General features: G+C 44.8%; 1 protein-coding gene across 1 annotated transcript; it reads right to left on the bottom strand.

Annotated features, from left to right (window-relative positions):
- Positions 1–242: 242 nt before the first annotated feature.
- On the bottom strand, positions 243–61,136 carry LOC311222957 (uncharacterized protein; the record flags this gene model as incomplete). Its single annotated transcript, XM_084307629.1, has 5 exons — positions 61,061–61,136; positions 60,262–60,427; positions 59,961–60,076; positions 59,180–59,842; positions 243–476 (listed from the first exon to the last, which is right to left on the bottom strand). The coding sequence occupies exons 1-5, from the start codon at positions 61,085–61,087 to the stop codon at positions 243–245; spliced, it is 1,206 nt and encodes a 401-aa protein (XP_084163755.1). The 5' UTR covers positions 61,088–61,136.
- Positions 61,137–121,896: the final 60,760 nt, after the last annotated feature.

The following is a 121,896-nucleotide window of genomic DNA, read 5'->3' as shown; positions in this document are numbered from 1 at the left end:
CCTCATGAACATATTATTGTCGCCCCATAGCTGACTCTGTCAACAGGTTATGGGCCCAGATCACGCAGGGGCGAAATAATAAAGGGTAGCAAGTTTAGCTGAAGTATAGGCTAGGTTAGCACCGGGAGCACCGCGTGGCTAGACGCTAGGCCAACAAGAGCTAAAGCTACGCCTACCATCAACAAGAGGATGGCGACAAAAGGAAAGAGCGGGTGGCCCTCGTTCAACGGAACGGCAGAGGACTACGAGCTCTGGGAAGAGCGAATATTGTGCTGCGTGCACGGTGTGGGGCTGAAGACGATGATCTTGACGGCCCCCACGGGACCACTGGTGGCGGAAGCGCAGGCCCAGGGTGTCGAGCGGACCGCCGACACGTGCTGCGGGTTGGCGCCACTGCTGGACGACAGGAGCTTGGGGCTGGTATTCCGCGACGCTGGGGACGAAGGCCGAGAGGGCCTGAGGGTGTTGGGAGAGCACTACACCCGCAGGGGCACACACCCAGTCGCAGAGGAGGCGGGAGAGAGGGTGCTGAAGGCCCGGGCGAGAGAACACTATATCTATTGGGCAATCCAATGCCATGGCCTTTGCCTCACTCATTGCCAGACGCCTAATCCTATTCAACTGGAAGGCAGCCACTCCCCCTTCACACTTACACTGGATGAGGGATGTTATGTCTCTTATACATATAGAGAAAATCAGATTTACAACACAAGGCCACACAGATACCTTCCACAAAACATGGCAGCCCTTCCTATCTCATTTCAAAACCCATATGACTCCTTCCAAACTTGGGACCCCATGACCCCCCTCCTCCCCCTATCTACCTTCCTGACACTGCTAGCCCACGTATGGCTGGGGAGATGGCATTGTGGTGGTCTGCTAAGGGTGTTAAATTTACTTTCCATTTTATTTGTTTTACCATCTGGAAATTACGCTACTAAAATATTTCTTTTTTTATATTTTTATTTTATTTTTTTTTAACTTTTTTCTTTTCATGTCAACGTTCACACGCACAATATATGCTTACCTAGGATTTGACTTGATTCAACAATGAAGCAGTCGGGGCAAGCCGAAAACGGTCGAAAGTGTGGTTATTTGAAGTTTGGATTTTTTTTTCACAACTGAGGTAGGTAGATTACATTTTTAGAGACTAAAGTACAGAAAAAAGGTACCGTTGGGTACCGGTATCGATTCACAGGTACCGGTACCGTATCGGTTCAAATGTGAACGGTACCCATCCCTACTGAACACACAACTGCAGGGCAAGGGCATTTTTGCTCATGAAATGCATAGCCATGTGAAAGCCTTCATGACAAAGTTGCAATTAATTTCAAGGCAACTAGGCAGCAACAATCTCAAACACATGAAAACCCTGAAAGAAGTCAAACCATCAGCTGATCACCGGCACAGGTACTCATCCATGTTGGGAGCACTACATGATGCATTTTCAAGGCGTTTTCAAGATTTCAAAAAGGTTGAGGATGAAATGCAGCTGGTTTCCTCTCCCTTTACCTGCAGTGTTGATAGTTGTTCAGTTTGAACTCATTGACCTGCAGTCTGATTCACTACTGAAAGAGCACTTTAAGTCAGCATCACTGCTAGAGTTCTACTCTGCTCTCAAGGAGGAGAACTTTCCAAACATGAGGAGACATGCTCAGAAGATGTTGGCTCTCTTTGGATCCACCTACATATGTGAACAGACATTCTCAGTCATGATGACGTTTACCAAGTCCAGGTACAGATCCTCTCTCACTGATGAACATCTGGCAGCTGTGCTTCGCATCTCCACCTCAGACATGCAACCTGACTTTGATGGACTTGTTAAAGCTCAACAGAGACTGGATTTCTCACACTGAATGAAAAAAAAAGAACCGAAGAACACTAAAATGTGGAAATATAACAAGTGAAATGGGACACTTGGTATTTTTTTTCTTTTTTTTGCACAGTTCTGAAAACATTAAATGTTTAATATAGGCATGTAAAGTAAAAAAGGCTACAAAACTGGGACACTTTTCTTTACACAGTTCAGTGACATGTCTTGTTTATTTTTGCTATAAGATGATGTGATGTCTTTAGAAAGCTAAGAAAATCCTTGTTTCAATAGTATATGAAACTCAAAATGCCCTTTGTTATTAATGTTTCACATTTTGTTTATCATTTTGGAAATAAATTCTATTTGAATAAATGATATTTTTGAAAGCTAACCTCACCTTTTAATTGCCAAATAATAACATACACTCTTACCAGGGGTCAAAACAATGCCATTTACTGCTTTTTATATAGAAATAAAATGTATATTATGCATAATTGAGTTTGGAATTTTGGCCCGGCCCTCCAACATATTTTCAGTTGCTCATTCGGCCCCCTGGGAAAAATAATTGCCCACCCCTGGATTAGGGGATAGGAATGGGGAAGGAAATGGAAGTTGTATAATTTGGATAACTGAAATGTATAAATATGTACTAATTCTTCCAATAAAAAAAAGATAAACCTAAAAAAATAAAGGTGTACAAGAGAATGTATTATCTACAAACAGAGTGTAATGACAACGACAAGTGTAATAATAATGATATGTGTAATGTGACTGTCAGTCACGATATTCAGACATGGCATGAGATTATGGGTCATTGTAATTACGAGGATTTACTGAAACTGCAAGCAGTGACAGAAGGCATGAACATTGAAGGTGAAAAGCATAGACCTGACAAAGAATTTGTAGTGTGCATAAAGGGGAAGTTCACTCAATCGAGACACACACACACACACACACACACACACACACACACATCGCAGACAGCGTGCTTGGCAAACAGCAGGTGGTTGTAATCAACAAACATGTGATATGCTAATCACTAAATAACAAACAGGTGATATGCTAATCATTAAATAACAAACAGTTGATATGCTAATCATTAAATAACAAACATGTGATATGCTAATCATTAAATAACAAACAGGTGATATGCTAATCATTACATAACAAACAGGTGATGTGCTAATCATTAAATAACAAACAGGCGATATGCTAATCATTAATAACAAACAGGTTATATGCTAATCTTTACATAACAAACAGGTTATATGCTAATCATTACACAACAAACTTGTTATATGCTAATCATTAAATAACAAACAGGTGATGTGCTAATCATTAAATAACAAACAGGTGATATGCTAATCATTAAATAACAAACAGGTTATATGCTAACCATTAAATAACAGGTGATATGCTAATCATTAAATAACAACCATGGCTAATGAGCTGTGACATTGCCCCCACATTGGTTTGGAAAACACATGAGAATAGCCTACTATAGGTTATGAATAACTGGTCTTCTCACCTGTAGCGTGTGGCAGTGCAGAGCTGTTATATTCCGTCTGGTGGTCTGTGATCTGCCTTCGCAACTAGTTTATTGGGGGTGAGAAGACTGAATCATGAGGTTTTAAGTAACTCATTGGTCTCTTTGTGTGTGTGTGTGTGTGTGTGTGTGTGTGTGTGTGTGTGTGTGTGTGTGTGTGTGTGTGTGTGTGTGCGTGTGTGTGTGTGTGTGTGTGTGTGTGTGTGTGTGTGTGTGTGTGTGTGTGTGTGTGTGTGTGTGTGTGTGTGTGTGTGTGTGTGTGTGTGAGTGAGACAGAGGGGAGTGTGCTATTCTGATATTCTATTTTTACCCCGTGGAGATATGACCCCTGGCGTGTGTGTCTCTCTGTGAGATCACATGACGACATTGCCATGGCCAGTCACAACTTAAAACAGTAGCAACACCACAGCCGGGGGGGGGGGGTCCACATGATATTATAATAATAACTTTATTTGTATAGCACTTTTCATACAGAGGTTGCAGTTCAAAGTGCTTCACAACAGTAAAAAATACAGGCATAAGCGAGCATAAAAAGATAGACAGGTAGAATCACAGTGTTTCACATTAGGATCTAGCATCCCAATAGGCTCTCCGCTTACAGTTTTCAGTAACACAAATAGTAAAAATAGTTTAAAATGATTCAGTTTAAAAATAGTAAAAAAATTATAAAATAGAACGGACATAAAAAATACAGGCATGAGCGAGCATAGCAAGATATGGCAAATCACAGTGTTTCACATTAGGATCTAGCATCCTAATAGGCTCTCTATTCAGTAATATTCCTGTAATTCCCAACATACTTCCCAGTACATAGTGCTGTAACTTTAGTGATATTAGATCACAGGGACACGAACCCACACTGTAACTTTAGTGATACTGTCTACTCTAGATCACAGGGACTCGAACCCACACTGTAACTTTAGTGATACTAGATCACAGGGACACGAACCCACACTGTAACTTTAGTGATACTAGATCACAGGGACTCGAACCCACACTGTAACTTTAGTGATACTAGATCACAGGGACTCGAACCCACACTGTAACTTTAGTGATATTAGATCACAGGGACTCGAACCCATACTAAATAGTGGGACCTATTGCATGAACAAATAATCACAGTGTTTCACATTTGGATCTAGCAAATAATAAAAATTGTTTAAAATGGTTCAGTTTAAAAATAGTCATCAGTAAGAAGTAAAAAGTGCAATAACCGACACATGAATTTGATAGGCAGTGTATAAGAGTAGGCAGGGTAAGAATAGTGCAGGTAAATACAAGTTGTGTCAGGATATCCCTGATGTTTCCTCTTGCCACTAGGTGGTAGCAGATATCTATCAGTGAAATGCCTGAGCAAAGAGATTTTTTTTTAAGCTGTCTTTTAAAGATGTCTAGCGAGTTGGCTTCCCTGATGTTTTGGGGTAGTTTGTTCCATAGTTTTGGGGCATAGTTGATAAAGGCTGCATTACCGATCCTCTTTTTACTGCTTCTGGGAGCCTCTAGTAGTCCAGCAGCTGATGATCGCAGTGTATTATTATATTACTGTTATATTAATGAGGAAGAAGCAGTGTTGTCTTCTGGGTAGAAAACAGGTGGGCGTTTCCTGAATTTGCCTCTAATGGCGTGGAAGCACATGCAACACAACACGTTGGCTGTATTGTGTAGATAGGAAGTGCTCACTCTGTATATTTATCAAGTCAACTCTATGTATCTTTATCTTTATCAACTACATAAACATTCTGGCCTATGCTATTTTCTGCCAGCCCCATATCATAGTACAGGTACCGTGGTGGCAGAGTTCAAGGCTGGAGTTCAGGGGCGTTGTTCTGGTATGGCAAGGTTTTTTTTTATAATTCTTTTTTATGTTGATTTAGAATTCGAACGTCAACATTATGAACGAAGCTTTGAACTATTCGGTACGGCCCTAGCATGTTTTGATATTGTCAATTATCTCACTTTTACTAGGTGACTTTTACTGTGACTAACTGAAATATGCCAAAAAAATTGACATAGGGACGTTTTTTTATCAAAGGGCAGTAGAGACAAGTGATACAGGGACACAGGTAAGGTCTTACAATGGCTTAGTGATTATAACAGTGCAGTTCAGCATTCAGTAACCCATACTTTTTGTGAATGTGTTTTTGATACTACATTCTGTTGAACACACACCTCAAAACCGTACCTAAGGAAAATTGGCTCAATTGCAAGAAAAGTAACAGATAGTCATGATATTACATTCTGCATAATTCTTATGCAAAATATTGTGGTTCCATGCTTTAGTCTGTTGACACATTTCTATACAAAAAATGCTTGTGTAGTCCTGTGTCATACCTAAATGTCATATAACTGAATTGTATAGAAACAACTCACCAAAAGTGACTATTGCACAACTGATTTGACAAAGAAAATCCCTCCTTCACCCCCCCCCCCCCCCCTCCCTTCTCGCCATACCTTGCCTTTTACTGAAACAACGGCACTGCTAGAGTTCACCGGTGATGAGCTGCAAAGGGACTTTAACACTTTGGGTGCCAAACGCGCGTTAATACGTTTCTGGGCCCCGACCGTAGAGTGCCAAAAACGGCTTTTTACGTTTCTGGGTCGTTTTCCTTTTTTTGATATTTTTATGGAATGAGTCTGAGGTCGCCAAAGTGCAATACCGGCCGCATCCAGCTAGACGGCGGTATCGAGCATCCTTTGAAACCTTGTATCTTGGCCTGTGCGTCGATCTAATGTCTCTGGGTAGTTTTATTTTTTTCAGGCAAGGGGAGCGGTTATAACGGTCGGATTGAGAAGAATCAAATGCTCCCGATCAGGGATGCCCCGATCACGTTTTTTGCCACCGATACCAATCACCGAGTCATATCGGCCGATACACTGCCGATACCGATTGTTTTTGGTTTTCTTATAGCAGCTGGCAGTATTATAGTACTGTAGGTCTAACACAGGCATTCTCAAAGTCCGGTCTAAATGATCTAATCTAATCTTAGAAATTAAGTAAAGTGAATAGTACTGGGTGTTAAGCATAACAGTCTCTAAGTTAATTTACTTCTGACCATTATAGTCAAAGTATTTTCCTATGAACTAAAACTTATAAGATCACATAAGGCTAGCATCATTGGCGTTCAGTTACAGCTATGAAGCACGATAGCTAATTAGCCAACAGCTGCAAAAACGAATGTCAATGATGTTATAAGACATTGATATCAGGAGCTATCTGTAGCTACTGCTAGCCAGCTAGATAACGTTAGACAACGCCTCATGTATTAAACTAAAGTGAATAGTTTACTGGGCCATTTGTTTAATGCTTCAGTTATGTTGAAAGAGGTGCTCATGCACTCGACTGTGGCCAGAACGGTTGTTGACATGACGGGTCTGTGAGGGGGAGGGGCAAGGTGTGCACTGCAGCAGCAGCAGCAGCTGTGTGCAAGAGAAGACAGCGAGTGAGAACTCCGCTGAGAATTGGATCATGTCATCGATCGGTTTTCACGATCGGCAAAAATAAGCATTATCGGAATTCACCAATCTCATATTTATACTGAATATCGGCCGATACCGATCGCTGGTCGATCGATTGGGGCATCCCTACTCCCGATGCATGATGTGTGGTGGATTATGTTGGTGACACGATGGACATCAATACTTGGAATCGTGATCCGATCATTGGAATATTCTTTTTGGGGTACATCCTAGTCATGGTAAGGGCTATATTATATCAATCTTGCATTGATACAAGCATGTCTTCACCTCACGTGTGTAACACGTATGCCGTTGGTGACGATCAAAGAATCAAAAAACGACCCCCTTCATGCATTCATGATGAAACATAATACCTATGATATAGATTTGAGAATACTAGCGGGTCCAGGCAAGAAACGGCAACGGTTATAGTATAATACACGCATAAGGCTATTCCTCAGCTTTTCGGGAATTACCCCAGACCGATCTAAAAACATACTTATATTCACCACGGTATAACGCACGAATGTATGCATGGAAAAATGATCTCTTCTTTGCATCTTGACCGGAAGAAAGTCACTGTCAAATGACCATAGTATTGTATCCATAGCTATAATATAGAATATAGTTATAGCTCTACAAACAAGGTGACAGACTCCTATCTTTTAAGTGTGGCAGTGCATAGATGGGGCCCGAAAAAGGCGTGGCACCCAATGTGTTGAGGTATTGCCCACTCCACTCTCTTTCCTGGCCTGCAGTTAGTGTAGGGCTGGTCTGTGACAGTGTAAACACTGAACACACAAGGTTCCTGCATCAATGATTCTGTGTCAGAGCTATTGTCTGTTCTCCCTTATACAGCTATGCTTCCCTAAAGAAATTAAACTAAATGATAATGGGGGGTTAATAGAGGGGGAGCAAGGATGGGATAGCCTTGGGAACCTAGGACTCCAGTGGGAAAGAATAGGTTGTCCATTCCAAGTGGATGGATCAACGAGATTAGATTAGGTGGTATGTATGTGAAGCCAACCCTTATGGTTGACGGATCAATATCGTTGGCATCATACGATAATTGCCTAGGTTTTCTTTTGTCAAATTGAGATTTCTGCCTAACTGTACTCTCCTCACACTGCTGCATTGCCCTGGTAGTGCCTATGTCTTCAGCCAATCAAAACACTTGTTACGTTAAAAAATCCCCATCTGCCTAACTCACTCGTATGACTTGTGATGGACTTCCGAGGCTCTTTTCGAACAATCTTTATTTTTTTTATCCACTTTTTCTCCTTATTTTCATCCCAATTTCGTATTTCCAATTCTCCCCTCCCCTGTCTTTGAACGTTGCTCGACTATGCCCCCCACTGGTCGGTTGTAGGGAGGATAGAAGTCTTGCATCACGTGTACCCTCCACGTGAATACTTTCGGCAAGCAACAAGCCCTTCCGCGTTGCTCTGATTGGCCGAGCGCGCACATGCGCATGAGCCGCGACACGCCCCTCAGCCAGGCAGCAATACTAAGCTCCGCTTAATGCAATTTATGCTGAGAAGCAGTAACACAACAGTGAACACATAGTTAAGTACGACTGACAGATGCATTGCAACTATGTGTTCACTGTTGTGTTACTGCTTCTCTGCATAAGCCCCATAATAAGACCGTCTCTGGCTTCGTCCAGCGGACATGTCGTCAGCAAATGACATGTCGTCAGCTTGTGACTGCAACTTGTTCCTGTTTGCGGACGACTCAGCCCTGCTGGTCTCTGACAAGAACAAGTTACAGGTTGAAAAAACCCTCAGCTCGGAACTAGGCAGAATCTGCATATGGCTCGCTGATAACATCATTACACATGGGCAAAACAGAGTCCATTCTCTTCGGTTCAAATAACAAACTCAGCAAGACCGACGGCTTCTCAGTTACAGTGGGTGACAATATTGTCACAAGGAAAGATGAAATTACCTACCTGGGTTCCATCCTAGAGGCTAATCTCTCCTGTGACAAAATGGCATCCAATGTAATAAAAAAAGTCAACCAACGAACTCGATTCTTGTACCGGATCTCCTCTCTGGTAAACAAGAATACCCTGAAGACTCTGGCAGGAGCACTCATTCAGGGGTACTACGACTATGCTTGCACCTCATGGTACCAAAGCACCTCAAAGGCGCTAAAAACAAAATTACAAACATCTCAAAACAAACTGGTCAGACTACTGCTTGACCTTACTCCTAGAACCCACCTCACCCCTGCCCACTTTGACAACCTAGGATGGCTTAGAGTAGACGACAGAGTACAACAACTTGCAATGGGCCTGGTCTACAAGATACACTACACGACCAAGGTACCCATGTACATGTCAAAATACTTCCCAAAGGTCAGTGAATACCACGATCACAACACCAGAGGGAGCTCCACAAATCATGTAAAACCCAGATTCGGCTCAAATAAGGGACTAAACACGTTTCGCAATTATGCCACATCAATGTGGAACGCCCTACCCAAAGCTGTAAAGGAATGTGGATCACTACCCACTTTCAAAACCTCTCTCAAGGGACACCTACGGGAGACTGCAATTCAACACTGGCCCCTGTAAATATCCTAACCCAACCCCCTCCAATGTATAGTCATTTACCTAGTATGGTTTTGTCAATAGTCCAATGTACAATTTTGTTTGTTTGTACAGTGTCTCCTCCCCCCCCCCCTCAATGTACAGTTTTACTTGTTTATACAGTGTGCCCCCCCCCCCCAACCACCTCCAATGTAAATTACCCAGTATGGTTGTCAATATCCCAATGTACCCAACCCCCCCCACCCAACCTCCTCCAATGTACAGTTTCTACGTCAAATGTATATACTCCCCTTTCTTGACTCCTTCTGTATCACAAACAGTACTGTATTTGCAAATCTGGTATGTCATAAATGTATAGATGTAGCAGTACTGACTATCTGTATGTCATGTATGTCATATATGTCCTGATGAATTGAAAATGGGGGACCCTGATGTAAACAAGACGAAAGTCTTTCTCTGGTCTGCATCCCCTTAACAATTGTGTGTATTGAGCTGTACTGTATTGTACCCATTCTGCAATCTGTTAATAAAGTTTTCAATCAATCAATCAATCACACCATGATGAGCTCAGCGATGCCGTTCACGGCAGCATACTCTCCCCGCTGTTGAAAGTCATATCGGAGCACGGAGGGTCGTTGATGAGCTCAGCGATGCCGCTCACGGCAGCATACTCTCCCCGCTGTTGAAAGCCTTATCGGAGCACGGAGGGTCGTGGACCCGCAACGCAGCATTTTTTACAATAAATTAATTTAATATAACAGTCCGGTTCTGTGTTCGTTTGTGTCTGTAGATTGTTGGTGAACAACTAACTTTAGGTTAGTTTAACTTGTCCGTGTCCAGTCCTTTCGATTAGCCCCACCGTTCATTGTAAACAATGATGCATGTAGTTACTGTTTGTTGTTGTAGCCACCGGTTAATTCGCAATTTTTTTATTGGTTTGTCATGACAAACCAATTACATAATCCATTATGTGTAAAGAAACAACATATTCCAGTTAACGGTATATTTTTTTTAATGATTCGTTACAGCGAATGTAATGGGGTTTAATTCTCTTGCAATTCAGCCAATTCAGGAAGTGGGTGATCGACATTGGTTAATTTACATTAACTAGACACTTATATTACATTCATAATAGGCTATAATCAGGCCATTACATATCTAGGACAAATCTCTTGTCATTATATATAAAGCTGTTATGATGTATTCATAATATGTAGTAATTATATCAAGACATGCCTTATAATTATCCTGTCTATAACATTATAACTTCTGTTGTGGAATATTCAAATGTGCCATGACAGTAAGCTGTAGGAATTCAGATCGAGTCAATTTGTATAAAAATATAGAACATAGTTTATTTCTGGCTTCCGGTTCCGCTCAGGATTAAGCTAAGCTCGGGGTGTGCTGGTTTGTCCAGCTCTCCTAGCTAACATTGCCGTTGCCACGTGCCTATTATGACTTTTTGCTCAAGCTGAACGATAACGCTCAAGGTTTGTCTCCACTGTATTATCTCAACGACGTGTACGCATGTTGCCCTTTTTTCAAGTTTAACTCAGATGAGCTGTGTTTTAATGCACCTGTTTTTATCGTCTGCACTTTGAACTTCGCATTGAACTCTGCATAGATTTCTTCTCTCAGTTGAGTGAAGCGGGTTCCTTCCTTTTTTCTAAATTGTTACAATATACCTTACAAGTTATTGGTATGGTTAAGTTACATAATGTTGTTGTGGTTGCTGTGCCCGGTCAAAGTGACCGACTGATGTTTGATCGATACCGGACAAGTATTCTGATGGGGGGAGGGGGGAGGGAATGTGGGATTGTGTTGTTTTTTGTTTTTCTTTCCAGTCGACTCGCTCTGTTTTATTTTTGTTTTCACACTCATGCTCGGAGCTCAATAGGACCTTAACAAGTGGATATGTATCTATTATAGTGTTCTACTCCAAACTAATTACATTCAGTCATACTGCAGCCTTTTTAGACTATGGCTCATTTGAATATCTTGATCTGGAATACAGGGGGTCTCAATATACCGCATAAACGCACAAGTGTACTAACCTGGCTAAAAAGGAAGGAAGTGGACCTTGCTTTACTGAGTGAAACGCACCTTTGATTGGCGGATAACGCAAGACTGGCAAATAGATTTTACCATAACATAAGTTCTTCTTCTTTTAGCACCAAGGCCCGAGGAGTAGCCATAATAGCGAAGCGAAATTTGATTGTTTTTTGATTGATATTAAACTGTTAGATGTGTGGTCTGATGCAGATGGTCGAATTACTATTGCTAAAATAGAATGTTCTAACCGGAAAATTGCGCTGATTTCTGCATACGTCCCTAATTTGTATGACGCTACTTTTTATGCTGTACTCACTGCAGCTATGTTGAAACTACCTGATTACTCATTAATAGTAGGAGCTGATTTTAATGCAGTTTGGGATCCATTGATTGATAGATCCAATCACGCTGAAACCTCTGATCAGAAGCAAGCTACCACAGCCCTACAGGCCTGGTCTAAGGACACTGGGGTAATTGATATGTGGCGTTCGCTCAACCCATCCGCGAGAGATTACTCCTTCTCATCGAGACATAAGACCTTTTCCAGAATTGATTATGTTTTTTCTTCCCCACGTCTCTTTGATAGCTTTGATGTTGACTTATTGCCCATAGCACTTTCAGACCACAAAGGTATCCTCCTCAAGGGTTCACTCAGGCCCTGTTTAGACGGAAACGCTAGCAGGTGAATCCGCAAAAATATTTTTTCGGATGTGCCTTTCGTTTATACGGAAACAGCGTTTTTACGGGGTGAAACCGCAAAAAAGTGAGACTACCTTCCAGGGTGGAATTCCTAGAAACGATAAACCTTTGCGCTATCATCTAAACTGTCAAACCGCATAAAACGATGACGAAAGGGTTGTCAAGGCTCTCGTTGCGCGTACTGCTTACATCACAGGCATGCGCCAGTAGCCTAGAAGCGTAAACAAAGCATGTCTGATTCTATCCATGGCGATCACCTGAAGGCTACATTGGCAGTACTTTTAAATACACAAGAATCTGTCCCGCGGCTATCACAACTATTAGTGACTGGACCCACTGTCTGTGAGTGACTCTGCTTTGGTCCAATCACATTCCCCACCCACAGTCTGCGAATCAGAGGCAGAGTAGGGCGGGTCTTCACAGCACGTCATGTGACATATGCGTCAATCGTGTGACAGCGGGGCTCAGTCGTCTCGAGTCGTTACAGCCTCGTCTGCACTGAGAATTCCATCCCAAAACGCTAGTCTAAACGCAAAATTAAAAGTGGGACCGCAAGACGACTTTTGCGGTTTCTGTTCAGACTCTCTCCGTCTAAACGTAGCCTCAGTAAAATAACGTCCCACACCCCTAGATGGTGCTTTAACTCAACACTACTGAAAAACTGAGAGTTTAATTTGCAATTTAAAGAGAAGCTCACTGAATTCCTGCCATTTAATGCTGGCTCGGTACAGGACCCCAGAATTCTATGGGATTCGGTTAAGGGTTTTATCAGCAGTAACACTACTCTCTTTGCATCTAATCTCTGCAAGGGACGTCTCTCTAAGCTGGTGGAATTGGAAAAGCTTCATGCCACGCTGATCTCTTCATTGCAGCACAACTACTCTAGTCGACTGGAGCTTCAAATTAAGGTAGTGAAAAAAGAGATTAACTCCATTTTAAGACAACAATCTGAATTTCAGATGCACAGAACAAGACAGCACTACTACTTTCACGGCTCCAGGCCTAGTCACCTACTAGCTATGAAGATACGTGCCAGTGAGCAATTTGCGAATATCCCTTCCATTAAGAACCAATAGGGGGAGGTAACCACCAACCCCAAAAAGATTAATGATACATTTCGCTCTTTTTATTCCAACCTGTACAAGTCAGAGGTGGTCTTTGATCATACCAAGCTGGAGGATTTCCTTGATCAAATCAACCTACCACAGATCTCGGAAGATAGTGCTAAGCTGTTAGCTGCACCTATCACGCTAGTTGAACTTAGAGAGGCGATTGCGGATATGCAACGGGTCAAGGCTCCCGGATGGGATGGCATTCCACCGGAACTCTATCTCGCATTCTGGGATGTACTCTGTCCCATATTACTCTCAATGATTTTACACTCAATCAAAGAGGGCAATTTTTCCAGAGACGTCCATATGGCGCTTATATCTGTTTTACTTAAGAAGGATAAGGACCCCACCGAAATGTGGCAGCTACAGGCCCCTAAGTCTTCTCGGGGCCAACCTAAATCTATATGCCAAGGTTCTAGCCACCCGACTTCAAAAGCATATGAGATCTCTAGTTCACCCTGATCAGACCGGCTTCATAAAGGGCGCCTGGTTACTGACAACATCAGATGGTTACTGCACGTGATTGATGCCAGCAAGGATGTTGCGGTCCCTACAGCGGTCATGTCCTTGGACGCAATGAAGGCATTTGACAGATTGGAGTGGTCTTACTTGTGGGCAGTTTTTAGAAGTAGGGCTGGGCGATATGGCCTCTAAATGATATCGTGATATTTTTTGGCAATATCGCGATACACGATATATATCGCGATATTTTGACATTTCCTCTAAAGCACTTAAAAATGCTTGATTTAACCCTTTGATGCATACAGTCACGCCAATATGATGATTATAATAAGTCCCTGCAACATATGTTTGCATTATTAAACCATGAAGATGCTTTAAAAAAAAATTTAATGAAAATGTACTAAGAGTAGTCTACTGACACACTAATAAAAAAGTGTATTTACATCTAAGACAATTTATATAAAAACTCTTGGGTGCCTAAGACTTTTACACAGTACTGTGTTTTCTATCCACTTTAACCCTAACCCTAACCCTAACCCTATATATATACACACACACACACACTACTGTGAGAAAATAATAATCACACACAAAGGTATAATGGCTTATAGCAGACTTAATGATTTTAGAATATTTCAGATAATGAAATTAAATGTTTATATCATCAACTATCCAGTTAGTATTTATACTGTCTGTAACGTTTGGCTACTGAATGTAGAGCGAGAGAGAGAGAGAGGGGGCGAGAATGAACAAGAGAGCCAGCCCCCCCCCCCCCCCCCCTCGGGTTTTGTTCTAGGTTCGCGTTTTGATCGTCTAAGCTGCCGTAGGTGATGACGTCACACTCGAATGTAAACAGGAAGAGATGGAGATGGAGACACACAGAGATGGAAATTGGATGATATACAGAAACGAATAACCAATAATTATGAAGTTATGTTTAAACTTCTGTTGTCAAGCGTTGTCAATATAACCCACCCCCTTTCCTCACGAATGGAACTAGTCTTGTGGAGTCCGCTTTGACCGTTTTCCAGGGTTAGCAGCTATCGCTAGTTAGCTTAGCATAATCCTAATGGATACCTTGGTTAGCAGATATCGTTAGCTCATTGCTCGTGTCAATTAAATTGCATATTATTAAAGGTCCGCGCTGGTCTGTCTAATGAAATTACAACCGCAACATTATATCGCACTGTACAGCCCTGACTACACTAACGTTAGCCTATAGCTCCGCCGTCCCTTCTCGAGGAAAGCACTGCGAGTGTCTCTCGGCCGCAGGCGGCGCCATATAAACTAATACTCGATGTTCGCGATATAGTACAGTACTACATCTCGGGTAGAACAATCCGCGATACATCGAGTATACTCGATATATCGCCCACCCCTACTTAGAAGGATGGGGTTGGGTGAGGGTTTCATTCATATGATCAAAATTCTCTATACAGGGCCTTCGGCCATGATCTTAACAGGGAAGTTCTGCTCGCCACTCTTCTCTGTCTCACGCTCTTCTAGACAGGGTTGTCCTCTTAGTCCCGGACTTTTCGCATTATCCCTCGAACCTCTAGCTCAAAGACAATCCCAAATATCTCCTGTTTCAATTCAGGGCACACATCACCATATCAGCTTATACGCAGATGATGTACTCCTGTTTATGCAGAATCCCTCCGTCTCTCTGCCTCATCTGCTCAGCGTGATAGATGAATTTGGCAGCCTGTCCGGCTTTAAGATCAACTGGCCAAAATCTGCTTTTCTTCCACTTAACGAGCCTGCGAAGGCTACCATCCTACCTGCAAACATACTTATGGTGGAGCACTTTAAATGTCTTGGGATTGAAATATTCCCCACTATTAGCCAGACGGTAAGGTTTAATTACTCCAGCTTGGGGGACAGGATTACGAATGACTTCAACAGATGGTCCAAATAAAAAAATTCATTACAGGCCCGTGCGTCAATAATTAAAATGAATATTTTACCCAGAATTAACTTTATCAGCTCTATGCTCCCGTTACCTCCTCATGTTGGTTACTGGCAGAAATTGCACTCTGCCTCATATAAATTCGTTTGGAACAATAAACATCCGCGCTTAAAGAGATCAACTGCCCAAAGGAGTAAACTCGATGGGGGCTTAGCATTTCCAGACTTTAAGTATTATTTTCAAGCTTTCTCTCTGAGACCTCTGATCACTAGGTTTGACGCTCAAGCAGCCGTGTCTTGGAGACCATTGGAGGAGAAGATGGTGTCCCCATATAGACTTCAGGATATTGTGTACACCAACATATCAATTAAGCAATGCAAATTACGATTTGGCCCTCTTATCACACATGTGATCCAGACTTGGCGTGACACCCAGAAAGTGGGTACTAACCGCCATCATTGGCACACGCATTCCCCTCTATTCAATAACAATCTCCTCCTTATTGTACAACAATCTATTAGGTACCCTAGATGGGAAAAGAAAGGCATCCACATGTTGGGGGATATCTTCGATAACTCTGGTCTCCGATCTTTCCAGGATCTATTAATGTATCTTCTTCTGATACCCTGTACTCTCGTCGTTGTTTCAAACCAGATGTAGTATTCTTGTTAAGAATGGATGTCCAAACATTCGCTCAAACTCTCAAAGTCTTCTTGACTGAATATTTATTGACCACAAAATCAATCAATAGTTCCTCTCAAAAACACTTGATGTATCTCAAAAACAATTGCTGTGTACAACAGTTCAAGTTCTGAACGGCATCCGAACTAGTCTAACAAAAATGTCCACTGGTATTATCAACACTGTCTTCCGTGATCTCTGTTTAACAACGTGGATATGAAGTCATTCTTCATCGATGAGGTCTTGTGAAGATCTTCTTGTCTGCTTTCTCATTCATCTCTGATCTCCCAGTGTCTCGTGGCCCTGTATTTATAGCAGGCCTGGGTCCCAGTGATGACCTCACAAAAAGTGACATCACAACCGGTTTTCCTCCAATCCCGAAACAGCTATTTTTGAGTTTTAAAATGTAGGCGTGGCTTACCACTAACGGCTCGGCTGATGACAGCATTTCTTTCCAACTCATTTAAATTTTTCTAAACATGATACATACATATTAATTAATGTCTTTCCGAGACGCATATGTCAACATAAGTTTTTACCCGAATATACCAGATTACAACATAATGCTTAAAATTCTTTGTTCTCATTTCATGGTATACAAGCATGTGACTTACTTCAGTTCTCCACCTAGATTTCTTAAAACAGATCTTTTCAAAATAATTATATTAACTGATACTAATTTAACCAGTTGCAATTGGTACTCAACTCAGTCTGTGCTTCCTCACCTTTCCACTGTCGGGGTAGAAGACCAGGTAAGCTGGGCTCTTCTTGTCATGCCCGACAAAGAAGCCCTTCTCACTCCTAGGGTCTAACTTTTTCTTGTGCTGTCTGTAGGCATAACACAGAGTTCCAAACGTCTGCATCCTAGACATATTAGGATGTTTCCCTGTCAGCAGCATGTAAGGTGTCTGTTTAGTGCGATTGTTAAAACATCTATTCCTTACTTGAGATGCAGTCTGTACTGCATAAGGCCATAATGCTTTTGGGAGTTTGCTCTCTAATAGCATGCATCTAGCCATGTCGAAAAGAGTCCTAAACTGGCGTTCTGCAGTACCATTCTGATGTGGCGAATATGGTGATGACGTCTCATGCTTTATACCATTTTTCCTCAGTAGCCCTTGGTACTCTGTACCGTTATCAGACCGGATGCGTCTGATCCTCCCATATGAGGCGGTGTCAGCTATAAACTGCTCTGTTGCTTGCACACAGGGCCGGATTAACGACCAGGCCGTCCGGGCCGCGGCCTGTGGGCCTCTAGTGATGAGGGGCATCAAGAAAAAAGAAAAAAAAAATTTGGAGGCCCCTCGTCACTAGAGGCCCCAACATTTTTTATATATTTTTTTAACTTTAATTTTTAATTTCTTTGAAGGCCCCTCGTCACTAGAGGCCTTTTGGAGGCCCCTCGTCACAAGAGGCCCCAAATTAGTATTATTTTTTTAATTTTTTAATTTTTTAATTTTTTTGAGGCCCCTCGCCACTAGAGGCCCCAAATTATTATTGTTATTTTTTTTACTTATATTTTATTTTTTTGGAGGCCCCTCGTCACTAGAGGCCACAAATATTTGTTTATTTATTTTTTTACTTTTATTTTAAAAGATTTTGGAGGCCCCTCGTCACTAGAGGCCCCACCTTTTATTTTTATTTTTTTTCTTATTTTGGAGATCGATGTCATACTGTGACACTGAAATGAAAACATATTTCATCAACTAAAATATTTAGTCAACAAAAATATTTCATCAACTAAAATATACAGTACGTCACACCCTGCCATCTGCAAGTGGCTAATCTTGAGGTGTCTCCTCCCACTTCTTTCTCTTTCCCCCAGCCTCTCAGTGAGAGGAGACCTGTAGTGTTACTGCTCTGCCATGTGAATAATAAACCACGCCAGTTAAGGCTCAAGATAGAAACCATGCCTCTTGACCACATTATTGTCGCCCTATAGCCGAATTCTGTTAACAGGTTATGGGCCCAGATAACGCCGGGGCGAAATAATAAGGGTACTGTAGCAAGCTTAGCTAAAGTATAGGCTAAATTAGCGCCGGGAGCACCGCGTGGCTAGACGCTAGGCATAGGCGGAGTTTGAACTTGACGCCAGGGGGTGCGAGTCATCGGCGAACTATACCCGCGCGCACGCGATTTTTTTTTTTTACCTTTATTTTATTATTTTAGCGTTTTTACAATGCCCTAACCCCTAATTTTTTATTTTATTTAGGTAGTACAGCAGCACACACACACACACACACAGCACTACGGGGGATCATTTTTAACTGACTTGAAAAATGGAGGCTCTAATTATTATTATTCATAGAGACTCTCGAGCAATAATAATTATTACAGCCTCCATTTTTCGTGGCCGAAAAATATACCAGACTATAGATATCAATTTTCCCGAAATAACGCTACCTGCCTCTACAAAATCCGTGCATTGGTTATCCAGATACATTAATTATCATCTCAGAATAAGTGGCTTTGTACAAGCGTTACAATCTATCGCGTGGGGAATTCTGCTGCTGCTGCTTGGTGCTTGGCCGCGCGTTAACCCTTTCACTGCCACACTACAGAAGGTTCGCCTTATAATGTGACATGATTACTACTATAAAATGAATGTATTGTAAAACAAAACATAATAGAATTCAGATTTGTTTCTCACAATTATTATAATTTTATTAAAATAAAAATAATCTTGATTTTTTTTTTTTTTTTTTTTAAAGCAATTTCACCCCCGGCCACCAGGGGGTGCAATGCACCCCCTGCACCCCCATAAACTCCGCCCATGACGCTAGGCCAACAAGAGCTAAAGCTAAGCCTACCACCAACGAAGAGGATGGAAAACAAGGGAAGGGGTAAATGGCCCTCATTCAATGGAAAAGCAGAGGACTACGAGCTCTGGGAAGAGCGCATGCTATGCTGCATGCACAGTGCGGGACTGAAGGAGACGATCCTGGCCCCCACGGGAGAACTGACGGCGGAAGAGCAAGCCCTGGACGACCAGCGTAACGCAGACGCATACTGTGAGTTAGCGCCGCTGCTCGACGACACCAGCCTGGGGCTGATATTCCGCGACACTAAAGACCGAGGCCGAGAAAGCCTGGAGGTGTTGAGAGAGCATTACATCGGGCGAGGAAGACCCAGAGTCGTGGCCCTCTACATAGCACTAACGGCCCTGAGGAAGGGGCCCACAGAGACTGTGACCGAATACGTCAACAGAGCGGAGCAGATCACAACGCCATTGAGGAGTGCCGGAGAAGCACCAAGCGATGGGCTAATGATGGCGATGATGATGAGAGGACTGCCGGAGCTGTACAAACCGTTCACACTCCTGGTAACACACGGTTCAACGGACATGACGTTGGGACAGTTCAAGGCTAAGTTAAGGAACTTCGAGGCCTCAGAATATACCCACCCAGTCGCCGCGGAGGTGGGAGAGAGGGTGCTAAAGGCCCGAGCGACGCCAAGGGAGAGGACCAGGACCACGACGGAACTGGCGTGTTGGTGATGCGGAGAGAAAGGCCATCGGAGAAGCGACTGCACAAAGACTGTCTGGTGTAAAATTCTTTTGCAAATCCACTGGGCACACAGACAGAGCGTGCATGAAGAAACGCGACCAGAGCGCGCGATACGCGCATGGGAAAGATGACGGCCATGGACGAGACGGCGGCCATGGACGAGACGGAGGCCACGGACAAAATGGCTGCTATGGACAAAATGGCGGCTACGGACAAGAAGACGGCTGTGGACAGGATGATGACAGCGGACACGATGGCGGCGACGGTCGACGTGAGACTGATCGAGACGACGCCCGGAGAATAACGGGACAAGAAGACTGCGCTTTCGGGGCGTGGATGGCGTGCACCGCCGGACCGGCCCAGCTGCAGCGAGCCCAGAGAAGGGGACTGATCGTGGACACAGGTGCGTCGTCCCATGTCATCAACGACAGGAGTCGGTTCAAGAACTTTGACGACACTTTCCACCCGGAGAGGCACAGCATGGAGCTGGCAGACGGGAGACGCACCTACGGAATTAGCGCAAGAGAGAGGAGACGCACAGGTATGCCTCACGGACAGTAAGGGGCGCCGGCGTACGGTGACGTTAAATAATGCTCTCTACGTGCCATCGTTCCCACAAGGACTATTCTCTGTAATAGCTGTCTATACTGCAAGCGGTGACAAGGTATTCTTCGATAAAGGTAAACATTTTCTTGTAGAACCTGACGGTACACGGTTTGACATAAAGATGTACCAGAGAATATATTATCTGCAAACGGAGTGTAATGACAACGACAAGTGTAATGATAATAATGATATGTGTAGCGTGACGGCCAGTCACGATATTCAGACAGGGCACGAGCTTATGGGTCATTGTAATTACGAGGATTTACTGAAACTGCAAGTAGTGTCAGAAGGCATGCACATTGAAGGAGAAAAGCGTAGACCTCTATGCTCCCGTTACCTCCTCATGTTGGTTACTGGCAGAAATTGCACTCTGCCTCATATACATTCGTTTGGAACAATAAACATCCGCGCTTAAAGAGATCAACTGCCCAAAGGAGTAAACTCGATGGGGGCTTAGCATTTCCAGACTTTAAGTATTATTTTCAAGCTTTCTCTCTGAGACCTCTGATCACTAGGTTTGACGCTCAAGCAGCCGTGTCTTGGAGACCATTGGAGGAGAAGATGGTGTCCCCATATAGACTTCAGGATATTGTGTACACCAACATATCAATTAAGCAATGCAAATTACGATTTGGCCCTCTTATCACACATGTGATCCAGACTTGGCGTGACACCCAGAAAGTGGGTACTAACCGCCATCATTGGCACACGCATTCCCCTCTATTCAATAACAATCTCCTCCTTATTGTACAACAATCTATTAGGTACCCTAGATGGGAAAAGAAAGGCATCCACATGTTGGGGGATATCTTCGATAACTCTGGTCTCCGATCTTTCCAGGATCTATTAATGTATCTTCTTCTGATACCCTGTACTCTCGTCGTTGTTTCAAACCAGATGTAGTATTCTTGTTAAGAATGGATGTCCAAACATTCGCTCAAACTCTCAAAGTCTTCTTGACTGAATATTTATTGACCACAAAATCAATCAATAGTTCCTCTCAAAAACACTTGATGTATCTCAAAAACAATTGCTGTGTACAACAGTTCAAGTTCTGAACGGCATCCGAACTAGTCTAACAAAAATGTCCACTGGTATTATCAACACTGTCTTCCGTGATCTCTGTTTAACAACGTGGATATGAAGTCATTCTTCATCGATGAGGTCTTGTGAAGATCTTCTTGTCTGCTTTCTCATTCATCTCTGATCTCCCAGTGTCTCGTGGCCCTGTATTTATAGCAGGCCTGGGTCCCAGTGATGACCTCACAAAAAGTGACATCACAACCGGTTTTCCTCCAATCCCGAAACAGCTATTTTTGAGTTTTAAAATGTAGGCGTGGCTTACCACTAACGGCTCGGCTGATGACAGCATTTCTTTCCAACTCATTTAAATTTTTCTAAACATGATACATACATATTAATTAATGTCTTTCCGAGACGCATATGTCAACATAAGTTTTTACCCGAATATACCAGATTACAACATAATGCTTAAAATTCTTTGTTCTCATTTCATGGTATACAAGCATGTGACTTACTTCAGTTCTCCACCTAGATTTCTTAAAACAGATCTTTTCAAAATAATTATATTAACTGATACTAATTTAACCAGTTGCAATTGGTACTCAACTCAGTCTGTGCTTCCTCACCTTTCCACTGTCGGGGTAGAAGACCAGGTAAGCTGGGCTCTTCTTGTCATGCCCGACAAAGAAGCCCTTCTCACTCCTAGGGTCTAACTTTTTCTTGTGCTGTCTGTAGGCATAACACAGAGTTCCAAACGTCTGCATCCTAGACATATTAGGATGTTTCCCTGTCAGCAGCATGTAAGGTGTCTGTTTAGTGCGATTGTTAAAACATCTATTCCTTACTTGAGATGCAGTCTGTACTGCATAAGGCCATAATGCTTTTGGGAGTTTGCTCTCTAATAGCATGCATCTAGCCATGTCGAAAAGAGTCCTAAACTGGCGTTCTGCAGTACCATTCTGATGTGGCGAATATGGTGATGACGTCTCATGCTTTATACCATTTTTCCTCAGTAGCCCTTGGTACTCTTTACCAGTGTATTCTGTACCGTTATCAGACCGGATGCGTCTGATCCTCCCATATGAGGCGGTGTCAGCTATAAACTGCTCTGTTGCTTGCACACAGGGCCGGATTAACGACCAGGCCGTCCGGGCCGCGGCCTGTGGGCCTCTAGTGATGAGGGGCATCAAGAAAAAAGAAAAAAAAAATTTGGAGGCCCCTCGTCACTAGAGGCCCCAACATTTTTTATATATTTTTTTAACTTTAATTTTTAATTTCTTTGAAGGCCCCTCGTCACTAGAGGCCTTTTGGAGGCCCCTCGTCACAAGAGGCCCCAAATTAGTATTATTTTTTTAATTTTTTAATTTTTTAATTTTTTTGAGGCCCCTCGCCACTAGAGGCCCCAAATTATTATTGTTATTTTTTTTACTTATATTTTATTTTTTTGGAGGCCCCTCGTCACTAGAGGCCACAAATATTTGTTTATTTATTTTTTTACTTTTATTTTAAAAGATTTTGGAGGCCCCTCGTCACTAGAGGCCCCACCTTTTATTTTTATTTTTTTTCTTATTTTGGAGATCGATGTCATACTGTGACACTGAAATGAAAACATATTTCATCAACTAAAATATTTAGTCAACAAAAATATTTCATCAACTAAAATATACAGTACGTCACACCCTGCCATCTGCAAGTGGCTAATCTTGAGTATTTTTTCTCCTCTTCATAAGAGTTTGAGGTTTTCCGTTTGAGGTAAAAACAGCAATAAAAAGTCAAAACTTGCATCTCCACATCCCAGCCCCGACGCCTGAATACTTTTACCAACGGATTTCCAGGTCCGCGTTCGCGTTCTGCGCTCTGATTGGCCACTGACGTTTCTGGTAGCGCCAATCGTGTGACGCCTCTTTCTTTCACCGGTTAAGCTTAGGCACTCTTTCGAAGTTGGTTAAGGTTAGAGTTTGTCTTAGAGCAGGGCGATAGAACACCAGCCCTGATTCCATACTCTAACCTTAACCAACTTCGAAAGAAACGTCAGTCAATATTTCTATTGTATTTCTTTTCTTTTATACATACATACATACATACATACATACATACATACATACATACATACATACATACATACATACATACATACATACATACATACATACATACATACATACATACATACATACATACAGCCCCACCCCCACCTAATAGACAGTCCCCTCCCCACAACCGTATGTAATGTATATATTCTCTCCCCACCGTATGTATATTTCTCTCCCACCCACCCACCCCCTCCTAATGTACAGTCCCCTCCCCATCATGTATATGTATGAGAGTATGTATATACTCTCTGTCAGGATCTATGGGTAACAGTACTGTATATTTGCATATCATATATGTCACAAATGTAACAGTACTATATATACCTGTATGTCATGTATGTCCCTATGCCATAAATGTCATGATGTCATATATGTTGTGCATGTCATACATGTCACTATGAATTGAAAATGGGGGACCCTGATGTAAACAAGACAAACGTCTTTCTCTGGTCTGCATCCCCTTAACAATTGTGTGTATTGAGCCGAGATCTTTATTCTCTTAACTGAATACAGTTTTTGTACCTTGATATGTTGAAGGCAGAGGTTCTGTGTAGGATTTTTTGTAACTGTCTAACTGCATATATAACTGTTTACACTAGTAACTGTCTAACTGCATATATAACTGTTTCCACTAGAGGGCGCTCTAGGCGGAGACACTCAGGAACACCACCAGGTGGCGAGTATAAATAGAGGTGTCTCCTCCCACTTCTTTCTCTTTCCCCCAGCCTCTCAGTGAGAGGAGACCTGTAGTGTTACTGCTCTGCCATGTGAATAATAAACCACGCCAGTTAAGGCTCAAGATAGAAACCATGCCTCTTGACCACATTATTGTCGCCCTATAGCCGAATTCTGTTAACAGGTTATGGGCCCAGATAACGCCGGGGCGAAATAATAAGGGTACTGTAGCAAGCTTAGCTAAAGTATAGGCTAAATTAGCGCCGGGAGCACCGCGTGGCTAGACGCTAGGCATAGGCGGAGTTTGAACTTGACGCCAGGGGGTGCGAGTCATCGGCGAACTATACCCGCGCGCACGCGATTTTTTTTTTTTACCTTTATTTTATTATTTTAGCGTTTTTACAATGCCCTAACCCCTAATTTTTTATTTTATTTAGGTAGTACAGCAGCAGCACACACACACACACACAGCACTACGGGGGATCATTTTTAACTGACTTGAAAAATGGAGGCTCTAATTATTATTATTCATAGAGACTCTCGAGCAATAATAATTATTACAGCCTCCATTTTTCGTGGCCGAAAAATATACCAGACTATAGATATCAATTTTCCCGAAATAACGCTACCTGCCTCGACAAAATCCGTGCATTGGTTATCCAGATACATTAATTATCATCTCAGAATAAGTGGCTTTGTACAAGCGTTACAATCTATCGCGTGGGGAATTCTGCTGCTGCTGCTTGGTGCTTGGCCGCGCGTTAACCCTTTCACTGCCACACTACAGAAGGTTCGCCTTATAATGTGACATGATTACTACTATAAAATGAATGTATTGTAAAACAAAACATAATAGAATTCAGATTTGTTTCTCACAATTATTATAATTTTATTAAAATAAAAATAATCTTGATTTTTTTTTTTTTTTTTTTTAAAGCAATTTCACCCCCGGCCACCAGGGGGTGCAATGCACCCCCTGCACCCCCATAAACTCCCCCCATGACGCTAGGCCAACAAGAGCTAAAGCTAAGCCTACCACCAACGAAGAGGATGGAAAACAAGGGAAGGGGTAAATGGCCCTCATTCAATGGAAAAGCAGAGGACTACGAGCTCTGGGAAGAGCGCATGCTATGCTGCATGCACAGTGCGGGACTGAAGGAGACGATCCTGGCCCCCACGGGAGAACTGACGGCGGAAGAGCAAGCCCTGGACGACCAGCGTAACGCAGACGCATACTGTGAGTTAGCGCCGCTGCTCGACGACACCAGCCTGGGGCTGATATTCCGCGACACTAAAGACCGAGGCCGAGAAAGCCTGGAGGTGTTGAGAGAGCATTACATCGGGCGAGGAAGACCCAGAGTCGTGGCCCTCTACATAGCACTAACGGCCCTGAGGAAGGGGCCCACAGAGACTGTGACCGAATACGTCAACAGAGCGGAGCAGATCACAACGCCATTGAGGAGTGCCGGAGAAGCACCAAGCGATGGGCTAATGATGGCGATGATGATGAGAGGACTGCCGGAGCTGTACAAACCGTTCACACTCCTGGTAACACACGGTTCAACGGACATGACGTTGGGACAGTTCAAGGCTAAGTTAAGGAACTTCGAGGCCTCAGAATATACCCACCCAGTCGCCGCGGAGGTGGGAGAGAGGGTGCTAAAGGCCCGAGCGACGCCAAGGGAGAGGACCAGGACCACGACGGAACTGGCGTGTTGGTGATGCGGAGAGAAAGGCCATCGGAGAAGCGACTGCACAAAGACTGTCTGGTGTAAAATTCTTTTGCAAATCCACGGGGCACACAGACAGAGCGTGCATGAAGAAACGCGACCAGAGCGCGCGATACGCGCATGGGAAAGATGACGGCCATGGACGAGACGGCGGCCATGGACGAGACGGAGGCCACGGACAAAATGGCTGCTATGGACAAAATGGCGGCTACGGACAAGAAGACGGCTGTGGACAGGATGATGACAGCGGACACGATGGTGGCGACGGTCGACGTGAGACTGATCGAGACGACGCCCGGAGAATAACGGGACAAGAAGACTGCGCTTTCGGGGCGTGGATGGCGTGCACCGCCGGACCGGCCCAGCTGCAGCGAGCCCAGAGAAGGGGACTGATCGTGGACACAGGTGCGTCGTCCCATGTCATCAACGACAGGAGTCGGTTCAAGAACTTTGACGACACTTTCCACCCGGAGAGGCACAGCATGGAGCTGGCAGACGGGAGACGCACCTACGGAATTAGCGCAAGAGAGAGGAGACGCACAGGTATGCCTCACGGACAGTAAGGGGCGCCGGCGTACGGTGACGTTAAATAATGCTCTCTACGTGCCATCGTTCCCACAAGGACTATTCTCTGTAATAGCTGCCTATACTGCAAGCGGTGACAAGGTATTCTTCGATAAAGGTAAACATTTTCTTGTAGAACCTGACGGTACACGGTTTGACATAAAGATGTACCAGAGAATATATTATCTGCAAACGGAGTGTAATGACAACGACAAGTGTAATGATAATAATGATATGTGTAGCGTGACGGCCAGTCACGATATTCAGACAGGGCACGAGCTTATGGGTCATTGTAATTACGAGGATTTACTGAAACTGCAAGTAGTGTCAGAAGGCATGCACATTGAAGGAGAAAAGCGTAGACCTGACAAAAATTGTGCAGTGTGCAAAACGGGGACGTTTACTCAACCAAGATACAGAAATCCCACACAGAGTAAGGGTACCACTTGCATTAGTTGACACGGACCTAGCCGGCCCAGTAAGCAACGAGTCCATAGGAGGCTTTGGATATGTACAGTCTTTTACAGATGTGTGAACAGGGGCAGTGTTTGTTTACTTTCTCAAAGCAAAGAGTGACACACCCCAGGCCACAGAGAAATTCCTGGCAGACGTAGCCCCTTATGGTAACGTAGGATGCTTGAGGTCCGACAACGAAACCGAGTTCACAAACAGAGAGTTCCAATCACTGTTGAGAAGGTATAAGATAAGACACGAGACGTCACGTCCATATCCCCCACACCAGAACGGGGTGGCAGAGAGGGAATGGCATAACCTTTTTGAAATGGCTAGGAGTAAGCTAGCAGATAGTAACTTACCTAAGAGCCTATGGCATTATGCGGTGCAAGAAGCCGCTTACACCAGAAACAGGTGCTTTAGGGGCGGTCAGGTGGTGTAGCGGAGATTGCGTTCGTCACCAACCCCGGGGCGGCTGGATTCGCCTGTTCGAATCCAGCTCACAGCTCCGGGGTTGTCACCAGCTTGGCTGGCCGTTCACACTAATACAATTGGCAGTATTAGAGGGTGGGAGAAGCTGGCGGGGTGGGTCCGGGTCGTTGTAAACAGCGACTCCTACAGTTCGGTCGGGGCGCCTGCTAAGCGCGGATAGGATCTAAGTGGGATAGTGTGATCCTTCCACACGCTATGCCCTCTCAGTGAGAGTCCGCGCTGCCAGGTGAAAAGAAGCGGTTGATTGGCTAGACGTGTGTCGGAGGAAGCACGTGATAGCCTCCACTCTCCCAGACCGACTGTGGGGGGTAAGTGCGCAGCGACCAGGAAGGGGATTGGGAATTGGCATAACGACTAACATTGGGATGGGAGAAAATCGGAGGAAAAAGGAGGGGGAAAAAGATAAAAAAAAAAAAAAAACAGGTGCTTTAATAAGCACTCAGGCACCACCCCGTATACAGCACTGACAGGAAAGAAGTGTAATCTAGCCAGAATGCACCGATTTGGATCAGTGTGTTGTTATGCGTACCTGCAGGACAGGGGAAAGCCCAAGTCCAGAGGGGTAAAATGATTTTTCGTAGGACACGACAAGGGAAGCCCCGCTTTCCTAGTTTATCATCCCGGTAACGGGAGAGTGCAGAAACACATGCTAGTCGAGTTTGTCACGAAGGCAACATGTGAGAGCGAGACACAGACAGAGGAGCCAGAGCTGGACTCCAGAGTAAGGTGTGTAGAAACAGAGACACATCAACCCAGTGTACTTAGTACGGTCGTGCAGGCAGACAGTCAGCAACCCCCAGAGGGCGATGACGAGGAGCACCCGAGGGTGACGTCAAGTGCCCCAAGCAGTGGGAGGTATCCCTCAAGGGAACACAAACCCCCAAAGTATCTGACAGACTATGCCCGGAAAGGGAGTGACGAGGAGGACAGTACACCTACCCCCGTTGATTACTACTACAGGGTAGTCAGTGGGGTAACCCCGACCTTTAAAGAGGTCACATTGTCCCCCGAAGAGGGTCGACAGACAGTGGGAGGGAAATGGGTGTATTCAACCAAGTTACCAGAGGGCAGACAGACAGTGGGAGGGAAATGGGTGTATTCAATCCAGGAGGGTATTGAAGGCCACGACAAATACAAAGTGTGGTTCGCAGCAAATTGCTTAAATGCTGAAGGAGGGTACTCCATGTTTAAATAATGAAGGAGGGTGGCTACACTGCTTAAAGGCAGGAGGAGGATACTCTAGGTTTAAATACGGGAGGAGTAGAATCCAGGTTTAAATACCTGATTAGAGTCCATGTCTAAATACTGAAATGGATCCTATGTTTAATCCCAGGTTTAAGTACAGAGGTGGGTGATTGTTTAATTCCATGTTTAAGTACAGAGGTGGATGACTTACCATGTTCTCAAGGATGTAACTATGTGGGAAAGACCCTGAAACGTTTAGACATGTAAGAATGTAGATCAAGGGAAACACCATGTGATCAAAGACTAGACTATCAGTAGGATGCTCAGAAACTGAAAAATTTACAGAGATGCTGTGGGTAGCCTCATTTATTTAACAATTTGTACCCGCCCTGACCAATGGTTTGTAGAGAGTGGATTGTCACAGCATTTGGCTGACCCCATAGAGGAGCATTTGGATAATAGCCAAACATGTTTTTTTGTTATCTTAAAGGTACAGGATATTGTGTGAGTTTGAATACAGACAGCTCACTGGTTTCGTGGGAAAACAAAGAAGCAGCCCACAATGGTACTATCAACTAGTGAAGCCGAATATACGGCTCTAGCTATGACCATACATGAGTGTATTTATCCAGAACAACTGTTAGAAGTGATGGAGATAAGATTACGAGTATATTGTTTAATATGTAATAGGTAATTGGAATGTACTCTCTATACCAGATAAGGTGGTTTTTGAAGATGAGGGGCATTTTGTCAACAGTTAAAAATGATGGACACTGTTTATATATGAGGGCTGTTGTTTATGAGGGCAACCAGGGAACCATTGTGATTGCTAGGATCAGTGTGTCAACATAAATGTAAACATGCTAATATAGAAAATACCAACGGACGACAGAGTAGCAAGTCAAGTCAAGTAATTTATTTATATAGCACATTTAAAAGCACAAGAGCCAACCAAAGTGCTGTACAATCAAAGCTTAAAATCAATGTCCTAATATAAAATACACAAATACAAAAATACAAAAAGGCACAGCAGGACAAGACAGTACATTCAGAGAATAGGACAGTAGGACAACACACGGATAGGGGAACACAAAGTACAGTAGCACACAGGGGACAGAGGAGCATAAGAAGAGATACAAGAGGGAGGGGGCAGGATAAAATTACATGGGAGTGTGTGAGTTAGGGTGTGGGAGAATCAGGGTTTATTGAAGGCCAGGGAATAGAAGTGGGTTTTTAGACGGGCCTTAAATGTCTCCAGCGAGGGGGCAGATCGGATCTCCAGGGGAAGCTGGTTCCATAGCTTGGGGGCCACGGCCTTGAAGGAGCGATCGCCTCTCTTTTTGAGTCTGGTGCGGGGGGGGGGGGGGGGGGGGGGGGGGGAGGACCAGCCGAGCCTGGTTGGAGGATCTTAGTGACCTGGGTGCTGCGTAGGGGGTGATGAGCTCGGTGATGTATAGGGGTGCTGCACCCGATAGTGCCTTAAAGGTGAGGAGGAGGATTTTGAAGTATATTCTAAGTGGGACTTGGAGCCAGTGTAGGGAGGCTAGGACTGGTGTGATGTGCTCTCTCTTTCTGGTGCCGGTAAGGAACCTAGCTGCAGAGTGCTGGACCATTTTGAGGCGGGACATGGCTGCCTGACTGATGCCGGTGTAGAGGGCATTGCAGTAGTCAAGGCGTGAAGTGATGAATGCATTGACTACCGTTTCCAGGTCGACGGGTGAAAGGATTGGTTTTATTTTACTGATGTTGCAGAGTTGGAAGAAGCATGACTTGACTACGGCATTTACCTGCCGGTCGAATTTGAGCTCTGGGTCAAATATTACACCCAGGCTCTTGACGTGGGGTTTGAGGTGGGTGGAGAGTTGTCCTAGGCTGTTGGAGAGTGTTTTGGTGGAAGAGGGGGGGCCAAACAAAATGATCTCTGTTTTATTTTCATTTAGCTGTAAGAAGTTGAGGGCCATCCAGCTTTTTATGTCCCTAAGACAGTTTTTAAGAGAGTCTAGGTTAGCTGTGTCAGAGGGGTTGAGGGGAAGGTAGATTTGGGAGTCATCGGCATAAAAGTGATATGAAATGTTGTGTTTCTGGATGATTTCGGCCAGAGGGAGCATGTAGATGGAGAAGAGTATGGGGGCCAGGATGGAACCTTGGGGGACCCCATACGGTAGACTAGCTGTGGGGGAGGAGTGTCCACCCAAACTTACCGAAAAGGAGCGGCCGCTCAAGTAGGATGCGAACCAGTTTAGGGCAGACCCCCCAATACCTAGCCTGTGTTCGAGACGATCGACCAGGGTGGAGTGGTCGACCGTGTCGAACGCGGCAGAGAGGTCCAAGAGGAGGAGCATGGCACAGCTACTGTACCTGAGTCGATGGTGAGAAGCAGGTCATTGTAGATTTTGACTAGCGCTGTCTCAGTGCTGTGCCCTGCCCTGAAACCTGACTGGAATTTGTCTAGGAGGTTGTTGTGATGTAGGAAGGGGAGGAGCTGTGCCAGGACAGCCTTTTCTAAAATCTTAGATAGGAAGGGTAGTTTGGATATGGGCCTGTAATTATTGAAAAGAGCAGGGTCTAGGTTAGGTTTTTTTAGGAGGGGCTCAACCATGGCGTGCTTAAGGGAGGAGGGAACAGAGCCAGATTCCAGAGAGCTGTTTATGATAGACAAAATACTGGGGCCTACTATGTCCATGGACTCTTTTAGAAGATGGGTAGGGAGGGCATCAAGGGGGGATGTGACAGTCCGCATGCCTGCCACCAGCTCTCTGAGAGTGGTTAGAGAGATGGGTTGGAAGTTGTTCAAAAGAGCTGGGCAGGAGGGGTGGGAGGGAGGGGGGAGTGGGCAGGAGGGCTGGGCAGGAGGGGGGGCCGGGCAGGGGGGCTGGGTAGGAGGGGGGGTGGAGGAGGACGATGAGATGGCTAATCTAATGGTTTCCACCTTCCTAATGAAGAAGTTTAGGAATTATTCACATTTGAAGGGGGAGGCATCAGGGCAGGGGGCGGGTGGAGGGGAGGTGAAAGAGTTAATGGTCGAAAAAAGGACTCTGGGATTGTGACAATTTTTGGCAATTATTTCTGAGAAGTGCCTTTCTCTCGCCACCTATACTTGATACTGTTTGAGGTGATGTTTAAGGATCTCATAGTGGATCTGCAGTTTATTGTGTTTCCACCTGCGCTCGGCCTGTCTGGACTGTCTCCTTAAAGCTCTGGTGTTCTCATCAAGCCAGGGCTGAGATCTAGGTCTGGGCCTTTTGAGTTTAAGGGGGGCGACAGAGTCGAGTATGGAGGAGCATGAGGAATTGAACATTGAGATAAGGATCTCAGTGCTGTGCTGGGCAGGAGAGGCCTCAATACTGCAGGTGTTAGGGGCAGCTATATAGGCATCACGGAACTTAATGGCAGTGGAGGGGTTAATGTGGCGAGAGGAACGCGCTGGGACAATAGCTTTGGAAATGGGGACAAAACACAGAGCATCAAAAGAGATCAGTGAATGGTCTGAGAGGACTAGGACTGGGTCATCTATTTCCATGTTGTCGATGGAGAAACCTGCTGTTAAAACTAAATCTAAAATGTGGCCGAGTTTGTGTGTTGGGGAATTAACATGTAGGCTAAAATTAAGAGACTCAATTAAGTGCAGGAATTCCTTCACATGGGGTTTATTTGGGCAGCATACGTGAACATTAAAATCGCAGAGCAGTAAAACTTTATCATAGCTGGGCATTGTCTGTGATAGGAGAACGGACAGTTCAAAGATAAAGTCACTTAGTGAGTTGCCGGGGGGGCGGTAGACCAGGATAATCAGTAGTGGATTCAGGAGTCCGACTTTGATTAGCTGCACTTCAAAACTCTTGACAGGATCCGATTTTAGAGCGAGACAATTAAAATGTTTTTTAAAACAGCAGCTATGCCGCCTCCGCCGACTCCTGTGAGACGAGGGGTGTTAATAAAATCGCAGTCCGGGGGACAAAGTTGAATGAGAGGAGTAGGCTGCTCACCAGTCCGTATCCACGTTTCAACCACCAGGAGAAAATCCAGTTTGCGGTCCGTAAAGAGAGCGTTCAAGTTGAAGGCCTTGTTTGTCAGCGAGCGAGCGTTGAATAGGGCCAGCCGCGGGGGGCGGGAGGGGAGCTCCCGGGAGGCTGCACCTGTAGCAGGGAGCGGAGGCTATAGGGGCGACATCCATTGTTGCGCCGCGACATCCATTTGGCCTCCATGGGCGATGAAACCCAGGGAAAGACAGACTCTGGGCTGGGCCGGTGAATGAAAGCCGGCGGGGAATATTACACACACCGGGTTGGACGATCGGCGGGGCGGGGTTCTCTGGAACTCCACGGGCACCAGGTAGGAGCGACAGGTGTTTTTCCATTTGGCCGCTGCGCCTCCTCGTTTTCTCCGCTTCCTCAAACGTATTTTGCGAAGGGGGACAGCGAGGCACGGACGTATTAGTTCGGCTGGTAGTTTGGCCAGCCAGGGGTGGGGAAGAATCCTTTCTCCCGGTGATCTCTCCATGAAATCCCCACCACGGAGGTCCATAAAGCAGTCACGGATATCCAGGAGTAGTTGTCGGTCGTAGATTATTTTTGTTGGATGGATACGAGACACAAACCAAACGAGGACAAACAGTGATATTAGGACGCAGCGGCAGGCAGCCGAAAACAGTGGCGCAGCCATCCTACTCAGCTGTCAGCTGTCAACTGTCAACGTCAACTGTAGCAGACACTATGAGGAAACCTGTTCCAAATTAAAATTGAAGGGATTTGCAAGGGTCATGTTTAATGTGAAAGTATTGACTGTCATACCCTGTTGATGTTTTTGGATTATATTATTTCCTTTGTAAAATGTTTTTCCAAGAAGTTATCCAGTATGCTAAACCCTAAGTGGGAGTGTTGAAGGCAGAGGTTCTGTGTAGGATTGTTAGTAACTGTCTAACTGCATATATAACTGTTTACACTAGTAACTGTCTAACTGCATATATGTATATGACTACCAAGTGTCATGGAGAGGGACCCTGTCGGCCACCCGCCCCCTGCGGACGGGTGTCCCCCAGGGCTCGGTTTTAGGACCCCTTCTCTTCTCCCTCTACACTAAATCACTGGGTAACATTATCACGTCTCATGGCTTCTCCTACCACTGTTATGCCGACGATACTCAACTCTTCCTCTCCTTCCCTCCCTCAGATATCCACGTCTCTGAGCGGATCTCGGCCTGTCTGTCCGACATCTCCGCCTGGATGACGACCAACCACCTCAAACTGAACCTAAGCAAAACAGAATTGCTCCACCTACCGGCCAAATCCTCCCCCCTGACCGACCTTTCCATCACAGTCGAGAATGCAGCTGTGACCGCGTCCCCGACTGCCAAGAACCTTGGTGTTGTCCTCGACGACCAGTTGAACTTCTCTGCTCACATTGCAGCGACAACCAGAACCTGCCGATTCCTCCTGAGCAACGTCAGAAGGATCCACCCCTTCCTGACAAAAGAAGCCACCCAACTCCTCGTCCAATCAACAGTCATCTCCCGCCTCGACTACTGCAACGCACTGCTCGCTGGCCTCCCGGCCACTGCCACTAAGCCTCTTCAACTCATTCAGAACGCAGCGGCCCGCCTGAGCTCAAACCTACCGAAGTCGGCCCATGTCACCCCACTTCTTAGGGACCTGCACTGGCTCCCCATTGCTGCACGAATCCGCTTCAAGGCCCTCGACCTAGCATACCGTGCGGCAAAGGGAACTGCTCCCGCCTACCTCCGGTCAATGGTCTCTAACTACACACCCTCAAGCCCCCTACGCTCTGCATCTTCTGGCCGCCGGGAGGGTCATCAAAGAGAAGTCGCCTATTCTCAGTCCTTGCCCCACAATGGTGGAATGAACTACCCACCCCAGTTAGGACAGCCGAAACACGTCCAATCTTTCGCCGTCGACTAAAGACGCACTTCTTCAACCATTATCTGAATAAAAAAAAAAATAAAAAATCTAACCCTAACTAACCATACTGTCATGCACTTGTCCTAATAAACTAACCTACACTGTAACACTCAACACTTTGATGAACATTGTTACTCAGCTGATAGAGTTGTGCCCTTCCTGATGGCTTGTCGTACAGAACTTGTAAGTCGCTTTGGATAAAAGCGTCAGCTAAATGACTAAATGTAAATGTAAATGTAAATATATAACTGTTTCCACTAGAGGGCGCTCTAGGCGGAGACACTCAGGAACACCACCAGGTGGCGAGTATAAATAGAGGTGTCTCCTCGCACTTCTTTCTCTTTCCCCCAGCCTCTCAGTGGGAGGAGACCTGTAGTGTTACTGCTCTGCCATGTGAATAATAAACCACGCCAGTTAAGGCTCAAGATAGAAACCATGCCTCTTGACCACATTATTGTCGCCCTATAGCCGAATTCTGTTAACATGATATGTTCAGATGTTTCTTTAGCTTTGTTAAAGGCCTTCAGCTTCTCCTCTAAAGACATATTTTGTGCAATCTGGAGTTCCTCCTGAAATTAAATAAATCTTTAGGAATTGTAATTTGTTCTGCCATATCGTAACATCTTAACAATTGGTGGCGCAGCAAAGGTCAGATCACTGTACTATATAAACTTAAAATAGAGTAAAAACCTTATTTGTCAATTATTGACAACATGCACATCATAATATAAATGTTAGTTTAATCCTGCTGCTGCTGCACATCTGTTTCTTTCTACAGTACCTTTGATCCTTTGCAGCTTCATCTATGGGGCTGCAGTTGTGAGTTTGTTTGGCTACAGTTGGTTGTCCCCGACAGCTGGAGTTTCTCATGGTGCAGACTGCAGAGCACCTCAGACCCTGCTGAAGCTCTCCCGACTTCTCTCCTGTAAGTAGGCCTCACACAGGTTCCTCAGGGGCAGTGTTTTCTTTTCTTCCTTCCAACAATCCTGCAGACAGGCTTTACAGACGCTGTGGCTACACAACAGTAGGACAGGATCTTTAAAGATGTCACAGCACACAGGACAAGAGAGGTCCTCTTCTTGGAGACATTTCCCGTCCTAGTAGCCTTTCTGGAATGTCTTCTGAAGTCTACTTTCACTTTGAATCCAATGTGTTAGAAACTTGCTGATTTAGCCAGCAGCAGGTTTAAGTCACTGTTTAGACGGTCTGCTGGCTAAATCAGCAAGTTTCTAACACATTGGATTCAAAGTGAAAGTAGAGTTAGACCAGTATTTTCTCTTGTGTTTGTGGAGGTCTGCCTCAGTGTGAGTTTTGGGTTTACAGAGTCGGAAATGTAGCATGTGACCAAGCTAGTATATACAAGGTGATAACGTTCAGGTGTGCTAATTAGGTCATAAAATCAATACCAATCCGATGGCAAGGCAGCAGATTCAGACAGATTATTCAAACTCTTTCTTGATGCTTTCTTGATTTTCAGGAATCCCAGCATGTCAACATAATATTTCTGATGATGTCTCATGATACTCCATGTTCATAATAAAGTATGTTTGCACCACAATAGGGGACGGGTCAATGAAACGGCATACCTTGTAAACTCGGGTATCATTGAATTTGCCAGTTTATCACTGGTATTTACCACTTGGCTGGCCCGAGTGCAGACAAGGTTAATCTGGAATCTCTCAGAGTAGGCAGATTAATCTCACTGTCCACATTGGGGGAATTATAGCAGTGAGGAGTAATGCTATTTTTTCTCCTGTATTCTGTGTTTAGACCACATGGAGGCAGCACAACATGTCTCACAGCATCACAGACTTCAGGACCACATTACATACAGTAAGTAATACAGCAATATACACAACACAATTCAAGGACTTACAGTACACAGTAAACTGCAGTGCACCACACACTGAATGCTATTGGAAAATCACTGTTATAGGGGTGGAGAGATCAAATATATCAATTGTATTAAATTAAATTAATATAGTTTAATCAGAAAATTACATTATTGCTATTGGGTGCTGTGGTAGAGTTCAGGCAAGAGGCTGAGACAGGGTGAGCATCAATGACATCAATTTTATTAACTCAAAATAATAACAAAACAAATGTGCCAAACATGAAAGTACTCTTGAACAAACAAAAACGACAGGTTATGTATATAACCTAGTTATATGAGTACTGGCTAAGCGTCCCGCTCTTAAGCCATACCGAGATATACCTCATCTCATGTACCTAGTGTACTCCCTCAACGAATAAACCAAAAATACACCCAACACCTGCCAGGCCCCGCCCCTACTGCCGTACTATATTAGTACTGGGCATGGCCACCACTCACTCTTCCTCCTAAAAAATCGTTTCCAAAGAAAAGTTTCCCCAAGGGAACTCAGGGCACGCTAAGAGCGGGACGCTTAGCCAGTACTCATATAACTAGGTTATATACATAACCTGTCGTTATATTTCGTATGGGTGGAAATTTTATTTGAAAGGGCAAAATCTGTTCTAGTCGGCACAATATACAGACCGCCAGATCAAACTGGCTTTTATGACTCTGGATGTGTGCTTAGCAGGAGCTGAGGATGCGGAAAAAATTCTTATTGGGGATTGGAACACGGATATGCAACAAAAAGATGCACCCGTCTTCAAATCCTTCAATAGGTTTTGTGATCTGCACGGCCTCAGCCAACTAATCACCCAACCCACAAGGATATGTGAATCAACTCAGACTACCATTGACCTCATACTGACCTCTGACAAGTCCAAGATCTCCAATAAAGGGGTTATAGCATGTGGGTTAAGTGATCATTATATGATATTCTGTACCCGCAAAAAGCTAAAACTAAAGGCTGGCTGTCACAAAACAGTCACATCTAGAGACCTCAAAACCTACTCTAGCGAGGCCTTTAACCTTGAACTGGAGAGTCTGGATTGGTCAGATGAACTCAATGGTACACTGGTTGAAGAAACTTGGCTTGGCTTCAAAACCAAATTTTCATCAATACTAAACAACATGGCCCCCCTAAGAACCACCAGGGTAAAAAATCGCGCTGAGCCATGGATGCACACTGAAATACTGACCGCTATGAAAGCCAGAGACAAAAAATGCTCTGAGTTTCGTAAGAGCCAGTCAAAGCTTACCAAAAGCACGAGCAGTGAACTCCAAGACCACGTGACTGAACTCAAACTAGAAAGAAACAGACTAAGAAATGACGTAAACTCCATGATCAAAACTGCTAAAAAAAATGTCATCAATGACAAAACCGAGGAAAACAAAAATAAACCATGTGAACTTTGGAAATTACTCAACAATCAACTAGGCTGCAGTAAAAAACTTAAAACCAGGTTCTCAAACATAAACATAAAGACGGACAACACGCTCATCACAGACAAGCTGGATGTAGCCAATTACTTAAACACTTTCTTCACAAACATAGCCACAACACTGGTAAACAAACTACCCTCCCACTCAGGGCAGTATGGGGTAGAACACATAGTAGCATACTACAAGAACCTAGGCGTCCACAAAGACGACTTCAAACTGGAAATGGTAACTACAGATGAGGTACTCAAAAAACTGAGCGCCCTCCAACCAAACAAGGCCACTGGCCATGACAACATCCCCTCCAAATTCCTCAGAGACTCAGCAGCAGCCATCACCCCAGTCATCACACACATAATAAACCTCTCCATAAAACAGGGACACGTCCCCAAGGACTTCAAAATTGCGAGAGTAACACCCCTGCACAAAAAGGGCAGCAAATTAAACCCGGGTAACTACCGCCCTGTTTCTATCCTTACATCCATCTCGAAAGTCATGGAAAAAATAGTATACGAACAGATCGAAAAGTACCTCGCGGAAAAAAATCTAATCTACGAATTCCAATCTGGCTTCAGAACATCCCACTCCACGGACACATGCCTTCTCTACTTGAACGACCACATCAAACAAGAGGTGGCAAATACTGCGGCATGGTCATGCTGGACCTACAAAAGGCCTTCGACACTGTCAATCACACCATTCTGACTGACAAGCTAAAAGCAATTGGTTTTGATAGTTTATCAGTGAGCTGGATACAATCCTACCTGGAGGGGAGGGAACAGATGGTGGAAGTAAACGGTACCCTATCCCCCCCCCTCACAGTGAGCTGTGGTGTTCCACAAGGAAGCATACTAGGACCGCTACTATTCCTAATTTATGCAAATGACATGTCGTCAGCTTGTGACTGCAACTTGTTCCTGTTTGCGGACGACTCAGCCCTGCTGGTCTCTGACAAGAACGAGTTACAGGTTGAAAAAGCCCTCAGCTCGGAACTAGGCAAAATCTGCATATGGCTCGCCGACAACAAACTATCATTACACATGGGCAAAACAGAGTCCATTCTCTTCGGTTCAAATAACAAACTCAGCAAGACCGACGGCTTCTCGGTTGCAGTGGGTGACAATATTATCACAAGGAAAGATGAAATTACCTACCTGGGTTCCATCCTAGAGGCTAATCTTTCCTGTGACAAAATGGCATCCAATGTAATAAAAAAAGTCAACCAACGAACGCGATTCTTGTACCGGATCTCCTCTCTGGTAAACAAGAATACCCTGAAGACTCTAGCAGGAGCACTCATTCAAGGGTACTACGACTATGCTTGCACCTCATGGTACCAAAGCACCTCAAAGGCACTAAAAAACAAATTACAAACATCTCAAAACAAGCTAGTCAGACTACTGCTTGACCTAACTCCTAGAACCCACCTCACCCCTGCCCACTTTGACAACCTAGGATGGCTTAGAGTAGACGACAGAGTACAGCAACTTGCAATAGGCCTGGTCTACAAGATACACTACGCGACCAAGGTACCCATGTACATGTCAAAATACTTCCCAAAGGTCAGTGAATACCACGATCACAACACCAGAGGGAGCTCCACAAATCATGTAAAACCCAGATTCGGCTCAAACAAGGGACTAAACACGTTTCGCAATTATGCCACATCAATGTGGAACGCCCTACCTAAAGCTGTAAAGGAATGTGAATCACTACCCACTTTCAAAAACACTCTCAAAAAACACCTACAAATTGGCCCCTACAAATGTCCTAACCTAGTTGTACAGTAAATGACCAAGTAAGGCTTTGTCAGTATTCCAATGTACAGTGTAAAATGTGTGTGTGTCCCCTACCCAACCCCCCCCCCCCCCCCACCTCCAATGTACAGCCCTCACCCAACCCACCCAACCCCACCCCACCCACCCAACCTCCTCCAATGTACAGTTTCTACGCCAAATACACTCTTTTTCTGGACACTTTTGTATCACAAACAGTACTGTATTTGCAAATCTGATATGTCATAAATGTATAGATGTAGCAGTACTGTCTATCTGTATGTCATGTATGTCATATATGTTATGATGAATTGAAAATGGGGGACCCTGATGTAAACAAGACGAAAGTCTTTCTCTGGTCTGCATCCCCTTAACAATTGTATGTATTGAGCTGTACTGTACTGTACCCATTCTGCAATCTGTTAATAAACTTTTCAATCAATCAATCAATGGGGGCGGGCTGTCATAGAATAATATTGGTCCCGCAGAGAATACCATCCTCCATTGTTGTAGCCAGCCAGCGTTGATGCCAGTGGCGTCGTTAGCCCTGGGCTTCCGGGGCTTTAGCCCCGGATGTTTTTATCCTAGCCCCGGATCTAAAAAAAAATTAAAATTAAAACAACATTTACATTTTTTTTTTTTTTTCTTTTTTTTTTTTTTGGATGGCAGTACCCCCATTGTCTGTGCTGAATGTTTGTTAGTGTTTGGTATTTTTCTTTGGTTTTTAGTACTTTTAAACATAGATTTTTAGCAAGTAGTAGTTTTCATTTGATCCTATATAATTTTTTCATTCATCGATTTGTGGACTTTTTTTTTTAGTGTCTTGAAAGGCGCATTATAAAGGAGGGAAAAGACACTTTGGATAGTAGGGACTGCATCTCTGCCTGTCCTGGCCAGGAAACACTTTGCAACTGTGATCTCCTCTGGCAGTAGTTGGATATTGTAATGTGTGGCGAGGGGATGCAGCAATTCCACAGAGAGAAACTGGTCTGAGGCTGGATAACATGCCTGTATGCCTCTCATACGTTGTTCTCCAACTCATGAGAACCTGCTCTCAAGCTCTTGCAGCATTCTGTCGAGGACTGGATAGAACAGTCTCTGTCTCAGCTGATCTCCATGAGGTCTGAGCTTGTGCCACAAGATGACTCAACTACATACTCGTCCATCCTTTTCTGCTTCCTCCTTTGGCTGGTAGTATGTTCCTCAATCCCAAGGCCATTACATATGGCCTTTGTCCTGTCATACATGTCCACTGCCATCTCTGAGGTGCGATAACCTTTGAGTGTGTCCTGCACTGTGCTTTTAAATAGTACAGATAGGTATTGAAGATGTGCACTTTAACGCAGCAGCACCTGGAGCCATCCATACCCAATGTCCAGTGTCCACTGACAAAGACATGCTCATGATACTGTGATAAACTATAATAAGCTTTAATCGAACCCTGGTTCATTTCCTCGGATAGTCCGGTTGGTTTGGGGTGGTGTGAAAGCTCATTCACTCTTGCAAGTGAACCCTGCTGCGGTTCATTTGAGATGTGAATGCAAAGCGGACCAAAGGCAGGAAAATACCCAAAAATCGAACCTTTTTTTTATGAGAAGACTGAAACATTATGTATATAATTTTTTCGATTGCTTAAGCACAATTTTGAAAACAGGGCCTGGTGTTTCAAAACACTACACACAATTAGCACAACCACACACACAATTATCAGAACACCTCAGATCCTTTGCTAAATTAAACACAAACTATACACTAATTTATAAAAACTACATTTTATTACCATATGAAACACACGTTTCATATGACTTAATTCTGTTTGAACCAGTTACACACTGCTGTGCTTAACCTAAAACACATTTAGCAATTCTACTTCTCAGTGATTAGAGTATGTAAGTGAAGTACACAGAGAATGTGCAAATATACAATAAATTCACCAAACACTACACAAGACCAATGCTGTAGACTGATGAAAATATAATTTATTTATCTCCATATACCCAAATCAATGATGCAGACTGATGAAAAAATAAAATTCTCTCCATATACCCAAATCAATGATGCAGACTGATGAAAATATAAATGTTCTCTCCATATAACCAAATCAGTCAACATTTCAACATGGAGAATCACAACAAAACATGTCCCAGTTTTCATGCTACTACAGTGTGCATAACACAGTAAGCTCAGCAAATATCAGACAAACATAAAATACTGTATCCAGTACAGGTTAAAATTACAGTAAAACAAAAACAAAAATAGAAAAAATGTAAATAGAGTACAGAAAATACTAGACATTATCTCTTTGCCTAGCTGGATATGGCAAGAGATTATTTTGTTGTGATTCTCCATGTTGACATGTTGACTGATTTGGGTATATGGAGAGAACATTTATATTTTCATCAGTCTGCATCATTGGTTGTCTTGTGTAGTGTTTGGTGAATGTATTGTATATTTTCACGTTTTCTGTGTACAGTACTTCACTCTCCTTCCATTTTGGTTGAAGGCAGGTGAACTCACCTGCTGCATTTTTATAGTGCTTAAACCTGATTGGTGTATCTACAATTGAGCAATGGTGTGTTTGTGCATCTGATTGCTGTGTTAACCAATTGGCTCATATGTGTGGTAATTTGACATTCTATGTGTAATGTAATGCAAGTGTGTTTAGTGTTTTACAAATCACTGTGTGTATTGTTTTGCAAAAAGTGTGAGGCTGACTTTGTGCTTATAGGGGTGCAAATCTGGGCCTATGTTTTGCTCCTTGAGCTTAAGGTTTTGATAATTGTGTAATACTTTTGATTTGAGTGTTTATGCAATTGAAGAAAACTGTAAAGACTAGAGATTAACTGTTTATTTCTTTTGTACATAGGCTGTGCATAATGTTTGTTTGTTTATTTGCTTATGTGTATGATTCTTAACTGTGTTTTTATTTTGTTATTGGTGTATATGTGTGTATGTGTGTATGTATGTATGTATGTATGTATGTATGTATATGTATGTATGTATGTATGTATGTATGTATGTATGTATGTATGTATGTATGTATGTATGTATGTATGTATATGTGTATATATGTATATTTGTACCCTCGTTGGGGCCTCTTGGACCATATCAATGTTTTATCTGGCTAAATAAAGGTTAAATAAATAAATAAGAAACTGATGATTTTGTCCTGTTAACTTTGAATTTTCTATGGGGACTGCCCAGATCCCTCTCATGGACCTGGACCTCACTTTAAAAAACTCGAATCTAGTTCTTCAGTATTCGTCTCTAATTACTCAAAAAGTGCGTATTTCTGTGTGTAAAAAAAAGAAAAAAAAAGAAAAGAAAAAAAGGGGGGGAGGGGGCCCTCCACCCCCCCGGGCTGAAGCCCCACATGTTTTCTAACCCTAAAAACGCCCCTGGTTGATGCTAAATAGTTAGCGTCACATAGCTGGCCTTTTTCTGAAAACCCAAACACATATTGTTCCATAGCATACGCCTTCAGTTGATCATGACAAATCCTCTCTTACCTTGACGATTAAAAAGCCTCCATAATTTAGTAAATAAAGCTGTAGCCAGCCAGCTAGCATTGGTGCTATTCAAAATGCTATCCACATTAGCTACATAGCTAACCAACTAAATACAATGGTATCCTGAGGTAACGTTAAATACAACGTTTGCTAGTCGAAATGACTGGACACACACAGGGACAAGTTAAACATCAATCAATTAATTTATTCCAACAGGTAGTTTGAGCTGCATGTGAGCCGAGGTCTTTCTCTCCTCTCCATTGGAAACTAATGACGTTACGTTAGCTCGAAAAGCACAAAAACGGGCGACAGAAGTTAAGCTGCTAGCAACAGACACTATAACACTTCCGGTCGGGGGATTTCAAAATAAAAGAGCGACGTCTAAAAGCACCGGAAATACGTTTATTTTGTACATTATCTAACGTTAACACGAACCTAAACTAACTTTAGTTAAACTAACTTTGCGCGTCGATGTTGCAGAAGCATAAAGGCAGAGTGTCTGCAACACTGTTGCTTTGTTGATGTTGTGTTGCAGTTGCTTTGAAGTTTCTGTAGCATGCAGAGGCCTTTAGAAGGGCAATTTTGGTCCATAGGAATGAATGGTGGAATGTTCAAAACAGCTGATATTTTTAAAGTTTTTGCTTAACTTTTTGTAAATTGCGACAGTGGTTTAATAAATTTTGGACGTAGATATAAGAATAAGACATCAGAAGGATGCCACAGCTGTGTCCTTGCTCATAAAAGAAAAATAAATGGAATTGGACATTTATATCTCAACGTATGGCCATTCCTTTGACAGTCACACTCCACATACACCCTAATGCAGTGATTCCCAACCTGGGGTCCGCGGACCCCTGGGGGTCCGCCAGGGGGCGCAGGGGGTCCGCCAGACCACAGATGATTTGAGTTTTTTTTTTTTTTTTTTTTTTTTTTTTTTTATCATCAGAAGCATGAATAGTCTCTCCACTACAATAAAAAAATAAAGATAAATAAATAAACATCTAGACATGATTTTTGAATGTTAACAGTAGGCTACCGGGTAGCCGCTAAAACGCGAATCAGTTGACTGTATCACTTTCTGTAGCTAGCCTAGCACGCTAGTTAACTTTCTCGGCTCGTCTGCAGTCAGCCGCCAGAGGCGAAAATGTGTGACAAACGAAAAGGAGATGATGGCAGCTCATCTGCAAAACAAGTTAGGACCTACAGCAATCGCGAAAATTACATCACCATGGGCTTCACTGAGGGACCAGACAAACGACCTGAGTGTGTGATTTGTGGAGAAAAGTTGGCAAACTCGAGCCTGAAGCCCAGCAAGCTGAAGAGACATCAGGCGTCTAAGCACCCAGAAACCGTTGGGAAGGATCCAGACTTTTTTCTGAGGAAAGAACAGTCTCTCAAGGCGAACAAGCCCGTTGATGTTAGAGTAGCGTGGAGCAGGGGTGGCAGTGATTTACAGAAGGCTACCGAAGCCTCCTTTGAGTGTTCGCTTTTAATTGCAAAAGCAAAGAAACCGCACAATATTGGTGAGCAGCTCATCAAACCAGCCTGCATCAAAATGGTTTAGAAACTGTGCGGCCCACAGGTGGCGGATAAACTAAAATCAGTACCACTCTCGAACAATGTAGTGAAATACCGAATTGATAAGATGTCAAGTGATTGCGAGCAGCAGCTGTCAGAAAAGCTTAGAAAGGGTCCATTTGCCATACAACTTGATGAAACTACAACTGTCGCAGACGAGGCTGTGCTCATCGTTTATGTGCAATATATTGAAAATGAGGATCTGAAGCAGGACATTCTCATGTCAGTCAACCTTACTACCACCACTCGAGGTGAGGATATTTTTACTGCAGTGGATTCTTACTTCATTCAACATAAATGCAAACCGTTCACCATTAGGGCCTGATTTGAGAGGATGAATACAGGATTTGAATATTGGCCAAAATTTTGAAATACATAAGGTGCAAGATTAGATTTGTTGATTGAAGGCACAAGTCAAAGAAGCATAGTGGGTCTAATTATGATGCATATGCCTGTGTATAAGCAGTTTGTTATTAAAATGAAAAAAAAAAGGTATTAAACCCAGCTAGGACAGATTCTCTCTGCTACTGATTGGAATTTCCTGTCTCATATTTAGTTTAATTTGTTGCATTGATTTGTTCCATAAATGCAAACCGTTCACCATTAGGGACTGATTTGAGAGGATGAATACAGGATTTGAATATTGGCCAAACATTTTGAAATGCATATGGTGCAAGATGAGATTTGTTGATTGAAGGCACAAGTCAAAGAAGCATAGTGGGTCTAATTGTGATGCATATGCCTGTGTATAAGCAGTTTGTTATTAAAATGAAAAAAAAAAAAGTATTTTATGGTATCTTATTAGGAGGGGGTCCGCGAATTTCATCAGAGATGTTTGGGGGTCCCTGGGGGGAAAAAGGTTGGGAACCACTGCCCTAATGGACTCTCCACTCTAGCTAAAATCTGTGATTTCACAGTTTTTGCGCTTGTCTTCCGATCACCACAGCAATTATGCCACATCAATGTGGAACGCCCTACCCAAAGCTGTAAAGGAATGTGAATCCCTACCCACATTCAAAACCGCTCTTAAAGAGCACCTACGGGAGGCTGCAATTCGAAACTGGCCACTGTAAATGTCCAAACCCCCCCACCCCCTCCTAATAGACAGTCTCCTCCCCACCGCATGTATATATTCTCTCCCCGCCGTATGTATATTTCTCTCCCACCCACCCACCCCCTCCAAATGTACAGTCTCCTCCCCACCATATTCTCTCCGCACCGTATGTATATTTCTCTCCCACCCACCCACCCCCTCCTAATGTACAGTCCCCTCCCCATCATATGTATATACTCTGTCAGGATCTATGGGTAACAGTACTGTATATTTGAATATCGTATATGTCACAAATGTAACAGTACTAAATACCTGTATGTCATGTATGTCCCTATGCCATAAATGTCATGTATGTTGTGTATGTCATAAATGTCACTATGAATTGAAAATGGGGGACCCTGATGTAAACAAGACAAACGTCTTTCTCTGGTCTGCATCCCCTTAACAATTGTGTGTATTAAGCCGTACTGTATTGTACCCATTCTGCAATCTGTTAAATAAAGTTTTCATTCATTCATTCATTCATTCATCCATTCATTCATTCATTCATTCATTCATTCATTCATTCATTCATTCATTCATTCATTCATTCATTCATTCATTCATTCATTCATTCATGCATTCATTCATTCATTCATTCACAGAGGCCACATATTCAAATATCTAAGCTTGATCTCTTATGGTTTTACTTTAATTGTCGTCTAAGTCAGGGGTTCCCAAAGTGTGTGTGTGTGTGTGGGGGGGGGGGGGGGTCGCCAGATGATTCCAACGAAAAAAGAAAAAGAAATCCAATATATATATATTTTTTATGCAGTCCAGCCACTGAACAGGCCAGGCCAGTGTTTCTAGTTGCAGCAGCGCAATAGTTAGATCAGGGGTTCCCAAACTTTTCAGGCCGGGGCCCAGAAAATGAGGCGTCAGAGAGCCGCGGCCCAATGCACATCGTCTAGCTTTTTTTTTTTTTTTTTTTGCCAGATGGCCGATTTTTTAAGCCAAATATCACTTCAATCCTATTAAGTTAGTTCAAGTTAGTTATTCATTTATATGTGCTATTTATGAGAGGGCTAACTTGTTGCAAAATAATAATGATAATAATAATAGCCTCATTAAAATACTATTGTTGTTGTATTTTAGAATACAATAGAATAGATCATCTCGCGGCCCACCCGTGGCTGCTCGCGGCCCACCTTTGGGTCGCGACCCCGACTTTGGGAACCACTGAGTTAGATAACCTAGATGGGGAACAACCAGGAGATCACTGCAACTCACACAAGTTGGAGAACTATCTCTCTCTCTCTCTCTCTCTCTTGCTCTCACACACACACACAAAGGGAGCTGCATGTGATTGGTGGAGGCGGGACCCTTACAAAAACAAAAAATCCATCAAAATCAGTGTTGTTGCTAATCATTGACACATGCTAGCATGTAATAATCCCCCCCAGAAAAATCTACTTTGCATTTGATATATTGCAAATATATGCCATCACACACACTGGCATTTAAAGGGTTAGAATTATAAAATGAATATGTGGTGTTATGATCAGGGCTGAAGTTGAATTAAAGATTGTATTTTTTTCAATCTGACATTACAAAAAAACAGAAAATCCATCAAAATCAGTGTTGTTGCTAATCATACTGCTAGCCAGTTTTTTAACAATAATTTGTGATGCCATCACAAACACTGGCATTTAAAGGGTACAAATAAAAAAAATCCTGCACCAGAATGCAGGAAATGAAGTCTTTGTATCCAAAACTTCCTGGTGGGGGACCCCCAGACCCCCACTTAAAAAGTGGCCCGACTGGGGCTATATTTTGCACTATATATGGCCTGAATGATTTTCCCAGTCCGGCCCTGGTTAAAAGCCTCCAATGCTTATTAGTGTGTGTGCGTTTGAACGTTTGCATGTTTCAACCATACATTTCCATTTATAAAAAAAAAATTATAATAATAAAAATATATATATATATATATTGTTTTTCTTTTAATTTTTTTTTACCTCCTATAATAGTGGGGGTCGCGGCTCTCTGACACCGTTATTTGGGGGTTGCGGCCTGAAAAGTTTGGGAACCCCTGGTCTAAGTGACAGAAGCGCCGCCTCATTGAAATGCATTATGGAAGGATGTGTGTAATTTAGGATTTTAATCAATTAAGGCTGGCAGTGGGGTCGCATGCACATAAAACAATTATAAACTTTCACTTAAAGGGACAGGCACAAGAATGAGCCTCTTACACTTTCACATGGAAAACACACACACACACACAGACACACACACGCTTATGGAAGATGTGAAGTACATACTTCAATTCATTGGTCTATGTTAACCATGCCCCTTTCATAAACCACACCCCCCATATAGAGGCCTCATTCCTTTCATATCTCAAGAACCGCTTGTGTAGAGACTTAACCCCTTAAGGTTACCCCACATTTAGCATAAAACGCCTGACGATTGCATACCCAAAGTAATTAGCTATGTATTATACTTTATACTTATAGCACATGCATGAGTCTGGTCTCTTTTTAAAGGTAACATTCTGAGGTTTCCTTGAGTGCTAATGTATTAGAGAAACAGAGGTTTGAATCTATATGATGTTTCTGTATTCATGTATGGGTACAAAATTCCCTAAAATGAAAATACTCAAGTAAAGTACAAGTACAGTACACATGATCTTGCAAATAACAGGCCATCTGGCATAGTGGTGAGTGGCACGCACACACACACACCATATCTCTCATGGAGGTGAAATATTCCCCATGTTGTTTATACTAGTCCGAGTCGCTCAGCCCCCCGCTGCTGTCGATAACTACTACTACTACTACTACTACTACTACTACTACTACTACTACTACTACTACTACTACTACTACTACTACTACTACTACTACTACTACTACTGTGAGAACCTCTGTGTGTGAATGCCTAGTTTACTTATATCCTTACGAGGACCAAATCGGTGGTGGAAGAAGTAGACAATTATTTTGCTTAAAGGAGCTGTAAGTGGTATTTATTTTGTTAAAATAAGTGGTCTACTCTACATGTTAAAATAACAGCTCTACATTCTGACAGCCGTCACTGATATATAGTGCGGTGGCTTAGCACCAGATTTGAGAAGGATGTGGACACGCCGGACAAAAGCACCAAATTTTTCCCACGTGTTCCTTTCATTTTGGGGTAGGGGCCACGTCATCGTGATGGATTTCAAGATGGCCGCCATGTAAAATCAAGGTTCTGCCCATTAATAAATATCTTGGTCCATAGCGCGCTCAATATTTGAGCGAACACAAAGGTATTGGTATCACTGTAAACTAGAGAAGCTAAGCTTTCCAATGGTATCATTTTCATTAAGCCCAACTGTTGGGAAGGGGGTGTTAATAGGCAATGATTCAAAATTATGTTAAATTTTCGCCTAGAAAAAACTGCCATGCTCATCTTCCAAAAGGTCCCTTGGCCGTTCACATGAATATATCAGAGTGAACATTGGTTTTATAGGTACCCACAAGCCTCTTCTTTCCAGACATACCCACTTTGTCCAACTTGCATGCTATTTGGGGAGATAATCAAGCAGGTTTGTGCATGTGGTACAAATGTGTCGAACATTCTAACAACTGCCAAAAATGTGAATGTTGGGTTAGGGTTTGTTGTTAGAATGTTGAACATAGAAGATCAATTTTGGTGTCAAACTACACATTTTCTGGGTCAATAAATGTGCTAATGCTATGAAGAATGTCACCAGATGAATATTTGTACCATTCTAACAACATATTTACATCATTTGTAAATGATCTTTGTTGTTGTTTGTTGATGTTTGATGTTTGTAAGAGATGTTTAGTCAGTAACATGGGTCTCCCAGTCCTTCCGCTCTGCACTAAACAGAAAATAAATGTCCCACTTTATCCAATCAGGAGAGAGAACTCCACACTACAAAAATAATAAATAAAACCTAGTTTCTATTTAAAAATTGTTAAGCAAATGTTACACAAATGTGGAAAAGTGTCCTTGAAATAAGTAAAATAATCTACCAGTGCAGTAACCAAATATGGCTTGGCAAGATTTCTTGGAATAAGTAAAAATATCTAGGGTTCTCTCTCCTGATTGGATAAAGTGGGAAGGGATACCAGTAAATATATTCTCTGTTTACTGCAGAGCGGAGAGACTGGGAGACCTGAATGCCTTCTACAACAGAACTGCATTTCCGCGTCTCTGATTGGCCAGGTAATTTCTGGTCATGTGACATGTACGCCCAATCGTGGGACCGCAAGTTTCTACACTGGTTAGGCTTAGGCGCTCGTTCGAAGTTGATTACGGTTAGAGTTTGTCTTAGAGCATGGCGATAGAACGCCTGCCCTGATTCCGACGGTTAAGCTTAGGCACTCTTTCAAAGTTGGTTAAGGTTAGAGTTTGTCTTAGAGCATGGCGATAGAACGCCAGGTAGTTTGCAGGCTGTTAGACCCGGAAATAGGCGCAGAACTTGCTGTCCCACGATTGGCGCACATGTCACATGACCTGGCCAATCAGAGTGCAAAACTCGAACGCGGAAATGCAGTTCCGTCGTCGAAGGCATACACGCGACTGGGAGACCCATGTTACTGAGCAAACACTACACTCAGTATATGAGTGATGGAATGTAGAGCTATTTAACACTTATTTTAACAAACACAATTACCACTTACAGCGCCTTTAAACCTGAATTATTGAATCTTTTCAGGGAAAGAATTTAGCTTATTTAGCTATCTAAATCATGGAGTTGGGTTGAACAAGGGGAAACTCTTCCATCAGCGATGCATGAAACCCGGTAGAATTGCCCATACAAGCCCTTCTGGTTGGGAGAAATCTTCTCTGCATAAAGGAAGTGAGTATTACAACGAAGTAATATGCTCCAGTCTCAAATCTAGAGCATAAATGGTACGACACAAATGAAAAACAGTGCCCAAAGTTACCTCCCTTAAAGAAAGTACTTTTTAAAGAGGAACCCACGCGAGATGGGGGGTGAATGGCGAGCAGCCAGCAGTGCAGCTGGGCGAGGAAATAATGGTAGTTTAGGTGGACTGGTCAAGACCTGTTGTGTCGCATTATGGGTTGGGGTTATGCAGTGCAGGTAAGAGAGAAACAAAAGGAGAGGAATATGGGGGGGGGTGCGTAATGACCCGCATCATTGGTCTAAGCCTCCTTCCAAAGTTCATATAAATACTCCAATTCATCCATACTCCCTCCCTCTGATTATACCGTCTGTTTCCAAGAACCAGCATTTGTCCAGTTCCGTAATTGTTTTGAGACATTGAAACTGTCTGTAAGAACAGAAGCAAGTGAGTGTGTGTGTGTGTGTGTGTAAGTCCCGCTGAGAGCATCGTCTCACGCCCCAGGAAGGGGTTGAAATGTCAAACATGTGTTATCACAACCATCTTGACTTAGACGCCTTCTCTCCTTCTCTCTCTCACACCCTCATGTAGCCTATACTGTAAATACGCACCCGCTGAAAGAGAAAAGTGCATGACATCATCGCCAAGCAGAGATCCCTTCCCCTTTCTCCTCTTGCAGAACCAGTAACAGTGCGTACCTAAATAGTCTAATGTATTTATGTCCAAAACATGCACGCACACACACACACACACACACACACACACACACACACACACACACACACACACACACACACACACACACACACACACACACACACACACACACACACACACACACACACACACACACACACACACACACACACAAGCGTATTGTAATTACTCGTAAAATGGATTGTAAAGTGTGTGACATCATTGCCAAAACACATATCACTTTCCCTGTCTCCACATACAGAACTATGCACACTGCATGCCTAGATAGTCTAGTATTACATCTGAAGCACACACACGCACACATGCACACGCACACACACACAGACGATGGATGCTCCCTCTCTCTTTCACACATAAACATACTTTTAAAACGGATTGTAAAATGGGTGACATCTTGGTCAAAACACACACTGTAGTAAATTGAAGTCTTGTAGCTAACTTTGTCGTGGTCATTCTTAACACATTCGGGGCCAACCACGTATATATACGTGTTTCGGATCCACCGCTTGAGGGCCAACCACGTATATACGTGGCAAGGTTGTTTTGGCTTTTATTCCATTGTAATATCCTACTCAATGTCACCCTGCGGCACTGCAGATTTACCCTACTCTTGGAATTCGGAAAAGTGCATTACCGGCCAGATCCTCATAGGGGCGCTGTCTCAATAATGCAGTGTTCCCTGTTACAGACCGGTGTTTTTTTTATTTTATTTTTATGCATGGGTTTTTCTGTTAGCCTAAAGCTATGCTTGTAGCCGATGGCCTGGAATAGTTTTTGGGACGCTGAATTCAGTATGCAGTAAAGGAATATATCATCAGCCAATGGACATATGGATCTACCAGATGGCGATCGATAACTGGGAAATCCTTTTGGGGATCCAACCGGCCACAGGTAAGAGCTTTTTCACGTAAATTACATGCTGATCAGGCCTTGTTAACATAGCCAACCAGCCTATCAGCGAATAAGGCTACTGAGGCTAATGGCGTTATTGGTAATCAATAATCAGAAACGACGTCCCCCGCCCCTTTCATGCATGCATGGTGGACCATGATACCGACAATATGCATTTTGAGTTTTAGCTCTAGCTGGTCTATAGCCGAAACGCCATTCGATTTAACGTTATTAGCTTAGCGCCCTATATCTCTCGTTCCAGGAAATATACCAGAACATTCCGGTATATAGTTCATATTCACGACGGTATAAAATGGGAACGTATTGATGAAAAAATTATTTGTATAAGGCATATTGAAGGGACGGTTTATAGTGTCAATTGACAATGAGAATGGACAGATAGCAATAATATAAAGTATAGATTTAGCTCTACAAACAGCCTCACGCACAATGAAAGTTTGTTTTGATATGCTGGCCGTATAGAGTGGGATTAGACGGATCCCAATGGCCCCGAATGTGTTAAGGCATAGAGGTCTGGTTTTGAGAGCAGGAAGGTGGAACACGGTTTCAGTGGACAATGGTCCGATGATAGCAGAGGTTGGTTTATTCAGCAGCAAAGCAGGTCAACAGCAGAGTTACATGGTTTCAGCTTGAGACAGCTACATTATGTTTTTCCCTCTCGTTACCAACAGGCCTGTTTTATAGTTCTATATCATACTGGCTCCGCTCAGCGTCATCTGCACTAACCTCATTTCGTGCACAGCACTGAATAAAAATCCACAATGTACCTTTACATACCAACATCCATCTGGCCACACCCCTATCCGCTACCTTCATAAGCAGGTGTGTGGTCACCTACTCGCCTCCTTCTTTATTTTCACCACAAGGAAGTGCCTGTTGTATACCCCACTTGACGAGGTTATTAAGCTGAAGAAAGTTGAGAGGAAAACAGAAGACGGGAAGATACGTTGACATTATATCTTTATTTTCTCTCTCACTATTTTCGAGAAAATACGGCGATATTGTCTTCGTCACTGGAGTGTCTGGAAGATGCTGATCATTCTGACCTCCACCGGCTTTTTCGTATTAGGGGCTCGCGCCGCTGATATACTCCCCAACTGCAGTCCTCCTTGCTGCGGCTGGTTGGGTATTGACCCTCCGGTCATACAGCTGGACTGTGGGAGGCACCGGCTGTTGTGAGAAACCGGTTTGCTTCCGTGTTGGGTGAGTACTGTTTTGCTTGCGAGCGCTAGTTGTCTGTTAACGCTATGGGGGTTAGCTGACAATTTTACGAAAGCCGGCCCCGGACTGGGGTCATCTGCTCGGCTTCTTAAGCGGCGGACGGAGGATCTTGGTCTGACGCCCATGATGGTCAACCTAGTGGGCCGCGACCTGGTTGAACCCAGGATTCTCTGGACAAGCGGATGCTTCTCTGTCCCGTGCAGGCCCCATCTTTCACGTGAATGTGAAAGTACACCCTAAGGCACGAGGAAAAGTGGGCATGGATCTTCGTTATCGGGAGTTCCATGCTCAAGTCGGCTGCAGCCCGGATGGGAATTGTGCCGGCTCCGCTGTATGTCTGGTAAATCACAGTTGAAAACTGTGTTTGACATTTCTTTTTCTCTTCCCTCTTAGGATGGGGAGGGACTCAGGCGGCGGCCTGTCTGAAGTGTGGCTTATTATGTCGTTGTGTACAGTTCAGGTGATAGTGATATAAATAACTGGTCGGTTAGCCTATTTAAAAGACCCACGCCTCTTAAGCCTAAGGTAGTTTAAAAGGAGGAAGTGCTCCATGCCCCGTAAACCCACTCCCAGACTGTTACTCCCACCCACGTCACCTATCCCCGCCCCTGAGACACTACACACGTGAAGGAAAAAGAGTCTGCCCTGCACACGTGTCTATGACTATCAAACGTCAACTTAGAATCACACTATACCACACGGTTCACTACAAACAGCCTGAAATAAGCATCGATATACAGCTATCTGTTGGAGCCAAATGTATGATTTCGTTTACTTTGTAAATAATTGTATAGGTCTATAGTCTATATTTCATACATAGCCTATAGAAGCACTTAAAATGCCATAATCTATATAATCACTGTTAGTGCCAAATGTATGGTTGTGAAATTATTATTATTATTGTTATCGGTATGAATGAAGTCATGACTTATATACATAATGGGTTTTGTGATCATGTATTGTTGTAATTATTATATTTTTGATAAGCTAATTAGGGAGATGCCAATTGAGATGCATGTGGCTAATTTGGGGAAACAGGCATCAGGTGTTTAAAATGGGCTGGCCGTCACACAGCCAGTGTTCTAAGAATGTTTGGTATGTGGCGACACGGTTTTTTGACCGCTGCAGAGCAGCCTATGTTTTGATTGTTTTGATTCTACAATATGATTTCGCCGTCAAACGGTAAGATAAACATTTCCTATGGTTCATTGTGGGGATTATTGGAATCCGAAGATCTATATGGAAAATATGAAAGGAAAATAAATGTCTCATACAAAATCCGATCTCCCGAGTGCTGATATCTGAGCGCGTCAACCAAGCGCATACCAGTAGATCCAGAAGGTGCATTTATGTTGTATAAGGATTGCACCTTTACTATCCCTCGGGGAGCCACGGCAAATGATTTAGGGAGAATATAGGTAGATAAATACACACTAAGTGTTCACACGGTAAATTAAGGGGGTTTGGATAGGATAGTGGGTGTTGTTCACTGCTAGGGGTTGTGACCAGGCCTAGAATACTCCTCCCATATCCTAACCTAGATCTGGGGCAGTGGAAGCGCTGAGTTACAAACAATACAAAAAAAAGGTTAATGATAACCGGGGCCCGAAGCTGAGGGCCGGAAGGACGCCACCTCCTTCCGCTCCCGTAGCCCCTCTCGGCTTCGGGCTAAAAACTGTTCGGTCTGTACTGGGGTGTTTTAGGCCCTCCAAGCACCAGGCGTGCAATAATGTCCTTCCGCCTGTAATGAAAGGCACAGTCAGTAAGAGCAAGGTTCCCCCCGTTCACGGGTTTGTCACAATGCACAATGGATTAGATATCCTCCAGATTATTTAGAAAAGAGAGAAAAGGTAGTTCACAGAGGATGGAGAATCCACAATACTAGGTTCCAGTCTTCGACAGTATTACTGGCTTTACTGTATGCCGTTCCGATAATCTTCAGCTTCACGCCACTAATAATATTCCTAATTCAAATGCAGTCACCGTTCGTCTATGTCTTCATTTACCACTCGGGAAAATAGTTTGTTTGTTTAGGCACGTATTCTACTGTCTTGCGTTCTTTACTCACGGCGCCCGGTGTGGCGATAATGTCCCTCCGGTCTGAAGCTCCACTCGTTTCCACTCTGGAGGAAACACCGCAGTCGCCGCTATGAACTGGTTCCACTGGAGGAAAGGTAAAAACACAAAAAGAGCTGTGTGTCCTCGCAGCCCTGCGTCCTCTGCTACCGTCCTCTCGACTCCCGTTTTTGTTCTGCCCTTGTCCGTCATTGATTCTCCTTTCAGTAGCGCCAGCACTTCCGGGCACCGCCCCCGTCACGCCAGCCAGCCAATCACCTCGCGCTCCCTCCAACGACGCTCCCCAGCTGCGTAAGAAGAAGAGGGCACACATGTGTAGCCTGTATAATGTTTACATACGCTACCCCCCCCTGGTGGTCCTGCACTCGCCTGCTGTAGCTGTCGTCTGCACAAAATCACCATCCTCCCAAGATGGCTCTCTCCGCTCCCGTCAGGACCTCCTGGACTCCACTCCGTCTAAACAAAACAACAGGGACAGCATGGTGCAGTACAGCGACGGTACTTCACATATCATTATCAGCTGATATTCACTTGCCTTTTCCATCAGCCAGGTATGCCTTTAGGTCCTCTTCCAGACCATCCCGGGACACGTCCTCCTCTTTGGCTCCCGCAGGTATATACACCCCCCATACAGATACCCCTATACCCCCACCCGCGACAATAGCTGCTTAGCTGGCGTGCTAGTTTGTGGCCTACTGTGTTAGCCAGTCAGCTGTTAGCTGCGGCGCTAGCTCGTTGTGTTCACTAGGCTAGTAAACGTTAGCTTGTTGCTTTCAGTCGGGCGGCTGTTAGCTTAATGCTACACTGTTGAACATTACTGTGACTATGACATGCCTTAAACACTCTGACTACGACGTCATCTTTGACAGAGGATGTTAGTCGACCCTACACCCGGGTGCCATGCCAGCGAGGACTTCGTCAACATGGAGAACGGCGGCTGGGTGGCGTAGCGGACATACCCTCGTCACCAACGCAGGAGATGCTGGGTTCGACTCGGTGTCCCGTTGACCAGTGTTGCAGTCCTCTCGGCCTGCGCTCAGGGTGAAGGTAGGAGTCCTGACCGGACTTTAAACACTTCTTCTTTTCTTCCCTTCTAAATGTTTTGTAATAACGATGTTTCCAAAACATGTGTTGCTGCAATACATTGAGCATACGACGCGTGTTGTGTGTGAATTGTCTTGTCACTGGTATAGCTTCTCTCTCCATAGTAAATCGGTGTTGTTTTTTACATGTGTAAAAATGAACTGGTTAGTTGTGATGAGAACATGTGTGTTCATGTAACGTTGTAACGTGGGTGAACTCACAACTAAGAGGGTGAGTTAACCTGTGAAGCTATGCTTAGTGACATGTGATTGAGGAATGAATCTTTTTCTCAGCCTGTGATGACAATGAACAGCATGTTCACATATTAACAGGGGTACCTGTTCAACTTGGTCGTATCAAGGGTAAGATAGGAGGGGTGACCCCCCGGTTTCCCTGGGGCTTCCCCCCCTCCTCTCAGACATGTTTGTTTACAATATATTGTGTCACTGTGTTTGTGGGGATACGATGTAACCCTCAGCTTAAGTTGCTGGGGTTGTGCTTCCGCTTGAGAAACAATTTTTTCCTAAAGAAACGGTTGTTTGGTCACTTATCATGTGTGCTTAGCAAGGTCTGTGGCCATTACATAATCGAGGACTTGTGTCTTCTCTCGTTATGAAAAACGGCGTTCCTCTGTAGTAAGAGTGTACTTTTGCCATTTTTTGTTGTGATGAAGGGTTGTGTGTGTCGTTGTGATCTACAACTGGGTTAGGTTTGGCCCACAGAAGCACATGTGTAAGTCTGGACCGGGGCTCTTATGCCCGCTCTTAACTGGGCGATTTTCGGCCGTCCCAGACGAAAGATGACCAATCGTGGCATAATCTGTGGTCGTGGGCGAAATCGTGGCTCCAAGACGCAGGTCGTACGTCGCACAGTGAGAGAGGTTCAAAGATGACCGACGTGCAAGTCTTGCGATCAAAGATGCCTGCGACACATATCTGACAGTGCTTGATATTCTACGACCAGCGTCAGCTACCAACCAATAGAAATGCAGCATGATGACGTGTGATCAGTGCGACCGCATGATGACGTGTGATCAGTGCGACACATGTGCGTTTATGTGGGACAGTGACTGTACAATCCAATAATGCCGCCCCGCAAACGGACGCCAATTGTGTGGAGTCGTATCAAAGAGGAGAGGCTTGTCGAGTTGTGGCAACAGAAGCCATGCCTGTATGATGTGTCCTCCAGCTGTTACCATGACCGTGTACAGAAGGACAAAGAATGGAAGGAAATGGCGGAGGAATTGCAGCTCCCGGGTGAGTTTAACGTTAGTGGCTAGCTAGCTAGCTAGCGGCTGGCTAGCTAGCTAGCTAGCTAGCGGCTGGCTAGCTAGCGGCTGGCTAGCTAGCTAGCACACACACACACACTATGCAAGTACAGTCTTGTTTCTGTCAGCCCACTTTCAGTGTACATTAACTAACGTAATGTTGTTATTGCGCTTCACAGCCGAAGAGGTGGTAACGCATGCAGCGTCCCTGCGCACCCAATACGGGAAGCTATTACATCCCAAACCCAGTGGAAGTGGGACTAAAGACCCAACCCAGCGACAGACATGGATACTGAAGTACCTGGACTTCCTAAAGCATCATGTATTGCCTCGTCAGTCCTACAGCACCCTGGAGGTATGTGTATATTTGGAAATTGACAATAATAACGTACTTACTGTACATACTTGATTGATTGATTGAAAACTTTATTAACAGATTGCAGAATGGGTACAATACAGTACAGCTCAATACACACAATTGTTAAGGGGATGCAGACCAGAGAAAGACTTTCGTCTTGTTTACATCAGGGTCCCCCATTTTCAATTCATCAGGATTGAACCACTAAAGTTGTCAGACCGTTTATTTCTTAATAATGAATACTATAGTCTGTGGTGGCCTTGACTTCTTAAATTTCTCTTTTAATTACACGTTTAAAATCAACTGGATGAACGTTTCTCTGTAACCCATTCTATTTGGAATTTTATACCAAACTATATATTTTCCATATATCTACAAACTATATACTGTAGTAGCCTTTGTAAAATACCCTGTAACCCACTGCCTCTCGTGGTTTATTGCTTAATTATCACCTTGTACTGTGTCCTACAGTTCACAAATGGTGTCACCTGCATAATCATTGTGTGTATACTTGGTCAATAAAGATTATTCTGATCCTATGTCCTTCATCCAGCTAGATGATTCAGTGACGGACAGCTGTGCTGACACTGCTGAACAAGATCCAGAGAGTGATGACCTTGGGGAATCAGCGGTGTCAGAATCATCAGCACAGGACCCACCAACCCGTACATCCACACCCACACCCACACCGGGTGGTCAGGCAAAAGTGGTCCGGAGCAAGCCATGGGAGAGAGGGCTGAACCTTGAGAGAGAGAAGATTGACCTCCTCAAGCAAGTAGTTTCAGACAACAGAGATGATGATGATGAAGATGTAATTTTTGGTAAACAGGTGGGCAGTGAGATGCGTCACGTAACGGATCCTGTTGAAAAAATGCGAGCAAGGCGGTCCATCATGAGGATGATTTATGAATCTCAGGACAGAAGCATGTCAATACGTCAACAGAGATGATGTGGTGGTCCTCATCCTCCGTGTCGACCAGAGCAGGGGGGATGTAGGTGTCTGTGGCCTGGGCTCGTAGGTAGTTGTGCAGGGAGAGAGCAGCCAGGGTTATCTGGGACACTGTATCTGGTTCTAGGGGAATGATGGTGAGAAAGACTCGCCATTTGTTGGCAAGTATGCCAAACGCATTCTCTACAACACGCCTCGCTCTTGACAGTCTGTAGTTGTAGACACGCTGGTCATGGTCAAGCTGTCTGAAGGGGTATGGCTTCATCAGGTGTGTGTGGAGCGGAAAAGCCTTGTCTGCAATGAACATGAAAGGGGTGACTACATCTGTACCTGGCAGACTTTGGGCTGGCGGGACATTTAACTGGTTGCTGTCCAATGCCTTTTTCAGGTCACAGTGGGCATAAACACCTCCATCAGACACTCTGCCCTGGGTTCCAATATTCGCATAGAGGAAACGATAATTGGCGTCTACAACAGCCATCAGGACCACAGAGAAACGAGACTTGTAGTTCCTGAAGGTGCTCCCACTGTTGCCTGGTGGGCGGATGGTGATGTGTTTTCCATCTATGGCTCCGAGACAGTGAGGGAATTGCCAATTCTCCTGGAAGCCACTGGCCACTGCTCTCCACTCAGCCTCTGTAGTCGGTGTCTACACAAACAGACAGACAGACTGCATCAGAACAGTGACATGAATCTATCAATATTTATCTGATCTAGGTATGATTGTCCCATATGTTACATTCTAGCTGCTTCTAAATGGATCTTACCGTCAGGTGATCCTTCTTCAGGACCTGGTGCAACACCTTGCATGTCTCCTTGACAATCACACCAACAGTGCTCTGTCCAATACGGTACTGGAAGCTCAGGGAAGTGAACGACTCTCCTGTCAGCATGGAGAATGATTGTAGAATATCATTTATGTATGCGCGTCGACAAATAAATGTGCCAAACTGCAGCATATCAGAACTATTAGACTGACACATTCTATAGTTACATTCTGGTCACCGCGGATACACTGTAGCCTGAGTTCACTTGGGTTTACCCTCCACTACAACCCCTGATTATTACCTGTTGCTAAGTATCGCAGTGTGATGGACAGTCTCTCTCTGGCAGTGATCGCTCTCCTCATCTGGGTGTCTGCTTTGGAGATATAAGGAGCCACCAGCTGTAGCAGATGATCGAACTGTTCCACATCCATGCGGAGTAGACTTCTGAATCCACTTCGATCATCTGTCTAGAAGTACAACAGGCAGACTTTAATGAGTGCATTGAGAACAACACAAGCTAGCAGTGAGGTAAACAAGCTCAACATTCATTAGGAGGGTACGACACATGTAGCGTTAGCATGCTGACGTTAGTATCTAGAAGTACAACAGGCAGACATTAATGAGTGCATTGGGAACAACACAAGCTAGCAGTGATAACAAGCTCAACATTCATTAGGAGGGTACGACACATGTAGCGTTAGCATGCTGACGTTAGTATCTAGAAGTACAACAGGCAGACATTAATGAGTGCATTGGGAACAACACAAGCTAGCAGTGATAACAAGCTCAACATTCATTAGGAGGGTACGACACATGTAGCGTTAGCATGCTGACGTTAGTATCTAGAAGTACAACAGGCAGACATTAATGAGTGCATTGGGAACAACACAAGCTAGCAGTGATAACAAGCTCAACATTCATTAGGAGGGTACGACACATGTAGCGTTAGCATGCTGACGTTAGTATCTAGAAGTACAACAGGCAGACATTAATGAGTGCATTGGGAACAACACAAGCTAGCAGTGATAACAAGCTCAACATTCATTAGGAGGCTACGACACATGTAGCGTTAGCATGCTGGCGTTAATAACGTTACTTACCTCAAGTTCCATTTGCAGGACTGGCATTCCCAGTTGGCCTCTTTTCCCTAGCCACGACTTTGTTCTCTTTCTCTTTTTTTTTTAAATATAGCCGGCCTCTCTAGGCACATAAAAGCCACTATGGCAAGTGTTCGCTTCCTGGACATTGGCATGTTCACAGTCTGCTTCTTCTTCGTATCACGACCGTCTTGTTTACAACTCGTCAGGTTGACGCACACTGATGACACACAGGATAACGCTTTATGATGATGCTACGCTTTATTATGACGCTACGTAGTCTGCGTCGTAGCCTACGACTCTCATCGCACAGTGTACATGCATCAGATTGATGGTCGTACCCAAGATTATTCAATTTGTGTCGCACAGTGTGGCTTGCAAGGAACTTATAAGATGCAAAATATCTCCCAGTTAAGAGCGGGCATTAAAGGGGCCCTCTCTGTTCTGTGTTTTTTTCCTTAGTAAAACTCAGATAGCAGGTTAGCACATGAGCTATGTGAAGCTGTTAGATGCTTCATGTAGCATGCTATGACTGTGTCATGCTCTACTTTGTCATTACATCGTATCAGGGGTGAGGGGTTGTAAAGGGGTGAACTGGTAATCCTTTCCTCCCCTTTTCTGATTGGTCAGGGGTTAAAACCCCCTGTCCTTCAGGGTTCCTGTCACGTTGCTGTTCGGCACGTTACAGGGTAGGGGGGGGGGGGTTTCCTGGTCCCACGCCCTGAAAAATTGGGCGTGTGCACCGCGGAAATTCCCCCACCATAGAGTACGTCACTGAGCGCGTCTCTATTGGTAAGACTTCCGTGAGTTGTTCAGGTTCCATGTTATGGATCTGTTCAGGGAGTTGTCAGAGCTCCTCCTCACGAAGCTCCTCCTCAGGGAGAAGTGCCTTCTGTGAGTTCGGACTCTCCTTCCCGGTGGCGTGTAGCTTATTGCCAGCGGAAGAGTGCAAGAATGCTTCCGCATTCGTCACCGCACGCCAGTACGGTAATGCGCCTTTCCTTTCGCCCCGCTCAGACAAATGCATGTAGTACATTGCAACACAACGCAGCATTTCCGCGTACATTGCAACGAATCACTTGGAGTTTGAAAGTGATATCAGAAGAAACTACTCAACCTCGGCTGTCTTTAACTATGAGTGAACACAACGCATTGTAACGTTAACGCAGCTGTCAACTGTACTTTACTATGGAATACATGTATATTATGTATATTATCGCGACGCGTCGTCACAGACTAAACAGTGTTCTGGATTTTCCTACAATGGATTATTGATTGTAAATTGAACCCTTGCACTGAAGAACCATTATGAATCTGTGTTAGAAAATGTTTTGGATCTAAATCACTTGGAGTTTGAAAGTGATATCAGAAGAAACTACTCAACCTCGGCTGTCTTTAACTATGAGTGAACACAACACTCTAACTTACCATGTTTAGATAATGAAGTACTCAACCTCTACTGTATTTAACTATGAGTGAACACAACACTCTAACTTACCATGTTTAGATAATAAAGTACTCAACCTCTACTTGTCGACTGTCTGACTGAACACAACACTCTAACTTACCATCTTTAGATAATGAAGTACTCAACCTCTACTGTATTTAACTATGAGTGAACACAGCACTCTAACTTACCATGTTTAGATAATAAAGTATAACCTCTACTGTCTTTAACTATGAAGGAATTACAACCTTTATTTAATGGTTAATATTTTGATGTGCAAGGGTTCAATTTACAATCAATAATCCATTGTAGGAAGTGATGACGCGTCGCGATAATATACATAATATACATGTATTCCATAGTAAAGTACAGTTGACAGCTGCGTTAACGTTACAATGCGTTGTGTTCACTCATAGTTAAAGACAGCCGAGGTTGAGTAGTTTCTTCTGATATCACTTTCAAACTCCAAGTGATTCGTTGCAATGTACACGGAAATGCTGCGTTGTGTTGCAATGTACTACATGCATTTGTCTGAGCGGGGCGAAAGGAAAGGCGCATTACCGTACTGGCGTGCGGTGACGAATGCGGAAGCATTCTTGCACTCTTCCGCTGGCAATAAGCTACACGCTTCCCGGTGAGGGAGCCTCCTCAGAGTTTCAGAGCCTCCTCCTCAGATTGTCAAGGTGAGTAGAACTTCAAAAAGGAGTTCTGCTCTATTGTGTGTGTATTCGATTCAATTCGATTATTGAGTGTGTATTGGTTCAGTGCCTCCTCCTCGGAGAGCCCTAACCCAAGTGTTACATAGCTCAATGTTGCAATATTTCTTTTCAATCTATACAGCTCGCGTGGGAAGTCTCTCTGGGGATTCCCGTCTCCTCCCTGTGGCGAGGGTGGCGGGATGTAAAAATGAAAAAATGTTTACCCTCAGCCGCGTCACGTGGGATTCATGTCAGTCTGTGTTTTTTTCTTTTTTAATAAAAAGAGGAAAGAACATGAAGCATGACGGCTCCTTGTCGTTCTCCCAGGCGACTTGGAGGAACAATGTCTGGTGTCTTGTTAGACTATCCATTGATGTGTTTGGGTCTCGACGCATACATAGTGCTGGCTCGGGGTGTTTCTGATAAGAATCACGCATGAGGCTGGTACGCCGTTGGTTGCTCGTTATCAAAACGGCGTTTTTATAGGGCAACTGGGATGGAGGTTTTCTCTTCCGAGCGCCTGTTACTGGGTCTCAACGAATTCTCGTTCATATCTGGGGGATGTTAACGGAATAGATCAAAACATAGGTAGAGGGGTCTCACGCCCCTTGGGGTGGGCCACTGAGCGCGGTACGAATGGGACCGTCTGGGTGGCGCCCTCTTTTCATGTTTTAGATCGACACGCGTACCTACCCCCTCTCTTGGAGTGGGGATGTCGGTGTGATTAGGGCACGGGACTGGTCTGGTCACGCTGGTCCAGGTCAGTTAACCCGTTGTCCGCCGGGGACGCAGATCTGCTGTTCTGGTACCCTGAGGGACTTGTGCTTTTTTCGGGGGAAAAAATGCCGGGTCGGCCCGGGTGTCACAGGGTTGGGCGTTATGGAGACCCTTTGTTGGGTATATGTTGTACCTGGCACTATCATGAAGGGGCTGGTTCTCCTTTCTTTTCGCTCCTCTCTCACGCGTGGCGAAGAGGGGGCTGTTGGGGTGGTCTTTTGGACCTCCTCTGGTAGCCCTGTGTGCTTCCCGAGCTGCCGGGCCCGGTCTGAAGTTATGTTTCGTCGACCCGTAGGCCTGGAATAACCCCTTTTTGAAAACTGAAACACTTGTACTGCGGTATAGCCAGTGTATACCCGCAGGTGTGTTTTGGAGTTTTTTCTTGAGGGGTTATAGGAACAACCACCGCATGTGGTACCAAGAGGGTGGTTGATTCCCTGGTGTGTTGGAGCAGAGTCAACTCCCGGGTTACCCGGTTGAGTGTGCCCCTGCACGTTCATGACGTCTGCCAATCGTGTCAGCCTTCTCTGCCTCGACCCCTCTGGGTCGGGGTTTTTTGGTGGAGGCTTTGTCATGGTGCGCAACAATGCCAGCATACGCCCCTTCCGCCGGGGTGCTGTTTTCAGTTGACCCCTTTGGCGTCTGTCTCGTCCGCAGTACTCCAGGCTCGGGTCAAACGCCTGCTGCCTGGTTTAAGGGATCGACCCCTCTGGGGTCGTCTCCCCGGTGCGCTGCCTGCTTCCGCTGTAGTATAGCCTTTTGAGTGCTTCAAGTTACGGCCATGCTGACTGCCTGTGTTGCAGGGTCAGTGTGCCAGGCGGCGTACTAGTGGGGGGAAGGGCCCGCTCTTGGAGGGGCCCTGTCCGAATACGCTGGCGATGTGGGGGGCGGTGTCACTAAGTGACCGCCTGGTGAGGTCTTGATGCTTTGGCGTCATTGACCTCTCCGGGCCCCCTTTTCCCGGGGGATCCAGTCCCTTCAGTGGGTCTGGGTCTTCCTTCGCGCTCCGCTGCTACGGCCTTGCCACGGGGTTGAGTTTGCTCTTGATCCCGTGATTTTGGGGGCAGTAACGAGGGTTGTTCCTTCCGTTCGTTCCCTGGTGGCATGCGGGTTGTGCGTGTGCTTAGTCGTGGGGTCAAGCCACGGTCTGCTCACCCTGTGCGTTGAGTTGCTCGAGTTCTCTTCGCACGGTCGGATCCGTCTCCCTCCCATCTTCCAATAGGGAGGGTATCCTCCATTAGGGAGGGTCGGGGGGCTCGGTCCTCTCCGGTCTGATGGTTGTGGGGGGCCTCAGCGGGGTACATTTGTCGAGCTTCTGGCTCCCGTTCAGCTCCTGTAGTGCAGATGACGCTGAGCGGAGCCAGTATGATATAGAACGTAAGGTACTTCTGTATGACAACTATTAAAGAAACTAGAAACTAGGTTATGTATATAACCAAGTTCTATGAATACTGGTGACGCTCAGCGTCGGGACGCCACTGCGGCCCTTGACCTCGCCTTGTGGTGAAAGTTTGGGAAGGAGGCGAGTAGATGACCACACACCTGCTTATGAAGGTAGCGGATAGGGGTGTGGCCAGATGGATGTTGGTATGTAAAGCTACATTGTGGATTTTTATTCAGTGCTGTGCACGAAGTGAGGTTAGTGCAGATGACGCTGAGCGTCACCAGTATTCATAGAACTTGGTTATATACATAACCTTATGTTTTGTAGAGTAAACATAGCAGTCTGGTCCACCCTCCTATTCAACTCAGCTGGTTCTATGAGGAGTTAGGGGGGGGTGTGTTCTTTGATGTGTGTGAGTGAATGAGTGAGTGAGTGAGTGAGTGAGTGAGTGAGTGAGTGAGTGAGTGAGTGAGTGAGTGAGAGTGTGTGTCCCATGACAGAGAGAGGGAGTGTGTGTGTGTGTGTGTGTGTGTGTGTGTGTGTGTGTGTGTGTGTGTGTGTGTGTGTGTGTGTGTGTGTGTGTGTGTGTGTGTGTGTGGTTATTGTGTGTGGTTATTGTGTGTGTGTGTGTGTGTACTCCTCAGTCTGGTAACAAAGGTCATCCTGTCACACCCTAATCAACTGGTTTTGACCTCCCAGTGGGGGCTCTCTCTCTGGGGAACCAAGTCAAGTCAAGAGTTTTATTTGTCACGGCATACAAGCATACAGTGAAATGCGGGGGGTAGATAAGAATAAACGTAATAAGAATAAGACATAACAGGTATAATGTACATAGCGTTTACAAAAAGCATGGTAAGACATGCTAAGGTCCTGCGATAGTGCAATACAATGTTAGCTACGGATGAGGCACTGGGTCTTATGTACACTACTATACAATGCTATACTATACAATCTATAGTTATTGTTGTGAAGGATCAGATTAAACCGAATATATATATTTATTTATGGATATATATTTAATAGTATTTGTATATCGTTTGATATCCCTTGTATATTCCTTGTACATATACACTGAATATCCCTTTAGTCTACTAACAGCCCATAATAGTTTCATTCTACCATTGGACAAGAACCTGGCGCCAGCAGCCAAGCCCCTTGGTTCAAGTTCAATCGTGCCGACGAACATGTCGTTACAAGCCCGGTTCCGTGTAGGAATACGTCTGGCGAAATACAAATGGTACTATTTGTTCACAGCGCATATATATATGGCGCAAGTAAAGTAGAACTTTCTTTTAGTCCATTAGTCCTTTACCCTCCAACCTAGTAACAGACGTGAAGCCTCACCCACGACCCACGTGTGGTGCAGTATGGCCTACTTGGCCTCAGAATAGGCATTGAGACATCGTGTGGATTAATAGTTGAATTGTCATAGTTTGGCACTATACCGTCGAGTGGGACGTATTTCTATTAAGTTAATAATAGTCTATTATGTATGGTGCATCGTTCGGTTAGAGTTATAAAGTGAGCAGTACCCCCATCGTTCCTGGCGTTATCTAGAGTCTTAACCAGGCTGGGCAGACCACGTGTGGTGCTTTCATCCGAGGAGTTCTGGGCCAGGACGAGTGGACCTGTACATTGGATTACTTTACCCGGACGACGGCGAGCCCTACACGGCTTGGATTATCTACTTGCTTTGGGTGCTTTGATTATGCCATGGATAACAGCCAACACTGCTGAGTGTTGGAACTACCCCCCCGAGAGGAGTCCAGGTGAGACGGCGCTCTACCCCGAGTGAGGTCGCCTCACGTCTCTTCGTTGTGGACCGGCAGCTACCGTCTACAAGAGGGCCCAGCTGTATTCATCTGTGGACCGAGGTTCTGTGGGCACCGTGTTCAGCACTCTGAATTCTCCCAAGAAATCGTTGGCCAGATGGGATATCGCCAGCGGCTCTCCTAACCCCCCCCCCTACTGACTTACAACCAGCGGGACCCCCCTTTAGTGTATCCAGCTATAATCATTTAAGTACCATCGCTATAGTTCCCTAAAGAACCAGGTTGTATACTTGCTCCCTGCGTAACCAGAGATTGGACATTCAATGTTGATTTGCCTACGAATACTCATTTGCCTTACAAGTGCATTCAAATCATAAATGTCATTAAGTGAACGTTGTATATACCCTTTGCTATATAAAATATTCGATTTATACATTTGTGTGGACTTCGTTTCATCAGGTGGGAAAGTGTTCATCATATCTATATCATGTACTGTGTGGCCAGTAGTTAAAGTACATACTCGGTAGTGGTTTAATGATACCATACTTATCAATACAGTCAGGGAATTGTACCCCTCAGTTACAATTGGTCCTTCGAGCCGGAGGGTAACTAGTGTAATATTAATATAGTGTTATTAATATTGAAATGGCCTATGATGAACACTCCACGAAACGGTCCTCCTAACGTAGAACGCCCGCGGCGCAGACGACAGACACCTCAGTACTTAGAGGATTACGCTGTCAGTCAACTACCTAGCCTTCGACAAACGGTAAACGCGGTAAAAGTAGAAAGTAAAATTATGTCTAACCTTAACGACCAGGTTACCCCGACCACAGAGGCCCTAGTGGGTTCTAATGTAACTGACCAAGCTCACGGTGGGGACCAGGAGGGAGCTGACATGCCTTTACCCCCCGCCAATACCGAAGAAGTAGTCCCCGACCAGCCCCAGGAGGAAGACAACCCTACAGAGAGAGAACTCTGCACGGAAGAAGAGGAGGAGAGCGCCGAGGAAATAGAGCTCCAGGACTCCCCAACGAGTACAGCCAGGAGCGGCTCACCTCTACAACCGTCTTCCCCCAGCGAAGCGGAGAGGATGCTATCACAGGCGTTCCTCGCCAGCCTGACAGCCTCTACCGAACGCGATCGACTTCAGGGTGAACGCGATCGACTTCAGGGTGAACGCGATCGACTCCAGACACAGCAACGGAGCGAGGAAGAGCGCATACGCCTGGAGATGAGACGCCTTCAGACGGAAGAGAATATGGCAAGAGACCGGGCCGACGCCCAGCGCGCCGCTGCCGGTGCCCAAAGAGAAGCAGATCTCACCAAGCGCGAAGCCGAGCGCGACAGACTACAAGCGCAGCTAATGGAGCAGCTGATCCTCAAGGCAACACCCTCTCCCTCCGCCAGGGGCTCAAGGAACTCATCGAGACAACAGTCAAGGGCAGCGTCTCCTAACCGAGCAAGCGACCCTGAACTTGACCAACAGACCAAGCCTATACCCCCCGCAGACCCCCTTCCCAGACCGGTCCAAGCGAGACCCAGCTACAAGGAAGGAGCGGCATACACTGCGGAGAAGCTAAATAAACGACTACAGGATCTAGAGGACCTGATAGAAGAAGAAGAGGGAGAGGAGGAGAACCAAGCCCGACGACAGCACAGTACTCCACCGGACCAGGAGGTCCAGTACAGCCCAGGCTATACCCCCGCGGCGCTGCGCTACAGACCCCCGACTCTATTCACGGGTGAGCATGACGCACGACCAGCCCCGAGGAATAGCACCTGGACCAGCGGGCCATGGTACCCTGCCGGTACCAGCCCACAGAGAGGCGCAAGAGGAGACTCGCCTAGGAGGTCTCTCCCCCAACGCTCGCCGATGTATCAGCCATCCACGGCGTCATACATTGCCACACCGACGTTTCCAGACTTCACCTATGAGAATCGAGCACAGTACACGGAGCTCCGGATGTGCTTAGAGACAATGATGGTGGATGTCGCTGATGAACGCCACAAGTATGCAATATTACTGAAGCACCTGAAAGTACCGCGAGCGCACAATATAGCGCTAGCCTATGCCACCTCTACGACCCCATACACCGCGGCTCTAGCAGCGCTGGACCAGAGATATGGACGTATATGGGATTACGTAATCCAAGAGATAAGGCATATTGACCGCCTACCCCCAGCAACAGACAATCGCTCATTAGACGACCTGTCTATAAAAGTGCAGTCCCTGGTAGGGATGCTGGGAGCGCAACGGGAAAAGGGTATGCACGAGCTATACGCCAACTCTAACGTCGAGAGGATTTTAGAGAAGCTGCCACCCGCCAGACAAGAGCGCTTCAGGCGGCAGAGAGACCACCGTGATCCTAACGGTCCCGAACCATCCCTCCTCGATCTAGCCGACTTCCTGGCGAGAGAAGTCAGCAGCTTACGACTGGATACGTTCGTGCGGAGCACACCAAGCTCCAGAGAGGGACCCAGGAGAATAAACGATGGAAGAAGATCGGTGACTGTCATGCACCAATCAGAATCAGTACCGAGCAGTAAGAACCACAGTACCCCCTCGAGAAAAGAGAAGTGGAAGATGGTGTGCCCGTACTGCGAGAAGGAACACTGGCTGTCACAATGTGACCTGTTCACAAAGATGAATGCAGAAGAAGTGAGTCAATGGATAAAGTCCAACAGGCGCTGTTACCGATGTGCGCGCAGTCACATGGCAGCCGAATGCCGCCTAAAGAAGAGGTGCAGTCGGTGTGACGGAGCCCATCTAGATGTACTACACGACAGTAACAGAAGAAAGCCTGCACCTGCACCATCGAGCAGCACCAAGGCAAGTGTCATGTACATTGACCCCGCCAGCAGCAGCGGCGCCCAAGTGCTCTTAAAGGTAGTCCGTGTAACATTGAGCTACCAAGATAAAGTCATGGACACTTACGCCGTCCTTGATGACGGGTCAGAGAAGACCCTTCTGCTCGCGTCCGCTGCGGCCCAGCTGGGACTGCGGGGGAGCGAGAACCAAATGACGATTCGGACAATAAGAAGAGATTTAAAGACGATAAAAGGCGAGAATGTCTCCTTCACTATCGCAGCAAGCGGGCAGCCAGAGCGACGGTATAGGATTACAAATGCTTTCACCAGCAAAGAAATAGGACTATCACAGTACACCTACCCCATCGCCAAGCTGATGGATAAATATGTGCACCTGCGTCAACTACCTATCCCGCTCATAGACGGCGCCACCCCGACCCTGCTGATAGGCTCCGATCATGCAGACCTCATAGTCCCGATAGACCGGGTCCATACAGGACCCCGAGGCTGTCCTGCAGCAGTCGAGACCCGCCTAGGATGGACACTACAAGGCCCCCTCGCTAAATCTCTCAACCGAACAGCAGCCACTAGCTGCCTCCACTCCAGAGTGACAGAAGGAGACACCACACTCCTGCAGCATGTCGAGAAGAAAATTGACTGGCGACGTCGTGCGCTGCTCCGCGCCTCCCTGATCAAAGACGGCTTTGATCTCCGGCAGCGGGCCAGCAGCGACCCCCCAGTATTGCGCAACCTCAACCCAGAGGTCGCAGAGGACCCAGCAGCAGATGAAGAGGTCCGACACAGTGTGAAGAACAGTTTCTACGTGGACAACTGTTTACAAAGCGTTTCGACTCAAGAAGAAGCCGAGGTTCTCCTACTCAAGCTACGCGCCTCCCTGATCAAAGGCGGCTTTGATCTCAGGCAGTGGGCCAGCAGTGACCCGCACGTATTGCGCAGCCTCTCCCCTGCAGACAAGGCTGCCAGCAGCGAGACCTGGATGGCGACAATCCCAGGAGAAGCCCAAGAAATGACACTAGGACTAGTCTGGCGCTTCAAAACAGACTCGCTCCACTATAGACACAAACCCCTGACCACGGAGCAGGGAAGGTCGACAGCGATACCGACCACCAGACGGAGTGTGTACAGAACACTCGCCAGACAATATGACCCGTTGGGATGTATTCTACCTTACACCACCAGGGCAAAGATGATTGTACGAGCACTATGGGACAAGGACCAGGGCTGGGACGACCCAATACCCGCACACCTTGCCTCCACATGGAGAGAGTGGGAGACGGAGCTCCGCTCACTCCCAGGCGTCAATATACGCTGCAGCTACTTCCCACCCACAGTGAGGCCAGAGACATGCAAGATGGATCTACACGTCTTCAGTGACGCCTCCGAAGTAGCCTATGGATCGGTGGCCTACTTGCGTGCCCAAGAGGAGGGAGGAGAGATACACACTGCTTTCATCCTGGCTCGCTCAAGAATAGCCCCACGAAAGCAACAATCTATCCCGCGTCTAGAGCTCTGCGCAGCCCTAGCAGGAGCGCATCTAGCCACGTTAATCCAACGTGAACTCACCATTCCGGTGCACAGAACAATCTTGTGGTCAGATTCCACGACAGTACTCACATGGATCAAGTCTGATTCATGTAGATACAAGGTCTTCGTGGGAGTCAGAGTCACCGAGATTCAAGAGTTAACAGAAGCAGCGAGCTGGCGGTATGTGGACACCAAACACAACCCAGCTGACGTCATCACCCGGGGAATGTCCCTAGATGACCTCACCCGTCGCAACATCTACAGTGACGGACCAGAGTTCCTCAAGCTCCCGGAAGAAGAGTGGCCTACGCCCACCCCACGGGAAGCGAGTAAAGAGGAGGCTGAGAACAAGAAATCTATGTTCTGTGGACTGAGCACAGTCGCCTCCACAGACCCCAACATAGATGATTGCATTACCCTACAGAGTGCGCAGCTAAAGACATTTCTGCAGCACCACCCAGAGATTCAGTCCACTGCCGACATTTCAGCAGCTGACTACGAAGAAGCAGAACTTCTTCTACTACAACGAGCCCAGAGAGACTCGTTCCCCGATGAGCTAGACTGTCTACAGGGAGGAAAGCCCGTCCCATCAGACAGCAGACTGCTCCACCTGGCACCCGAGAGCGACGCCCATAATCTCATCAGAGTGGGTGGTCGTCTGCGGAGAGCCCCCAATCTACCGGATGACGTTAAGTACCCGATAGTCTTGAACAGCCGACACAAGGTCACAGAGCTGATCATAAAGAAATACGACGAGGATGTACACCACGCAGGAGCAGAGAGAGTCTTCGCGGAGATCAGACGTCGCTATTGGATACTTCAAGGAAGAGAAGCAGTGCGACGCTTCCAGCGAACCTGTCTAGACTGCCGAAAGTGGCGCGCGCAGCCCAGCATACCCCGGATGGCTGACCTACCTCCCTGTCGCCTCCGACTCGGCGACAAGCCATTCCACTCCACAGGCATGGACTGTTTTGGTCCGTTGTACATAAAGAAAGGAAGAGGAACCAAGAAGCGGTGGGGTATTGTATTCAAATGCATGACCACCAGAGCGATACATATCGAACTCCTTCCGACCATGAGCACAGACTCATTCCTTATGGCCTTCCGAAGATTCACATCACGGAAAGGAAAACCGTCTACATTGTTGTCTGATCACGGGACAAACTTCAAAGGCGGAGAAAGAGAGCTGAGAGAGAGCTTCCAAGCTATGGGCCCAGAACTTAAGACCCACCTCGCTCCATCCCAGATTGACTTCCAGTTTAATCCCCCGAACGCACCCCACTTCGGTGGAACCTGGGAACGAGAAGTACGTTCTATAAAGACAGCCCTGTACGCCGTGCTTGGGGCCCAGACTGTGGCGGAAGAAGTCCTAATGACAGTCCTCACGGAGATCGAGGGAGTATTGAACTCCAAGCCCCTCGGCTACGTCTCCAGTGATATAGCAGATGTCGACCCAGTCACCCCCAACACACTCTTGATGGGGCGGCTGGACCCCGCGCTACCCCAGACAATGTACAGGCCTGAAGAAGCGAACGGCCGAAGAATGTGGAGGTACAGTCAAGTACTAGCTGACAAGTTTTGGAACAGCTTTCTACTCCACTACCTACCGTCTCTACAGACCCGCCAGAAGTGGGTAAAAGAGAGAGACAATTTGACAGAAGGAACAGTCGTCATGATTATCGACCAGTCACTACCCAGAGCTATGTGGCCGGCTGGCCGCGTAAGCAAAGTGATCACCGGTGCCGATGGCAAGGTCCGAGCAGCCGAGGTGCTCGTCCAAGGGCGAACTTACACACGACCCGTGGCGAGGCTAATAGAACTGCCCAGACTCCCAGACACTATCGATGATGACCATGACCCCATGACTTTGTGAGTTGACTGACCCTTACAGCGGACCTTGAGTGGTAGACAGTGCGGTTAATCTGTCTCTGCTTAGCTAATTAGGTGGGACTAATTAGGGGCGGCTGTTGTGAAGGATCAGATTAAACCGAATATATATATTTATTTATGGATATATATTTAATAGTATTTGTATATCGTTTGATATCCCTTGTATATTCCTTGTACATATACACTGAATATCCCTTTAGTCTACTAACAGCCCATAATAGTTTCATTCTACCATTGGACAAGAACCTGGCGCCAGCAGCCAAGCCCCTTGGTTCAAGTTCAATCGTGCCGACGAACATGTCGTTACAAGCCCGGTTCCGCGTAGGAATACGTCTGGCGAAATACGAATGGTACTATTTGTTCACAGCGCATATATATATGGCGCAAGTAAAGTAGAACTTTCTTTTAGTCCATTAGTCCTTTACCCTCCAACCTAGTAACAGACGTGAAGCCTCACCCACGACCCACGTGTGGTGCAGTATGGCCTACTTGGCCTCAGAATAGGCATTGAGACATCGTGTGGATTAATAGTTGAATTGTCATAGTTTGGCACTATACCGTCGAGTGGGACGTATTTCTATTAAGTTAATAATAGTCTATTATGTATGGTGCATCGTTCGGTTAGAGTTATAAAGTGAGCAGTACCCCCATCGTTCCTGGCGTTATCTAGAGTCTTAACCAGGCTGGGCAGACCACGTGTGGTGCTTTCATCCGAGGAGTTCTGGGCCAGGACGAGTGGACCTGTACATTGGATTACTTTACCCGGACGACGGCGAGCCCTACACGGCTTGGATTATCTACTTGCTTTGGGTGCTTTGATTATGCCATGGATAACAGCCAACACTGCTGAGTGTTGGAACTACCCCCCCGAGAGGAGTCCAGGTGAGACGGCGCTCTACCCCGAGTGAGGTCGCCTCACGTCTCTTCGTTGTGGACCGGCAGCTACCGTCTACAAGAGGGCCCAGCTGTATTCATCTGTGGACCGAGGTTCTGTGGGCACCGTGTTCAGCACTCTGAATTCTCCCAAGAAATCGTTGGCCAGATGGGATATCGCCAGCGGCTCTCCTAACCCCCCCCCCTACTGACTTACAACCAGCGGGACCCCCCTTTAGTGTATCCAGCTATAATCATTTAAGTACCATCGCTATAGTTCCCTAAAGAACCAGGTTGTATACTTGCTCCCTGCGTAACCAGAGATTGGACATTCAATGTTGATTTGCCTACGAATACTCATTTGCCTTACAAGTGCATTCAAATCATAAATGTCATTAAGTGAACGTTGTATATACCCTTTGCTATATAAAATATTCGATTTATACATTTGTGTGGACTTCGTTTCATCAGGTGGGAAAGTGTTCATCATATCTATATCATGTACTGTGTGGCCAGTAGTTAAAGTACATACTCGGTAGTGGTTTAATGATACCATACTTATCAATACAGTCAGGGAATTGTACCCCTCAGTTACAGTTATACTATGTGTCCTTATGCTAACTTGCTGTATCCATCTATTTACTATACAAGAACCACTCCTGTTCTTTTAAAAAAAAATTAAAGTGACCTTTTCATTGTGTAAAGTGACCGTTGAGTGTGAGCGTGTGTGTGTGTTCATGCTAAAGTGACTGTTAGTGTGTGAGCGTATTAGGGCTGTCTTAAATACTTCGAAGCTTCAAAGCTTCGTTCGATGGCACAAGCTTCGAACATTAAAAAAAAATCGAAGTAAAAAAAAAAATAATAATGTAAATATATATATATTTTTTTTTGCCGCCAAAATCTTGCGCCTCCATTCCAATGAAACGAAAGTAAGCGGCGCCTCGACTCCACCTCTCTACAACAAGCACGTGGAGATTATCTGTGTTGAAAACAACAAGGACATGTGCAGCAGACATGTCGACGAAGAAGCGAAGCAATGCCGTTTGTTATTTAAGACTATGTCGGACAGATTTGTGTTCATTGTGCTGCTTTTTTAAAGTGTCCCGACCCATATAAAAATATGTCTTAATAAAACATGCTTAATTAAGTCGAATTCTGCCTTTGTCTCTATCAACTACATATAAATATTTATATAATTGTTTGCTTGATAGACGAAGGTTGCAACATAATTATGTAATGTCAGAGCAGCCCCACTGCACCCAGGCAGGGCAGCCGAGTGAAACCTTGTTGGCTGAATTAATTAATCCAATCCACTTTATTTATAGAGCACATTTAAAAACAACAAAGTTTACCAAAGTGCTGTACAAGTCCCACAACATAAGATAAAAAAAATAAAAATGTTTTTCTCTAAGCTTCGAAATAAAATCGAAGCTCGGCCCCGAAGCTTCGATTGCCAAAAAAAGCTTCGAAGGTCAGCCCTAGAGCGTATACAGTGTGTGTGCTCATGTCTGCTTGTGTGTGGAGAGTTCAGTGTTCAAGACTCTGATGGCCTGGGGGAAGAAGCTGAGCCGAAGTCTCTCTGTCCTAGTTGCTGGTGTTCGCAGGCGTTTGCCTGACCGCAGCAGCTTGAATAGGCTGTTGTTGGGGTGGTGAGGGTCTATATCAGGGGTCCCCAACCATTTTTTAACCAAGATCTACTTTTTAATTTACCACCTAGCCGAGAGCTACCAGCCAAAATTGTATATTGTAAGCAGTCATTTGAGGCTTTATAAAAGCAGCATAATGAACACAAATCTGTCAGTGCCGAGTCCGACCTCACCTTAAATAACAAACAGCATTGCTTGTTGTAGTTAACAAGGAGAGGCAGAGTTGATTTTGCAAAAAAGATTTTTATTTAATTTTTTTTTGTAATAATCAAATTTTATTAATCGAGATCTACTTGAAATCAGCCCGCAATCTACCTGTCGATCAGTTGGGCACCACTGGTCTATATGTTCAGTGAGCTTTTGTTTAATGCTAGTTTCCTGATAGAATTACTCTTCCAGCCGTGGGGACAGATGGCTCAATCCACATTATTGTCTGCTCTAACTGGCCATCTTGATTATGCTATAATAAAGTTATCTTGAGGCTAGTAGGAGATCAAAAAAGACACCTCATGCGGCTGAGTGGTGCAGTGGGCAAGGCGCTCGCCACTAACGCAGGAGATGCTGGTATCGAGCCCAGCTCTCTGCGTTGCTACCGGCTTGGCCGGCCGTCATACTAACACAATTGGCAGTGTTAGAGGGTGGGAAAGCCGGTGGGTGAGGATTGGACATTGTGGACAGCGACTCCTACAGGTCGGTTGGGTGACGCCGGTGCGGCGGAAACAGGAAGTATCGGGGGCAGCGTGAGCATCCCACGCGTTACTCCTCGCCACTGAGAGTTCGAGCTGCTGCGGTGAAAAGATGCGACAGGCTGCCTCCTCGTCTACCGGAGGGGACACGTGATGCAAGGCTTCTATCCTCACTACAGCCGACCAGTGGGAGGCATAGTCTAGCAACGTTCAAGACAGGGGAGGGAAGAATTGGAAATACGAAATTGGGATGGGAGAAAAATAGAAAATGGGGAGAAAAAGTGAAATTTTTTTAAGAAAAGACACCTCATAACCTGTGAGGGCTGTGGGTGTGTGTGTGGGTCATGAGCAGATAATAGGGATTCTTAAAGTTATACGTAAAACGGATAATTACTAACTGCTTACGCAGACGTTTTAGGAGAAGGGGAAAAATAAACAACACAAAACAACCTTTACAGGTGGAAGCTTCAAAGTGAGTATTCAAGAAAATAAGTAATGTCCAAAAAAACAGGACGACACTCATTAATAAGCCACAAAGGCAACTCCTAAAAACAGAGTTTATATTGCAAACATAAAACAATAAAGGGAGTTTATGTGCAAAGGGCAGTTCCAAAAGAACAAAAGAAAACACTACCATAAAGGACTCTATAAAATAAAGTGTAAACTAAGCCAGTAGACGAAAACGAGTATAGCTACAAAAGAAGGAGCGATTACCAATTTCCATCACGCACCTGTTGTAGTTTGTAATTAGCGCTCCAGAGGCTTCATATACTCTGGCCTTCTATCAATCGTTGTCGGGTCGTTTTGGATTACTACTGCTATTGCCTGTTCCCCCCCGTTGTTGTGCCTTGTCTACTTCTTCTCCAGGACGTCTTTGGAAGTCGCCGCTGGTGAATATCTCGATCATCCGTTGGAGCTGTGCCTCGTTGCCCGCTTTACGCGTTTGCGCTTTGGTGAGTTTTTGGAAACAAGCTTTTTGGATCATCTGTTTTTTGTGTGTTTGGATAACACTGAAGAAATACCGTTTTTGTTTTGTACTGGACTCAGCTAATTTGTGTTTTAGGATAACACTGAAGAAATACCGTTTTTGTTTTGTACTGGACTCAGCTAACTGGTGTGTTGGTACACCGAAGATCAAGTCACTTGTGATTTATACTGGACTCAGCTAAGGAGGACTGAACTGCACTGCCTCTGTGTACAGTTGGATTGATTATTGACCACTCTCTCTCTCTCTCTCTCTCCGTTTCCTCCCCGAGTTGGATCCGGGAGTATCTGCAGAGCCGCAGAGGTAGTGGCGCCTACGCCGATTCCCCACCTCTAAACCGGGAGGATCTGCAGAGCCGCAGACAACTCTGCCGAAAGCATTCTCCTTTTTGTTAATTCTGATTTGTTATTTGGCTAATTTTTTATTCTGTAATAAATACGCCCTAGTGTTTGGCTAACTCTGAACTACCTGTCTGTGCCGTGCTGTTGAGGTCGGTTTCAAACCCTAACAAAGGCTAAATGTTGAATAGGGCAGCACTACACTTAAATATAAGAAGCCTGACCAAAAGTATAGCCAGCACAAGGAAAATGAAAAAGCAGTTGACACTGCAATCTCCAAACTTAAATAGACTCCACATGGCCATAGGCACAGCTGCACTGCATCAGGTGCAATCAAGCCCACACACCTGCCGACCCATGAGGCAATTAACCACAGGGAACAGGGATTGACAGCTATCCCTCACAGAGAGGTGAAATAAAGCAAAAATAGACAGCTGTCCCTTACAGAAAGGTGAAATAAGGCTAAAACCATGACATAACCTCTCTTGTAAAGTCCATGTGGGCTTTACACTCAGTGTTATTTTTGATAACCTAAATTCTAATATCTTTCAATGTATTTAGCCTATCAATAGTAAGATAAACAATTATACTCAGTTTTCCTAGACATTTTTACTAGAGATGTTCCGATAAAATTTTTTCCTTCCCCATCCGATTCCGATACTTTGGGTATCGGCCGATACAGATACTGATCCGATACCAGTGCATACATTAAAATTATATTATATAGGGCGGCTAGGTGGTGTAGTGGGCAATGCGCTCGCCATCAACGCTGGAGACGCTGGGTTCGAATCCAGCTCTTGCCGTTGCTATCAGCTTGGCTGGTCGTTCATACTAACACAATTGGCAGTGTTAGGGGTGGGTAAGCTGATGGGTGGGTCCTGGGCGTTGTGGACAGCGACCCCTACAGTTCGGTCGGGGCGCCTCCACAGCGAGGGTAGGATCTGGAGGGAGGTAGTGTGACCTTCCACACGTTACACTCTCCCGGTGAGAATCTGCGCTGCCAGGCTGGCTGCCGGCTGGCTGCACATGCGTTGGAGGAAAGCATGTGACAGTCTCCGGCCTCCCGGACCAACAGTAGGGGGGACTGCGCAATACCCAGGAAGGGGGTTGGGAATTGGCATAACGACTAACAGTGGGATGGGAGAAAAAATCGGAAAAAGGAGGGGGGGGGGATATAATAATAATTTTTTTTATATATATATTATATAAATTATAAAAAAAATATTTACATTTTTTACAGCTACAGATACTGTTTTATATATACTGTTTTTTAGTAATAACTGGAAAGTAATGGTATTTATTCAACAACAGGTGATTGTATAGATTAGTATTAGTATCATTAATTGACAACTATGCTCAATGAGTTCACCCACGGAACGGTTGTTGGGACATTGGTTCCGCACGGACGTTATACGTTGTTGCACTTGCTATCCAGGTGCTCCGGTTTAGTTAGCTAGTAGCAGAGGCTCTGGCTAGTAGTAACGTGTGTTGTGATTTTTAATGCACAATAAATATTCAACATTCTCTTTTGAGACTCCGCCTCAGACTCTTATCCTTTGGCACTAAAAGCTAAACATCGTCACCGGTATGGCTGTCTGCAACATGTCATTGGCTGTCTGCAACATGTCATTAATTGCGTGCGAGAGGTCGATCAGTGACGACACAGCCATGTTAGCGTGAGCTAGGTGGAAATACAATGTAACGTTACTGGTGAAAAAGTGATTTACCTTGGAATACTCCTTTGCCAACTTGCTGTACTTTGCTTGCAGGTCTGCAGCCATTATTGCTGGATTATGAATAGCCCCAACTTTAGCCAAGGTAATGTTAAGCTAAAACTAGCTCTTCAGCTAGCTCTTCAGCTAATGCTAATAACACCAGCAAACGAACACATCAGAGATCCCCATCACACCGCTCTGTCAGGACGATGGCATTTAGGAAAGTATCTGCTGTTAAAATGACAAACAGCGCATTGACACTTTAATTCATGAACTTTTTACATGAAACTTAATATTAATCAAAAGAGTAGAAGTATAAAATTAATCATAAAAGAAATAATCCTGGGAAGAATAATAAAGGGAAGAAATAAAGAAATAATGATAAAGTTAATAAAAGAAATAATACTGGGAAGAATAATAAAAGGAAAGAATAAAGAAAATGTCTTTATTCTTTCCGGTATTATGGTCATCTCGGTTTTCCGGAAGTCCCAGGGACGGCTGCATAGGATTGGTCGGAAGCCACTGTTGACATCATGCGTTGAGAAAAAAAATACCGGAAGAATAGCAGGAATTCTTCCCCAGCCAGAGAGCATTGTAGCGTGTAATTGAGAACAGCGTGTAAGTACTGTGTACAATCAACTATACATCCAGGGAACAAACTTTACTTTTTGACTTACCAGCCATTTGGCTGGTAGATTTAAAAAACTACCAGCCGGGCAGATTTTTTACTAGCCAAAAATTATAAATAGCTTTTTAGTATATCGCCATGTGTTATTATTACTATATAATACTCTCATATGCTATTTTCAATTAATATCATAAACAACATAAGGAATATTAGCATAATTTTGAGTGGACTGAAGGAATGAGTCAGTCAACTGGTCGTTATTCCTCTGTATTTCCTCTCTGTCAGCGCGCACACACCACACACACAGGCGGCTCCTCCCCCGCTAGCCATGGGCGGAGTTTATGGGGGTGCAGGGGGTGCATTGTACCCCCTGGTGGCCGGGGTGAAATAGCTTTTTTTTTCTTTTCTTTTTTAAATCAAGATTATTTTTATTTTAATAAAATTATAATAATTGTGAGAAACAAATCTGAATTCTATTATGTTTTGTTTTACAATACATTCATTTTATAGTAGTAATCATGTCACATTATAAGGCGAACCTTCTGTAGTGTGGCAGTGAAAGGGTTAACGCGCGGCCAAGCACCACCATTCGCAGCAGCAGCAGCAGAATGCCCAGCGCGATAGTACATTGTAACGCTTGTACAAAGCCACTTATTCTGAGATGATAATTAATGTATCTGGATAATCAATGCACGGATTTTGTCGAGGCAGGTAGCGTTATTTTGGGAAAATTGATATCTATAGTCTGGTATATTTTTCGTCCACGAAAAATGGAGGCTGTAATAATTATTATTGCTCGAGAGTCTCTATGAATAATAATAATTAGAGCCTCCATTTTTCATGGACGAAAAATATACCAGACTATAGATATCATTTATCATATATTTCCTTCTTTATCTTTGTCACTTCGTCAATGATTAAGAGTAAGTCAGTTAAAAATGATCCCCCGTAGTGCTGTGTGTGTGAGTGTGTGTGTGTGCTGCTGTACTACCTAAATAAAATAAAAAATTAGGGGTTAGGGCATTGTAAAAACGCTAAAATAATAAAATAAAGGTCGCGCGGCTAACGCAGAGCTAACGCTAGTTTGCCCCGAATTAAATGAATAACTAGGTTGCAAATCATAGTAGTTTTCACTGCACATAGAAGCAGTCAAACATCGGGAGCATTTCGGGAGCATATGACCAAAACCCAGGCAACTTCGAGCCCTTAAGGAATCAAATAGTCTGCTCTATGGCTGCATGCTGTGTATCGCTGCTCTGCTCGGCTTTAATGGAGCAGAAGCACGGACTGGGGCGGATATGACTCGCGGAGTTGCTACATGGTTTTATATGAACGGAAAGTTTCTAGCTGCCGGAGCCCAGATATTATGACTGGAGCTGCGCTTGGGGCGGCAATGAGACCCGCACAGGATTTTCAAAATAAGAGTATCGATATGAACTACACGCCAGCTGGCGGGCAGACTATTATTTTCAGGCACCAGTCGGTAAATCTACACGCATTTGGCGATGGGCGTCTAGTTATTTTGTTCCCTGTATACATCGTTTACATATATATATAATAATGTTCGTTTATTTTACGAGAGGTTTTGTAGTGTTTGTGGCATGTTTTCTGCCGTGATTTATCTGTCTATTCACCATTTTCCGCTCCTCGAGGCAAGCGAGACCGAACAGCGGGACCCTGCACCAAACAATGCCGCAGTTCATGAGTGCGAGCACACGGCGTGTCACACTCTGCTGGAGCTCATAAGAGCAGGCACGTGAAGTATATTTTGTGAGTAGAGCGCTGGTTTCCAAGGAAGAATTCAAACTGGAGATTGGTTTCAGAGGCAATGGCTCAATTGATGAAAAGATGATTTATTCAGCAGACAAAAGCAAAGCAGGTTACACAGCACAGCAGCAAAGATCCATCCTTGACACAGCCTCTTCCAGACTGCGTGAGTTGATGTTCTCAACAAGCTGTTTAAATCTTATCTCCAATACACAAGTAGGTCTGGCCCTCAATAGTTGGTAAACTAGTTTGATGTGTGTGTGTGTGTGGTTTGCATGGGTGTCACCTGATGTCTGTGTCTCTCTCTCTGTGTGTGTATGTGCTCAAATTAGAACACATGAGTGTGTGTGTGTGTGTGTGTGTGTGTGTTTGTGTGTGTGTGTGTGTGTGTGTGTGTGTGTGTGTGTGTGTGTGTGTGTGTGTGTGTGTGTGTGTCTGTCGTTAATCAGGTTTACACCAAAACTGGTCTCTGAGCTGTCATGTGAGAGAGAGTGTGTGTTAGTGTGTGTGTCTATGCGTGTGGGTGTGTGTGTGTGTGTCTAGAGGTGTTTGTGTGTGTGTGTGTGTTTCAGACAGACAGCTGTATTTGGGTAACTTATCAAATCAATTTGCCATGAATGAATGAATGAATGAATGAATGAATGAATGAATGAATGAATGAATGAATGAATGAATGAATGAATGAATGAATGAATGAAAACTTTATTTAACAGATTGCAGAATGGGTACAATACAGTACGGCTCAATACATACAATTGTTAAGGGGATGCAGACCTGAGAAAGACGTTTGTCTTGTTTCCATCAGGGTCCCCCATTTTCAATTCATATAGACATTTATGACATACACAACATACATGACATTTATGGCATAGGGACATATAGGTATTTAGTACTGATACATTTGTGACATAACGGTATTCAAATATACAGTACTGTTACCCCTAGATCCTGACAGAGTATATACATATGATGGGGAGGGGACTGTACATTAGGAGGGGGTGGGTGGGTGGGAGGGAAATATACATACGGCGGGGAGGGAATATATACATGCGGTGGTGAGGAGACTGTCTATTAGGAGGTGGTGGGGGTTTTGGGCATTTACGGTGGCCAGTTTCGAATTGCAGCCTCCCGTAGGTGCTCTTTAAGAGCGGTTTTGAATGTGGGCAGGGATTCACATTCCTTTACAGCTTTGGGTAGGGCGTTCCACATTGTTGTGGCATAATTGCGAAACGTGTTTAGTCCCTTGTTTGAGCCGAATCTGGGTTTAACATGATTTGTTGAGCTTCCTCTGGTGTAGTGGTTGTGGTATTCACTGACCTTTGGGAAGTATTTTGACATGTACATGGGTACCCCGGTCGTATAGTGTATCTTGTAGACCAGGCCCATTGCAAGTTGCTGTACTCTGTCGTCTACTCTAAGCCATCCTAGGTTGGCAAAGTGGGCAGGGGTGAGGTGGGTTCTGGGGTTCAGGTCAAGTAGTAGTCTGACCAGTTTGTTTTGTGATGTTTGTAATTTTGTTTTAAGCGCCTTTGAGGTTCTTTGGTACCATGAGGTGCACGCATAGTCATAGTACCCTTGAATGAGTGCTCCTGCCAGAGTCTTCAGGGTATTCTTGTTTACCAGAGAGGAGATCCGGTACAAGAATCTAGTTCGTTGGTTGACTTTTTTTTCATTACATTGGATGCCATTTTGTCACAGGAAAGATTTGCCTCTAGGATGGAACCCAGGTAGGTAATTTCGTCTTTCCTTGTGACAATATTGTCACCCACTGTAACTGAGAATCCGTCGGTCTTGCTGAGTTTGTTATTTGAACCGAAGAGAATGGACTCTGTTTTGCCCATATGAATTAAACTGTTACTTCACACGCTTCCAGATGTACACAAGCTGACACAAGCTGGCATGAGATACAGACAGAGAGACCCCAGGATCCAGCTGAGACCCCAGACAGTGGTACCTAGAGGAAGAGAACAGAGTAAGTTTGAATACAAATTTTAACACACACACACACACACACACAAATAATATAATAATAATTATAGTAAATTTTCTTTTAAATTAAAAAAAAAAAAATTCTTAGTTCATTCATTAATTCATAACTTTTGAACAATAGATGATATTTCTACTGTTCTATATTGCCCACAACATTTTTCAAATCCCGTACACTCTCAAATTTCTAATCCCATGTAAGTAAAGTACTTGAAAATGCAAGTTCAAGTTCAACAAAAAGATTTGCTGTGACATATGAACAATAATCACAATAATAATGATGATAATCATACACATATTTCATATCATTTGAAATAACTAGTTGTTAGCTTCAATATGGTACCATATATGAGGTACTTTGAACATAACCACTAACAAATATTCCATAACAAACCCATGAAGTTCAAATTCAGGAAGGTTCAGATTTGGAACGCTAGGGGTAATATTCCTCAATGGGAGAGGAGGAGAGTTCATTCTCTGGAAGATATATATGATAAAAACGGTCTTCAAGCGTTTCAGGACCTAAAGAGTTTTATGATCTACCCAGCTAATCATTCTTCCTCTACCTGCAACTAAGGTCGGCGCTCAGGGCAAATCCACACCTCACACCTATAGGAAGCTGTTTGCTACCTAACTTCTGTGCTCTTATTGCTTGATCTCAGTGCAGCCTTTGACACTATCGATCATTCGATTCTTCTAGGTCGGCTTGAGAGTCATGTTGGCATTCGGGGTCACGCACTTGCTTGGTTTAAATCTTATTTAACTGATAGAACACACTGCGTGGTCTATAATGATTTAACATCTGAGACCCTCCCAGTGCAATGCAGTGTCCCACAAGGCTCTGTTCTGGGCCCTTTGCTATTTTCGATTTACATGCTACCCCTCTGCAATATCATTTGCAAATTTGGCATAAACTTTCGTGCAGATAAAACTGAGATGTTAATTGTTGGCCCCCCAAACCACAGAGGCCTGTTTCAGGACATCTCCCTCAACTTTGATACTTGTCATGTATCCCAGAGCTCCACCATAAAAAGCCTCGGAGTCATTTTTTATTCCTCCCTCTCATTTAATGCACATATAAAATATTTCACCAAAATTGCCTTCTTCCATCTTCGTAATATCGCCAAAAATTCGCCCCATTTTAACTCTGGCTGATGCTGAAACCCTAATTCATGCTTTTGTCTCATCACGTCTAGACCAGGGGTTCCCAAACTTTTCAGGCCGCGACCCCCAAATAACGGTGTCAGAGAGCCACTATTATAGGAGGGGTCCCCCACCAAGAATTATTTTGTTACAAAGACTTCATTTCCTGCATTCTGGTGCAGAATTTTTCTTTATTTGTACCCTTTAAATGCCAGTGTTTGTGATGGCATATGTATGATTAGCAACAACACAGATTTTTATGGATTTTCAGTTTTTTTGTAATTGATAAAAAATACAATCTTTTATTCAACTTCAGCCTTGATCATAACACCACATATTCATTTTATAATTCTAACCCTTTAAATGCCAGTGTGTGTGATGGCATATATTTGCAATATATCAAATGCAAAGTAGATTTTTCTGGGGGGGATTATTACAGGCTAGCATGTGTCAATGATTAGCAGTTTTTTGTAAGGGTCCCGCCTCCACCAATCACATGCGGCTCCCTTTGTGTGTGTGAGAGCAAGAGAGAGAGATAGTTCTCCAACTTGTGTGAGTTGCAGTGATCTCCTGGTTGTTCCCCACCTAGGTTATCTAACTATTGCGCTGGTGTAACTAGAAACACTGGCCTGGCATGCTTCTAAGTTCAGTGGCCTGACTGCATTAAAAAAAAATTAAATTTTTCTTTGGAATTTTTTAATAAAAAAAAAAATTCATCTGGCGACCCCCCGCGGCGGCTCGCGACCCACCTGGGGGTCGCGACCCCGACTTTGGGAACCCCTGGTCTAGACTACTGTAATGCACTTTTTTCAGGCCTACCTAATTCAAGCATCAAAAATCTTCAACTCGTGCAAAATGCCGCTGCATGGATACTAACTAAAACTAGAAAATTTGATCACATCACACCAGTTTTGTCCGCCTTACACTGGCTATTTTTTTTTGAAAACCATAACCGCTAAGCTTTCGGACATAATGTGCTCTGTCTGTCTGTCTGTCTCTCTCTCTCTGTCTCTCTCTCTCTCTCTGTGCGCATGCGTGTGTTTGAGCGACTGAGACTGAGACTGCGAGTGAGTGAATTTTCTAAACTTTTTCTAATTGTTTTGTGTTTAATGTTATGAATTAGAGTGTTGCTTATTTATTGTTAGGTTGCTGTTTTGGTGTGTGTTGTGGTAAACGGAGTTGGAGTTTTGTTCTCAGTCCGTTTTGTCTCTGCCGACCAGCGTCTTGGCTGGTCGGTAGTATAGGTGTATCTTAATTTTTGCGTAATGAGTTGGTCCCAGCCTTTTCATTAGCAGCCGTCGTAGTTCTGTGTTGGTGGGCATGAATTCTTGGCAGAAAATCAACAGTTGGTCCACAAAACGCTGACCTGATGCTGTAATGTCCGGTAAATGACTCATAGCCTTTTCTCCGTCCTCATGATTCCATGGGCGGTGAACGAGAATCACCCCTTCAGGCCCCGCCACCTGAACCATAGGAAATTGGTTACTGACAAGTAGCGGGTCCATCAGCGGGTCAATGGTGTGCTTCATCATCTGGCCACTACAGTCAAATCTCTCCTGTCCCCTCATACCATCCCTCCTCCTTTTTTGTGGATTCCCCTCCGGAGACAGTCCCGGGAAGGAGGGCTCCTCTGGGGTGTACCTGCCGCGTGTATGCTTTTACCAACATGTTCGTGTTTCCGGGTTCTCGTTTTGCGCTCTGATTGGCCACTGACCTATGCTATTACGCCCCCCTTTACGCTCTCGCCTGAGACGCGCTGTGAAGCACCAGCGGGGCGAGGCGGTGGTTTCTCCCCGCCTCCGTGCGCCTTGCTGCCGCCGGCTTGTCTCACATGACTCGGTCCAGCTCCAGCAGCAGCGGCCGTCTTCCGCCTGCGGTATCCTCCCTCCAGGCCCCCGAGGCGGCTCGTTCTTATTATTATCCCCCATTATTCAGGTCGACATGGTCGCACAAACACGTAGGTTTCAATCACTGAGCTGTCTGTCTGTTGTTGTGTGTCTTCTTAGGTTCGGCTACTGTACATGGAGATGAGACCCCCCACCTCTCTCTCCATTATAGACGCAACCAGGCGTGCATTCTCGTGGGAAAACCCGAAACAGCATTTAATAAAGACGAGTGTTAGTTGTGTTTCCCCATCTACCGTCAACATAAAACCATCCACCACCCGTTGGAGGAGTAGTGGGGGAGAAGAAGAGGAATATTTTTGAATAGCAAGAATTATCGACTGGCAACTCTGTGCTCGTCAGACCTGCAGCTGCTGGTACTGTATAGAGAGAGAGGCGGGGGGTCTCATCTCCATGTACAGTAGCCGAACCTAACCTGTGGTTATCTTTCTAGACCGAGTTGAGAAAGTTAATGAGGCAATTGTACACAGTATTATTGTTAGGGACCTGCACGTTCCCGTGTTGCCACTTGCGCAACCGTCAATTAAAATCACGTTGTCTAATGTCCCACCATTCATCTCTGATGAGTTTCTGATAAAAGAGCTGTCCAGACACGTAAGGTAGTCTCTCCCATTAAGAAGGTGCTTACAGGGTGCAAATCACCTTTCCTGAAGCATGTTGTTAGTTTGTTGAACTTTGAACTCCCACAGTATCTGACAGGAAGTGTAGTTCGGAATAATTCCAACGCTGATCCACAGCTATGCATCCCCTTGACAAAATGGCTGCAAAAAAACAGAATCATATATAAAACCAACATGTTTATATATGATTCTGGATAAAAGGTATGATGAGTTCAACATGAGATTGTGAGGTTCGCCTTTCCCTGGACCTTTAATTCCCTTTTCTCCTCACTTCTCCAGCCCCCACCCTCGCGCTCGTTTAGCCTTGTCTGCTCTTCAGCAGCCCACACCCTTGGACTATCTGTCAGTATCTGTTTGATTGGTTCGTGCCGAACACACTCTTCTAGTTCAAGTATCAATTACCTTCACGCACCTGATGTGTATTCTAATTAGCGCCCCTGTGGGTTTTAAATACCTCGCTCTTCCCCTCAGTCCTTGTCGGGTCGTTCCGTATCATATCTCTATCAGCAAACTCCTACGGGAGGTTCTCAATCTGTAGGCTCCTACGGGAGTTTCTGTTTCTGTCTGTTATGCTGTTTCATCTCCGGCGTGAGATGCGCTCAAGCCTTCGCCACCTGTCGCCGTTTGCCTGGAGGGAGACACTGTACTGCGCTCTCTAATCCTCTACGGGAGGTATTCCAGTGTTCCACTCCAGACCTCCGAGCCAGACGCGCTCTTCACTCCAGACGCGCATCCAGACGCGCATCCAGACGCACTCCAGACGCGCGCCAGATGCGCTCTCTGTACCGGCGCGTACTCCAAGCAGACGCGCACCACTCAGACCTCCGCGCCAGACGCGCTCTTCACTCCAGACGCGCATCCAGACGCGCATCCAGACTCCGCGCCAGATGCGCTCTCCGTACCGGCGCGTACTCCAAGCAGACGCGCACCACTCAGACCTCCGCGCCAGATGCGCTCTCCGTACCGGCGCGTACTCCAAGCAGATGCGCACCACTCCGACCTCCGCGCCAGATGCGCTCTCCGTACCGGCGCGTACTCCAAGCAGACGCGCACCACTCAGACCTCCGCGCCAGATGCGCTCTCCGTACCGGCGCGTACTCCAAGCAGACGCGCACCACTCAGACCTCCGCGCCAGATGCGCTCTCCGTACCGGCGCGTACTCCAAGCAGACGCGCACCACTCAGACCTCCGCGCCAGATGCGCTCTCCGAGCCGGCGCGCTCTCCTCCAGACGTCTAGCCTGCGCCCTCCTACTCCTCCCTGTAAGCAGCTCCAGCCCTCGCCCTGTCCAAGGCCTTAACCCTGTTTCTCTCTGTCCCTGTCCAGTCCTCCTAGTCCTCCTAGTCATCCCTGTCCTGTCCTCCCAGTCCTCCCTGTCCCCAGCTCGCCTCCGCGGGCCTCTGTCCCTGTTTCCCCTCTCTAGTCCTCCTAGTCCTCCCTGTCCAGTCCTTCTAGTCCTCCTAGTCCTCCCTGTCCAGTCCTTCTAGTCCTCCTAGTCCTCCCGGTCCAGTCCTTCTAGTCCTCCTAGTCCTCCCTGTCCCCAGCCCGCCTCCGCGGGCCTCTGTCCCTGTTTCCCCTCCCTAGTCCTCCTTGTCCAGTCCTCCTAGTCTTCCCTGTCCAGTCCTCCTAGTCCTCCCTGTTCCTGCCCTGTTTCCCTTGCCCTGGCCCTGTCCGTTAGCCTTCCCTTAGCCTTCCCCTTAGCCAGCTCGCCTCTTAAAGGCACTGTGCCTATATTTCCCAATTCTTGTTTTCCTGTAATTTGTGTTCTCCCTTAAAGGGACAGTGCCGTTTTCTGTTGTTTTCAATAAATGCCCAGTTCTTGGCTTACTCTCATACCTGTCTTGTGTTGTGCGATTGGGGTCGGTTACAAACCATAACAGAGATTCCATGTTAAAGTGGAAGACTTTGATTATGTATTGTATGCATCATCAGAGACCATGAAGTGTTTTGGATGTGGAGGGGGGGGGCCCCGACGGGGTTGGTACAGACCCAAAAATGTCATATAAATATAAATATATTATATATTTAATATAATATAAATCAATATTTTTCAGAGTGTTGCATATTTTTTGCGATTTTTTTATCAAACATTTTCAAGTATTAACATCACTAACATGTCACAAAAGCATGTAGAATGTATATTATCATCAATACGTTAGTTTAGCAATAGGTTAAAAGTGCCATTAGATTAATTTCTCGATTTGCTGAAGTCTATTACAAGACGGCGACCATTTTGGAAAACCTGAATCATGGGAATTGTAGTTTTTTTGCAGCCATTTGTCAAGGGGATGCATAGCTGTGGATCAGCGTTGGAATTATTCCGAACTACACTTCCTGTCAGATATTGTGGGAGTTCAAAGTTCAGCGTTCTGAATGAATTATTTCAATAACTGTTATTATTCGGGATAATAAGCCATAAAAGGTCAAGTTTTTGACAAATATTGAAACGCAGTTAGTTTCTCCTCCCTATTGTTAGCATGTAGCAACAATTATATCTGAAATTAGTTTCAAAATGGTTGCACTGTGGTGAAAATAAAAAGGTACAGTAAATTACAGTAGATATCATTATCTGTTCTTATGCACGCCTGGTGATACTAAATCCAAATTGAACTCGGGCATTTGAAAGATAATATATGTATATAGATATAAATGTGTGAATTGGCTATAATAAGGTAATTTATAAGCATCATATTCTATAATAATATTTCAACTAGCATTGGTCCGGATGGGAGAATTCAGTACTGTATCTACAGAACCTTCTGTTTAATCATCTTCCCTTTATTAATTTCCTTAGATCTTTTGTACACATGATCTCAAGAAGGTACTGAACCCAGATTTCAATCACATCTGGGTTCTGCTCCTTTCAATTGGAAGCCAAAAGGAATTAAATACCTGGGAATTCAAATCTGATCTCCCATTGAAAAAATGGTTGAGGTAAATACATCGAACCTTTTAAAGAATATAAAGGAGGACATCAAAATATGGACAGTCTTGCCTTTATCCCTATGGGGCAGATCTGATATTATAAAAATGAATTTGTTACCAAGGCTAGCTTTTTTGATGTCCTCTATACCGTTAAAGTTCCCTCCTAGTTGGTTCAAAGAAATAAACAAATTATTTTCTGGCTTCCTATGGAACAACAGAAAACCTAGAATCAGCCATAAAAAACTTATAAAACCAAGAAGTAGTGGAGGAATAGGACTACCAGATATCCACCAGTATAGCATATAACTCAAGATACCCCTTGCAGTGGGCTTACAATAGTGTGAGACAGATTGGCAGCTGGGAATGGCTTGAAGAACAAATTATAGAAGAACATAACAAAGATCTATCTCTTTCAATGTTGTGGTATAACCCAAAAATCACTCCCAGACTGGACAATCCGCTTTTAGAATTTTCATGTGAAATAGTGAAAATCTTACATAAACGCCTGACCTTTAGTGGATATTCCTTACCATCATGTCTATTATGGAAAAACCTGTTGCTCTCTGCAGGAGGTAAAACCCTTAAAAATAATGTATGGCAACAACATAATATAACACAGGTGGGGCAAGTGATCGAAAGGGGAAATATGATACCTTTTAATGAACTTAAAACACAGTTTGGGCTGAAAGACACAGCATTTTTATCTTATTTACAAATACAATCTTATTAAATCATTGTTGTCTAAAGGCATAGCTATAGGAACAAACAGAGTCTTGGAAGAGACATTAAGGGGAATTACAGGCAGGAAAGGCATTGTCTCTGCACCCCTGATACCAATACCCAAACTAAAGTCCAATGGGAGCGAGACATGGGTATACCCATATCTGAAACACAATGGGAAGCAGCACTTAGGAATAGTACTAAAATATCAAAATGTGTTAGATATAAAATTATACAATTAAAGATACTATTACCATGACTTTTTAGCAAGCAAGGTAGCAGCAATGCTAAGCTAACTGATTGTGCCAGTGTATCCTGTTAAAGAATACATCATAAGCCACATTTTGAAACGTTACTGACGTTAGCCTACATAAAATGTATAACAGTATATGCAACAGGTGGATATCACTAAACACCAAAATCAAGAAACATTCATCATAGCTAACTGCTAACGCTACTAGCTAAATTAGCTTCAGCTAGCAGGCATGAATAACGGTTAATATAATATTCTCTACCATGTAAAAACGAACACGGCACTACTCCGCTGGCGTTTGCAATCGAAAGCATACATACAACATACAACATACAACATAATCGACATTATTGCCATGCAGTACTCACCAGTCTTAACGATGCAGAGAGACATGAGGTAGCAGCCAGGAAGCTGCCGCACAGGTGCATTCTGGGAGGCGGGGCAGCACAAGTGCAGTGCAGTCTGGGTGATGAGACAATGACGACAGCATACGTTGAGCAGCATACGTTAATTCAACATTTATTAGATCTTGGCATTTCAATCATTAAAATTCAACCACAAAACAATATTGATTCAATGACATGTTTTCAACATTGGTCAAGTGGTTCATCGGTTAATGGTTGATCCACCATCAATCGTCGACCTTAACCAAAAATCAAGCATTTTGACCATAACTCAACATTGAATTAACATCTTTTGCTATCTGGGAGGGCCTATATAACACCCTGTACACTGAATAAAATGAATCACACCCTACCCAAATTGTGCTGGCATGGGTGTGGAGTAGAGGGTACGCTCATGCACTTGCTGTGGCACTGCCCGCTTGTTAGGACATTTTGGTTGGACATTGCTGAGGACCTGTCAGTTACTCTCCAAATTGACATTAATCCTTGCCCTATAACGTGTATATTGGGTGTAAAAATGGACACTGCTCAAGCAAAGATTGTAAATAATATTGTAGCACTGGCTTTTCTAGCATGCAAACGGATTATTTTTATGAACTGGAAAGAACGCAAACCGAACTGCTTCAGTTTGGAGAACTGGCGCAAGGACTTCATGGACTTGTTATCAATGGAACAGGCTCCTCTATCTCTTCAAGAGAGTGATAGGCCCGATGGCCTTCAAGGTCCCCTGAACTTTATTAGATCACTATCTGGAATATGTTTGTGTACTGAACCTTTGTAACACTCTGCAACCCCCCCCCCCTCACCCCCTTGTTGTTATTATTATTATTATTATTATTATTATTATTATTATTATTATTATTATTATTATTATTATTATTATTATTATTATTATTATTATTATTATTATTATTATTATTATTATTATTATTATTATTATTATTATATTTTGTCTTAGTTTGTCTTGTCATGTATGTATTGTCTTGCTTGTGAAAAATTAAAAACTTTAAATATCAAAAAAAAAAAGGTACTGAACAAGATCAGTGGCAGTTTTTTAAGTTTGGTCATTATTATCATGGTGTTATTCACTGTCAAAGATTCAAAGAAAAATCATAATTCATATTCTCCTTTGTTTCATCACAATTTAAGCAAGCCTAGTAGGGCGGCTATGGCTCAGGGGTAGAGCGGGCATCCAATGATCGAAGGGTTGGTGGTTCGAATCCCGCTCAAGCCCATGTCCATCCCATTGCCGTTGTGTCCTTGGGCAAGACACTTAACCTACTTGCCTCGTATGAATGTGTATGCATGTGAATGAATGTTGGTGGTGGTCGGAGGGGCCGTAGGCGATGATTATTCGCCACGCTTCTGTGAGTCTGCCTCAGGGCAGCTCTGGCTGCAATTGTAGCTTACCACCACCGGTATGACTGTGTATGAACGAATAATGGACTCTGTGAAGCGCTCTGAGTCAGAGAAGAGCGCTATATAAATCCAATCCATTATTATTATTATTATCATTATTATTAGTAATAGACACAACATTTCTGACACTGTGAATACATTCCCTGAGGTCCATAGATGTACCTAGATATCAAGAATATGCAAATGGACCTTGTAGAAGTGGAGCAATATTCCATTTACCTAGGTATATATTTTAGGCGAAAATATTCCATGGGTGGAACAGGTTAAAGCATGCCCTAAGAAGCAGGCTCAGAATATCTCGACGACATTCTGCTCCTCAGCCGGTCGGAGGAGGTCGCCAGGTCTCATACCAGGCTGGTGGTGGAATTCCTCACCAGTCTGGGTTTTGCTGTGAACTGGAAGAAGAGTACTCCTCTTCCCAGTCAACAGGTGGAGTACTTGGGCTTGGTTCTAAGCTCAAGGCCCATGAGGGCAACCCTCTCAGAACGACGGCGAGTGGATATTCTCGGCACGCTCAGGGGGCTCCGTCCTGGCAGGTCTGGGACCGATTCGGAGAGGCCACGTGGATCTGTTTGCGAGCAGACAGTCTCACCAGTGCCGCTTATGGTTCTCGGTCAGTCGGGGGGACAATCCTCTGGGGGTGGATGCCTTCTCGATGTATCCATGGCCGCCCGGGATTCTGTACGCGTTCCCCCCCATACACCTGATAGCTCAGCTGTTGGAGCGGGTACGTCGGTAGCGCAGGACTTTGATCCTGATCGCGCCGGACCGGGGCATGGCTGTGTGGTTCCCGGTCCTGATCCAGCTCTTGGTAGCCTCGCCGTGGCCTGTTCCTTGGTTGCCGCGGGCCCTCTCTCAGGCACACGGATCTCTGTGTCTGTTCCCTGTTCTGGGGCAGCCACTGAAGGTTTGGCTGCTGAGAGGGTGAGTCTGGAGGGGATGGATCTTGACCCTACTGTGGTCGACACCATCCGGAACGCGCGCGCTCCGTCCACTATCGCGGTTTAAGCGGGTAAGTGGCGTGCTTTTCAAGAGTGGTGTAAGGTTGGGGGCTAGGATCCGGTGTCCTGCCCCCTGGACGCTGTTCTTTCCTTCCTCCAAACTGTTTGTTTGTTACGGTGGCCCTTGCGCAGGTAAGGCACTGTCCAAGCAGCGCCTATCACATTGGTTGTGCGAAGGCATTGACCTTTGCTACACGTTGGCTGGACAGGTCCCCCCTGGGGGCGTCAGGGCGCACTCCACTCGTGGAGTGGCGGTTTCTGCCGCCCTGTTAGGGGGGGCCTCGGTGGAGGACATCTGTGCTGCGGCCTCCTGGTCCTCCCCGGGTCCCTTCGTTAAGTTTGACCCCGTGGACATGACTGGGGGTTATGTCTCCCAGGTGGTTCTGAGGTCTGGGACCTCTCCTGCGTCCCGCCATTTGGTGGGCTAGCAGGGGTGTGTGGGTGTGTGCCACGGGGTGCTGTGTCACACGTGGTCCCGCCTGTGCTGTGCGTTTTTCAGGGGTGTCTGGTTCCCCCTTTTTCACACTTTGGTGGAGTTGACTGCCTCCCCCCCTTCATTAGGACGGGCGGGTGGACGGGACTCCCCTCCTCCCTGGTTGGGGCTTACGGGCCCTCAGGGGGTACACTTGTCGGGCCACGCGTCCCCATATCTCATAATGGCGAAGAGCGAGACGCGATTGGCCAGTATGATAATATAACGAAAGGTTATCCTAGTTATATGAATACTGGCTGAGCGTCTCGCTCTTAGTGCCCTGAGGTCCCTTGGTTGGGTTTTCAGTGTTGGAAATCTTTCTGAGAAAGGTAGAGTGTGACCATGTCCGGCGTCATATAGTGGGACGCGGGGGAGTGGCCTGGTCACGTGCATGTGAGTGCATTTGTTTGTTCGTAAGCACATTATGTACTAGGAGATAAGAGATATCTCATAATGGCAAAGAGCGAGACGCTCAGCCAGTATTCATATAACTAGGTTATAGGATAACCTTTCGTTCTCTTCTCTTAGGCAGTGGTGGGACTGTGGCAAAATAGAAATTAAAATGCTTTGTCAACAACACACTCTGTGACACATGTGACTAGAGACACTACCTTCATGAGAGATTTGGAGACTGAGATAGTGGACCTTGAGAAAATGTTTGGGTCCGCAGGAAATCAAGGACAATTTGAAGTAGGGCTGGGCGATATGGCCTCTAAATGATATCACAATATTTTTTGGCTATGTCACGATACACGATGTACATCACGATATTTTGACATTTCCTCTAAAGCCCTTAAAAATGCCCTACAGTCACGCGAACATGACGATTAAAATAGTCCCTGCAACATATGTCTGCATTAAACCATGAAGATGCTTTCAAAAATAATTGAATTAAACATTTCTAAAAATCTAAAAGAGTAGTCTACTGACAATTTATATAAATACTCTTGGGTGCCTAAGACTTTTGCACAGTACTGTTTTCTATCCACTTTAGCCAAAAATACACACACACTACTGTGAGAAAATAATAATCTTGTAACCAAGGAATGGTCCGCCTATACTTTTAATATATAGTAATATAAAATCACGGGAGACTTGATAGCTTAGACTTTTTATTATCAGCAATGTTATAACATCCTACTGGTAAACAAAACACTGTAAATGTGTGTGTGCATCATAATCATATATATATATATATTTACTTTTTAATTGTGTAGCAGGGTGGATTATCCCTGCTTTATGGGAGTGGATGTACACAGCCACCTGGTAGTGAGAACGCAGCAGAGCTGGGTCCAGCTGAGTCCCCGACTGTAGGCCAGGAATGTTGAAGTGGAGGTCGAGCAGCGGGAGTGGATGGGGCCTATAGGATTCACTAACCTAGGGATGGTGCGCTGGTCCTTCTTGCCCTCCAGGGCGATCAGCAGTAGCTCCCCACACTAGTGATGTGACGATTCATCGATTTGCATCGGTGCGCCGGCATAAACGTTCACGATGCGAGTGCACCGGTGGAATAAGTCCGCATCGGCTACAATTCAGGCTGAACTCGCAATGCATCTTGTTGTAGCGTCTTTGCATCGGTCAAAACCAATTTATTCTTATAATTTCCTCTCATCCACTTCTGTCAGCAGTGCACTGTGACTGCACACAGCAGAGACTATTGCTTCGCTACTACAGAAGGCGAGAGCCACGTCACAGTTATCAACAACAAACAGTGGAAGTCGAGGAGGAGACATGAATAGAATTGATCAACTGGCTAATGCTAGTAGCCTCTGGCTAACGCCAGTTAGCCGTTCAGCTAACGCTAAACTACAGTGTCTAACTAACTAACTAACTAACTAACTAACTAACGTGACTCTGCAACACCAGTTCCATTAGTGAGGAGGGGGGGGGGGGGTATATTGAAGACGCTTGACAACAGGTTCAAAGATAACTTCAAATTTTTTGGCAATTCGTTTCCTTATATCGCTTCCTCCAGGTTCCACTGTGTTGACAAAATGCGATCCTGCTCAGCTACGGAGCATCAGAACGCTCAAACGCGCGCTCTCTCTCTCTCTCTCTCTCTCTCTCTCTCTCTCTCTCTCTCTCTCTCTCTCTCTCTCTCTCTCTCTCTCTCTCTCTGTTCAATGATTTAAAGTGGCCAAGCGTTACAATATAAATACTAATTGGATAGTTGATGATAAACATTTAATTTCATTATCTGAAATATTATAAAATCATTAAGTCTGCTATAAGCCATTATCCCTTTGTGTGTGATTATTATTGTCTCACAGTAGTGTGTATACATTGTGTGTGTGTTTTTAGCTAAAGTGGATAGAAAACACAGTACTATGCAAAAGTCTTCTTAGGCACCCAAGAGTTTTTATATAAATTGTCTTACAGTAGATTATTTTATTTTTAATAATAATATAAGCTGCATATAAGGAATACAACCAAATCCTCTGTCATACCATACAATTGTATCATTATTTTGCATCGTGTTGAATCGCATCGTATCGCCCCGAATCGCATTATGGTGAATCAAATCGCATCGAATCGTATCGTATCTCAACAGTGGGTGAATCGTATCGCATCGCCCGGTGCTTCAAATGTATCGTTAATGTATCGTATCGTTGGCACCGTATCGAGATGCGCATCGCATCGGCCTCAGTGATGGAGATGCACATCACTACCCCACACACCCACACTTCCCCCAATACTTCCTGGGCCCTCCCACACCCGATGGCAGTAAAGATGGATGATAGCAGTTCCCAAAGCAGTACCCTTCCTGAATGATGAGTAGAGACCTATAGGCAGGGGGGTAAGGAAAGGGTTAAATTGTAATGAGCATTACCCGGAAAGGAAAGGGTTAGATAAAATGCACATTAACAGACACGCACACAGTGGTCCCATTAAACTGTCCTTTACTGGAAGTCTGATGCACGTTACAAATAATTACACATGGATGAAAGTTATTCTCACACTGGGCACCTAGTGCTCTCGCTCTACAATGCAGACTAAAGTTCTTCCCACACTGGGCTAGACACAGTAATAACCTCTTCCCTTTAAGGGTTATCTACTGCTTCGCTTCTCCGTAGGTGGGGAGAGAGGGGAGGAAGAGGGAGAGGGATAAAGGAGTTATTCAATGGGATTTTTGTAAAAAAAACACACATTATGATTACACTCAACCAAAATGACAGTGGGCCCACGTTGCAAATAAAAGTCCTATCTATAGCCAGCTTTTCCCCAAAATAATAAAGGTCGGGCGCCCCTAAACACTGTTACCAGCGTCAGTTCAAAGCACTGCTTCTCTTCACCCTTAAAGAGCCCGCACCGCACATAGAGAATGTCTACCGATAAAGTTTCAGCACTCGGAGCGCTCGCTGTACTTAACCAAATGGCGGGCCTGCTCCCACCACCAACCGTCCGTGTGGTGAGATGGCCGTCGAGAGGTCCCGTGATAGCAGGCAGTGGGGCTGGGTAGACGTTGGGCAGGTGACTGCTGGGGTAACGGCTCGGAGGGGCTGGAGGAGCGTGCAGTGTAGTGACGTCCGCTGCTGGGCTGAAGGGGTGGAGCGACACGCGGGCTAAACTGTGGTGCTAGCCTAACTGAAGCTAAGCTGTGGGTCGTGGTAAACCCCCTGTCATGACGCATATACTTCAGCTAAAACGCAATGTGAGAAATATCTACCACACTCTTCGGCAGTAGCTCGTCTGCTTCTTCGTTCACAATGTCTCTTCCACATTAACTAAAAGCTAAGCTATCGCATACTCATTACTAACCCGCTTCGTAACTGGGTTTATATCTCGCGTGCTTGATGTCCGGAGCTCCAGCTCCGTGCGTCCTCTTCCCTCTCTGGAAAACGATGAGCTAAGCTATCGCATACTCATTACTAACCCGCTTCGTAACTGGGTTTATATCTCGCGTGCTTGATGTCCGGAGCTCCAGCTCCGTGCGTCCTCTTCCCTCTCTGGAAAACAATGAGGAGGAAGTTCCTCCGTCGGCGCCGCGCCCTGAGCCCATCCTTCTTCACCTGTGTCTCCCTGCCCAACGTCTCCACCAGCTCCCCCTGGCGGCACCTGTATCATGTCCCACTATTAAGTGTCAATGTTAGGATAGGGAGGATCAAGAGAAGTCAGCAAGTTAAGTGTCAATGTTAGGATAGGGAGGATCAAGAGCGGTCAGCCAGTTACACAACGTCCTCGCGAACTCAGGGAATGCAAGGAATTAACATTGAATTATTGTCAGACATATTCAGGTGTCTACAATTGCATGAAACATTATGAAGTATTCTCTTATGCCGCTTTTCCACGTTCTGCATGGTGCCCTACTATACCTACTCAACTCGGTAGTACCTGTCGTATATTTATCTAAATAAAACCTGTAAATTAAACAATAGAAATTATGCACATATATGAAATAGAAAAGAACTAGGTTATTTTCTCTTAGAAAATTAGAGACTCACAGCCATGCCAAATCACCTGTTAGGTTAACCATACATTTGAGTCAACAAGAAGGCTGTTAACTGGCCTCAGTCTAAATGGTGAAAGATGGCCAAAAGCTACCTTGAGATGTACGGAGGGGAAACACTGAATACAGGTCAGGGAAGGACAAATGTGGATAGCCTTCAAATAAGCTGAGACCAGCAGAAAAACGTGTTTGTGTAAGGTTTAGAAGAGATTTTATGACTACACAGTCCCACAGTTCAAAGGAAGGGTGATCGTTTCATACAGATGTACTGAGACCACAGGATGAAACCTCTTTCCCCACACAACAAAGTGGGATGAAGGGCCCAATAACTAACTTTTAAGTCAAGAAGTGACGGCCTGAAGGCCAGCACCCGAGTTCTGTTTACTTTAGCTAAGCAGACCAAACAGGCCATTCTGTGATACCCACTGTTAGGTTGAGTGGGTACTATATTTCCATCTGTATGAGGGTCGCATTCAGGGACACTTGGGTAAATCATTCTAAAAGGAAACTAGTTCATATCCCCTCTGTAAGGTCACCTTGTAACGCTCTTCCGCAAGACCCAAATGACTCACTTAGAGGGGAGACCTTCTAGCCAATAGAAAAGCAGGCTCTCTGGGGTGACGGCACTAGATGGGGCCAGGGTGGGGGGGGGATTCTCTCTTCTCTATAAAACCTACAGGTTGAATGATGGAGGAAAAAACAGAGACACGGAGACACCGAGACGCAGAGAGACACACCAGAAAGGACCTGGAGAGACAAACAGAACTCGAGAGCCGAGCAAGACACTCAGAGGACACCCCCCCCGGTGACGGGAGAGAGGAGACGGAGAAGGATCCCTGGAGAGCCGAGCCTGAGACACAGCGAGAAGGATCCTGAGAGCATGGAGACACAGAGCCATGAACACAGACAATGACAGAGATCGCCTAGCAGCTGGAGCGCTGAAAACCTCCACCGACAGAGGGAGACTCGCCAAGCCGGCTACGGGAGAGCCGATGACACAGAGAGCCATTGAGACCAGATGGCCGAGCCGAGGTTCATAGCAGACTCCGCCGATACGAAATCAAGCACTCCCTGCCTGATCGGCGAGGAGACCAGGTTGCCTTGACAACCAGACCAGCGAACCACGAGAGAGAAGGCGCGTGTTGGCCTGGAAACCAAGACAACAACCAGAGAACCGCACCGGAAGAAGAAAACTCTGATCACCCTAGCTGATCCGAGCATGGACAACAGCCACATGAAAGAGACGATTAGATTGAATGAAAGAGACGATGTACTTGTTTTAATTCCTAAGCTGTGGTATTAATAAACACCGCAGTTGTTTTTGACCACGTTGTCAGCTCCTCTCCTTACTTGAACCGAACATCTGAGAACTACCTAACCAATGCAGGAGAAGGGTGATATAGAAAACTATACGATCATTGAACTTAGATATAGAGATAAATGAAGAAAAGAGAGATACTTCAATTGGTGCGGTGACCCGTGCTGCATTCGACCGGAACCGGTTGGAGACGACTGAGAGCTACTTCTGGAAGATGGACCTCGTCGACGCCTCTACGACGGAAAGAATCGTCACCACTTCGACAGGCCAGTGGGACTAGGTGAGTAGTGATGGCGTTTAAAATTGGTAATGGTCGAAGCAGTCTCGCATTTTGGGGTTGCTATTACTTTGGTTAGAAATAAGTTGTAAATGGACCAGGATAAAGTTGGTGTTGGAGGGGATCGGGGTTCAGGGTTCACAACCTGACTCTGGTCTCAGCCACACGCCGGCGCTGCACTTAGGAAGCGTAGGGGATAGGGGATGTTCGGTTAGGATGAGGATATAGATCTCTATATTTAGTTAGCTTAGGAGGATAGGCTAGGGATAGGTAAAATATTTGAGGGGACCGGCGTGGAAGCGGTAGAACGGGGATTAGTCACAGATAGCGGGACGTGGGACTGTGAGTGACGGAATGGTTCATTAAAGGATAATGCGGGGTAGTCAGATCTTAGAGAGGAGATTATAGGGTAAGGTAAAGAGTTTAATGAGAGAACCGTGGTGTAGTACAGGGATAGCCTGGTTCCGCGAAGAGAACAGAGAACGGAGTGTAGAGTACTGAGAACCGTGGTGTAGTACAGGGATAGCCTGGTTCCACGAAGAGAACAGAGGACGGAGTGTAGGGTATACTGAGAACAGAGTACAATGGGGATTAATTGGTTGCTTTTTGCCAGACCGTCGAGGCTTCGCTCTTAGGATCGGCGCGTTTGACAGGCGAGCTTTGAAAGACGTTTCATGCGGAGCTGTTGTATCGTGGCCCGACATAATCTACTAAGATTGAGAGGATGGGGAGTTAGGGTGACGTTGGGAAAGTAACCTTTGGAGTAAAGCACTTTGGAAGTAGATACTGCACATGTGATTAGAACATAGGAGAATGTTGTGTGAAAGAAGCAAGGTAGGAAATGCGTTTAGGATGAATGTGTGCATAAATGAATGGTATGCTTATGAATGGGACATTGTTTTGCTAAGTATGTGTGTTTGAATGGATGAATGTTAGGAGCTCTGAGTGAATGCCAAGGTATTTTTTTTGTATTATTATAAACACTGGTGGTCAAGGCGGCAGCAGGAGAAACCGCACCCCTGTCCGGAAGAAGAGAGGCGTTTGTTTAGCTGCCGGCGTTAGCCGAGGGCAACGCGACTAACGTGTGGACGCTGTGTTGTGTTGTCGAGTGAATTGAATGAATGGCAAGTGTGATGGAACCTAGATGATGTGTAATGTTTGTTGAAATTTTTCAAAACGGTGGGGATAAAGTCTAAAAGTAATGTAGTAGCGATCAAAGGGAACGGAGATTTTGGAGCTGATGACGTCACTGGGAGCGTCGGAGCTTGGGGAGCGTTGGGTATAAAATACTGTGTATTTCGGTCAGGCGGGGCCAATCGGGCGAGCGTGCTAGAATAAGGATAATGATATATGTTCTGTGAACGGGGGCTTAATAGGATTAAAGTTATGTTGCGGGGGAAAGCAGGGGTTGTGTAAACGTCGCGATGTGTTGTGCCGCTCGGATCAACAGGAGACTGGGCCGTTTAGGGGGAGTGATGTTGGATACTAAGCTAAGCTAATAGGAGCTAGCAGTGCTGAGCTAACGAAGCTAAGATGCTAAGCTACCTGTGCTAACAATATAGCATGATTGGACTCTCGGAGAATATCGCGTGTTGCTACTCTTTGGTGGCTGGCGCGGGATCTTAGAGGGGCGGAGGACAGGGACTTCCGGTGTAGAGGATTCTGGGAATTGTAGTTTTGTGGTTGAGGTGGAACGTCAAGTTGTCGTCTTGGTATGGTACGGCGTGATGACGCACTTGCGGGGGAGGCGTGGGCGCCTCCTGCAGGACGTGGTGAGAACTGTGGTGCAATAGGGGTGATGAGCGTACGTTCCAGTGGAGGGCAGTGTTGCCTTTTTGATTGTTGCACCACTCCGCACATGTGAACGGGGGGCAGTAGAGAGGAGTTTGTGATTATTATAGGTTTTGAGTAGCGACCATTTGTGGGGATTTGTAGATTCTTTATATTCGGTTTTTTCAGTTGTTGATGATGGATGTGTATACTTGTTTGATTATAAATCTGTATTTGTTATGGGCCAAGTGTAATGGCGCTGGTGGGATTTTGCGTGAACCCCCCCCCCCTTTTTTTCCTCTGTCTCTTCCTCCCTCGTTCACACTCTCTCCCTCCCTCCCTCCCTCCCTCTCTCCCTCCTTCCCTCCCTCCCTCCCTCCCTCCCTCCTTCCCTCCCTCCTTCCCTCCCTCCCTCCCTCCCTCCCTCCCTCCTCCCCCCCCCCCCCCCCCGCCCCCCTCCGCTCCATCCCTATCTCCCAGCTTGACTTTGTGAGATGACGGGTGCGCAAAGGGAGTTTTGTATAGGATGGATTGTCTTTATGGTGGGCTTGGAGTGTTGGTTATATTAATATAGTGTTACTTGCTAAAATAGGATTACATAAGGATAGATAGAATATTCATGGTCATTCTTTTGGTCTGATTGAAGTTAAGGTTGATTTAAGTTAAAGTTGGCAGCAGATGATGGTGATGTGTTTGGGGTCCTGTGGGTAAACGGGACCAGGCAATACGGGGTATTCTGCTGATTGAGTGTAGACGGTTTTGGTAATAGTTAATGTTGCATTGTGTGCCCCCCCCCCCCCCTTCCTCCCCTTAGTCCCTGGATCCCTGTATCCCTCCCTCCTTTTTCTTTTCCCTCCGCCCCCCTCTGTCTCTCCTTGTATTTCTCCCTGTGGTTCTCCATCCCTAGATTGCGGCGTATGTTGTGGGTTGTGGGTTTGTAGGTTTGTTTGAACTGCGTTGTTATTGTGTATGTGAAGTGGGTACCGGATGGGCGCTGGCCTGTCTAGGTGCAGGTGGTGGTAGGATGAGTTGTGATATTCTTGGTAGGAAGTTTGGGGTGTTTCCGTTCAGGTTCGAAACTGAAGGGAGGACGCTTTTGGGCTGTAGGTTGACGGTTCTTTGTGTATTCAAGGGTCTGAGGAATATTGCGGTGGCATAGTGCGAGTGTCCATGAATTTATTAACATGGCCAGCTGTACTATGTGTCGGTCGGGGTTTTGGTGATCTAAGTTGCTAAAAGTTTATTGTTTTCCCTGATTGGTGGTTGGTAGCAGTAACAACACTAATTGATTTTTATTAAGTGTTGTGAGGGGGTAATGGTTGTGTATGAGGAGTGTGAATGAAATTGATGTTGTATGAGGAGTGTGAAGCAAAAGCGAATAATACATTTAGTCGATACGCTAATCGGGCATTTAAAGTAAGAAATAAGATTAGGATGAACAGATTCATCAAGCAAAGAGAGATTGGAACGGATGAAAGACCAGGTTTACCAGGATTATTAGACAAATTGATAGGCATGGGACTAATGATTATGTTTCCCAGAAAATCAGGTGGAGAGAACACACAGGGGATTGGAAACCTCCAGTGTTCCTGTTGAAGGAACGGACACAAGATAAGCTGTATCGTTATTATTCAAACAGATCACACTGTGTCTCTCTAAATATTTTAGTATAGTGTTGCCCGACATTTCCAATGCATAACGAATAGTGGAAATAATAGGGAAATGCCACTGTATTAAGTCTGGATGTTTTTGCTTTCTTTCTGTACAGGTGCTCGGCCGGACAGGAGCTCTAACCGATTTCCATAACCATCTAGGGAAACGGCTGTAATGAGCCTTGGTATAAGTATGAATGATAAGCCAGTTATCAATCCTTGTCTGCACAGTAAAAATTTTACAGTGTGAGTGTTTTAACTTAAGTAAGTAGAAATAGTGAAAGACAGAGAAACTTGTTTTTTCAAACGGTGTTGCAGGAGTGTTTGAAAGGGTGGAGTGAATGACAGTAACATAGGAAGTTCACCTTAGTGGAACATTGATAGGAACAACTGAAGCGTTAAATGTAATAACAATAGAATAACAACAACAACAATATGGAGAAGGGCCTTAGTGATCAGGCCAGTGGGGGGAGAAGGCAGAGAGCCTCTGCAGACATTTCCCAGATAGACTTTACCAGTGATAATGATCTGATTGATTGGGACTTCTCTCATGTGACCAGTACGACAGAAGGACTTGAAATGTTGACTTTGGTTCCAATACAGGGGAGTGAACCAGTGACAACGGTGTTACTCCAACCAGAACCGATTCAAGCTGGAGTGTCCATTGCAGGCGACTGCGGTTTAACCAAGGGGCAGAAAAAGAGACTGAGGTTACAGCAGTCCCACGAAGTCCACTCTGGCCGGAGGGCTGGAACTGAGACCGACAGCAGGTATGGAATACTACACGAACAGTTTCTACAGCCCACCCGTTTCCCATGTCCACCCTGCCCTCAGCACCAAAGCCAAGATGAGAGGCGGAGCCCAGCGATGGGAAGTCAAACCGCCAGTGCTGAGATGGGGGAAGAGGCAGCATACTATAGACAACAGAGAGCGTTTGTGACAGCGTTCGAACAACACGAGGCAGTTCATCGAGATCTGATGAAGACACAGCTGGAGATCGGTCAAGCCGCACACGAGACTCAGAGATTGGAACGAGAACTGGCAAGAAAGGCTGCGCTACTAGAAGCGACAGCTGTTGAGATCATGCTTTCTAGGTAGGCCCCTCCCAACAAGAGAAGGCCCGAGGAGAGGCAGCAGAAAAGGACAGGTATGCCCCTCTCTCCTCCAGGCAACAGGACATGCGACCAGAGGACAGGAGAGGGGTGGACCTGGCGAGGACTGTGGGAGGCCAGCCGAGAGACTGTGGGAGTCGTGGTAAACTGGAACCCCTGGGATGGCCGGCGTCGGCTGTGTGCTGGCATTGTGGGGAGGTTGGCCATTTCGCTCGGTCATGTGACAAAGGGTGGAGGGCTCAGCAAAAGTCCAGTAGAAGGCGAGAGTCCATCAGAGAAGGGAGTTGCTGGAAATGTGGAGAGTTGGGACATTTTCAGAGGGGGTGTAAATAGGGGGTGTCTGCATAGGTCATAGGTTGAATAAGAGCGAAGCGGGAATGCACGAAAACAAAGCTAAAAGTGCTCGAGTAAATAGAGTTATTGATAAATTAAAGTGGAAAATGAGACTGATTAGAATAAGGATAGAGACGAGGATACATGGATAAGGTTTGATTAAGTGTGCGAGTTACTAAAATGGTTTGGAAGACTAACCAGGGTAAGTTGGGGCTATAGAGGGATGACGTAACTGAATTGCATGGGCTAATCAAACTAACAAAATTGATGGCTTTAGGCAGGAACAATGGAACATTTGATATTAGACAGAGTTAGAAACAAAGGACTATTTATAGTAGTGATTGCATACTTGATCGAAGGGTGGTCAAGTTGAATTAAAAAAAAAATAAAAAAAAATAAAAAAGGAAAAACAACAATATTATTATTTCATTACTTATTTTATTTCTTTTTGGATTTTTAATTCTGCTGTCTTAATTTTTGCGGGGGTATTTATGCCTCTAGATAATAGTTAAATTCTGTTGGATGGGTGTGTAGCATGTAGGCACTCACAATTTTTTTGTTTATTTACAATTTTCTTTGTTTTTGTTTGACTATATTTTTTTAGGAACTGGCTGGCTGGGAGGGATCTCTCGCCGGTCAGGGATAGCAGGTGGTGGTGACACAGCGAGACTGGTAGGAGGTCTGATATAATGGGCTGGAAACTGGGAATGGACGGGAGCTGGTTCATGGTTTGTTTTCCGCTCATTAAGAGTCCAGATGTAGAATCTGGGCGGTTGTGTCACTTTTTGGGTTATGGTAAGGGTTGGGGAAACATATTTCTCTGTCTATAGGAAGCTCTGTAGGTTTTTGGTCGAAATTGGCCGAAATAGTGTTCATGTAGGGTGCAGACATGTGAATTTGATGATTGACTTATGGAAGACTCTGCACCGGCTTGTTGAAAGCTGGCGGAGTGTGTGTGATGTGTGTTTAAAGGGACTGTGGTTTGTTGACCATGCACATAGGTTCTGTTGGTGATTGGCCTCGTCTAGAGCTGACTGTCCGGACTGAGGAGCTGTCGGGAAACAAGGTATTTGATAGTGAAATAATGGATATTCCACTTTCAAGGGTGGAGGTAGTTGTGTTGATCTTGAGATATTGAATCTAGTAAAACAGTACAGCACAAAAAGAAATGAGACAAAGGTGATTTGATTGAATGCTAACGTAAGAAGCTGTGAAATACATAGATAAAGGATTTGGAGAAAAATGTATTGTCAAAATGCAGAACAGTAAAGATGTATCTGCGAAAATAAAAGTTTCCAATCTATTGTGTGTTTTGTAAATAATAATCCAAAATGCAAAAAGGACAGAGGGAAAATCGTTTCCTTCTGTGGAGAATCGGAGCAGTACCAAGACCTGCATACAACAAAGAAGAGGCGGTGATTAGCAAAAAATACAACAAGAAGAAAACGGTCAAAAACGAGTTAGCAGTAAAGGCCTCAGGAGGTTGAAATAGGGATAACTGACAGGGAGGTAATTGAGGCCTCAGTGGTCTTTTCAAGAAGAAGAAATGATTTATGTTGCTTGTTTGAATTTCCCTCAAATGTTTAGAGTGTTAATATTTTAGTGGTGTGATGTATTAATCTTTTCTTGCAGAGTCCATTACACAAAATAGACATTTAAGCTAATTACATGGATAAAATAGTCTAAACAAAAAAGCTATTATTGAAAGAGTGTTTCTTGTAAAAACAGGAACAGCTTTCTTAGACTGGATGTCATAATAATAACTGATAAATGTGTATAACTGTGAAAGGAGGAAAAGGTAGGTGAAATGATGATTTGTAACTGTACAGATGGAAAGGGGTTTGGTTGTTCGATTTGTGTAAATTTTGGATTTTTAGAATTTTTTGAAAATATTAGCAAAAATGATAATTATGGTTTAACATGTTTAATTTAGAACATATTGGTGCTATATAGTGGGTTATGAAACCCACTAAGGGTGGATTGTCGTATATTTATCTAAATAAAACCTGTAAATTAAACAATAGAAATTATGCACATATATGAAATAGAAAAGAACTAGGTTATTTTCTCTTAGAAAATTAGAGACTCACAGCCATGCCAAATCACCTGTTAGGTTAACCATACATTTGAGTCAACAAGAAGGCTGTTAACTGGCCTCAGTCTAAATGGTGAAAGATGGCCAAAAGCTACCTTGAGATGTACGGAGGGGAAACACTGAATACAGGTCAGGGAAGGACAAATGTGGATAGCCTTCAAATAAGCTGAGACCAGCAGAAAAACGTGTTTGTGTAAGGTTTAGAAGAGATTTTATGACTACACAGTCCCACAGTTCAAAGGAAGGGTGATCGTTTCATACAGATGTACTGAGACCACAGGATGAAACCTCTTTCCCCACACAACAAAGTGGGATGAAGGGCCCAATAACTAACTTTTAAGTCAAGAAGTGACGGCCTGAAGGCCAGCACCCGAGTTCTGTTTACTTTAGCTAAGCAGACCAAACAGGCCATTCTGTGATACCCACTGTTAGGTTGAGTGGGTACTATATTTCCATCTGTATGAGGGTCGCATTCAGGGACACTTGGGTAAATCATTCTAAAAGGAAACTAGTTCATATCCCCTCTGTAAGGTCACCTTGTAACGCTCTTCCGCAAGACCCAAATGACTCACTTAGAGGGGAGACCTTCTAGCCAATAGAAAAGCAGGCTCTCTGGGGTGACGGCACTAGATGGGGCCAGGGTGGGGGGGGGATTCTCTCTTCTCTATAAAACCTACAGGTTGAATGATGGAGGAAAAAACAGAGACACGGAGACACCGAGACGCAGAGAGACACACCAGAAAGGACCTGGAGAGACACACAGAACTCGAGAGCCGAGCAAGACACTCAGAGGACACCCCCCCCGGTGACGGGAGAGAGGAGACGGAGAAGGATCCCTGGAGAGCCGAGCCTGAGACACAGCGAGAAGGATCCTGAGAGCATGGAGACACAGAGCCATGAACACAGACAATGACAGAGATCGCCTAGCAGCTGGAGCGCTGAAAACCTCCACCGACAGAGGGAGACTCGCCAAGCCGGCTACGGGAGAGCCGATGACACAGAGAGCCATTGAGACCAGATGGCCGAGCCGAGGTTCATAGCAGACTCCGCCGATACGAAATCAAGCACTCCCTGCCTGATCGGCGAGGAGACCAGGTTGCCTTGACAACCAGACCAGCGAACCACGAGAGAGAAGGCGCGTGTTGGCCTGGAAACCAAGACAACAACCAGAGAACCGCACCGGAAGAAGAAAACTCTGATCACCCTAGCTGATCCGAGCATGGACAACAGCCACATGAAAGAGACGATTAGATTGAATGAAAGAGACGATGTACTTGTTTTAATTCCTAAGCTGTGGTATTAATAAACACCGCAGTTGTTTTTGACCACGTTGTCAGCTCCTCTCCTTACTTGAACCGAACATCTGAGAACTACCTAACCAATGCAGGAGAAGGGTGATATAGAAAACTATACGATCATTGAACTTAGATATAGAGATAAATGAAGAACAGAGAGATACTTCATACCCCCCCATAGATTAGATAGATATAAAGACGGTACCCCCCCCCCCCCCCCGTCAGTGTAGCTGGGGCGCCGTGACGTCATCACGACGCTAGCTAACAAGGTACTGTATGAATTCAGTGCCTTATTAGCTCATTTGCACTAGCCGCAATGCTAATGGTTAGAACGCGAGGCTACTACCATTTTATCCACCTCGGCGCCTCCATATTCCATTGCCGTTTCTGAATAAAACACGTATGGCTAACGTTTAAACTCGCGAAGCTCTGTCCACTTCTCTCACGCTGTCGTATCCCCGTTCCCTGTTTCCTCGAGTAGAGGCGTTATTTTTAAACCTAGCCGAATTTTTCGGAGACGCTCTCTGATTGGCCACTGACATGTTTGCCCAATCGCGTGACGAGCTGTGTCTTTGCCCATTTCCGGGTCTAACAGCAGCAAACTACCTAACGCCTAGTTTATCACTGGTTAAGCTTAGGCGACTCTTTCGAAGTTGGTTAAGGTTAGAGTTTGGAATCAGGGCTGGGTTTTCTATCGCCCTGCTCTAAGACAAACTCTAACCTTAACCAACTTCGAAAGAGTGCCTAAGCTTAACCAGTGTAGAAACAGGCGTCGGCCAATCAGAGAGCGTCTCCGAAAAATGCGGCTAGGTTTAAAAATAATGCAGAGTAGAGTCCTCCAAACAAACCTGTAGCACCGCCTCTCTGGGTGTGTGTGTGTAGGAGCGTGTACATGACGTAGGTTGGGGCAAGTCTGTGTGTATTTTTTTTCTTTGAGAGGGAGAGACGAGAGAGTAGAGCGCTGCGCCAAAGTAAGTAATCTCAACCGCGGCGGCTTATAAACTGATGTGAGGGATTGTGAGGAACATCACGATGTCCACGATACGTTTAAAAAGTGTATAGTTTATGAACTGTACCCGATATTTATATAATATCGTCATATCGCCCAGCCCTAATCTTAAGTCCTTAATAAAAAGAAAATGGCTTTAGCAGACCTGCTAGGTGTGAAGGCTCAAGGAGCTTTGTTAAGGTCAAGATTTATGGATGTTAATGCTATGGATGTCTGGAGAAGAAGAATGGATAGAATAAATTAATTCACTCTCTTCTGTCAGAGACGGGGCAGGACCTCACTGATGCCAGTCAGATCCGGAGACGGGCCGTTGAGTTTTATTCTGCTTTGTATAGCAGTGAGTACACTGACAATGATGTCCTTCTACAGTCCTTTTGTGAAGGATTGCCTACAGTATCACGGGAGTCGAATGTGCTGCTGGAGAGAACTTTGGACTCGTCAGAACTCTATTCTGCCTTACAGAGCATGGGTGGCGGGAAAGCCCCTGATATTGATGGTTTGACGGTGGAGTTTTACAAAGCCTTTTGGGACATTGTGAAAGACGATCTTCTTGAGGTATTCAATGAAAGTCTGGCTGAGGGTGCTTTGCCGCTTTCCTGTCGCAGGGCAGTGATAACCTTACTGCCAAAAAAGGAGACTTTGCAGGACATCAGGAACTGGAGGCCTGTGTAAATTTTATGCAGCGAATATAAGATTTTGTCAAAGACCTTAGCAAACCGTCTGAGAGAAGTGATGGACCAGATCATACATCGTGATCAGACGTATTATGTACCTGGCAGGTCAATATTGGATAATGTATATTTAATTCGTGATGTTTTGGGTGTCTCTGATTCATTGGGCTTGAATACTGCTCTTATTTCAATAGATCAGGAGAAAGCATTTGACCGCATTGAGCACAATTATCTCTGGAGGGTTATGGAGAGTTTTGGGTTCAGCGATGGTCTCATTGCTATGGTGAACGTTTTGTATCAGAACATTGAGAGTGTGTTACAATTCAATGGTGCTCTATGTGCTCCTTTTGAAGTACAGAGCGGCATTAGGCAAGGCTGCGCTCTCTCTGGCATGTTATATGCAATTTCACTGGAACCCATGTTACAAACATTGAGGAATGAGATGAGGGGGTTAGCTATACCTGGTTTCCAAGATAACATTGTTTTGTCAGCTTATGCTGATGATGTAGTTGTTTTTGTAAAAAACCAAAATGATGTAAGTATATTGGAAAGAATTGCTGACAGTTTTAGGGCTGTGTCCGCTGCCAAAATAAATTGGAGGAAGAGTGAGGCGTTAGCTGTTGATAACTGGCACAGCAGATTACCTGTGTTACCTCAAAACATGATCTGGAAAATGGATGGTTTTAAATATTTGGGACTATACCTTGGAAATGACACGATTGTACATAAAAATTGGGATAATGTGGTGGAGAAAGTAGAAGGAAGTGGAGATGGCTGTTGCCTCAGATTTCCTATAGAGGCAGAGTCCTGATAATAAATAACCTTGTGGCTTCTACCTTGTGGCATAAATTGGCATGTGTGGAGCCTCCTTCAGGCATGTTGGTGCAGTTGCAGGCAAAGATGGTTAATCTTTTTTGGGATTGCCTGCACTGGGTTCCTCAGAGTGTTCTGTATTTGCCCAGAGAAGAGGGAGGGCAAGGCCTGATTCATTTAGCGAGTAGGACAGCGACTTTGAGGCTACAGTTCATACAGCGATATCTGTTAGGACCAAAAGATTTAGTTTAGAGAGAAGTTGCCTCTTTTATTCTTAGAAAAGTGAATAGTCTTGGTCTTGATGTATCTTTGTTTTTAACAGACCCGACGACTTTAAGGTTAAATGCACTTCCTCCTTTTTATCAGGTTTTTTTTTAAGTGTTGGACACTTTTCAAGTGTATAAGAACTGCTTCTACTAACTCGTTGCACTGGTTACTGGAGGAGCCTCTTGTTCGCGGTGCAAGAATGGACATAAGCGACTGTGTATTATGTAGTACGTACGTAGTATTTTGTATGTAGGTAGGTGTAGTAATAAGACTCAGGAAGCAGGTTACTCTTTTAGCCTTTTAGTCAAGCAGGTTAGCATGGTAGGTTACAGCAGGGTACATTCTGTTCTATTCTCCTTCTGCATGTTCACTTCTTCTGCACACTTCAGCTGTAGGCATAACAGGGCATTGTATCAACTACGCCCCATAGTGGAGACTCTTGGGAAGTACATCTTCAACATGCATTACAGAACACAACATCTCCCTTTTCTGTAATAGAATGTTACTTGCTACTCAGCGTTATGCAAATTTAGAACTTTTGCTTTTTCCACTTTCTTAAGTAAACTGAACCAACAGTCAGTATCATAAAACGGGTAACTCAAGGTAATCATTAAACAAAGGGAGCACAGGTTATTCAATCATTATCAAGATATAATTATATATGCTCAACCAATTTTACTCTTAGTTCTCACTCAGTGTGCAACAAAGCAGTGGCGGCTCCTGGGTTATTCTCCAGATGGGGCGCTAGGGGGCGCTATACCAAACATGTACCACGCATTGGCCAAATAAAGTACAGTCTAATTCAACTTGAAACAATATATAAATAGAAACGTTAGAAACAAACTCGCTCCGTCTCCAAACACACGCATAGGCAGAGAGAGGGAGAGAGAGAGAGAGAGCGAGAGCGAGAGAGAGGAGAGAGAGAGAGAGAGAGAGAGAGAGAGAGAGAGAGAGAGAGAGAGAGAGAGAGAGAGAGAGAGAGAGAGAGAGAGAGAGAGAGAGAGAGAGAGAGAGAGAGAGAGAGAGAGAGAGAGAGAGAGAGAGAGAGAGAGAGAGAGAGAGAGGGAGAGAGAGGGAGAGGGAGAGGGAGAGGGAGAGGGAGAGAGAGAGAGAGAGAGAGAGAAAAAGATCGAGACTCACCAGCTTGTTGTTGTTAAATTGACAGCAGAGCAGGCAGCAGGGCTTGATAAAGTATAATCCACTCCATGGCATTGTCCATTGTGCATGTCCCTCCAACTCACTTTGTTTAATTGAAACGTGGTGGGCTTGATAAAGTGTAATCCGCTGTTGATGATGTATATCCAGAACACTGTCCACTGTCCACCAGACTGCATCCGCCATATAGCTTGTTAGCTGTTAGCACCACAACAAGACAGTTTGTCCATTTCCGCGTCGAACAGACTGCAAACTACCTGGCGTTCTATCGCCATGCTCTAAGACAAACTCTAACCTTAACCAACTTTGAAAGAGTGCCTAAGCTTAACCGTCGAAAGAACTTGCAGTCACGCTCTAAATAGCTGCATCTCAGTCACAACAACACAACTCTCTCCCGAATAAGCTAGAATTGGAACATAGAAAGTGGATTCGGCCAATCAAAGATCGTCTCCGCGAAATGCTGCTACGGAAAAAAAAACTGACGTCGGCCAATCAGAGAGCGTCTCCGCGAAATGCGGCTACAGAAATTCTTGACGCTGCTGCCTAGACCGCTTCAAATCGCGCCCGGATTCCAACATAATAGTCATATTTCAACGCACAACGCGTTACGCACTGATTGGCTGCGACGGATACAGCGATCGAACAGTGACGCGCACTCAGAGCGCTATCGCGTCTAGCCCGGGCCGAGAAATACAAAAAAATAAAAAAATAAAAAAAGTGAGTCACTTCCTGTTCAGGAAAACGAGTATTTTTTATTTTATATAGTAACGTTATATTGTGCATTGGAAACACAAACATACTTAAAATGAGTAAATATTATTCATTTTAAACATGTTTATATTATTTATAGGGCTATAAAACTAAAAACTAAAAAATAATTTTTCTTGTTCTCTCATATAACCCGCCACTGCAACAAAGTCCTGATGCCAACTAGGTTTGTTTCTTGCACGCGACTGTGCTGGAGTGTGACCGCTGAGCGCTGTCAGGGCAGGGCGGATCCCTAAATCCTGCTCATCTGGAGTGTTCGAAGTGTGAGCCAGACGGGATGCGTTCCATTTCTTTCCATCACTGAGCAGAAAGGTGCTTTTGCCAATCTTTTTTTTCACTGTCATTGGTGCACTGTATCTCGAGTGTTTCTTTGGGGACGTGATGTGGTGTTCTAATCCTGACTCTCTCCCCCTCCCGAAAAACAGGTGCACAAGCGCCACGCTTAGCATCTGTGTAACGCTTCATTTTGGCTTGCTTGTTTTGGACCGTTTCTCTCACAGTCTCGTCCTGTGCACTCACAGTAGGCTGCAAGGGCAGTACGTCCAGTTTGGTGCGCATTTTACGACCGTAAAGCAGTTCATGTGGTGAAACGCCAGTGGTGGCGTGGGGAGTGGCTCTGTATATTTGCAGACAACCCAACACAGCCTCTTTCCACGGTTGAGACTGCTGGATCGCTGTCTGAATGCAACTCCTCAGAACACGATGGAAGCGTTCGACAGCACCATTAGCCGCCAGATAGTAAACTGAAATCCGATTGTGAGCAATGTCTCTTTCCTTGAGGTACTCAGCGAAGGCTGCTGATGTGAATTGAGGTCCATTGTCTGTGACGACGCTCTCTAGGTTACCATGGCGACCGAACACCGAGCTTAGGAACTTGGTTACATCCGTAGTTGTAGCGTTGTGAGAAAAGGCTACCTCTGGCCACTTAGAATAGTAGTCTGTCTGTTAAGACAATGTCTACATTTATGTTTGTTTCATATTATACATTATTTATATTATATATATACAATGTGGGAATGGTTCATTTTTCCTAATACATTCTAAGGGGTATGATTTATGACAAGATGGCCACCAACCCTGAGCTGCTGTGATGAGAGTTGATTGCTGCAGGGGGTAATGAGCAGCAATGCAATTCAGGTGTGAATGCCATCTTGGAGTGGAGAGGCAGAGAGGAAAAGGTTCTGTGCAGGGGAAGGATTGGGCTCCTTCAGTGGGTAAAAAAATTCCCATTTAGACCAGTAAAAGAGGGTTCAGTGAAGGAATCACTCCAGAGACGCCATTGGTATGTATGTTTGTAGTTGTGTAATCGTCAATTTAAATCACTATAATTTGTACCTGTGGAGGGCTGGGTTGGTGGAAATTTTGTGGGAATCATTCCAATTAATGAATGTTTGGGTGTACTGTGTAACTAGATAGGAGGGGATGCCTTTTGGCAAGTTGTTTTGTTTACTTTGGGTTGGATCTGGTCCATTGTGATCAAGTAACAATTGTTTGGTTAAATGAAATTCAAACATAATTGATTTGGTCTGTTTAAATTTAAAGTGAAATGTATTTGGAAGGTTGGTAAACTAATTTGGTTAAATTGAAATTCAAACAAATTGATTTGGTCTGTAAAATAGCCAACAAATATATATAATGTGTTTGGAGGGAAGAAATAATCATATACTGAAAATACTACAATTGAAGTGTATTTGATTATTTGGCATGCACTTGTTATTTGTGGAGTGGCTAATTTTTGTGTTTTTCTTTAAAGGTTTTCAACCTACTCTCGATGATGCTACTTTTGATGATGCTACATTCAACATGTTTGGAATGATGATGTGTTGGACCATGAGAAGTCATTAAAATCTGCAAAATTGGAGTCGAGTTGTCCCAGCGTCCTCTGTTGAGGTTTCAAGCCGTTTTCAAGTTTGGGCAGCACTAGTACCAAGGGGAAAAAACCACATAACTTGACACCGTCAGTGTGATCGCGTAACGGCAGGCTGGCACAGCTGACTCGAAGGGCCCGACTATGTCGAGGCCTAGCTTCTTCCACGGGCCGTCTGGCAGTGGAACTGGCTGTAAAGGTGCAAAATAAATCTTGGCCGTCTTGTCATTAGACTGACAAGAGACACATTTGGATATGTCGGCCTGAACCTGAGCGTCCATCTTCGGCCACCAATAGAGATCCCGCAGACGCTGCTTAGTGCGTACGACCCCCTGGTGGTTCTCGTGTGCCAGTGTGAGCAATGTATGGCGTAAGGACACTGGTGCGATGAGGCGGTTGCCTCTGAGGACGTAATTGTCCTTGACTGACAGTTCCTCTCTGATCTTGAAGTATGCGATCAGATCTTGGCTCACTGATTTCGCTGAGTGAGGCCAACCCCTGTTAATCTGACCACACAGTGCAGTCACTTCAGGGCAGGTCGAGCAAGCAGCCCCAAACTCAGTCACCGACAGGGCACTGAGTGTAGCAGCGATGTGTGCTACTATCTCGGGCTCCACATCCATAGCAGAGTCAGTAGAAGCAGTAATAGTAACAGCAGTAGTAGTAGCAGCAGTAGTAGTAGCAGCAGCAGTAGTAGCAGTAGTAGTAGTAGTATCCGCAGCAGTAGTAGCAGTAGTAGTAGTAGTATCCGTAGTAGCAGTAGTGATGGCGTCCCTGACCGTGAAAGGCAAGCGGCGTAACTTCTGGTGGACTGGCTTAACAGTAGGGTACATTTTTACACAATGCACAAAGCCTTTTGCACAGCCAAATGCCGTAGGAGCTGTGACAGTAGTAGCCATCACAGGAGCAGGTAGACGGCGTAGGAGCGGAGGAGGGGAGGACAGTAGTTCCACTAATGCAGAGGTGGAGTGCAGTCAACAGGTCCATTCCCAGCAGAGGAGTTCCTTTATCCACAACGTAAAATGTAGCAGGGACCGTGACATTGTCTCTCCTCACCTGAGCCTGTAGGCACCCCATGACAGGTACAGTATGCTAGCCTTGGTGTATGACACCAGCCGAACAGTAGGTGCAGATAGGGTAGTTTCACTGAAGTATTTCTCATAAGTAGACAGTGGCATTATGGATACTGTTGAACCTGTGTCCACAACCAGTCTCAATTCTTGAGCCTGGGTAGTAGGTGTGTGTACATGCACATTGCATACAATCATTTTTGTAATGTCAGAAGCTCCCAAGCATAGCACTGTAGTTTCAGGAATTTCCACTGTACTCACCGACTGTGTTTTAGCACGGCAGACACGAGCAAAATGTCCTGTTTTCTGGCATAATTTGCAAGTCACTTTCACTGCTGGACATTGTGAAGAGTTCGCCAGGTGGTTCCCCGAGCCACATCGGTAGCAAGAGCAAGTGGAAGCAGAATCAGCAGCAGGCTTAGCTGGACGGGAGCGCTGCCAGTCCCGTTTCTTGAAAGTATTCTGAGACCGCAGCGTCACGGCATGTACTGGAGCAGCACGCTCAGTACTGATAGCTTTAGCTTCAAACTGCGTAGCTAGATTGATAGCCTTGTCCAGCGTCAAACCTGGTTCAAGCAGTAGACGTTCCCTTATTTGTGGGCTAGCTACATGTTCAATCAACTGATCCCGGAGATTTTCCTCCGTTTTATTATCAAAGTCACATCTGGTAGCTAGGTCACGCAAAGCAACGACGTATTGTGCAATGCTTTCATGCGGTGCTTGTGCACGCTTTCTGAACGTGTGTCGCTCGACTACTACGTTGATTCTTGGAGTAAAATGTGCACCCAACACTGCCACCGCGTCAGCCACGGAATCACCTGTATTTGGCAATGTGTAGAAAATCCGCTGACCCTCGGTACCAAGACAATGTAGAAGGGTAGCTCTCTTCCGAGCCTCGGACCAACCGTTTCCAGTCGCATTTATTACCAGCATGTAATTCGTGAACATCTGGTGCCAAGTCTTGAACGGCATAGTAGGTTCCCCAGGGCATGGTAAAAACGACGTCGGAGAAGCTACATGTAAATTAGCCATCTCTCCTGCAGTAAAAACGTCCGTTAAAAAATTCCCCGGTTCAACTTCCTCGTCGCCAATTGTTATGTAGTACGTACGTAGTATTTTGTATGTAGGTAGAGTAATAAGACTCAGGAAGCAGGTTACTCTTTTAGCCTTTTAGTCAAGCAGGTTAGCATGGTAGGTTACAGCAGGGTACATTCTGTTCTATTCTCCTTCTGCGTGTTCACTTCTTCTGCACACTTCAGCTGTAGGCATAACAGGGCATTGTATCAACTACGCCCCATAGTGGAGACTCTTGGGAAGTACATCTTCAACATGCATTACAGAACACAACTGTGCAAGCCCTGGGCTGACTGGACTGCTGTGTGCTGCCGAAGTGGTACGCCTGAAACAACTGGTAGACACAGCAGGACCAGAGTTCAAAGATGCTCAGGCTGTGTGCTCTTTATTGGGCCTGAAGTCGCAGCGCTATGCAACAAGGATGCTGGATCTCTGGAGACAGAGTTTGACTGTCGAGGAGCTGGGCATGCTTAGCTTATACAGCAATGGAGCATTAAAACCGGACAAACAGGATGAGTTTCCAAATGTCTACCTGAGCCCTGTACTGGGAGAAATGTCTGGTCCTCTACTTTCTATAAAGGACTCAACATTATAGAAAATTGATAGGAAGTCATGGTACAGAAACTGTGTCAAAATAATTAATAAGAAATGGCTAAATAACAGAGTGGACACTGTATGGAGGAGCAGGCTGTGTGCAGGTAGTGACACTCAACCTATGTGGAGGGTTTTATACAAACCTCCTTTAAAAAAACAAACGGCAGACCTTCAGTGGAGGATTCTGCATGGTGCTGTAGCAGTGAACGCTTTTGTTTCTATCATCAACCCAGAGGTGGATAATAAATGTCCTTTCTTTCTGTGGGTTAACTGAGACTGTTTTTCATGCATTTTTAGAGTGTAACAGGCTTTCAGGGCTATTTGAGCTGCTCACCAACGTTTTCAGGCATTTTGGTGAAACCTTCTCTGTTATTGGTTATATTTTTGGAGCAGGATATAAAAAAGAAAATAAGAAAAAATGGCAACTGCTTAATTTTCTGGTGGGGGAAGCTAAGCTTGCAGTCTATGTAAACAGGAGAAACACAGTGGAAGATAAACCGGACCAGGATGCAGTATTAGTGTGGTGCTGTAATGTGAAGGCTAGAGTCTGGCTGGAGTTCAGGTTTTATAAAGCTATGGGCAATTTGGAGGCTTTTGCTCAGGAATGGTGTTATGGAAATGTGATTTGTGATGTCATTGATGATGAATTGGTGTTTAACAACATTATGAATATGTGAAATTCTATTTTTTGTATTGTTGTGTATTGTTTTTCTTTATCTTGTAGATGTAAAGTCTTTTAAATGCTTGTTGTAAAGGTTTTTGATACAGTACAAAATAAAGTACTTTTCAAAATCTCTCTCTCTCTCTCTCACACACAGAGAGGAATGCATACACACAAAGGCGCACACACGCTATCTCTCTCACACGCACACACCCAGGGTACTATGAGCTGCATGTTGTGGCTATTTTCCACTTTACGTCATTCTGTTTATTATGAGGAGGCTAGATGAGAGCTGGGACCTCAGTTCCCCTGTGAGAGAGTAGAGGTTACAGCAAAAGACAAACTGGGCCCATTCGTGCCGAGCTGCTTCGTCCTCCTCTTCAAATCTTCTCCTCCTGAGAGCATATGACACATTCATGATGAGGTGGGGAGCGTCAAAGTCAGGAAGAGGGAAGACTGTTATGGATCGAGGTAAGAATGTTGAGTCCAATAGTAGAAGGCAAGAAGGAGGCGGAGATGGTGTTGCTCTTCTCAAAATATGGTGTTCCTAAGAATAACATAGAGATAGCCAGGCTACAACTGAGAGTAATAAAGGAAGGATAACGACTTCTCAACCGTGAGAATAAATAACTAAATTAAATAATAACACCGGGCCAGATATCCCACTTCTGCCCGTGGACGACTGCTTCCAGTAACACTGTTGAAGAACCGACACAGAGAGGAGAACAGAGGATTACTATAAAGGGCAAGAACACCCAGCAGACATCAATCAGTAATCAGTGACACAACACACACGTGACAACAATCAGAGAAAAGTGCAGAGACAGGGTGAAGTACTCCAGGATGGCAGTAGGGCTTCCATTCCTGAGAGAGGATAGAAAGCCCAAACGTTATAGAAGACTACAGTTTCAAGTTCAAGTTAAATTTTTTTTTTATTTGTCACGTATATAAGTACATGTACATTACAGTGAACTGCTTGGTTCTGTATGAGCCCCTGATAATGTGCTTCATACAGTAAAAAAGAAAAAAAGTAAGTAAAAGAGGAATAACACTATACAATATAGTATACAATATACAATACACAAACTAAAGTATATGGAAACTATTATTCAAGGTCTCACCTGGACGCAGATCAACAGGTGCATGTTGTAGATAATCAGTAGAAAGGGGTCATCCATCCCAGGGACCACTGTGGCCATCTCCTCTGGATGCAGGATGGGGGAGCAGCGGCAGCAGTCACCTGTGGAAGAACAGTTAGGGCTGCGAAGCCAGGAGGAGGTCTGCAAGGAATCCACATAACTACCAAACTACTTGGCGCTCAATGTCTAAAGCTAAACACTTGTGAGTTTCCTGAGAAACTTAAAACCTGTTCCACACAATGTGAAAATCCACATAAAATATATACCTAGGTAAATGGAATATTGCTCCACTTCTACAAGGGCTATTTGCATATTCTTGGTATCTAGGTACATCTATGGACCTCAGGGAATGTATTCACAATGTCAGAAATATTGTGTCTATTACTAGGCTTGCTTAAATTGTGATGAAACAAAGGAGAATATGAATTATGATTTTTCTTTGCATCTTTGACAGTGAATAACACCATGATAATAATGACCAAACTTAAAAAACTGCCACTGACCTCGTTCAGTACCCTCTTGAGATCATGTGTACAAAAAATCGATCGAAGGAAATTAATAAAGGGAAGATGATAAAACTGAAGGTTCTGTAGATACAGTACTGAATTCTCCCATCCGGACCAATGCAATTTGAAATATTATTATAGAATATAGAATAGATGCTTTTTTTTTTTTTGATCCACTTTTTCTCCCATTTTTCTATTTTTCTCCCATCCCAATTTCGTATCATCCAATTCAACCCTCCCCTGTCACGAACGCTGTTTCTTGCCTCCCACAAGCCGGCTGCAATGTGGACTAAGTCATACATAGCACAAGTCCCCTCCGGTACTTGAGGTAACAGCAGTCGCATCTTTTCACCTGCGCAGCTCGATCTCTCAGTGTCGAGGAGTAACGCGTGGGAGGCTCACGCTGCCCCCGACACTTCCTGATTCTACTGCGCAGGCGCACCAACCGACTTGTAGGAGTCGCTTGTTCACAACGTTCGATCCCCACCCTTCAGTTTTCCCTCCCCGTAATACGGCCAATGTGTATTACTGCGGACGACCAGCTAAACTGAAAACAATGTGGAGAGTTGGATTCGAACACGCGAATCCTAGCGTCTCCACACTGGTGGCGAGTGCCTTGCCCACTACACCACCTAGCCGCCCCTAGAATATAGAATAGATGCTTATACATTACCTTATTATAGCCAATTCGCACATTTATATATATATACATATATTATCTTTCAAATGCCCGAGTTCAATTTGGATTTAGTATCACCAGGCGTGCATAAGAACAGATAATGATATCTACTGTAATCTAGTGTACTTTTTTATTTTCCCCACAGTGCAACCGTTTTGAAACTAATTTCAGATCTAATTGTTCCTACATGCTAACAATAGGGAGGAGAAACTAACTGCGTTTCAATATTTGTCAAAAACGTTACCTTTTGTGGCTTATTATCGCGAATAATAACAGTTATTGACATAATTCATAATTCAACTCTGAACTTTGAACCCCCATAGAACTTGCCAGGAAGTGTAGTTCGGAAAAATGGTCGACAGCTATAGACCACTACACTTCCGCGTTACATTGAAATCGGGGAGGAGATTGCGGGGGGAGCATATGAATGAATGTGGACGAGAGCCGTGATGTAAGTGG

The sequence above is a fragment of the Notolepis coatsorum genome, assembly GCF_963971535.1.
Source record: "Notolepis coatsorum genome assembly, chromosome: 1".
Classification (NCBI taxonomy): Eukaryota; Metazoa; Chordata; class Actinopteri; order Aulopiformes; family Paralepididae; genus Notolepis; species Notolepis coatsorum.
Note: the sequence above shows the minus strand (reverse complement) of the source record. Positions and strands in the feature narration are given on the sequence as shown.